This window comes from Loxodonta africana, chromosome X (genome assembly GCF_030014295.1).
Source record: "Loxodonta africana isolate mLoxAfr1 chromosome X, mLoxAfr1.hap2, whole genome shotgun sequence".
NCBI lineage: Eukaryota > Metazoa > Chordata > Mammalia > Proboscidea > Elephantidae > Loxodonta > Loxodonta africana.
The window spans coordinates 71,628,790-71,772,968 of NC_087369.1; the positions used below are offsets into that span (position 1 = coordinate 71,628,790).

The window sequence follows — 144,179 nt, forward strand, 5'->3', positions numbered from 1 at the left end:
ATTCTGTTTATGCCCTGTATTAGGGCTCCTAGGGTAGATCCTATTTTTTCTTCCATGATTTTTATCGTTTTAGTCTTTATGTTTAGGTCTTTGATCCACTTGGAGTTAGTTTTTGTGCATGGTGTGAGGTATGGGTCCTGTTTCATTCTTTTGCAAATGGATATCCAGGTATGCCAGCACCATTTGTTAAAAAGACTATTATTTCCCCAATTGACTGACACTGGTCCTTTGTCAAATATCAGCTGCTCATAAATGGATGGATTTATATCTGGATTCTCAATTCTGTTCCATTGGTCTATGTGCCTGTTGTTGTACCAGTACCAGGCTGTTTTGACTACTGTAGCTATATAATAGGTTCTGAAATCAGGTAGGGTGAGGCCTCCCACTTTCTTCTTCTTTTTCAGTAATGTTTTGCTTATCTGGGGGTTCTTTCCTTTCCATATGAAATTAGTGATTTGTTTCTCTATTCCCTTAAAGTATGACATTGGTATTTGGATTGGAAGTGCGTTGTATGTATAAATGGCTTTTGGTAGAATAGACATTTTTACTATGTTAAGTCTTCCTATCCATGAGCAGGGTATGTTTTTCCATTTGAGTGTGTCCTTTTGAATTTCTTGTAGCAGAGTTTTATAGTTTTCTTTGTATAGGTCTTTTACATCCTTGGTAAGATTTATTCCTAAGTATTTTATCTTCTTGGGGGCTACTGTGAATGGTATTGATTTGGTTATTTCCTCTTCGGTGTTCTTTTTGTTGATGTAGAGGAATCCAAGTGATTTTTGTATGTTTATTTTATATCCTGAGACTCTTCCAAACTCTTCTATTAGTTTCAGTAGTTTTCTGGAGGATTTCTTAGGGTTTTCCATGTATACGATCATGTCATCTGCAAATAGTGATAGCTTTACTTCCTCCTTACCAATCTGGATACCCTTTATTTCTTTGTCTAGCCTAATTGCTCTGGCTAGGACTTCAAGTATGATGTTGAATAAGAGCGGTGATAAAGGGCATCCTTGTCTGGTTCCCGTTCTCAAGGGAAATGCTTTCAGGTTCTCTCCATTTAGAGTGATATTGGCCGTCGGCTTTGCATATATGCCCTTTATTATGTTGAGGAATTTTCCTTCAATTCCTATTTTGGTGAGAGTTTTTATCATAAATGGGTGTTGGACTTTGTCAAATGCCTTTTCTGCATCAATTGATAAGATCATGTGGTTTTTGTCTTTTGTTTTATTTATGTGATGGATTACATTAATGGTTTTTCTGATATTAAACCAGCCTTGCATACCTGGTATAAATCCCACTTGATCAGGGTGAATTATTTTTTTGATGTATTGTTGGATTCTATTGGCTAGAATTTTATTAAGGATTGTTGCATCTATGTTCATGAGGGATATAGGTCTAAAATTTTCTTTTTTTGTAATGTCTTTACCTGGTTTTGGTATCAGGGAGATGGTAGCTTCATAGAATGAGTTGGGTAGTATTCCGTCTTTTTCTATACTTTGAAATACCTTCAATAGTAATGGTGTTAAGTCTTCCCTGAAGGTTTGGTAGAACTCTGCAGTGAAGCCATCTGGGCCAGGACTTTTTTTTGTTGGGAGTTTTTTGATTACCGTTTCAATCTCTTTTTTTGTTATGGGTCTATTTAGTTGTTCTACTTCTGAATGTGTTAGTTTAGGTAAGTAGTATTGTTCCAAGAATTTATCCATTTCTTCTAGGTTTTCAAATTTGTTAGAGTACAATTTTATGTAGTAATCTGATATGATTCTTTTGATTTCATTTGGTTCTGTTGTGATGTGGTCCTTCTCGTTTCTTATTCGGGTTATTTGTTTCCTTTCCTGTTTTTCTTTAGTCAGTCTAGCCAACGGTTTATCAATTTTGTTAATTTTTTCAAAGAACCAGCTTTTGGCTTTGTTAATTCTTTCAATTGTTTTTCTGTTCTCTAATTCATTTAGTTCAGCTCTAATTTTTATTATTTGTTTTCTTCGGGTGCCTGATGGATTCTTTTGTTGCTCACTTTCTATTTGTTCAAGTTGTAGGGACAGTTCTCTGATTTTGGCTCTTTCTTCTTTTTGTATGTGTGCATTTATCGATATAAATTGGCCTCTGAGCACTGCCTTTGCTGTGTCCCAGAGGTTTTGATAGGAAGTATTTTCATTCTCGTTGCTTTCTAAGAATTTCCTTATTCCCTCCTTGATGTCTTCTATAACCCAGTCTTTTTTCAGGAGGGTATTGTTCATTTTCCAAGTATTTGATTTCTTTTCCCTAGTTTTTCTGTTATTGATTTCTAGCTTCATTGCCTTGTGGTCTGAGAAGATGCTTTGTAATATTTCGATGTTTTGGATTCTGGAAAGATTTGTTTTATGCCCTAATATGTGGTCTATTCTAGAGAATGTTCCATGTGCGCTAGAAAAAAAAGTATATTTTGCAGCAGTTGGGTGGAGAGTTCTGTATAAGTCAATGAGGTCAAGTTGGTTGATTGTTGTAAGTAGGTCTTCCGTGTCTCTATTGAGCTTCTTACTGGATGTCCTGTCCTTCTCCGAAAGTGGTGTGTTGAAGTCTCCTACTATAATTGTGGAGGTGTCTATCTCACTTTTCAGTTCTGTTAAAATTTGATTTATGTATCTTGCAGCCCTGTCATTAGGTGCGTAAATATTTAATATGGTTATGTCTTCCTGATCAATTGTCCCTTTTATCATTATATAGTGTCCTTCTTTATCCTTTGTGGCGGATTTAAGTCTAAAGTCTATTTTGTCAGAAATTAATATTGCTACTCCTCTTCTTTTCTGCTTATTGTTTGCTTGATATATTTTTTTCCATCCTTTGAGTTTTAGTTTGTTTGTGTCTCTAAGTCTAAGGTGTGTCTCTTGTAGGCAGCATATAGATGGATCGTGTTTTTTTATCCAGTCCGTGACTCTCTGTCTCTTTATTGGTGCATTTAGTCCATTTACATTCAGCGTAATTATAGATAAGTAAGTTTTTAGTGCTGTCATTTTGATGCCTTTTCATGTGTGTTGTTGGCCATTTCATTTTTCCACATGCTTTTTTGTGCTGAGACGTTTTTCTTAGTAGCTTGTGAGATCCTCATTTTCATAATGTTTAACTTTGTGTTTATTGAGTCGTTACGTTTTTCTTGGCTTTTTTCTTGAGTTATGGGATTGATATTCCTTTTTGTGGTTACCTTTTTATTTACCCCTATTTTTCTAAGTAAAAACCTAACTTGTATCCTTCTATTTCGCCTTGTATCACTCTCCATCTGGCAGTTCAATGCCTCCTATATTTAGTCCCTCTTTTTGATTATTGTGATCGTTTATCTATTGATTTCCATGATTTCTTGTTGTGTGTATTATTTTGTTTCTTTATTTATTTTTTAGAATTAGTCTTAATTTGTTTGTTTTTGTGCTTTCCCTGTTTGAGTTGCGTTGATATCAGGACATTCTGTTTTGTGACCTTGTATTGTGCTGGTACCTGATATTATTGGTCATCCGGCCAAACAATCTCCTTTAGCATTTCTTGCAGTCTTGGTTTAGTTTTTGCAAATTCTCTAAACTTGTGTTTATCTGTAAATATCTTAATTTCTCCTTCATATTTCAGAGAGAGTTTTGCCGGATATATGATCCTTGGTTGGCAGTTTTTCTCGTTCAGTGCTCTGTATACGTCGTCCCATTCCCTTCTTGCCTGCATGGTTTCTGCTGAGTAGTCTGAACTTATTCTTATTGATTCTCCCTTGAAGGAAACCTTTCTTTTCTCCCTGGCTGCTTTTAAAATTTTCTGTTTGTCTTTGGTTTTGGCAAGTTTGATGATGATATGTCTTGGTGTTTTTCTTTTTGGATCAATCTTAAATGGGGTTCGATGAGTATCTTGGATAGATATCCTTTCTTCTTTCATGATGTCAGGGAAGTTTTGTGTCAGGAGTTCTTCAACTATTTTCTCTGTGTTTTCTGTCCCCCCTCCCTGTTCTGGGACTCCAATCACTCGCAAGTTATCCTTCTTGATAGAGTCCCACATGATTCTTAGGGTTTCTTCATTTTTTTAAATTCTTTTATCTGATTTTTTTTCAGCTATGTTGGTGTTGTTTCCCTGGTCCTCCAGAAGTCCCAGTCTACATTCTAATTGCTCGAGTCTGCTCCTCTGACTTTCTATTGCGTTGTCAAATTCTGTAATTTTATTGTTAATCTTTTGGATTTCTACATGCTGTCTCTCTATGGATTCTTGCAACTTGTTAATTTTTCCACTATGTTCTTGAATAATCTTTTTGAGTTCTTCAACAGTTTTATCAGTGTGTTCCTTGGCTTTTTCTGCATTTATCCGAATTTCATTTGTGATATCTTTAAGCATTCTGTAAATTAGTTTTTTATATTCTGTATCTGATAGTTCCAGGATTGTATCTTCATTTGGGAAAGATTTTGATTCTTTTGTTTGGGGGGTTGGAGAAGCTGTCATGGTCTGTTTCTTTATGTGGTTTGATATGGACTGCTGTCTCCGAGCCATCACTGGGAAACTAGATTTTCCAAGTAGTCAGCTAAAAAAAAATGCAGTCAGATCCCTATCCGAATTCTCTCTCTGGCTCCGGGTATTCGGATGTTAATGGGGTCGCCTGGGGAGGGTGGGGGAGGGATCTGAGAGCTAGGAGTGTAGCACCACAGAATATAGAGCTGAACACCACGTTCACGCTCCGCCCCCATTCGCCAAAATCCGGGCTGGACGGGTCCCTGGCTAGGACACTGCTTTCCTTGGTCGGAAACCAGTCAATTCCTCCTGGGGACTTCCTCCGGTGCGCGGCACCGCTCGTGGGCACTGGGTGGGCGTTTCCCGCACGAACGGGTGGGCCCGCCCCCAGGGTCTATTCAGGCGATTATAATTAGGTCCCGCGGTCACGCCCTGCCTGTGCGCGCGCCCAAATCCCAGCGGGATGACTTCCGGGTTAAGACGCTGCTTTCCCTGTTCGGGAACCAGTCACTTCCTCCCCGGGACTTCTCCTTCTGGTGCGCCACACCTCTCGCGCGAACTGGTTTGGCGTCACCTGCACGGCCAGGTGGGCCCGCCCCCTGGGTCAATTCAGGGCACTAAAAATGGACTCCGTGCTCACGCCCCGTTCGTGCGCGCGCCCAAGCCCCGGCAAGACGGCACCCTGTCTGGGACGCTACTTTCTGCGCTTCGGGACCAATCAGTTCCTCCTGGGGACTTCTCCTTCCGGTGTGCCACACCTCTCGCGCAAACTGTGAGGGCGTCATTCGCTCGACCAGGTGGTCCCGCCCCCTGGGTCAATTCAGGGTAATAAAAATGGACCCTGCGCTCATGCCCCGACTGCGCGCGCCCAGATCCCAGCGGAATGGCTCCCCGTCTGGGATGCTGCTTTCCCTGTTTTGAGACCAGACACTTCCGGGGATTTCTCCCTCTGGTGTGCCGTGCCACACGCGCGGACTGGGTGTGCGTCCTCCCGCACGAACGTGTGGGCCCCGCCCTGGGGTCACTTTAGGGAAATATAGTTGACCCCCCACCCGCTCGCGCCCCGTCGGCTTCTCGCCTAACTCCCGGCGGGACGGCACCCCAGCTGGGACGCTGTTCTCCCCCCTCCCAGATCAGTCACTGCCTCCCGGGTGCTTCTCCCTCCGGCTGTGCCCCTACGCCGCCCGCGCCAACCTGCTAGGCTTCCTCCCGGGGTGGGTTCGGGGGGGAAGGGGTGGGCCCCCTTTCTGTGCCGTCTGCCCCCCTGGGCTCTGCCCCAGATCGAGCTCTGAAGGTCACCTGCCTGGTGCGCTGGCTCCTAGTTCTGAAAACAGTCGCTGTCTGCCCGTATTTGTTCGTTTTCCGTCTCTAAGTCTGTGCTTGTTGTTCAGAGTTCGTAGATTGTTATGTATGTGATCGATTCCCTTGTTTTTCCCAGTCTTTGTTGCAAGAGGGATCCGCGGTAGCGTCCACCTAGTCCGCCATCTTGGCCCCCCGTCCTTTTTTTAACTTTTGATACCACTCTGCCTATTAAACAGGGTCCTCACCTACCCACATCAGGGGCCTGAGGACTGTTGGCTCCACTCATGCCACCTAGCCACCCATGAGAGGGGTTCAAGGATAAGTGGTGCCTCCCAGGCCTTACGGTTAAAAGCATTGGGTACCTATGATAAGGCTAAAGAACACACCCACCTGTGTGCTCTTGAGTACAGGGACTTGCCTTCATCACAAACACTTGGGGGAAGGTTATCAGCCCCCAGCCTTGCTCTGAGTGTGACCCCCTGCTACAAACAGAAAACTCTGTGAACACCAATCGCCATTGTTCCTCTAAGATCATAGGTGAGAGCCTGCACCACGCACTTGGTGACCAACTACCTGGACACCTGAGATGAATCCATACAAGAATAGTGAATGGGCTCCTAGGCTCAAATGCCTGGTGATAGCTCTAGACAACTGGTGACAGGACATTAGGGCTTCAAAGGCTACATTAATCAAGTTAGCTCACTCGAGTGGCCTGTCTGGGTATATCAAAACAAAACAAAGCAGGACACAGTAAGCAAAAGGAAAATAAATTAATACAATAATATAAAGAAGGCTTGCAGGCAACAGTCAATATCAAATCACAAAGAAGCAGACCATGATTGCCTCAACAAACTTCCAAAACAAAGAATCAAGGAATCTTCCAGATGAAGGGTGGTCCTGGAGTTACCAGAAGTGGAATACAAAATATTCATACATACAGAACTTTTCAAGAGATCAGCAAGGAGTTCATGCAAAATGCAGAACATGACAAGGAACACACAGACAAAGCAGTAGAGGGAATTAAGAATGTTATTCAAGAGCATAATGAAAAACTTAATAGGCTGCAAGAATCTATAGACAGGAATCAGGAATTCAGAAGATTAACAATAAAATTTCAGAATTAGACAACTCAATAGAAAGTCAGCTGAGCAGAATTGAGGAAATGGAAGCCAGAATCAGTGAGATAGAAGATAATACCCTTGGCACCCTATATATGAAGAAAAATCAGATAAAAGAATTTTAAAAAATGACGAAACTCTAAGAATCGTGGGACTCTACCAAAAGAAATAATGTATGAGTGATTGGAGTACTAGAAGAGGGAAGGAAAACAGAAAGTACAGAGAATTGTTGAAGATTTGTTGGCAGAAAACTTCTCAGATGTCATGAAAGATGACAAGATATCTATCCAAGATGCTCATTGAACCCCATAGAAGGTAGATCCTGAAAGAAAGTCACCAAGACATATGATAATCAAACTTGTCAAAACCAAACATACAGAAAAAATTTTAAGAGTGCCTGGGGATAAACGAAACGTCACCTACAAAGGAGAGTCAATAAGAATAAGCTTGAACTACTCTGCTGAAGGAAACCCTAGTGGCGTAGTGGATAAGTGCGAGGGCTGCTAACCAAAGAGTCGGCAGTTCAAATCCTCCAGGCGCTCCTTGGAAACTCTATGGGGCAGATCTACTCTGTCCTATAGGGTCGCTATGAGTCGGAATTGACTCGACGGCACTGGGTTTGGTTTTTGGTTTGAAACTGGCAAAGAAGAAGTAAAAAAATCTATTTGCAGATGACAAGATCTTATACACAGAATTACCTGAAGAATCCTCAAGAAAACTACTGAAACTAATAAAAAAGTTTAGCAGAGTATCAGGATACAAGATAAACATAAGCAAATCAGTTGGGTTCCTCTACACTAACAAAGAGAACATCAAAGAGGAAATCACCAAATCAATACCATTTACAATAACCCCCAAGAAGATAAAATACTTAGGAATAAACCTGACCAGAGACATAAAAGTACTATACAAAGAAAAGTACAAGACACTATGCAAGAAATCAAAAGAGACCTACATAAGTGGAAAAACATACCTTGCTTGTGGATAGGAAGACTCAACATTGTAAAAATATTTATTTTACCCAAAACGATCTATAGATACATGTAATCCCAATCCAAATACCAATGACATTTTTAAATGAGATGGAGAAACAAATCACCAACTTCATATGGAAGGAAAGAGGCCCTGGTTAAGTAAAGCATTACTGAAAAAGAAGAACAAAGTGGGAGGCCTCACTCTACCTGATTTTAGAACACATTATATTGCCACAGTAGTCAAAACAGCCTGGTACTGGTACAACAGATGCATAGACCAATGGAACAGAATTGAGAACCCAGACATAAATCCATCCCCATATGAGCAGCTGATATTTGACAAAGGCCCAAAGTCAGTTAAATGGGGAAATGACAGTCTTTTTAACTTATGGTGCTGGTGTAAATGGATATCCATCTGCAAAAAAAAAAAAAAAAAAAATGAAACAAGACCCACATGTCACACCATGCACAAAAACTACCTCAAAATGGATCAAAGATCTAAATATAAAATCTAAAAGATCATAGAAGAAAAAATAAGGACAATACTAGGAACACTAATACATGGCATAAACAGTGCACAAAACATTACTAACAATGCACAAACACCAGACGAGGGACTAGATAACTGGGAGCTCCTCAAAATCAAACAGCTATGCTCATCTAAAGACTTTACCAAAACAGTAAAAAGATTACCTACAGATTGGGAAAACATTTTTAGTTATGATGATTCTGATCAGCATCTGATCTCTAAAATCTACATGATACTGCAAAAACTCAAAAACAAAAAGACAAAGAACCCAATTAAAAAATGTGCAAAGGATATGAACAGATACTTCACCAAAGGACACATTCAGGTGGCTAACAGATACATGGGGAAACGCTCACGATCATTAGCCATTAGAGAAATGCAAATCAAAACTACAATCAAATACCATCTCAGACCAAGAAGGCTAGCATTAATCCAAAAAACACAAAATAATAAATGTTGGAGATGTTAGGAGAGACTGGAACATTTATACACTGCTGGTGGGAATGTAAATGGTACAACCACTTTGGAAATCGATTTGCCACTTCTTAAAAAGCTAGAAATAGAACTACCATACAGCCCAGCAATTCCACTCTTTGGAATATATCCTAGAGAAATAAGAGCCTCCACACGAAGAGATATATGCACACCCATGTCCATTGCAACACTGTTTACAATAGCAAAAAGATGGAAGCAATCAAGGCACTCATTAACAGATGAATGGATAAATTATGGTATATTCACATAATGGAATACCATTCAACGATTAAGAACAACGATGAATCTGTGAAACATCTCTTAACATGGAGGAACCTGGAAGGCATTATGCTGAGTGAAATTAGTCAGTTTCAAAAGGACAAATATTGTATGAGACCACTATTATAAGAACTCTAGAAAAAGGTTAAACACAGAAGAAAATATTCTTTGATGGTTACGAGGGTGAGGAGTCATGGAGAGGGGTATTCACCAATTAGATAGTAGACTAGAACTACTTTAGGTGAAGGGGAAGACAACACACAATACAGGAGAGGTCAGCACAACTGGACTAAAGCAAAAACAAAGAAGTTTTCTGAATACAACCGAACACTTCAAAGGCCAGAGCAGCAGGGGTAGGGGTTTGGGGACCATGGTTTCAGGGGACATCTAGGTCCACTGGCATAACAAAATGTTTTAAGAAAACGTTCTGCATCCCACTTTGGTGAGAGGTGTCTGGGGTCTTAAAAGCTAGCAAACAACCATCTAAGATGCATTTCAACCAACCTGGAACAAAGGAGAATGAAGAACACCAAAGATATATGGTAAAGATGAGCTCAAGAGGCAGGAAGGGCCACACAAACCAGACACCTGAGACCAGAAGAACTAGATGGTGCCCGGCTACCAAAAATGACTGCCCTGACAGGGAACACAGCAGAGAATGCCTCATGGAGCAGGAGAACAGTGGGGTGAAGATCTTAAATTCTTGTAAAAAACCAGGCTTAATGGTCTGGCTGAGACTAGAGGGACCCTAAAGGTCATGGTATCTGGACCCTTTGTTAGCCCAAGACTGGAACCATTCCTGAAGCCTACTCTTCATACAGGGATTGTGCTGGACTGTAAGATGGACAATGATACTGGTGAGGAGTTAGCTGCTTGGTCAAGTAGACACGTGACACTATGTGGGCAACTCCTGTCAGGAGGTGAGATTAGAAGAAAGAGGAAGACAGGAGATGGTTGCATGGACACAGGGAACACAGGGAGGAGAGGAGGAATGTGCTGTCTCATTAGGGAGAGAGCAGCTAGGAGTACATAGCAAGGTGTGTAAAAATTTTTGCATGAGAGACTAACTTGATTTGTAAAGATTCACTTAAAGCACAATAAAAAAAGAGAGAGACATCGAAAAGGTAATTAAAACACTCTCAACAACAACAAAAAAGCCACTACTTCACTGGAAAATTCCACCAAATGTTCAGGGAAGTGTTAACACCACTATTACTAGAGGTATTTCAGATCATAGAAAAGGATGGAATACTCCCAAACTCATCCTACGAAGTTAGCATAACCCTGATACCAAAGAAAGGTAAAGACACCACAGAAAAAGAAATTTACAGACCAATATCCCTCATGAACATAGATGCAAAAATGACAATATATCAGAAAAATAATTCACCATGATCAACTGGGATCCATACCAGGTATGCAGGGATGGTTCTACATTAGAAAAACAATTAATGTAATCCATCACATAAGTAAAACAAAAGGCAAGAACCACAGGATCTTACCAATTGACACGGAAAAGACATTTGACAAAGTCCAACACCCATTCATGATAAAAACTCTCTGCACAACAGGAATAGAAGAGAAATTCCTCAACATGATACAGGGCATTTACACAAAGCCAATAGCCAGTATCATCCTAAATGGAGAGAGCCTGAAAACATTCCCCTTGAGATTGGGAACCAGAGAAGGATGTCCTTTATCACCACCCTTATTCAGCATTGTGCTGGAGGTCCTAGCCAGAGCAATTAGGCTAGATAAAAAAATAAAGGGTATCCAAACGGGTAAAGAAGAAGCAAAAGTATCTCTATTTGCAGATGATATGATCTTATACCCAAAAAACCCCAAAGAATCCTCAAGAAAAGTACTGGAAGTACTAGAAGATTTCAGCAAAGTATTAGGGAAAAAAAACACCAACCAAAAGGAACCCTGCTGGCATGGTGATTAAGAGCTTGGCTGCTAACCAAAAGGTTGGCAGTTCTAATCCACCGACTGCGCCTTGGAAACCCTATGGGGCAGTTCTACTCTGTCCTACAGGGTCACTAATGAGTCAGAAACAAGGATTGCGAGACTCTATCTTACATCCCTAGAACATGTTGTCAGGAGAGATCAGTCCATGGAGAAGGACATCATGCTTGGTAAAGGACAGGGTCAGTGGAAAAGAGGAAGATCCTCAATGAGATGGCTGCAACAATGGACTCAAGCATAGCAACAATTGCGAGCATGGTGCAGGACATGGCAGTGTTTAACTCTATGGTACATAGGGTTCCTATGAATGAGAACCAACTCGATGGGACATAACAACAACAATAACATCAGGATACAAGATAAACATACAAAAATCAGTTGGATTCCTCTACACCAACAAAGAGAACATCAAAGAGGAAATCATCCAATCAATACCATTTACTATAGCCTCCAAGAAGATAAAATACCTAGGAATGAATCTAACCAGAGACATAAAAGAAAAGACACTACAGCAAGAAATGGAAATAGACCTACTTAAGTGGAAAAACATACCTTGCTCATGGATAGGAAGACTCAACATTGTGAAAATGTCAGTTCTACCCAAAGTGATCTACAGATACAATGCAATTCCAATCCAAATTCTTATGGCATTTTTTTTTTAATTTTTATTAAGCTTCAAGTGAACATTTACCATTCCAATCAGTCTGTCACATATAGGTTTACATACATCATACTCCCTTCTCCCACTTGCTCTCCCCCTATTGAGTCAGTCCTTACAGTCTCTCGTTTCGTGCCAATTTTACCATCTTCCCTCTCTCTCTATCTTCCCATCCCCTCTCCAGTCAAGAGTTGCCAACACACTCTCCAGTGTCCACCTGATTTAATTAGCTCACTCTTCATCAGTATCTCTCTCCCCCCCACTGACCAGTCCTTTTCATGCCTGATGATTTGTCTTCGGGGATGGTTCCTGTCCTGTGCCATCAGAAGTTCTGGGGAGCATTGTCTCTGGGATTCCTCTAGTTGCAATCATACCATTAGGTGTGGTCTTTTAATGAGAATTTGTGGTCTGCATCCCATTGGTCTCCTGCTCCCTCAGGAGTTGTCTGTTGTGTTCCCTGACAGGGCAGACATCGATTGTGTCCGGGCACCAACTAGTTCTTCTGGTCTCAGGATAATGTAGGTCTCTGGTTCAAGTGGCCCTTTCTGTCTCTTGGGTTCTTAGTTGTCGTGTGACCTTGGTGTTCTTCCTTTGCCTTTGCTCCCGGTGGGTTGAGACCAATTAATGTATTTTAGATGGCCGCTTGTTGGCATTTAGGACCCCAGGCGCCACAATTCAAAGTGGGATGCAGAGTGTTTTCATAATAGAATTGTTTTGCCCATTGACTTAGAAGTCCCCTCAAACCAAGTTCCCCAGACCCCAGCCCCTGCTTCGCTGACCTTTGAAGCTTTCATTTTATCTCGGAAACCTCTTTACTTTTAATCCAGTCCAATTAGGCTGACCTTCCTTGTTTTGAGTGTTGTCTTTCCCTTCACCCAAAGCAGTTCCCATCTACAGATTGATCAATAAAAAGCCCTCTCCCTCCCTCCCTCCCTCCCTCCCCCCTTTGTAACCACAAAAGTATGTGTTCTTCTCCGTTTTTTCTATTTCTCAAGATCTTATAATAGTGGTCTTATACAATATTTGTCCTTTTGCAACTGACTCATTTCGCTCAGCATAATGCCTTCCAGATTCCTCCATGTTATGAAATGTTTCAGAGATTCGTCACTGTTCTTTATCGATGCGTAGTATTCCATTGTGTGAATATACCACAATTTATTTACCCATTCGTCCGTTGATGGACATCTTGGTTGCTTCCAGCTTTTTGCTATTGTAAACAGAGCTGCAATAAACATGGGTGTGCATATATCTGTTTGTGTGAAGGCTCTTGTATCTTTAGGGTATATTCCGAGGAGTGGGATTTCTGGGTTGTATGGTAGTTCTATTTCTAACTGTTTAAGATAACGCCAGATGGATTTCCAAAGTGGTTGTACCATTTTACAATCCCACCAGCAGTGTATGAGAGTTCCAGTCTCTCCGCAGCCTCTCCAACATTTATTATTTTGTGTTTTTTGAATTAATGCCAGTCTAGTTGGTGTCAGATGGAATCACATCGTAGTTTTAATTTGCATTTCTCTAATGGCTAATGATCGAGAGCATTTTCTCATGTATCTGTTGGCTGCCTGAATATCTTCCTTAGTGAAATGTGTATTCATATCCTTTGCCCACTTCTTGATTGGGTTGTTTGTCTTTTTGTGGTTGAGTTTTGACAGAATCATGTAGATTTTAGAGATCAGGCGCTGGTCTGAGATGTCATAGCTGAATATTCTTTCCCAGTCTGTAGGTGGTCTTTTTACTCTTTTGGTGAAGTCTTTAGATGAGCATAGGTGTTTGATTTTTAGGAGCTCCCAGTTATCTGGTTTCTCTTCATCATTTTTGGCAATGTTTTGTATTCTGTTTATGCCCTGTATTAGGGCTCCTAGGGTAGATCCTATTTTTTCTTCCATGATTTTTATCGTTTTAGTCTTTATGTTTAGGTCTTTGATCCACTTGGAGTTAGTTTTTGTGCATGGTGTGAGGTATGGGTCCTGTTTCATTCTTTTGCAAATGGATATCCAGGTATGCCAGCACCATTTGTTAAAAAGACTATTATTTCCCCAATTGACTGACACTGGTCCTTTGTCAAATATCAGCTGCTCATACATGAATGGATTTATATCTGGATTCTCAATTCTGTTCCATTGGTCTATGTGCCTGTTGTTGTACCAGTACCAGGCTGTTTTGACTACTGTAGCTATATAATAGGTTCTGAAATCAGGTAGGGTGAGGCCTCCCACTTTCTTCTTCTTTTTCAGTAATGTTTTGCTTATCTGGGGGTTCTTTCCTTTCCATATGAAATTTGTGATTTGTTTCTCTACTCCCTTAAAGTATGACATTGGTATTTGGATTGGAAGTGCGTTGTATGTATAAATGGCTTTTGGTAGAATAGACATTTTTACTATGTTAAGTCTTCCTATCCATGAGCAGGGTATGTTTTTCCACTTAAGTGTGTCCTTTTGAATTTCTTGTAGCAGAGTTTTATAATTTTCTTTGTATAGGTCTTTTACATCCTTGGTAAGATTTATTCCTAAGTATTTTATCTTCTTGGGGGCTACTGTGAATGGTATTGATTTGGTTATTTCCTCTTCGGTGTTCTTTTTGTTGATGTAGAGGAATCCAAGTGATTTTTGTATGTTTATTTTATATCCTGAGACTCTTCCAAACTCTTCTGTTAGTTTCAGTAGTTTTCTGGAGGATTTCTTAGGGTTTTCCATGTATACGATCATGTCATCTGCAAATAGTGATAGCTTTACTTCCTCCTTACCAATCTGGATACCCTTTATTTCTTTGTCTAGCCTAATTGCCCTGGCTAGGACTTCAAGTACGATGTTGAATAAGAGCGGTGATAAAGGGCATCCTTGTCTGGTTCCCGTTCTCAAGGGAAATGCTTTCAGGTTCTCTCCATTTAGAGTGATATTGGCCGTCGGCTTTGCATATATGCCCTTTATTATGTTGAGGAATTTTCCTTCAATTCCTATTTTGGTTAGAGTTTTTATCATAAATGGGTGTTGGACTTTGTCAAATGCCTTTTCTGCATCTATTGATAAGATCATGTGGTTTTTATCTTTTGTTTTATTTATGTGATGGATTACATTAATGGTTTTTCTGATATTAAACCAGCCTTGCATACCTGGTATAAATCCCACTTGATCAGGGTGTATTATTTTTTGATGTGTTGTTGGATTCTATTGGCTAGAATTTTGTTAAGGATTTTTGCATCTATGTTCATGAGGGATATAGGTCTAAAATTTTCTTTTTTTGTAATGTCTTTACCTGGTTTTGGTATCAGGGAGATGGTAGCTTCATAGAATGAGTTGGGTAGTATTCCGTCTTTTTCTATACTTTGAAATACCTTCAACAGTAATGGTGTTAAGTCTTCTCTGAAGGTTTGGTAGAACTCTGCAGTGAAGCCATCTGGGCCAGGACTTTTTTTTGTTGGGAGTTTTTTGATTACCGTTTCAATCTCTTTTTTTGTTATGGGTCTATTTAGTTGTTCTACTTCTGAATGTGTTAGTTTAGGTAAGTAGTATTGTTCCAAGAATTTATCCATTTCTTCTAGGTTTTCAAATTTGTTAGAGTACAATTTTATGTAGTAATCTGATATGATTCTTTTGATTTCATTTGGTTCTGTTGTGATGTGGTCCTTCTCGTTTCTTATTCAGGTTATTAGTTTCCTTTCCTGTTTTTCTTTAGTCAGTCTAGCCAATGGTTTATCAATTTTGTTAATTTTTTCAAAGAACCAGCTTTTTTGGCTTTGTTAATTCTTTCAATTGTTTTTCTGTTCTCTCATTCATTTAGTTCAGCTCTAATTTTTATTATTTGTTTTCTTCGGGTGCCTGATGGATTCTTTTGTTGCTCACTTTCTATTTGTTCAAGTTGTAGGGACAGTTCTCTGATTTTGGCTCTTTCTTCTTTTTGTATGTGTGCATTTATCGATATAAATTGGCCTCTGAGCACTGCCTTTGCTGTGTCCCAGAGGTTTTGATAGGAAGTATTTTCATTCTCGTTGCTTTCTAAGAATTTCCTTATTCCCTCCTTGATGTCTTCTATAACCCAGTCTTTTTTCAGGAGGGTATTGTTCATTTTCCAAGTATTTGATTTCTTTTCCCTAGTTTTTCTGTTATTGATTTCTAGCTTCATTGCCTTGTGGTCTGAGAAGATGCTTTGTAATATTTCGATGTTTTGGATTCTGGAAAGATTTGTTTTATGCCCTAATATGTGGTCTATTCTAGAGAATGTTCCATGTGCGCTAGAAAAAAAAGTATATTTTGCAGCAGTTGGGTGGAGAGTTCTGTATAAGTCAATGAGGTCAAGTTGGTTGATTGTTGTAAGTAGGTCTTCCGTGTCTCTATTGAGCTTCTTACTGGATGTCCTGTCCTTCTCCGAAAGTGGTGTGTTGAAGTCTCCTACTATAATTGTGGAGGTGTCTATCTCACTTTTCAGTTCTGTTAAAATTTGATTTATGTATCTTGCAGCCCTGTCATTAGGTGCGTAAATATTTAATATGGTTATGTCTTCCTGATCAATTGTCCCTTTTATCATTATATAGTGTCCTTCTTTATCCTTTGTGGCGGATTTAAGTCTAAAGTCTATTTTGTCAGAAATTAATATTGCTACTCCTCTTCTTTTCTGCTTATTGTTTGCTTGATATATTTTTTTCCATCCTTTGAGTTTTAGTTTGTTTGTGTCTCTAAGTCTAAGGTGTGTCTCTTGTAGGCAGCATATAGATGGATCGTGTTTTTTTATCCAGTCCGTGACTCTCTGTCTCTTTATTGGTGCATTTAGTCCATTTACATTCAGCGTAATTATAGATAAGTAAGTTTTTAGTGCTGTCATTTTGATGCCTTTTCATGTGTGTTGTTGGCCATTTCATTTTTCCACATGCTTTTTCGTGCTGAGACGTTTTTCTTAGTAGCTTGTGAGATCCTCATTTTCATAATGTTTAACTTTGTGTTTATTGAGTCGTTACGTTTTTCTTGGCTTTTTTCTTGAGTTATGGGATTGATATTCCTTTTTGTGGTTACCTTTTTATTTACCCCTATTTTTCTAAGTAAAACCCTAACTTGTATCCTTCTATTTCGCCTTGTATCACTCTCCATCCGGCAGTTCAATGCCTCCTATATTTAGTCCCTCTTTTTGATTATTTTGATCGTTTATCTATTGATTTCCATGATTTCCTGTTGTGTGTATGATTTTGTTTATTTATTTATTTTTTAGAATTAGTCTTAATTTGTTTGTTTTTGTGCTTTCCCTGTTTGAGTTGCGTTGGTATCAGGACGTTCTGTTTTGTGACCTTGTATTGTGCTGGTACCTGATATTATTGGTCATCCGGCCAAACAATCTCCTTTAGCATTTCTTGAAGTCTTGGTTTAGTTTTTGCAAATTCTCTAAACTTGTGTTTATCTGTAAATATCTTAATTTCTCCTTCATATTTCAGAGAGAGTTTTGCTGGATATATGATCCTTGGTTGGCAGTTTTTCTCGTTCAGTGCTCTGTATATGTCGTCCCATTCCCTTCTTGCCTGCATGGTTTCTGCTGAGTAGTCTGAACTTATTGATTCTCCCTTGAAGGAAACCTTTCTTTTCTCCCTGGCTGCTTTTAAAATTTTCTATTTGTCTTTGGTTTTGGCAAGTTTGATGATGATATGTCTTGGTGTTTTTCTTTTTGGATCAATCTTAAATGGGGTTCGATGAGCATCTTGGATAGATACCCTTCGTCTTTCATGATGTCAGGGAAGTTTTGTGTCAGGAGTTCTTCAACTATTTTCTCTGTGTTTTCTGTCCCCCCTCCCTGTTCTGGGACTCCAATCACTCGCAAGTTATCCTTCTTGATAGAGTCCCACATGATTCTTAGGGTTTCTTCATTTTTTTAAATTCTTTTATCTGATTTTTTTTCAGCTATGTTGGTGTTGTTTCCCTGGTCCTCCAGAAGTCCCAGTCTACATTCTAATTGCTCGAGTCTGCTCCTCTGACTTTCTATTGCGTTGTCAAATTCTGTAATTTTATTGTTAATCTTTTGGATTTCTACATGCTGTCTCTCTATGGATTCTTGCAACTTGTTAATTTTTCCACTATGTTCTTGAATAATCTTTTTGAGTTCTTCAACAGTTTTATCAGTGTGTTCCTTGGCTTTTTCTGCATTTATCCGAATTTCATTTGTGATATCTTTAAGCATTCTGTAAATTAGTTTTTTATATTCTGTATCTGATAATTCCAGGATTGTATCTTCATTTGGGAAAGATTTTGATTCTTTTGTTTGGGGGGTTGGAGAAGCTGTCATGGTCTGTTTCTTTATGTGGTTTGATATGGACTGCTGTCTCCGAGCCATCACTGGGAAACTAGATTTTCCAAGTAGTTGGCTAAGAAAAAATGCAGTCAGATCCCTGTCTGAATTCTCTCTCTGGCTCCGGGTATTCGGATGTTAATGGGGTCGCCTGGGGAGGGTGGGGGAGGGATCTGAGAGCTAGGAGTGTAGCACCACAGAATATAGAGCTGAACACCACGTTCACGCTCCGCCCCCGTTCGCCAAAATCTGGGCTGGACGGGTCCCTGGCTAGGACACTGCTTTCCTTGGTCGGAAACCAGTCACTTCCTCCTGGGGACTTCCTCAGGTGCGCGGCACCGCTGGTGGGCACTGGGTGGGTGTTTCCCACACGAATGGGTGGGCCCGCCCCCAGGGTCTATTCAGGCTATTATAATTGGGTCCCGCGGTCACGCCCCGCCCATGCGCGCGCCCAAATCCCAGCAGGATGACTTCCGGGTTGAGACGCTGCTTTCCCCGTTCCGGAACCAGTCACTTCCTCCCGGGGACTTCTCCTTCCGGAGCGCCACACCTCTCGCGCGAACTGGTTTGGCGTCACCTGCACGGCCAGGTGGGCCCGCCCCCTGGGTCAATTCAGGGTAATAAAAATGGACCCCGCGCTCACGCCCCGCTCGTGCGCGCGCCCAAGTCCCAGCAGGACGGCACCCCGTCTGGGAGGCTACTTTCCGCGCTTTGGGACCAATCACTTCCTCCCGGGGACTTCTCCTTCCGGTGTGCCACACCTCTCGCGCAAACTGGGAGGGCGTCACTCGCACGACCAGGTGGGCCCGCCCCCTGGATCAATTCAGGGTAATAAAAATGGACCCCGCGCTCACGCCCCGCTCGTGCGCGCGCCCAAGTCCCAGCAGGACGGCACCCCGTCTGGGAGGCTACTTTCCGCGCTTTGGGACCAATCACTTCCTCCCGGGGACTTCTCCTTCCGGTGTGCCACACCTCTCGCGCAAACTGGGAGGGCGTCACTCGCACGACCAGGTGGGCCCGCCCCCTGGATCAATTCAGGGTAATAAAAATGGACCCCGCGCTCATGCCCCGCCCGCGCTCGCGCGCCCAAATCCCAGCGGAATGGCTCCCCGTCTGGGATGCTGCTTTCCCTGCTTTGAGATCAGACACTTCCGGGGATTTCTCCCTCTGGTGTGCCGCGCCACACGCGTGGACTGGGTGTGCGTTCTCCCGCACGAATGTGTGGGCCCCGCCCTGGGGTCACTTTAGGGAAATATAGTTGACCCCCCCCCCTCGCACCCCGTCGGCTTCTCGCCTAACTCCCAGCGGGACGGCACCCCAGCTGGGACGCTGTTCTCCCCCCTCCCAGATCAGTCACTGCCTCCCGGGTGCTTCTCCCTCCGGCTGCGCCCCTACGCCGCCTGCGCCAACCTGCTAAACTTCCTCCCGGGATGGGTTCGGGGGCGAAGGGGTGGGCCCCCTTTCTGTGCCGTCTGCCCCCCTGGGCTCTGCCCCAGATCGGGCTCCGAAGGTCACCTGCCTGGTGCGCTGGCTCCTAGTTCTGAAAACAGTTGCTGTCTGCCCGTATTTGTTCGTTTTCCGTCTCTAAGTCTGTGCTTGTTGTTCAGAGTTCGTAGATTGTTATGTATGTGATCGATTCCCTTGTTTTTCCGAGTCTTTGTTGCAAGAGGGATCCGCGGTAGCGTCCACCTAGTCCGCCATCTTGGCCCCGGATCTCTTATGGCATTTTTTAATGAGATGAAGAAACAAATCACCACCTTCATATGGAAAGGCAAGAGGCCCCAAATAAATAAAGCATTACAGAAGAAGAATAACAAAGTGGGAGTTCTCACACTACCTGATTTTAGAACCTATTATACTGCCATGGTATTCAAAATAGCCTGATACTGGTACAACAAAAGGTACATAGACCAAGGGAACAGAATTGAAAATCCAGACATAAATTTATCCATCTATGAGCAGCTGATATTTGACAAAGGCCCAAAGTCCATTAAATGGGGAAAAGACACTCTAACAAATAGTGCTGGCATAACTGGATATCCATCTGCAAAAAAATGAAACAAGACCCATACTTCACACCATGCACAGAAACTACCTCAAAATGGATCAAAGACCTAAAAAAAAAAAATCTCTAAGATGATAAAGATCATGGAAGAAAAATTAGGGCCAACACTAAAACCAAAACACTAGGAGCCCTAAAACATTGCATAAAGAGAATACAAAACGTTATTAATTATGCACAAACACCACAAGAGACTATATAGAGAACTGGGAGCTCCTAAACATCAAACAATTATGCTGATCCAAAGACTTCATTAAAAGAGTAAAAATACAACCTAGAGACTGGGAAAAATTTTTGGCTAGGACATATCCGATCAGGGTCTAATCTCTAAAATCTACAAGATAATGCAAAACCTCAACAACAAAAAGGGAAATAACCCAATTAAAAAATGGGCAAGGATATGAACAGGCACTTCACCAAAGAAGACATTCAGCCGGCTAACAGATTCATGAGAAAATGCTCATGATCATTAGCCATTAGAGAAATGCAAATCAAAACCACAATGAGATATTGTCTCACCCCAACAAGGTTAGCGTTAATCAAAAAACCACAAAATAATAAATGTTGGAGACTGGAACACTTATACACTGCTGGTGGGGATGTAAAAAATTACAACCACTTTTTAAATCGATTTGGTGCTTCCTTAAAAAGCTAAAAAATAGAGGTACCATACGATCCAAGAATCCCACTCCTTGGAATATATCCTAGTGAAATAAGAGCCTTCACAAGTTTGCAGCACTGCTTCCAATAGCAAACAGATGGAAACAATCAAGGTGCCCATCAACTGGTGAACAGATAAACTAATTATGGTATTTTCGCACAATGGAATACTACACAATGGTAAAGAACAAGGAGGAATCTGCAAAATATCTCATAGAATGGATGAATCTGGAAGGCATTATGCTCAGTTAAATTAGTCACAAAAGGATGAATATTATATAAGACCACTATTATAAGAACTCAAAAAATAGTTTACACAGAGAAGAAAATATTCTTTGATGGTTACGAGAGGGGGGAGGGAGGGAGTGAGTGAGAGGGGTTTTCACTAATTAGATAGTAGATAAGAAGTATTTTATGTGAAGGGAAAGACAACACACGATACAGGAGAGCTCAGCACAACTGGACTAAACCAAAAGCAAAGAAGTTTACTGAATAAACTGAACTCTTCGAAGGCACCAAAGAAGGGCCAGGGGTTTTGGGACCATGGCATCAGGGGACATCTAAGTCAATTGACATAATAAAATCTATTAAGAAAACATTCTGCATCCCACTTTGGAGAGTGGTGTCTGGGGTCTTAAAGAGTTTGTTTTATGTATCTTGAAGCCCTGTCATTGGGTGCATAAATATTTAATATGGGTATAGCCTCCTAGTATCTTTCCTCATCATTTATGATGGATTTAATGTTAAGTTCTATTTTGTCAGAAATTAGCATTGCCACTCCTCCTCTTTTTTGATTGTTGTTTGTTTGATATATTTTTTTCCATCTTTGAGTTTTAGTTTGTTTGTGGCTCTAAGTCTAAGGTGTGTCTCTTGTAGGCAGCATATAGACGGATCATGTTTTTTGATCCATTCTACCACTCTCTGCCTCTTTATTGGCGCTTTTAGTCCATTTTCATTCAGTGTAATTATGGATAAGTTTTTTTTTTTTTATGAGTTTAGTGCTGTCATTTTGATGTCTTTTTTGAGTGCAGTTGACAGCTTATTTTTCTCACATATTTTTCTACTAAGTAGTTTATCTTCATAAATTGTCTTTTCCTCTTATTCGTTGTTGTTGATTTTGTTTCTGCTGAGTCTCTATTTTTTTCTTGTATTTTATTTTGATGTGTAGGATTGTTAGTCTCCTTTGTGGTTACCTTAATATTTACCCCTATTTTTCTAAGTTTAAACCTAAATTTTATTTCTTTATATTGCCTTGTCTTCCTCTCTATGTGAAAGATCTATGGCTACATTTCTTAGTTCCTCTTTATTTTTTTAATGTTGTCTTCTTTTACATAATGACATTGCTATTTCCTTGTTTTGAGAGTTTTTTTCATCTTGATTTGTTTTTGTGATTTCACTATGTGGGTTGCCATCTGATTGCTCCATCCAGTGTTCTAGTCTTGGGTTGATAGCTGATATTATTGATTTTTTAGCCAAAGAACTCCCTTTAGTATTTCTTGTAGTTTTGGTTTGGTTTTTACAAATTCTGTAAACTTTTGTTTATCTGTAAATGTCTTAATTTCACCTTCATATTTGAGAGGCAGTTTTGCTGGATATATGATTCTTGGTTGGCAATTTTTTCCTTCAATGCTTTATATAAGTCATCCCATCTTCTTGCCTGCATGGTTTCTGCTGTGTAGTCCAAACTTATTCTTATGGACTCTCCTTTGTAGGTGACTTTTCATTTATCCCTAGCTGCTCTTAAATCCTCTCTTTATCTTTGGTTTTGGCAAGTTTGATTATAATATGTCTTGGTGACTTTCTTTTAAAATATACCTTATGTGGATTTTGATGAACATCTTGGATAGATATCTTCTCATGTTTCACGATAACAGGGAAGTTTTCTGCCAACAAACCTTCAACCATTCTCTCTGTATTTTCTGTTATCTCTCCCTGTTCTGGTACTCCAATCACTCACAGGTTATTTCTCTTGATAGAGTTGCACATGATTCTTAGGGTTTCTGAATTTTTTTTAATTCTCTTATCTGATTTTTCTTCAAATATATTGGTGCCAAGTGCGTTATCTTCAAGTTCACAAATTCTGCCTTCCACTTGCTCAGTTCTGCTCCTCTGACTTTCTATGGAATTGTCTAATTCTGTAATTTTATTGTTAATCTTCTGAATTTCTGATTTTTGTCTCTGTATGGATTCTTGCAGCTAATTAATTTTTTTGTTATGTTCTTGAATAACCTTTTTAATTTTTTCAATTGCTTTATCTGTGTGTTCCTTGGCTTGTTCTGCGTATTGCCTGATCTCCTTCCTGATCTCGTTCCTGACGTCTTGAAGAGTTCTGTATATTAATCTTTTGAATTCTGCATCTGGTAATTTCAGAAAGGCACCTTCGTCCAGAAGATCCCTTGATTCTTTGTTTTGAGGGCTTGTTGAAGTGATCGTGGTCTGCTTCTTTATGTGATTCGACATTGACTGTTGTCTCCGAGCCATCTATAAGTTATTTTATTAATTTATTTTATGTTTGTTTACTGTATCCTAGCTTCTTGCTTTGTTTTGTTTTGATATGTCCAAATAGGTTGCTTGGCTGAGCTAGCTTGATTATTTTTGCCTTTGAAGCTCTAATGTCCTGCCACCAGATGGCTAGAGCTGTTATCAGGTATATGAGCCTAGGAGTCTGTTCACTTTTCCTGTATGAATTTAGCTCAGGTGTCCAGGTAGTTGGTCATCAAGTGTGTAGTATAGGCTTTGTCCTACAGTCTTAGAGGGGCAGGGGTGATTGGTGTAGGCACTGGTATCTGGTTGCAGCAGGGGTTCACACTCTGAAAAAGGCAGCGGGTGGAAAACCATCCCCCAAATATCTGTGAGGAAAGCACATCCCTGATCCCTTGAGCTCACAGGTGGGCGGGTTCTGCAGACGGACTATGAGCACCCAATGCTTTTGGTTGTAAGGACTCGCGGTACCAGTTATCCTGGGACCATTGTCATGTTTGGCTGGGTGACCTGAGTGGAGCCACTAGACCTTAGGGACCTGATGTGGGTAGGTGATATAGGCTAGGTGGTGTCAAACGTCAAACATCCACCTCTCCACCACATAGCTGAAACAGTTGGAGTCTGCCAACAAGGGCCTATTCTGAAATAGGCCCACACAGGCCCATGCAGGGGGGAAAGTTACTCAAAGTCCATGGACCACTTATGCCTGGACAGGAGCCCCTTCTGTCCTGAGCTCCCCAGGTTCGTGGAGCTGGCAGATTATTTTTCCCCAGTTGTGAAGTTTTTCTTTCTCCAAGGCCAGGAGAATGGCTCAGGATGTGCAGCAGTACCTATTTCAGGCCCAGGGAATTTGACAGCCACTGAAGCTGACTTGGGGGCTGGGGGCACAGTAAAATTATGCAATTCCTTAGCTTTTGCTGAGAGCGCCATTCTTCTCTGGTTTCGGAGGTGTGAGTAGGCTGTGCAGCTGGCTGTTTCTCCCTGAGGAAGCTGCGGCCGAATGCTACCACCAGCCCACCGCAGCCTGAGGGTTCCCGGTGATTCAGATCCAGCAACCCTCTCCACTTCTGAACTGTCTCTCCCTCCCCCTGCCACTCAGTCCCTTTTCTAACTTTGCAGGAATGTTACTTTTAAAGGGTTTACATGTAGGAAGTTCATACAAGTTACATCAGCAACATTCTTAATCATACTACACAGGTGCAATGGTATTTACATATAACTGCTTGCTTGCATGCTCAGAAAATGGTGATTAAACTCCATCAAAAGGCGGGGAAGTTACTATGTATGAGGTACTTAATGAGCTAAAAGGTTATCTTGAATGTCAACATTGCATCTAAACTGGTTTCCACCAATTTCCTCTAGTTTTGGGCAACAGTTGAGAGGGGAACCAGGATTTTAATATAAAGCTAGGGGGTGTGTCAATCAAAGGAACTAGGATTTCAATGTAATATTACAGGGCATGCCAAGCAAGCTGCTTGAGGCTGTGGAATTTTCCACAGCCTGGGACCTCTGTTCTCTGAATGCTCTGAAGGACAAATGCAGGGTGCCAAGAAGCATATACTAGGTTTACCTGACCTATTATGATCATTTTTGGAGGGCTTCCTAGAGAAAGTAACTTTTCAGATGTGATCTGAAGGATAAGAAGGCATTATCAGGTGACACTGGGGGACAGAAGTGAAGGAGGGAGGGAAATGTGGTCCATGCAGAGGGAAACATGTGTAAAAAGCTCCCTAATGTGAGGAAAAGCTTGATACTTTTGGGTATGATTGGGGTGTAGAGGGAAAGAGTTACAAAGTTAGGTTGAAGAGGTAGGTAGGACCTGACCTTACAAGGTTTCGTAAGTTATGGATTTTGATTTTTATCCTAAGGGCAACTGGAAGACAATGAAGTGTTTAAGGCAGGAGGGGAGTGCCACTAGATTTGCATTTTAAAAACATCATTTTAGCTGCTTTGTGGAGAATAGATAAAGAACAGGAGGGGCGGCAGCCTGAAGGAAGGGAGATCAGCTAAGAGGCAAAAAGCCAGGTGAGAAATGATTTAGAAAATGATATTGGAATCATTATTCCCTATTCTTGAGCACAGAGAGTGTGAACCAGCTAGACCTGGGCCCACTAGGACTCACAAGGACACATCTTCTGGGCCCTGAGATAAAGACAATAGATGGGAAAATCTTGGAAATTATCTTTTAGGAAAGAAAAATATCTTTTAGTGAATTTTTCATGTAAAACAAAACACAAAATACTTTCCAAACCTATCTTTTTTATTAGCGTTTGTTGTTGTTAGGTGCTGTCCAGTTGGTTCCGACTCATAGTGACCCCATGCACAACAGGATGAAACACTGCCCAGTCCTGTGCCATTCTCACAATTGTTGCTATGTGTCAGCCCATTGTTGCAACCACTGTGTCAATCCATCTCGTTGAAGGTCTTTCTCTTTTTCACCGACCCTCTGTTTTACCAAGCATCATGTCCTTCTCCAGGAACTGATGCCTCCTAACAACATGTCCAAAGTATGTGAGACCAAGTCTCACCGTCCTTGCTTCTAAGAAGCATTCTTGTTGTACTTCTTCCAAGATAGATTTGTTCGTTTTTTTGGCAGTCAACGGTATATTCAATATTCTTTGCCAACACCACAATTCAAAGGTGTCAGTTCTTCTTCAGTCTTCCTTGTTCATTGTCCAGCTTTCACATGCGTATGAGGCAATTGAAACACTATGGCTTGGGTCAGGCACACCTTAGTCTTCAAGGTGACATCTTTGCTTTTTAACACTTTAAAGAGACCTCTTGCAGCCGATTTGCCCAATGCAGTGGGTCTTTTGATTTCTTGACTGCTGCTCCCATAGATGTTGAATGTGGATCCAAGTAAAATGAAATCCTTGACAACTTCAGTCTTTTCTCCGTTTGTCATGATGTTGCTTACTAGTCCAGTTGTGAGGATTTTTGTTTTCTTCATGTTGAGTTGTAACCCATACTGAAGGCTGTGGTCTTTAATCTTATCAGTAAGTGCTTCAAGTCCTCTTCACTTTCAGCAAGCAAGGTTGTGTCATCTGCATAACCCAGGTTGTTAATGAGTCTTCCTCCAATCCTGATGCCCCGTTCTTCTTCATATAGTCCAGCTTCTCGGATTATTTGCTCAGCATACAGATTGAATAGGTATGGTGAAAGGGTACAACCCTGATACAAACCTTTCCTTTAAACCATGCAGTATCCCCTTGTTCTGTTTGAATGACTGCCTCTTGATCTACGTACAGATTCCTCAAAAGTACAATTAAGTGTTCCGGAATTCCCATTCTCCACAATGTTATCCATAATTTGTTTTGATCCACACAGTCAAATGCCTTAGCATAGTCAATAAAACACAGACAAATATCTTTCTGGTATTCTCTGCTAAAATTAAAATTAACATTTAGTGAACAGAAAATTTTTTGAACCAATGAAAACCTTCCTAACTATCGTTACTGGAACCTGTACCCATGATTGTTAAGAAGGGCAGTTCAAAATGTAGGATCACAGTTTCTAGCCAATCTAGGAAAAGGTGAAGATTTCAATGGTTTTGTCCATTTTGTAATCTTAATATATACTGATGATTCTGTAATGTTCTTTGGACTCTGGCAGACATGGCTGTGACAACATACTTGTCCGTTTTCCATTCTTGCCTATTCTGTAATATTCCTTGGGCATGAGCACACATGGCTGTGGCAGCATGGTTGTCCATTTTCCAATTCTTGCCTATTCTGTAATATTCTTTGGACATGGGCAGACATATCTCTCGCAGCATGCTTGTCCATTCTCCCACTTTTGTCTGTTCTGTAATATTTCCTTGTACTTTGGCAAACATGGCTCTGGCAGCATGGTTACCTGCTTCCCACTTTTGCTTTTTTGAATATATGCCAAATAAAATCTCTCTTTGCTTTACTAAACTTTGCAATGTTTCTTTCCCTACAACAGAAATGAGAGTGGCTTGGATTAGTGTGGTTCCAATGCCAATGGAGAGAAAGTGAACAGACTTGAGTGGTGTTTAGCAAATGTAATGAACAGGACTTGATGACTTACTACATGTGGGGATAGGGTTGGGTTTGCAGGAGAAGGCATTAAAGACGATTGCAAAGTGCCTTAAGCACCTGGGGAGATGGTAGTGACATTTATGGAGAGAATGAATACTGAAATTGTATATTTATTTTATGTTATCACTTCTATTCCCCATTCCCTTCCCATTGCCCCCACGTCTAATCAAAATTTACTGTTCCCAGATTTCACTCCCCCAGGACGCTGTGCACAGCAGTGTAACTGACTAGAAATGTAGTGGTTAAGAGCTACGGCTGCTAACCCAAAGCCGTTTGAATCCACCAGGCACTCCTTGGAAACTCTATGGGGCAGTTCTACTCTCTCCTAGAGGGTCGCTATGAGTTGGAATCGACTCGACAGCAACGGCTTTGGTTTTTTTTTAATGGGTTAATATGCCATACCTTCTAAGACTGACCTTGGCATTTTATCAGTGATCTTTTAAAGAAGATGAGGCACTGAGGAAAATCAAAGACACTGGACAGATTTGTAGGCAGAGATTTCTTGTGCCCGGGACACCCCACATTCCTCTGATAAGGAGCAATAGGACCAAGCCCAAAAGTACTCAAGACTCAACCTCCTGTCCAGTACGTTTCTAATTTTGCTCATGTGTCAAGAAGCCCTTTCACTGGGACTCAGTGAAAGAAAGGGCTCATGGGTGGCATACAGGTTCCAGTGGTATGCTGGAGTTGATCTGTACCAGCTAATGAGAGCTGACTGTTAAATTCTGAGAAATTTTGTGACTAGTTGACATCACCTTGGTAGCTTGAAACTGCCCACGATGGGAGAATTTACACCATGTAAATTGGCAAATGCTATAAATCAGACCTTTTGTTTTTCCCCTTCAGAGAATTGGTTGTTAAACATTTACCAGCACACTGCTGATCTCAGTCCTGTCACTGAATAACCATGTGGCTTCTCCATCTACATTCACATTCTTATGGCTTTACTTTTGTAATTTTAAATGCCAAGTATATTCTAAGAACTCTTAACTTGATATCTCCAATTTAGTCCTCTCTCCTAGATGCCAGACTCATGAAACTGCCTATTTAACATTTCCGCTTAGATGTCTAATAGGCATCTCAAGCTCAACATGACCAAAACTGATCTCTCGATCCACTCTGTCCCCCTCCCCCCCAAACTTTATCTTCCTGCTGTTTTGTCCATTTCAAGAAGGAGCAAACGGTTCGTGTTGCTCAGGTCAAAAATATTGATTTGATACTTGAATATTTTCTTTCTCTCATATCCCACATCTAATCTGTCAGTAAATCCTCTTGACTCTACTTTCAGAACACATGCAGAATCTGACCACTTCTCATCACTTCCCCTGCTACCACCTTGGTCTATACCACCATTATTTCTCACCTGGATCACTGCAGTAGTCTTATGACTGGTTTCTGTACTTTCTTTTTTGCTCCCCTGCAGTCTATTCTCAATAGCAGCCAGAATGATCTCGTTAAAAAACAAATCAGGTTCTGTCACCCCTCCACTCAAAATTCTCCAAAAGATCCCCAACTAATTCAGATCAGAGTAAAAGCTCAAGTCCTATAAGGCCTTATAAGATCTGGCCCACATAACTTCTCTGGTCTCATCTCCTACTACTCCCCCTCTCTTCTTTACTTACTCCACTTCAGCCTCAGATATATCAGTCCTGTTTTAATCGCAGGCCCTTTGCCCTTGCCTGGAATGATCTTCCCCCGGATATAATCCTGGCTTGCTCCCTTAACTCCTTCAGGTCTTCTCTTTAATGTCATCTGTGGCTAAGGCACTCCTTGACTACTCTATTTAAAATTTAAAGCTTCCCTACTCTGCTCCAGCACTCACTGTCTCATTTCTCTGCTATCTCCCCACCCTCCCCACACTTATCACTAAATGAAACACTGTGTATTTTACTTAGTTATTTTGTGTATTACCTATCTCCCCAGACTAAAACATAAGCACCATGAGGGCAGGGTTTTTTCTCTATTTTGTTCACTGTTGTATTGTCAGTGCCTAGAACAGTGCCTGAAACATAGTGGGCACTCAGTAAATATATGAATGAATAAATGCATGAATGTACTCTAATACCACTTACTACTTTGTACTGTAATTTATCTGTTCACAGTGCCTACACAGTGGACAATCAAAAGTATTTGTTGAATAAATGAATGACAAAATCTCTGTGCCTATTTTCTCATTTGGTCCTAAGGCCAACCCTGCCTAGGGCCAGGCATCAACAGCTACATTTTCTACGTGAAGAACCAGAGCTCCAGAGAGGTGAAGTGACTGGTCCACTAATAAGTGATAGCTCAGGCCTGGGATTCGAATGCTCAGATTTCAAGCTTTTCACCATGCCCCCATTGTAAATGCCTTTATAGATGACCTGACAAGAAAATAAATAAACATATGAATAAATAAACATGCAGCATGCAGAACTATTAATTATTAGAAAGTATGCACATTTGGTAGAGTAATGAACAATGGCAGAGTCCAAAGGGAGATCTTTCACTCAACTCCTATAGTTCTAATTGTGCCTACCATTCACTTGGCACAGAGCTCATCTTATGTAGGGAACATAACTTAATCACATAAAACCTCAAAGCCAGAACAAAATATTTCCTGGAATGAGACCCTCATTGCCTAGAGGCAAGGAAATTAGTGACTGGTACAGAAGAGTGGGAGATGGAAAGAATGAAGAGGAATAATAACAACTGCCCCTCATTCTCCACTCGTTTAAATTGTGAGGAAACTAAGCAAGGGGCTTAGCTGAAAAACCATTCCTTCATTCACTCGTTTGTTATACCCAGCAAAATATCTGCTGTTAATTTAATTAATCATCCAGATAGTTGTATATTCACTGAGAACTTCCTAGCACAAAAACCTGCAAAAGGGGTGCACAGCCAAATAGTCATTCCTTGAAGAACTTGCAGGCTAATAAGAGAAGATACATACATGCATAAACCCAAAAAAACTTGTTGCCATCGAGTTGTTTACAACTCACAGCAACCCTATAGGATTCGAACTGCTGACCTTTTGTTTAGCAGCAATAGCACTTAACCACTACACCACCAGGGTTTCCATATAATAAGGACTAAAACTTGAAAATGGTAAGTTCCATGGAAGAAGTGCAGAGGATGAGCTGGGGGATTCCAAAGCAGGAAGTAATACCCTCAAACTTGGAAACAGGCAATATCCTTAGAGGAAAGAGCCTGGTGGCTGGGGCTGGAAAAATGAGTAGGATATAGGCTTGAGATTATTAGGGAATGTGGACAGGGGGAGCAGGGAGGAGGCGAATTTTAGAACACCATGGTGGAAATTGTGAAGCATGTCCTGTAAACAGTGAGGAGTTCTCTGTGGCTGGACTGCAGGATACAACAGAAGAAAAGTGGCGCCAAAGCTGCAGAGGAAGGTTAAGGTTAACTTATGAAGTTACCTGAATGCCACTGTTAGCACCCAAAATACCATTTGTATGCAGAGTAGATGGAGAGAGAAGATAGGTTCTCCCAGCAAGGCTTAAACTTCCATGTTCTAGCCCTGAGCCCTCCCATTGTGCCCTTCCCTGATAGCTCCTAGGAATAAGACAGCCCCATGAGTTTCTCTCCAGATTCAGTTTAAGCTTATTTATGCAAGGCGCATTCAGTCCCTGGAGAAAAAGTTCACAGTAACAACAGGCTGGGGCCGTGGCCTGATCCAGCAGTGATGTCCTTCTCTCTGGATAGAAAGGGCAAGATTTCTGCTGGGTGGCCACCACCTGGGTTCCATTCCTCTTCCCAGTTTACCATCCCTGGGCCTTAGACAGCCCTGTAGGCCCAATTAAGTTTCCAGCTCAATGGGGCATCTGCGTTCTTCAGCGCATCCTCTAATGAAGGATTTGCCTGGGCCCCTCTAACAGGCAAGGCCCATACTTGATGCCATTTTTCTTCCATGGCCCTATTTTCTGAACATATCTCTTCGTGTGAGAGATCCAGGGTCCAACACTAGTTGGAGGTTTAATTATTTTAAGGATTTGCTTTTTTTTTACCCTCCATCTCACCTCCCTCTCCTTCCCTTCGGGGATTCATATCACGGCATATGAAAGCTCTGTTCAAGATGAAGGCCCTAGTAGAGCCACTTCCGCATTTATTTTTTCTCTGCCTCATTGCCTCGCCACTATTTTGAGCTCTTTTCTTAACAGCATCAGGTGTGGAAAAAAATCTTACGGGGTTTAGTTAACTCCGAGCTCAATGTGAGTCACCAGTGTGATGTGGCTGCCAAAAAAAATTAATACAATTTAAGTAGAGAGGGCCCAAAAAGAGGGTAGAGAGAGTGCTCGCTCTGTTTTGCTGCTCCACCCTGGAAGGCAGCACAGGCTGCCTCACTGCCATGCTTGAGGATGCTGCATGTAGAGAGGGAAAGGGGCACTGTCCTGGAAGGCTGCAAGCACACTGGCCTCCTGGCACTTCTTCAAGAGACCAGGCATGCTCCTGCCTCAGGGGCTTTGAACAGGCTGTTCTCTCAGCCTGAAACACTTCCCAACTTTCCCACACTTCATTAGGCCTCTGCAAAGATGTCATCTCTCCAGAGAGGCTGCCCCTGACCTCCCTATTTTTAGTAGTCCCTCCCTTCACTATCTCCAGAGTCCTGGTGGCCAGTGGTTAAGCGTTCAGCTGTTAACCATAAAGTTGGCAGTTTGTATCCACTAGCTGCTCCTTGGAAACCCTATGGGGCAGTTCTACTCTGTCCTGTAGAGTCACTATGAGTTGAAATCGACTCAGTGGAAACGGGTTTAGTTTTTTTGGTTTCACTGTCTCCACTTACACTGTTTTATTTTTCTTCATTGCACTTATTTGATGACATGTATTATCTGTTTCTCCCATTAAAATGTAAGCACATGTATTATTTGTTTTTCCCATTAGAATGTAAGTTCCATGAGAATAGGGTTTAAATGTAAGCATATGTATTATTTGTTTTTCCCATTAGAATGTAAGTTCCATGAGAATAGGGTTTTTGTGTATTTTATTCACGCTGCGTCTGGAACAGTGCCTGTTCTACAGTGGGAGCTCAGTATATTTGAATGAACAAGCAAACTTTTTCACAGCATTTACTTCATTGTACTTTATCTTTTCACACGTCTTTTACCTACTAGAATTTTATGTAGGATGCCTCTTTTTCCTCTTTTTTGACATTTTCGTTAATTACCTAGCCAATACCTCACATGGTGTGTGTTAAATGGATAAATGGATGGATGGATGGATGGATGGATGGATGGATGGATGGATGGATGGATGGATGGATGGACCGGCAGAGATATTGCAGAGGGGTTCAAATACTGGATGGGTGTTGGTCTGGACCCAAGCTATCCACCTTGGTAGTCACTACCTACATGTGACCATTGAGCATTTGAAATGTGGCTTGTCTGAATTGAGATGTGTTGTAAGTATAAAATACATGCCAAATTTTGAAGCCTTGGCATAAAAAAATGTAAAACATCTCATTAAAATATTTTTATTGATTACTTGTTAAAATTATATTTTGGATGTACTGGGTTAAATAAATTATATTCCTAAAATTAACCTGTTTCTTTTTTTTCTTTTTAATATAGCTATTAAGAAAGTTCAAAATTACTTATGTGCATCACATTATATTTCTGTTGGATAGTACTGCTCTAGAGGTTTTGATTGCCTCCATATTTAAACTCTGACCATTACAAGCTCATAAGGCATGTGTGTGTAGGAGGTTAGAGAGGGTTCCTTGTAATCAGTTCAGAAGAGGATTTTCCATTATTGCTGATCCTGGGTACTGGTGACTGCAGGGTCAAATAAGCACCGTGATTAACCCTTCAGTTTCATCTTTCTCATTTCTGCCTTCTCCCACTTCAGAGCTACTAGCCATGAGCCATACTGAATGATTAATTTTTTTTCACCTCCTCTCCTAGTCTCCATATGGAGACACCAATGAACAGATAAACAGCACGAAGGTGAGCTACAAGTTGGAAGAGGAAAATCTAACTACAAGCCCAGATCTAATGCATCTTGCATCATCCACATCCTGCAGAATCCCCACTTTGTAAAATCTATCTCCGTCTAATAAGTGATTTCATGTATGTAACCAATTGCCATGGTAGAGTTCCATGCTAGGTTATCCTAGGAAGGAAATACAGAAGCAGAAGAAATACCTTCTTCCATCTAGGAGATTATAATCAAGTTGAGAAACAATGCATGTGAAAAGTCAAACACGAACACAGAGCAGTAATCCAAGAAATTTGGGCAAAGTGTGATTAGGGGCCAAACATATTACCCATATAGTTTGTAATCTAGGAGTTCAAATCAGTATCAGCCTCAAGGGCTAAGGCAGTCAGAGAAGGCTTCCTGGAGGTGTTGGTACTTAAGCTGGACTTTGAAGAATATATGTGTTGTTACAAAATCCTAGATTTTCAGAGCTTGAAGTACTATCCAACAGAAATAGACACATAGTCCACTCCTCATTGAACAAATAGGGAAACTGAGACCAAGAGAGGGAAAGGCACTTACCCAAGATTGAACAGTGAATCAGGGGATAGAAACAAGATTTTCTTGTTCCAGTCCACTACTGTATCCTTTCAGGTGCTGAGGAGATATGGGGTTCCAGGTATAAAAAAGGCCCAGAGGCCCAATTACCTGGAAAGTGCTATTCACTCTCCAACCCTCTATCCCCTCCCAACACACATACACATTGCCTAACCTGGTCTGGAGTCTCAGTTTCTTTTCTTTTTTTTTTTCAAGACCGTATTAACTTAGCAGGTAAAACAGATCACACTGAATTCAAATTAAAAGTCAAACACCAATTCCTTTTTTTTATTTAGTTAGATATGGCCATGTGTTGACGAACGGCCTCTCTGATGTAACCTGCCATCTCGAAAGCTTTGACATTGAGAAGCCCTCCTTCTGTTCCCTTTTGTCCCATCACCACAAGGTACACAGACTCGATTTGAACCACTGTCACTGCCTGGCTGCCCCGACTCTGGCCTTTGGTACGGAGGTCCATGGTGTTGTTGCCCTCAGTGTACAGGTTGTCCCGGATCACCAAGCATCTGGTCCCCGCGAGGGTGATTCCCTGAAGAAACAACTTCTCTCTCCCATCCTTTGCCAGCAAGATCTGAATTTCTTCCTGGTTCAGCTGGAACAAGTTGCCTTTAGGATAAGAAGCTAATAACCACGGAGGGGAATTGGTGATGATTGCTGCATCACAGCACACCCCAGTCTGCAGGAAGAGGGTGATGCAGTCCTGCCAGACCTCTTCACTGATATCTCCTACACACTGCATGATTCAAGTAAACTTTTTCAAAAAGATGAAAAGGGGCTTTTTAAAAAGTTGGTCTCCGAAGGAAGCTGGTTGGCAGTTGGTTCAAGAAGACTGATAAGCTAAGACTGAAATAAGCTAAAAATGCAGTCTGTTTCTGATGGTCTCTCCTCAGCAGCAATGTGGAGGTCTTGGTGACTTATATGAATTTATGTCCCAGCTACCCTTGCTATAATTTATCAAGCTGACTCTAGAGCAGGAGTGAGGTCACAAAGGCTTTTGTGACTTTTTAAATAGTCATCATCTCCTACTTCATGGGTGATCTGTAGCAGTAGCTTTCTGAGGCTGTCTCTAGCTAGCGATACAGTGGGGAAAAATACACCTATTTGCTTTCCTGGGGAACCATGGGAAGAATGCCAAACCCCAATAGTGAGAAAGCCCTGGAAGTAGAACTTGAGTGGGCAATAACTGAGGTGGAGTCTGGGATGTAAAGCACAGCAGATAAGATTTACTGTAGCAAATAGCATCTTAGATGTTGGCTGATCTTGCTGAGACCTTATTTGTACCCTGAGTTCTAGGGATAAAGTAAAAAAGCCCATGAACTCACCGGTTCACAGCTTTTTTGGGGACTATGACAACAGCTTCCTAACTGGTTTCCCTGTCTCTAGTTTCTTTCCTCTAGTTTATCCTCTGGCCCACTCCAGCTGAGAGTCTAAAGTAATTTATTCTCATCATCACTCAGCAAGTATTTATTGAGCACTCACTATGTGCCAAACACTTTTCTAGACGCTGAGTTACAGTAGTGAACAGAACAAAGACAAATCTCTGCCTTCATTGAGCTGACATTCTAATGGGAGACACACAAAAATAATAAACAAATAGATGCTACTAGTATCCCCTTCACTGAAAATATTTCATGAGCTTAATACTTTCATCTTCCAGATTTATTCCTCTTATTTGCAGGCGTTCTCTATTCTTGTGCAGTTCCATTTTGACTCCTGACTTTTCTGCAACATTTGGCAAATCACCAGTTGTGCTTCAATTTCTTCCAAAATGATATCAATTTGCCATAAAAGGGAATGTTGTGGGGAATGATTAATGTTAATAGTGGGGAAAACCCGGGACGAGTCCAAAAATTCATTCATTCAACAAGTATTTTTTATTTACTGTATGTCAGGCCTGTTCTAGGCTTTAGAAATATAGGAAGAATAAAAAGTCCCTGATCTCATGGAGCTGACATCTGACATCATGTGACATTGACATGAGTCAAATAATAAATAACAAATTCATTTATAACATATCAAGTGATAATTATAACTATGAAAAAAACAGGTGAGGAAAGCAGAGGATTCTGAAGAATTGGTGGTAGTTTTATATAGTGGTCAGGTAAAGATTTTCTAATATGTTGACATTTGATCAGAGACCTGACAGAGATGAGGAAGTGAACATGTAGATATCTGAGGGAAAGAGCACTCCAGGCAGAAGTAACAGCAAGTGTAAATTCCTGGTGCGGGAAAATGTCTGGCATATTTGAGAGACAGCAAGGAGGACAATATGGCTACAGCAGAGAAAGAAAGGGAGAGAAGATGTAATCAAGATATACTGGGATTAGATTATTTATAAAGCTTCATAGGCCATGACTAAAAGTTTTGCTTTTTCTTCCAGATGAGCCACTAGAAGCTTTTATGAGAAGTGACATCACTCTAAATTACAGAGTCTAGAAGATGTTAGAGAATGAATTCTAGGGGGACCATTAGGAGTCTGTGGCAATACTCCAGGTAAGAGATTAAGGGGTGAATGGGTGAGAAGTGATTGGGTTTGGAGATGGTTATTTAAAGCCATGGAACTGTATGAAAGCACCCAGAGAGTAAGTGTAAATAGAGAAGAGGACCAAGGTCTGAGCCCTGACAACATTTCAACATGTAGAGATAGGGAAGATGAGGGAAACAGCAGTCAGAGAAGTTGGAGAGAGTGGTGTCCCTGAAGTCAAGTGAAGAAAATGTATCAAGAAGAAAGGAATAATCAAATACTGCAGAGACGACAAGGAAAGGACTGAGGATTGACCAATGGATTTTGCAATGTGGAGATTATTGGCAACCCTGACAAGAGCAGTTTGGTGGAGTGGTGGGGGCAAAGCCGGATTAGAGTGGTTTCAGGAGAGAATGGGAGGAGAGGAAAATAAGTGGAGACAATGAATGAATATAGACAAATCTTTGGAAAAGTTTTGCTGTAAAGTGCAATGCTGTGGAGGGGAAGTGTGGGGGAGTGGTAGGCAGGGGAGAGGAATGTGAGGTCAAGAAAGGTTTTTTTTTTTTTGATTGGAAATATTATAGAATGATTGGTGCTGATAGAAATGATCTGGTAAAGTGGAATATTTGGTGATAAAGAGGGATCAAATGAGCAGGAAGGGAGGATGAAACTGAATGGAAAAGTAGGGGAGTTGCCTTAGGAAGGCATGGGAACAGTTCATTCATTGAAGGAATATTATGTGGGTTCACATGCAGTGCATCAAGCAGATTTGATAGTAGAAGGATGTGAAAGCTTTTTTTTCCTGATGGCCTCTATTTTATCTAGAACTAAGAAGCTGAGAGAGAGGGGAAAAACAAATGCTTAATGATCCATTTGAGGAAGGGAAGGGAATAACTAATATTCACTGGGACCTTATACTGTTCCTGGTACCTGACATCCATTATTTAATTGAATCCTCACAAAACCTTCTGAGAATAGGTTTATATATGAGAAAACTGAGGCCCAGAGAGGTTGTGTAATTTGCTCAGGGTCATGTATCATTACCAAATAACAGGAACAAAATTTGAACCTGGTCTGACTCTAATCCATGCACTCTTTTTATTATCCCATACAGTTGAAAAATAAGGAGTTTGTTTTTGGTCATGATGCTTTTAATGTGCTAGCAGGAATATACAAGGAGCAGTTGGAAGTTCTAAATTTGAGCTCAGGAAAAAGTCACAGGACTTGAGACATAAATTTGGGAGTCTCCTCCTAGGGGTTAGGAGTTGAACTTGTGAAAGAGGTAAAGATTACCAAGGAAAAGAAAATGGAAGAGGAATGGGAAGACAGAAGCCAAGGAAATGGCTAAAGGACAAAGAGGAGGTGGGGGAAGGCAAAGAAAGAACAGTTAGGGAGGCGGGAACAAAAGCCAAGGGAAGAAAGAATTTAAAAAAGGAATATGAATAAACAGTGTTAAATGCTGCAAAACAAATGGAGAATGAACACTGAACATTGAGAACTGTTGGATTTAGCAATTGGAGCTCAGAATGATATAAAAGAGCCATTTGAGGGTAGTGTCTGGGGAGGAGTGAGTATGTTATGAAGAAGTAGAAATGTAAGTATAGACTATTATTTTGAGATGTTTGCCAGGAAGAAGACTGAAAAGGATAGAAGGACAGCTTGAGGCATAATAGGTCTATGGATTGAGTGAAGGGCTTTTAGGATAGGGGAGAAAACAGAATATGACGAATGAGTGTATCTGGCAAGTGTTATGGACCCTTAAAGAAGAAAGAAAGAAGTCACTTTGTAAGGGGGATGGTATATTGGTTATCTCTAGTTTTAGTGCTGCTATAACAGAAATACCACAAGTGGATGGCTTTAACAAAGAGAAATTTATTTTATCACAGCCTAGTAGGTTAAAAAAACATTTTTATATTTTTAGTAGGTTAGAAGTCCAAATTCAGAGAGTCAGCTCCAGAGGAAGGCTTTCTCTCTCTGTCAGCTCTGGAGAAATGTTCTTGTCATCAATCTTCCCCTGGACTAGGAGCTTCTCCGCACAGGAACCCTGGGTCCAAAGGACGTGCTCTGCTCCTGGGGCTGCTTTCTCGGTGGTATGAGGTCCCCACTCTGCTTGCTTCCCTTTCCTTTTATCTCTTGTAAGACAAAAGGTGGTGCCGGCCACACTCCAGGCAAACTCCCTTTACATTGGATCAGGGATGTGACCTTAGTAAGGGTGTTACAATCCTGCCCTATCCCCTTTAACATAAAATTGCAATCACAAAATGTAGGACAAACACACAGTACTGGGAATCATGGCCTAACTAAGTTGACACATATTTTGGGGGGACACAATTCAATCCATGACACTCCAAACTTTGACTCCCCCAATTCACGTCCTTGCCACATGTAAAATGCATTCACCCCATCATATCATACCAAAAGTCTTAAATCAGCTCTAAGTCCAAAATCCAAAAGTTCTTCTTCATCAGTGAAATCCAGAATACAAGTTATCTGCTTCCAAAGTACAATGGTAGGACAGGCAGGCACAAGCTAGACATTTCCATTACAAATGTGAGAAATTGGAGGGGAAGAAGGTGTAATAGGCACTAAGCAAGTCAGCAGAACACGTTACGTTAGCTCTCAAGGCTTTGAAAATAATCTCTGTTCTCTGAGACCATTTACACAATAGCCCTGCCTTCCAGACTCTAGGTATTGGCCACACTCTCTGGATTCTGAGTGGAGGTCCCTCTGCCCTGGGCTTCAGCACTGCATTTCCAGGCCTACTGGGACAGCAACTCTGCTCCCTCAGCTTTAGGTGCACCTTCTCCTAGTCCATCTGAGTGGCAGCTCCACCCTTACAAACACCAGAGGCCATGGCTTCACCCTTTGAAACCCCAGAGATCGCGGCCATACCTTTTGAGACTGAGGCAGCCTGGCTTCCTGTGTTCCTTGGCCTCTTGACCCTTGAGCCTCATGCTCACATCTGCCCTTCCGGGGCAAGTGTTCCAAAGCCCAGTGGGTCCATCAATAAGTGCCTGGAGGCACTCCACTCCGCCAGGAAGCCTCCTGTGCACAGGCACTCAGCTCTCTTGCTCTGTGAGTCGGCTCCCTGTGCACTGTCTGGCACTGGTCTCCTGGTTCTGCTGCTGTCAGTTCACTGCTGCTGCTGGTCCTCTGCTGCTGTTTCTCACCATCTGCACTTTCTCTGGTGTTAACAGTTCTCCTCACTTCCTTCTGAGTCTTCTATCCATTCAGTTTCAAAACTGCTTCCACATTTTAGGTATCTGTTAGAGCAGCGCCCCATTCTCTCAATATCAAATTCTGTCTTAGTCATCGAGTGCTGCTATAACAGAAATATCACAAGTGGATGGCTTTAACAAAGAGAAATTTAATTTCTCACACAGTCTAGTAGTCTAGAAGTCCAAATTCAGGGCATCAGCTCCAGGAAAAGGCCCTCTCTCTCCATTGGCCCAGAGGAAGGTCCTTATCATCAATTGTCCCCTGGACTAGGAGCTTCTCCACGCAGAAACCCCAGACATAAAGGACTTGCTCTGCTCCCTGTGCTGCTTTCTTGGTGGTATGAGGTATGAGGTCCCCACTCTCTGCTTGCTTCCTTTTCCTTTTACCTCTTCTAAGATAAAAGGTGGTGCAGACCACACTCCAGGGAAACTCCTTTTCCATTGGATTGGGGATGTGACCTTAGTAAGGGTGTTACAATCCCACCCTAGTCCTCTTTAACATAAAATTACAACCACAAAATGGAGGACAGCCACACAATACTGGGAATCATGGCCTAACCAAGTTGACACATATTTTGGGGGTACACAATTCAATCCATGACAGGTGGTGAGATTGCAAGCTATACCATTACAGTAGTAGTGCTAGAAATGATTCTAGAGAGAGTGGCCAATACGCTTATTTAATATTTGTCAACTTAAGGCCCAGAGAGGTGACGTAATTTGCCTAAAGTCATACAGCAGGTTAGTGGCAGACCTGAGAGAAGAATCCAGGTTTTCCAACTCCAAGGCTTTTCTTTTTTCCATCACAAATCAGGTTCAGTTGAGGGACTATACCTATCTGTAACTCAACAGAGAGGTGGCCCAGTGGGCCCTTCATCCTCTTCCTATACCTGTGAGGACAAATGTTGTGAGGCTACTGTATATAGTCCAAGCATGAACTAGGCTGATGGCAGTAAACATATAAAGGAGGGGATGGAGAGGAGGATATGCATATAGACCATTTCAAAGAATATACTACCCAAGTTCTCACAGTTAGGTAGCTCTTCAGAAACCCAGTTTCCAGCATGGGACAGCCTGTGCTAGCTCTGCATGGTACCATAGCTGCAGTATCAGACAGTAGTGGAGTGAAACTGGCGTCTTTACATCAAAAAGGAGGGTACCAAGGGTGTCAGTACTCAGTCTGGGACTTAAGAACTCCTGGGCCAAACCTTGAACCTGAATCAGAACAGTCAGCTTCCTGAAGAAAAGGGCGTTTGCCAGGAACCAAGATGGCGGGAGCAGCCACGGGCAAAGTGTAGCGATTGGACCCTCTGAGAGGGTCAGGTGACTAGAGCCTGAGCCAGAACTCAGAGGAAGGTGGTGGGAGCCATGGTTGGCCAAAGACACAGCAGGAGCTGCAGCGGCCCAAGTAACGCTGAGGACTCTGGGTGTTGAGAACCGGGGTCATAGACCACATCACGGTGCCCAAGGTAAGGAGAAGAGTTAGGCGAGGTTAGGCGCCATGGGCTCCTTCATTGGTGCTTAGCCGGGCGGCGTGACCCGCATTCTGCTTCTGTGTTCACACCGCGTTTCGGCCATACTGAACCCTTCTCAGGACCGGCTTGTGGCCAGCGGCAGCAGGAAGAGGTGGTCTGCGGCACCTATATCCTCACGCGACACCGCCCCTGCGCTCGGCTCCCGCCCGCCAGCTCCCTCCCTCCCCTGTCCCCCCGACCCCAGCCAATCCTCGCACCCCAGCCATTAGCGCACACACCCTTACCCCAGCATCCTCCACACAGTGGCCGCACCTCTAACTGCTTTTGGCGAATAGCCTTCGTGGGATCGCCGCCTGGAGAGGTACTTCCTTTATCCAGCGTTTCCCTACCTTCTTCGTGGCTCCTCCTGCCCCTAACCTACCTGAAGGCTACCCAGATCACCCAGTCCCCTACGTGCGCGTGTGGGTTTTGGGGGTAAAAGGCAACTCTCCAACCAAGCTGGGATATGGAAAAGGATGGGGGTGGAGCAGAGTGGACCTGATCCTGCTCAGCCAGAGGAGAAACCCAAGAGGTGGCATCGTTAGGCCAGTTTGGCGGCTGCTTACAGCCGTTTCCCAGTTAGAGTCACTTCTACTTTCCTTTCCAGACTCGATTCCCTTCTTCCCATCTCCAGCTGCTTTCTATTCCAGACCCATCTCCTTCTTCAGTTTTCTTTCTACCATCTGGGGCTGAGGAACACTGAGGAGTTAATAACTACTCTTTGCCATCAAGTGGAGTCCGATTCATAGCGACCCTTTACAACAGAGAACTGCCCCACAGAATTTCCAAGGATGTAATCTTTTTAAAAAATTTTTTTATTGTGCTTTAAGTGAAAGTTTACAAATCAAGTCAGTCTCTCATACAAAAATTTATATACACCCTGCTATATACTTCTAATTGCTCTCCCCCTAATGAGACAGCCCGCTCCTTTCCTCCACTCTCTTTTTTCCTGTCCATTCTGCCAGCTTCTGACCTCCTCTGCCCTCTCATCTCCCCTCCAGATAGGAGATGCCAACATAGTCTCAAGTGTCTACTTGATCCAAGAAGCTCATTCTTCACCAGCATCTTTTCCTATCCCATTGTCCAGTCCAATCCCTGTCTGAGGAGTTGGCTTTGGGAATGGTTCCTGTGCTGGGCCAACAGAAGGTCTGGGTGCCATGACAACTGGGGTCCTTCTAGCCTCAGTCAGACCATTAAGTCTGCTCTTCTTATGAGAATTTGGAGTCTGCATCCCACTGCTCTCCTGCTCCCTCAGGGATTCTGTGTTGTGTTCCCTGTCAGGGCAGTCATTGGTTGTAGCCAGGCACCATCTAGTTCTTCTGGTCTCAGGCTGATGTAGTCTCTGGTTTATGTGGTCCTTTCTGTCTCTCAAGGCTGTAATCTGTATGGAAGCCGATTGTCACATGTTTCTCCTGCCAGTGACTGCTAGGTTGGAACTGCAGACCTTTTGGTTAGCAACCTATTGCTTAACCATTGCACTACCAGGGCTCCTTAGTTAATAACTAGTCTCTGCTTAATTTTTTCAATCAATTTATAGCAGGCTGGGTAACTGAAGTCCACACAAAGTCCAAGATCTTTTAATAGAAAGAACATGGATTTTGAAGCCAGAAGACTTGAATTAGAGTGCTGGTCTCCTCAGCTACTAGCTGCTCTCTGTAGACAAATTATTTAAGCTCTCTGAGCTTTGCTTTCCTCATCAAATGGGGATAATGAAATGTGCCCTGCTCACTTCACAGGATGGTTGTGAGGATTAAATAAAAAGGATGTGTGTGAAAGCTTTTTTGTAATTAGAAAAGTGTTCTGTCCACTTGTTAGCTTAAGACCATTATGCTGTTTGATGGGCAAAGCAGGAACTCCAACCTTCAATCCTCTCCTTTCCTGACTCCCTCCTTTTCAGGACTCTTCTCTGTGAAGATAACCACAGACCTTGTAGCAGCCAGCCTTACCTTTTTCTGGATCTTTTCCTTTCCAGGTCATGTCATTTGCTCCAGGTTCACTGGCATGGTATGGGAAGGCAGTGCCAACAAAGGGGCTTCTGCTATCCAGACTCCCTCTTCACCCTACCCACCTAACCTTGGGCCACGCTCCTGGCCCAGTTCAAAATCAGTTTACTTAATACTTTTTCTCTTTTGATCTGAGAGGGGGAGGCAGAATTGTCCTTGTCCCTGAATATGTAAATATTTAAAATATTAAAATCTTCCTATTGGGGGATTAAAGTTATAAATAGGGCTGGCTGTGGGATAATGAAAAGGGAGGAGAAACCATTAACTGGTCCATATCAGAATAATAATAGCAGCTAATGAGTATTGAATATTTAACTGTGTGGCAGGTACTATGCTAAATACTTTACATGAAATAGCTCTTTAATTCTTACAACAACCTTGAGGGAGATACTATTATCATTCACATGTTACAGGTGTGGAAACTAGAATGACTTGCCTGATAAAGATAGGAGTGCTTGGTTTCAGACTCCTGGTGTGGGGATGGGGTTAGTGCTTAAGAAAACTTAAATTGGCATCTTGGGCAGACTCTATTTGTAGTGCGTGCCTGATGTTGTGAGTCTTAGAATAAAAATGAAGATCTAGTTCTTTAAACAAAATTGGCAATTCTTTTGGTGCCTGGAAGGGCTGTGAGTGCCCACAGGTGGTATGCTGTAATAAGTCTTTTTTTTTCTTTTATTATTATAAGTTTCTGGGAAGGATCAGGGTTGCACTAATGACTAGGGATTAAAATGGCCTCCCTCTGGTTAAATCACTGTTTCCACAAAAGGGAGAGACATCTGTCTTATCTGTCTCAGGAGAAAGAGATAACCATGAGCTTGTCAGCCATTAGTTCTGCATGTTAAGTGCAAAAGTGACTGTTTCATTTTTGCCTCTTGCCTGAGTCCTTTTCTCATGAAGACTTTTTAAAAAATGTGTTGAAGTATAATATACATATAGAAAATCTCACAGATCATATGTTTATAGCTCAATGAATGTCCACAAGCTGGAAACACCCGTGTAATCAGCACCCAGATCAGGAAACGGAACATTAACAGCAGCCTTCCTCATACCCCCTTCCAGTCTCTACCCCTCCCAGGGGTAACCATTACCCTGACTTCTAACAACATACATTAGTTTTGCCTACTTTTTTTGTACTTTAAATAGATTCGTACAGTGTACACTTTTGTTTCTGGCTTCTTTTTTTTAAATTTTTTATTGTACTTTAGGATGAAGTTTTACAGAACAAACTAGTTTCTCATGCAACAGTTAGTATACATATTGTTTTATGACGTTAGTTTAATGACCTCACGACATGTCAATACTCTCCCTTCTCAGCTTTGGGTTCCCTATTGTGAGCTTTCCTGTCCCCTCCTGCCTTCTAGTCCTTGCCCCTAGGCTGGTGTGCCGCTTTAGTCTCCTTTTGTTTTATGGGCCTGTCCAATCTCTGGCTGAAGGGTGAACCTCCAGGGCAACTTCATTACTGAGCTAAAAGGGTATCCAGGGGCCATACTCACAGGGTTTCTCCAGTCTCTGTCAGGCCAGCAAGCCTGGTCTTTCTTTTTGTGTTAGAATTTTGTTCCACATTTTTCTCCAGCTCTGTCTGGGACCCTCTATTGTGATCCCTGTCAGAGTAGTCAGTGGTGGTAGCTGGGCACCATCTAGTTGTACTGGAGTCAGTCTGATGGAGGCCATGGAAGATGTGGTCCGTTAGTCCTTTGGACTAATCTTTCTCTTATGTCTTTTGTTTTCTTCATTCTTCCTTGCCCCGAAGGGATGAGACCAGTGGAGTATCTTAGATGGCTGCTCACAGGCTTTTGAGACCCCACATGCTACTTACCAAACTAGAATGTAGAACATTTTCTTTATAAACTGTGTTGTTTCTGGCTTCTTTTGCAGAACATTATGTTTGAAAGATCCATCCATATTATTCCTTGTAGTTGTAGATCATTCATTCTTATTGATGTATAATATTCCATTTTATTAACATGGCACAGATTATTTATTCATTCTTTTGTTGATAGGACATTTCCAATTCTGACTATTTATTATAAATAGAACATCTTTTTGATGGGTATAAGTATGTATTTTGGGGGGATATACTTGGAAGTGGAATTTCTGGGTCATAGGATAGGCTTTTTTTTTTTTTTAGGATAGGCTTACCTTCAGTTAGACTAGACACTATCAATTTATACTCTCTCACCTGTATTTCTTTTTTTTTTCACCTGTATATGAGAGGAACTGTCCTTTTAAATTATAACCTTAGGGTTCAACTACAATTGTTGTAACACCTTGGGCCTACCTTAAAGTTCAGTAACTCTTCTGTTTGTGTCACAATTTGTTCTTTGTACTTTTCCCTACCCCCATCACTGTTGGGTCAGTTAGCACCTAAAATTCTTAATTACCTTTCCTTCCTGGAATGGAACCTTATTAGGATTTATTCAGTTAACATTTACTGAGTTTCAACTAGTTGGAGATTTACAGTAGTGTTTAAGAGTGTGTGCTTTGGAGCCAGACTGCCTGAATTCAAATTCAACTCCACAACTTAACTAGCTTTACAATCTTGGCAATTATGTAACCTCTCTATGCTTCAGTTTTTTTCATGTATAAAATGGTGATGACAATAATAATAATAGCTACCTCAGTGTTGTTAAAAGGATCCAATGAATTAATATTTGTAAAAGTGCTTAGACCAGAGTCTGGCACATGGTAGGTGCTTAATTCAGCTGCCAGTTATCATCGTCATCATCATCATTTTCATTACTTACAAAGCCCCACATTGGGAGTTGTTGAGGATATGTACTGGCTTAGACATAGCAACTACCCTCCTTGTTAGCAGCCGGATCACTTAACCACTGTGCCACCAGGGCTCCAGCTACCCTCTAGGAACTCTTAAGTAAGGTGATGAGATGCAGAGCATAAGATCCAAAAATGAAAGTGAGAACTTTCATGAGAGGGTCAAATGAAATACTGATGGAGTTTAAAGGTAAGGTCCAGTTCCAGATGAGCGTGGGGAGTGTGAAATGAGAAAATCTTTATGGAGAGTATGGCATTTAAGCTGAACAACAGGATTTGACTCTTCAAAGATTGGGGATGATGGGGTGGGATGGGCTTCATAGGAGGGAACTACAGGAGCATACACTCAGAGGCAGGAGACTGAGAACAAAGGAGTGAAAAGAATGCAGTAAGCAATTAAGGTGGAGACTTAGGTTTTGAGTCCAGACTGTAGAGGACCTTGAATGTTACTTTGAGGAATTTAAACTTGGGTCTGTAGGTAGCAAAGAGCTGCTAAAGCTTTCTAAGTCTAGACATGTAGAATATAAAATTTAGAAAGGATCTTTCAACAGATTATCTAAATGAGGAATGGATATGAGATTTCTTTTTGGGGTGATAGAAATGTTCTTTATATTGTGTTGATGTTAGCACAACTTTGTAATTTACTAAAAATCGTTGAATTTTACACTTAAAACAAGTGAATTTGATGTTATGAAAATTATAGGTAAACAAAACTGCAAATAAATAAATATCATCTAGTGATAGTCCAAGGAGCCCTGGCGGCACAGTGGTTAAAGTGCTTAGCTGCTAACCAAAATGTGGGCAGTCTGCTTTGGTAAAGATTTACAGCCTTGGAAACCCTATGGCGCAGTTCTACTCTGGCCTGCAGGGTGGCTATGAATCAGAATCAACTCCACAGCAATGGGTTTGGTTTTTGATCAGTGATAGTCCAAGCCTGTTATTTCACAGATGTGAAAACAAAGGCCCAAAGTGGTGAAGTTTCTTGTCCAAGGTTAAACACGTAGCAAGTGGCAGAGTCAGCATTTTCTTTTAGTTGTTTAGTATGTGTGGCTGCTTCAGACTATGAAAAAAAATTGTGTGGAATTATAGAAACAACAGCAAAAATAATTGGAGTGCCAGATGGGTATAGAATACTATTCTGGATAATAATAACACTTTATAGTAGTTTACAAAAGGAGCCCTGGTAGCGCAGTGGCTAAGTGCTCAGTTGCTAACCAAAAAGTTGGGGGTTCAAACCCACCAGCTGCTTTGAGGGAGAAGATGTGGCAGTCTGCTTCCATAAAGAGTACAGCCTTGGAAACCCTATGGAGCAGTTCTGATCTGTCCTATAGCGTCCCTATGAGTCAAAATTGACCTGACAGCAATGGGCTTTTGGTTTAGCACTTTACAAAGTGCTTTTCCAGCCTGCTCTCAAGGAGATTCATACAAAACTTATTAAAAGCAGGTGGTTTTTGGGTTGACTTCTTGCGAACTCAGAACCAAATTTAATGTTCAGTCATGTTAACTACAATAGCCCTTGTACTTGGCACAATTGCTTCCTCCTTTTCATGACTTTGATTTTCTGTTATGATAACTAAATTATAGATCTATCATCTTTTATTATAAACCACCTCAAATGCATTTAGGAAAGAGGCAAGGTCACAATAAATAAAGATAAAACTGAGTAAAGAAGTATTATTTATTGTAAAGGAAATGTGGTATCTAGAGGTGAGAATTTTATTCCCCTTATAGTACTCAAAAATCCAAATCCATTAGGCTTCAATTTGACCTGGCACATGTTAGTCTAGGGAATAGTGTAATGTAGAGGAAGAAACATAAACAGGCTTGCTTTGAATTCAAGATATATTATTTATTAGCTCTGAGTTCTTGGGCAAATCACTTAAAATCTCTGAGTCTCAGTTTTCTCATTTATAAAATGGAGATAATCTCTACCTCTTGGGGCTATGATGGAGAGTAAGATAAGGTCTGATATGGACCTGACACATATTAGGTGCTCAATAACTGTGTAGTCCTCTTTCCGTCAGAGGCAAACAATGGTAAAGGCTTTAGTATAAGTCCTGGGAGGTCTCAAAGATCAGCCTATGTCAACAAGGGAGATTTTCTTGAGCATACAGAAAGGCTGTTGATACTGCATGAAGCTTGGTGGTTTCATGCAGTGGTTTGGCATCCTGGCATTGGAATGGTTATCTTTACTGTCAAATCCTTCTCCTTTGACCTCAGTTTCTACTTGGAAAACCTCAACATAGCTGTTACTCCTAGAAACCACCAGGATTAGTTTTAGAGTTGTATCTTTTTAGATATCATTTGTGCTTTTGTAGTGCACTATTTAAATGCTTTAGAAAGATTTTTTTTGAAACAGATGTTTTTATTATTTCCGTGTTACAGATGGGGAAGCTGAGGCCTAGAAATATCACACAGCATATGAGAAGTCAAGCCAAGGCCAAATCCAAACAGCTTCCATAGAAATCTCAGATTGATATAGCTCTTAAGTGGTAGAATCAGGATTCTAACCAGGTCTAACCTTAAAACAGGTGTTCTTACACACGCTGAAAAATATTAAAGGATCCAAGCACAAAATACAAAAGCACTGAGGGCTTCTGACTTAACAGTTCCTCTTCTCAAAAATGACAGAAAGGAGAAAGGCAAATGTGGAGTATTTATTGATATAATAAACTTTTGTTGAGTGTCTAGCATGTGCACGGACCAGCTGCTGCCATACCTGAGGGTAAAAGGCTGCAGTCAGGCCTGGCTTCAGACAAAGCACACACATTTTGGCAGTTGTAGCTTATTTTCTCATTGGAACTATATACTACCACCCCTCCTTGTTCCATGTGCTCTTTCCTAGAATAGTGACTTTGTCATTTATATTGATTTTATACCTTCCCTAGGACCAAATGGGATAATTTGGATTGGGGACATTTTCTTTACCAGCCACGTTTTATAAAGTTTTGTGTAAACTAGTATGAATAAATAATAAGAAAACTACCACTTGCATCTGTAGAAGCTGGGATAACTACCATAAGGCCCCTGTTCCTGCTACAGAAGGGTTTCATCCCACAAGTCATCTTCCTTGATGAGAAGGATTGACACAGTGGCTGCAACAATGGGCTCAAACATAGCAACAATTGTGAGGATGGTGCAGGACTGGGCAGTGTTTTGCTCTGTTTTACATAGGGCCACTATGAGTCGGAACTGACTCAAAGGCATCTAACAAGAACAACTACACAAAAATAGATTATGTTATTCCCTTCAATTCCTAAATTCAGGTTCAGGTCTAACTGGAAGGGGCCAGGTCTACAGTGAACATTATACCACATGTTAAAATGTCAAAAAGAAAAAAAAAAATTGAGACCCAGCATACCAAGAAATGAACATAAGTAAGACTTCCCACCCCCACTCCAGGCCTCTGTATTCCCTAGAAGGGGTAACCATTTGGGAAGCTATTTCTTTTTTTTTTTTTAGTTAAATTTTTTTATTAACTTTTATCGAGCTTCAAGTGAACAAATCAAGTCAGACTGTCACATATAAGTTTATATACACCTTATTCTGTACTCCCACTTGCTCTCCCCCTAATGAGTCAGCCCTTCCAGTCTCTCCTTTCGTGACAATTTTGCCAGCTTCCAACTCACTCTATCCTCCCATCCCCCCTCCAGACAGGAGATGCCAACACAGTCTCAAGTGTTCACCTGATATAATTAGCTCATTCTTCATCAGCATCTCTCTCCTACCCACTGTCCAGTCCCTTTCATCTCTGATGAGTTGTCTTCGGGAATGGTTCCTATCCTGTGCCAACAGAAGGTTTGGGGACCATGACCGCTGGGATTCCTCTAGTCTCAGTCAGTCCATTAAGTATGGTCTTTTTGTGAGAATTTGGGGTCTGCATCCCACTGATCTGCTGCCTCAGGGGTTCTCTATTGTGCTCCCAGTCAGGGCAGTCATCAATTGTGGCCGTGCACCAACTAGTTCTTCTGGTCTCAGGATGATGTAGGTCTCTGGTTCATGTGGCCCTTTCTGTCTCTTGGGCTCTTAGTTATCGTGTGACCTTGGTGTTCTTCATTTTCCTTTGCTCCAGGTGGGTTGAGACCAATTGATGCATCTTAGATGGCCGCCTGTTAGCATTTAAGACCCCAGACGCCACATTTCACAGTGGGATGCAGAATGTTTTCATAATAGAATTATTTTGCCAATTGACTTAGAAGTCCCCTTAAACCATGGTCCCAAAACCCCCGCCCTTGCTCCACTGACCTTTGAAGCCTTCATTTTATCCCGGAAACTGCTTTTGGTCCAGTCCGGTTGAGCTGACCTTCCATGTATTGAGTATTGTCCATCCCTTCACCTAAAGCAGTTCTTATCTACTAATTAATCAGTAAAAAAACCTCTCCCACCCTCCCTCCCTCCCCACCTCGTAACCACAAAAGTATGTGTTCTTCTCAGTTTATACTATTTCTCAAGATCTTATAATAGCGGTCATATACAATATTTGTCCTTTTGCCTCTGACTAATTTCGCTCAGCATAATGCCTTCCAGGTTCCTCCATGTTATGAAATGTTTCACAGGTTCGTCACTGTTCTTTATCGATGCGTAGTATTCCATTGTGTGAATATGCCACAATTTATTTAACCATTAATCCGTTGATGGACACCTTGGTTGCTTCCAGCTTTTTGCTATTGTAAACAGAGCTGCAATAAACATGGGTGTGCATATATCTGTTTGTGTGAAGGCTCTTATTTCTCTAGGGTATATTCCGAGGAGTGGGATTTCTGGGTTGTATGGTAGTTCTATTTCTAACTGTTTAAGATAACGCCAGATAGATTTCCAAAGTGGTTGTACCATTTGACATTCCCACCAGCAGTGTATAAGAGTTCCAATCTCTCCGCAGCCTCTCCCACATTTATTATTTTGTGTTTTTTGGATTAATGCCACCCTTGTTGGAGTGAGATGGAATCTCATTGTAGTTTTAATTTGCATTTCTCTAATGGCTAATGATCGAGAGCATTTTCTCATGTATTTGTTACCTGCCTGAATATCTTCTTTAGTGAAGTGCGTGTTCATATCCTTTGCCCACTTCTTGATCAGGTTCTTTGTCTTTTTGTGGTTGAGTTTTGACAGAATCATATAGATTTTAGAGATCAGGCGCTGGTCGAAGATGTGATAGCTGAAAATTTCTTTCCCAATCTGTAGGTGGTCTTTTTACTCTTTTGGTGAAGTCTTTAGATGAGCATAGGTGTTTGATTTTTAGGAGCTCCCAGTTATCTGGTTTCTCTTTGTCATTTTTGGTAATGTTTTGTATTCTGTTTATGCCTTGTATTAGGGCTACTAAGGTTGTCCCTATTTTTTCTTCCATGATCTTTATCGTTTTAGTCTTTATGTTTAGGTCTTTGATCCACTTGGAGTTAGTTTTTGTGCATGGTGTGAGGTATGGGTCCTGTTTCATTTTTTTGCAAATGGATATCCAGTTATGCCAGCACCATTTGTTAAAAAGGCTATCTTTTCCCCAATTAACTGACACTGGGCCTTTGTCAAATATCACCTGCTCGTATGTGGATGGATTTCTATCTGGGTTCTCAATTCTGTTCCACTGTTCTATGTGCCTGTTGTTGTACCAGTACCAGGCTGTTTTGACTACTGTGGCTGTATAATAGGTTCATGAAATCAGGTAGAGTGAGGCCTCCCACTTTCTTCTTCTTTTTCTGTAATGCTTTGCTTATCCGAGGCTTCTTTCCCTTCCATATGAAGTTGGTGATTTGTTTCTCTATCACCTTCAAAAATGACATTGGAATTTGGATCGGAAGTGCATTGTATGTATAGATGGCTTTTGATAGAATAGACATTTTTACTATGTTAAGTCTTCCTATCCATGAGCAAGGTATGTTTTTCCACTTAAGTATATCCTTTTGAATTTCTTGCAGTGGTACATTGTAGTTTTCCTTGTATAGGTCTTTTACATCTTTGGTAAGATTTATTGCTGAGTATTTTATCTTCTTGGGGGCTACTGTGAATGGTATTGGTTTGGTTATTTCCTCTTCGATGTTCTTTTTGTTGATGTAGAGGAATCCAAGTGATTTTTGTATGTTTACCTTATAACCTGAGACGCGGCCAAACTCTTCTATTAGTTTCAGTAGTTTTCTGGAGGATTCCTTAGGGTTTTCTGTGTATAAGATCATGTCATCTGCAAATAGAGATAATTTTACTTCCTCTTTGCCAATCCGGATGCCCTTTATTTCTTTGTCTAGCCTAATTTCTCTGGCTAGGACCTCTAGCACAATGTTGAATAAGAGCGGTGATAAAGGGCATCCTTGTCTGGTTCCCGTTCTCAAGGGAAATGCTTTCTTTCAGGTTCTCTCCATTTAGAGTGATGTTGGGTGTTGGCTTTGCATAGATGCCCTTGAATATGTTGAGGAATTTTCTTTCTATTCCTATTTTGGTGAGAGTTTTTATCATAAATGGTTGTTGGACTTTGTCAAATGTATTTTCTGCATCAATTGATAAGATCATGTGGTTTTTGTCTTTTATTTATATGGTGGATTACATTAATGGTTTTTCTAATATTAAACCAGTCTTGCATACCTGGTATAAATCCCGCTTGGTCGTGGTGAATTATTTTTTTGATATGTTGTTGAATTCTATTGGCTAGAATTTTGTTGAGGATTTTTGCATCTATGTTCATGGGGGATATAGGTCTGTAATTTTCTTTTTTTGTGATGTCTTTACCTGGTTTTGGTATCAGGGAGATGGTGGCTTCATAGAATGAGTTGGGTAGTATTCGGTCATTTTCTATGCTTTGAAATAACTTTGGTAGTAGTGGTGTTAACTCTTCTCTGAAAGTTTGTAGAACTCTGCAGTATAGCCATCCGGGTCAGGGCTTTTTTTTTTGGGAGTTTTTTGATTACCGTTTCAATCTCTTTTTTTGTTATGGGTCTATTTAGTTGTTCTACTTCTGATTGTGTTAGGTAGTGTTTTTCCAGGAATTCATCCATTTCTTCTAGGTTTTCAAATTTGTACAATGTTTCGTAATAATCTGATATGTTTCTTTTAATTTCAGGTGGATCTGTTGTGATGTGGCCCTTCTCGTTTCTTATTCGGGTTATTTGTTTCCTTTCCTGTATTCTTTAGTCAGTCTAGCCAATGGTTTATCAATTTTGTTAATTTTTTCAAAGAAGCAGCTTTTGGCTTTGTTAATTCTTTCAATTGTTTTTCTGTTCTCTAATTCATTTAGTTCAGCTCTAATTTTTATTATTTGTTTTCTTCTGGTGCCTGATGGATTCTTTTGTTGCTCACTTTCTATTTGTTCAGGTTGTAGGGACAGTTCTCTGATTTTGGCTCTTTCTTCTTTTTGTGTGTGTGCATTTATCGATATAAATTGGCCTCTGAGCACTGCTTTTGCTGTGTCCCAGAGGTTTTGATAGGAAGTATTTTCATTCTCATTGCATTCTATGAATTTCCTTATTCCCTCAATGTCTTCTATAACCCAGTCTTTTTTCAGGAGGGTATTGTTCAGTTTCCACTTACTTGATTTCTTTTCCCTATTTTTTCTGTTCTTGATTTCTAGTTTTATTGCCTTGTGGTCTGAGAAGATGCTTTGTAATATTTCAATGTTTTGGATTCTGCAGAGGTTTGTTTTATGCCCTAATATGTGGTCTATTCTAGAGAATGTTCCATGTGCGCTAGAAAAAAAAGTATACTTTGCAGCAGTTGGGTGGAGAGTTCTGTATAAGTCAATGAGGTCAAGTTGGTTGATTGTTGTAAGCAGGTCTTCCGTGTCTCTATTGAGCTTCTTACTGGATGTCCTGTCCTTCTCCGAAAGTGGTGTGTTGAAGTCTCCTACTATAATTGTGGAGATGTCTATCTCACTTTCCAGTTCTGTTAAAATTTGATTTATGTATCTTGCAGCCCTGTCATTGGGTGCATAAGTATTTAATATGGTTATGTCTTCCTGATCAATTGTCCCTTTTATCATTATGTAGTGTCCTTCTTTATCCTTTGTGGTGGATTTAAGTCTAAAGTCTATTTTGTCAGAAATTAATATTGCTACTCCTCTTCTTTTTTGCTTATTGATTGCTCGATATATTTTTTTCCATCCTTTGAGTTTTAGTTTGTTTGTATCTCTAAGTCTAAGGTGTGTCTCTTGTAGGCAGCATATAGACAGATCGTGTTTCTTTATCCAGTCCGAGACTCTTTGTTTCTTTATTGGTGTATTTAGTCCATTTACATTCCGCGTAATTGTAGATAAGTGTTTAGTGTTGTCATTTTGATGCCTTTTTATGTGTGTTGTTGACAATTTCATTTTTCCACTTACTTTTTTGTGCTGAGACATTTTTCTTTGTAAATTGTGAGATCCTCATTTTCATAGTATTTGACTTTATGTTTGTTGAGTCATTACATTTTTCTTGGCTTTTATTTTGAGTTATGGAGTTGTTATACCTCTATGTAGTTACCTTAATATTTACCCCTATTTTTCTAAGTAAAAACCTAACTTGTATTGTCCTATATCACCTTGTATCCCTCTCCATATGGCAGTTCGATGCCACCTGTATTTAGTCCCTCTTTTTGATTATTGTGATCTTTTGCATATTGACTTCAATGATTCCCTGTTTTGAGCGTTTTTTTTAAATTAATCTTAATTTGTTTTTGTGATTTCCCTATTTGAGTTGATATCAGAATGTTCTGTTCTGTGACCTTGTGTTGTGCTGGTATCTGATATTATTGGTTTCCTGACCAAACAATTTCCTTTAGTATTTCTTGTAGCTTTGGTTTGGTTTTCGCAAATTCTCTAAACTTGTGTTTATCTGTAAATATCTTAATTTTGCCTTCATATTTCAGAGAGAGTTTTGCTGGATATATGATCCTTGGCTGGCAGTTTTTCTCCTGTGCTCTGTATATGTCATCCCATTGCCTTCTTGCCTGCAGGGTTTCTACTGAGTAGTCTGAACTTATTCTTATTGATTCTCCCTTGAAGGAGACCTTTCTTTTATCCCTGGCTGGTTTTAAAATTTCCTCTTTATCTTTGGTTTTGGCAAGTTTGATGATAATATGTCTTGGTGTTTTTCTTTTTGGATCAGTCTTAAATGGGGTTCGATGAGCATCCTGGATAGATATCCTTTCGTCTTTCATGATGTCAGGGAAGTTTTCTGTCAGGAGATCTTCAACTATTTTCTCCGTGTTTTCTGTCCTCCCTCCCTGTTCTGGGACTCCAATCACACGCAAGTTATCCTTCTTGATAGAGTCCCACATGATTCTTAGGGTTTCTTCCTTTTTTTAAATTCTTTTATTTGATTTTTTTTCAGCTATGTTGGTGTTAATTCTCTGGTCCTTCAGATTTCCCACTCTGCATTCTAATTGCTCGAGTCTGCTCCTCTGACTTCCTATTGCGTTGTCTAATTCTGTAATTTTATTGTTAATGTTTTGGATTTCTGCATGCTGTCTCTCTATGGATTCTTGCAACTTGTTAATTTTTCCACTATGTTCTTGAATAATCTTTTTGAGTTCTTCAACGGTTTTATCATTGTGTTCTTTGGCTTTTTCTGCAGTTTGTCTTATTTTATTTCTGAGGTCATCCCTGATGTCTTGAAGCATTCTGTAAATTAGTTTTTTATATTCTTTATCTGAGAATTCCAGGATTGTATTTTCATTTGGGAAAGATTTTGATTCTTTTGTTTGGGGGGTTGTAGAAGCTGTCATGGTCTGCTTCTTTATGTGGTTTGATAGCGACTGCTGTCTCCGAGTGATTTATTCTATATTTGTTCACTGAGTCTTATCTTGTTTTGTTTTCTTTCAGTATACGTGGATGGGCTACTAGATTGTGCTGTCTTGTTTGTTGTACCCCTTGACTTACTTATGACCTATTACCAGCTGGTTTGGGCTGTTGCCAGATATATATGCCTGAGTCTATTCACTATTCTTGAGTAGAATCTGATTTTGGGTCATCAAGTGTGTGATGCACCCTAACACCTATCCACCTCGAGAAGTAGTGGTGATAGTTGTGTGCACCAGATTCTATTAGCAGCTGGGGTTCACACTCCGGGGGGGGCAGGATGCTGACAGGCTTCCCCCAAGTGTCAGTGAGGTAGGTGTGTCTCTATTCCTAAAGCACCTTGGTGGGAGGGCTCTGCATCTGTACCTTAGGCCCCCAATGCAAGTACCTCTACTGATTGGTAGGTGTCACTCTCCCTAGACCCGTCAGGCAGGAGGCTAGGTGGTCTGGGGGGAGCTTCAGCCCTCAGTTCCCTGTTGTGGGTCAGTTAGGGCTCTGTTGAATAAGCAGAGATATCAGAGCTGGGAATCTTGTTTTTCCAGTAAATCCACTAAAAAAAATGCAGTCAGATCCCTATCAGAACTGCCTTTGCATTATTACAGCCACCTTGTTCCCTGTAAGGATGAAAGCCCGAGATTTGGATCATATGTGCTTGGCTGGAGCTGGTTCTGTGTTTTTAGTCCAATTAGGGAAGAATTTTTGGTCCCTGGGTTTTTTGTGGTTGCTTCTCTCAGGCCGGAAGAATCGGTTAGGAAAAGACCAAAAAAAAAGGGAAAAGCAAAGCCGCAGAGTCGGAGCCGTTCTCCCTCTGGCTCAGGAAATTCCAATGTTAATGAAGCCGCCTGGGAAGGGGAGGGGAGGGTTCAGAAAAACAGGAGAGAGTACACCCCGGAATAAAGCCAAAGTTGCTTATCTTGCTTGGGATGACTGTTTTATCTGAGATTCCCGAGGGGCGTATCACCTATGTGTGCTGGCTGTGTGGAGATTGTCCCTGAAGGTCTGGCCTGCTGAAGCCGCAGTCAGATCCTCCGCTGCCAGTCCAAAGCCCAACGTCAAGGTTCCCCTGCTGGGACGCTGCACTCCCGGCTCCAAAATCAGTTGCTGCCTCCCGGGGACTTATCGTCCCGCCAGTCGCGTCGCTGCGCCACCTCTGCGGACTGGCTGGGCCCCCTCCCGGGGTTAGTTCAGGGGAGTAGGGCTGCGCCCTGTGTTTGCGCCATCACAAAATGTTGTGTTCAGCTCCCCTGTGCCCAGTCCAAACCCGGCTCCAAGGTTCCCCGGCTGGGACTCTGCACTCCCGGCTCCAAAACCAGTCACTGCCTCCCAGGGACCTCCTCCCACCAGCTACGTCACCACGCTGCCTGCGCGGATCGGCTGGGCCCCCTCCCAGGGTCAGTTTAGGGGGGTAGGGCTGCGCCCCGTGTTTGCGCCGTCACAAGATGTTGTGTTCAGCTCCCCTGTACCCAGTCCTAAGCCCATCGCCAAGGTTACCTGACTGGGACGCTGGCTCCAGGCTCCGAAAACAGTCACTGCTTCCCCGTAGTTGTTCGTTCTCCGTCTCTGTCACTCAGGTCAACTCTTTAAATCTGTGTTTGTTGTTCAGGTTTCGTAGATTGTCATGTATGTGATCAATTCACTTGTTTTTCCGAGTTTTTGTTGCAAGAGGGATCCGAGGTAGCATCTACCTAGTCAGCCATCTTGGCCCCCCTCTTTAATTAATTTTTATTGTGCTTTAAGCGAAAGTTTACGAGTCAGGTCAGTCTCTCATACAAAAATTTACATACACCTTGCCATACACACCAAATTGCTCTCCCTCCAATATTCCAGCACAGTTCTTCCCTCCACTCTCTCCCCTCTTGTCCATTTGAGTAGCTTCTGGCCCCCTGTGGCCTCACATCCCTCCTCCAGACAGGAGATGCCAACATAGTCTCATGTGTCCACTTGATCCAAGAAGCTCGTTCTTCACCAGTATCATTTTCTATCCCCTATTACAGCCCAATCCCTGTCTGAAGAGTTAGCTTTGGGAATGGTTCCTGTCTTGGGCTAACAGAAGGTCTGAGGACCATGGCCTCCGGCGTCCCTCCAGTCCCAGTCTGACCATTAAGTCTGGTCTTTTTACGAGAATTTGGGGTCTCCATCACCTGCTGCTCTCCTGCTCCCTCGGGGTTTCTCTGTTGAGCTCCCTGTCAGGGCAGTCATCGTTTGTGGCTGGGCACAATCTAGCTCTTCTGGTCTCAGGCTGATGTAGTCTCCAGTTTATGTGGTCCTTCCTGTCTCTTAGGCTCATAATTACCTTGTGTCTTTGGTGTTCTTCATTCTTCCTTGCTCCAGGTGGGTTGAGACCAATTGATGCGTCTTAGATGGCCGCTTGCTAGTGTTTAAGACCCCAGACGCCACTATCCAAAGTGGGATGCAGAATGTTTTCTTAATAGATTTTATTGTGACAATTGACTTAGATGTCCCCTGAAACCATGGTCCTCAAACCCCTGCCCCTGCTATACTGGCCTTTGAAACATTCAGTATGTTCAGGAAACTTCTTTGCTTTTGGTTTAGTCCATTTGTGTTGACCTCTCCTGTATTGTGTATTGTCTTTCCCTTCACCTAAAATAAAACTTATCTACTATCTAAATAGAGAATACCCCTCTCCCGTCCTCCCTCCCTCTCCTGTCTTGTAACCATTGAAGAAGATTTTCTTCTCTGTTTAAACTGTTTCTCCAGTTCTTATAATAGTGGTCTTATATAATATTTGTCCTTTTGCAGCTGACTAATTTCACTCAGCATAATGTCTTCCAGATTTCTCCATGTTATGAAATGTTTCGTGGATTCAACATTGTTCTTTATCGATGCGTAGTATTCCATTGTGTGAATATACCATAATTTATTTATCCATTCATCCATTGATGGGGACCTTGGTTGCTTCCAACTTTTTGCTATTGTAAACAGTGCTGCAGTGAACATGGGTGTGCATATATCTGTTCGTGTAAAGGCTCTTATTTCTCTAGGATATATTCCAAGGAGTGGGAGTGCTGGATCGTCTGGTAGTTCTATTTCTAGTTTTTTAAGGAAGCGCCAAATTGATTTCCAAAGTGAACCATTTTACATTCCCTCTAGCAGGGTATAAGTGTTCCAGTCTCTCCACAACCTCTCCAGCATTTATTATTATGTGTTTTTTGGATTAATGCTAGCCTTGTTGGAGTGAAATGGAATCTCATTGTAGTTTTGATTTGCATTTCCCTGATGGCTAGTGATCGTGAGCATTTCCACTCGTATCTGTTTGCAGCCTGAATGTCTTCTTTGGTGAAGTGCCTGTTCATATCCTTTCCCCATTTTTTAATTGGGTTGTTTGTATTTTTTGGTTGAGTTTTAGCAGAATCATGTAGATTTAGAGATCAGGCGCTGATCGGAAATGTCATAGTGAAAAACTTTTTCCTGGTCTGTAGGTAGTCTTTTTACTCTTTTGGCGAAGTCTTTTTTTTTGGATGAGCATAGGTGTTTGATTTTTAGGAGCTCCCAGTTATCTGGTTTTTCTTTGAGATTTTTAGTAATGTTTTGTATACTGTTTATGCCATGTATTAGGGCTTGTAGCATTGTCCCTATTTTTTTCTTCCATGATCTTTATTGTTTTAGACTTTATGTTTAGGTCTTTGATCCATTTCGATTTTGTTTTTGTGCATGGTGTGAGGTATGGGTCTTCTTTCATTTTTTTGCAGATGGATATCCAGTTATGGCAGCACCATTTGTTGAAAAGGCTGTCTTTTCCCCAATTAACTGACCTTGGGCGTTTTTCAAATATCAGCTGCTCATGTGTGGATGGATTTATGTCTGGATTCTTAATTCTGTTCCATTGGTCTGTGTGTCTGTTGTTGTACCAGTATCAGGCTGTTTTGACTACTATGGCAGTATAATACCTTCTAAAATCAGGTAGAGGGAGGCCTCCCACTTTGTTCTTCTTTTTCAGTAATGCTTTACTTATCCAGGGCCTCTTTCACTTCCATATGAAGTTGGTAATTTGTTTCTCCATCTCATTAAAAAATGTCTTTGAAATTTGGATTGGAATTGCATTGTATCTATAGATGGCTTTTGGTAGAATAGACATTTTTACAATGTTAATTCTTCCTTTCCGTGGGCAAGCTATGTTTTTCCACTTATGTAGGTCTCTTTTGCTTTTTTGTAGTAGTGCCTTGTAGTTCTCTTTGTATAGGTCTTTTACGTCTCTGGTAAGATTTGTTCCTAAATATTTTACCTTTTTGGGGGCTACTGTAAATGGTATTTATTTGGTGAGTTCCTCTTTGATGTTCTTTTTGTTGTTGTAGAGGAATCCAACTGATTTTTGTATGTTTATCTTGTATCCTGATACTCTGCTGAACTCTTCATTTAGTTTCAGTAGGTTTTTTTTGAGGATTCTTTAGGGTTTTTTTATGTATAAGATCATGTCATCTGGAAATAGAGATATTTTTACTTCTTCCTTACCATTCTGAATGCAGTTTATTTCCTTATCTAGCCTAATTGCTCTGGCTAGGACTTCCAGCAGTATGTTGAATAAGAGTGGTGATAAAGGGGATCCTTTTCTGGTTCCCGTTCTCAAGGGGAATTCTTTCAGGCTCTCTCCATGTAGGATGATGTTGGCTGTTGGCTTTGTATAAATGCCCTTTATTATGTTGAGGTATTTTCCTTCTATTCCTATTTTGCTGCGAGTTTTTATCATGAATGGGTGTTGGACTTTGTCAAATGCTTTTTCTGCATCAATTGATAAAATCATGTGATTCTTGTCTTTTGTTTTATTTATATGGTGGATTACATTAATTGTTTCTCTAATTTTGAACCATCTCTGCATACCTGGTATGAATCCCACTTGGTCATGTTGAATTATTTTTTTGATATGTTGTTGAATTCTATTGGCTAGAATTTTGTTGAGGATTTTTACATCTATGTTCAAGATGGATATAGGTCTGTAATTTTCTTTTTTGTGGTGTCTTTACCTGGTTTTGGTATCAGGGATATGCTGGCTTCATCGAATGAGTTAGGGAGTATTCCGTCCTTTTCTATACTCTGAAATACCTGTAGTAGTAGTGATGTTTCCTCTTCTCTAAATGTTTGGTAGAACTCTGCAGTGAAGCTGTCTGGGCCAGGGCTTTTTTCTTTTTTTGGGGGGGGGTAGTTTTTTGATTACCTTTTTAATCTCTTTTTTTTTTGTTATAGGTCTATTTAGTTGTTTTACTTCTGTTGTGTTAGTTTAGGTAGGTAATGTGTTTCTAGGAATTCATCCATTTCTTCTATGTTTTCAAATTTATTAGAGTACAGTTTTTCGTAGTAATCCCATATGGTTCTTTTAATTTCAGTTGGGCCTGTTGTGATATCACCCATCTCATTTCTTATTCAGGTTATTTGTTTCCTTTCCTGTTTTTCTTTAGTCAGTCTGGCCAATGGTTTATGAATTTTGTTAATTCTTTCAGAGAACCAGCTTTTCGTCTTGTTAACTCTTTCAGTTGTTTTTCTCTTCTCTAATTCATTTAATTCTGCTCTAATTTTTAATATTTGTTTTCTTCTCGTGCCTGACGGTTTCTTTTGTTGCTGTATTTCTATTTGTTCAAGTTGTAGTGATAATTTTTTATTTTGGCCCTTTCTTCTTTTTGGATATGTGCAATTATTGAAATAAAGAGACTTCTGAGCACTGTTTTTTCTGTGTCCCAAATGTTCTGATATGAAGCGTTTTCATTCTCATTGGGTCTGTGAATTTGTTTTTTCTCTCCTTAATGTCTTCTATAACCCATTGTTTTTTGAGCAAGGTATTGATCAGTTTCCAAGTGTTTGATTTCTTTTCCCTGCTTTTTCTGTTACTGATTTCTACTTTTGTGGACTTACAGTCAGAGAAGATGCTTTGTAATATTTCAGTGTTTTGGATTCTGCTAAGGCTTGCTTTATGACCTATTATGTGGTCTATTCTATGGAGTGTTCCATGTGCACTAGAAAAGAAAGTATACTTTGCAGCTGTTGGGTGGAGTGTTCTGTATATGTCTATGAGGTCAAGTTGGTTGATTGTGGCATTTAGATCTTCTGTGTCTTTACTGAGCCTCTTTCTGGATGTCCTGTCCTTCGCCAAAAGTGATGTTTTGAAGCCTTCTACTATAATTGTGGAGGTGTCTATCTCACTTTTCAATGCTGTTAGAGTTTGTTTTATGTATCTTGCAGCCTTGTTATTGGGTGCATAAATATTTTATATGGTTATATCTTCCTGGTAAATTGTTCCCTTAATCATTATATAGTGTCCTTCTTCATCCTTTGTGGTGGTTTTAACTTTAAAATCTATTTTGCCAGAAATTAATATTTCCACTCCTGCTCTTTTTTGATTGTTGTTTGCTCGATATATTTTTTTCCATCCTTTGAGTTTTACTTTGTGTCTCTAATTCTAAGGGGTGTCTCTTTGTAGGCAGCATATAGCTGGATTATGTTTTTTTATCCAGTCTGCAACTCTCTTTCTTTATTGGTGAGTTTAGTCCATTTACATTCAGTGTAATTATAGATAGGTATGAGTTTAGTGCTGTCATTTTGATGTCTTTTTTTGTGTGTTGTTGACAATTTCATTTTTCCACTGACTTTTTTGTGCTGAGAAGTTTTCCTTGTAAGTTGTGTGTTCCTCTTTTTCTTTGTAGTTGGATTTACTTTGCTGAGTCGTTATGTTTATCTTGGTTTTTATTTTGAAGTATGGAATTGTTAGTCCTCTTTGTAGTTACCTTAATATTTACCCCTGTTTTTCTAAGCATAAACCTAACTTGTATCGCCCTATATTGCCTTGATTTCCTGTCTGTATGGAAGATCTGTGCCTCTTGTGCTTAGTCCCTCTTTATTGATTATTGTCATCTTTTAGATAATGACATCAATGATTCCCTGTTTTGAGCTTTTTTTATTAATCTTCTTTCATTTTTGTGATTTCCCTATCTGAGTTGATATCAGGTTGTTCTGTTCTGTTTCCTTGGTGTTGTGTTGATATCTGATATTATTGATTTTCTCACCAAAGGATTTCCCTTAGTAATTCTTGCAGCTTTGGTTTGATTTTTGCAAATTCTCTAAGCTTGTGTTAATCTGTAAATGACTTCATTTTGCCTTCATATTTGAGAGTTTTGCTGGATATATGGTTTTTGGCTGGCAGTTTTCTCCTTCATTGCTCTATACATGTCATCCCATTGTCTTCTTGCCTGTATGGTTTCCTCTGAGTAGTCCTAACTCATTGATTCTCCTTTGTAGGTGACTTTTCGTTTATCCTTGGCTGCTTTTAAAATTTTCTCTTGATCTTTGGTTTTGGCACATTGATGATAATATGTCTTGGTGATTTTATTTTGGGACCTAGCTTGTATGGGGTTCGATGAGCATCTTGGATAGATATCCTTTCATGTTTCATGATGTCAGGGAAGTTTTCTGCCAACAGATCTTCAACAATTCTCTCTGTATTTTCTGTTATCCCTCCCCGTTCTGGAATTCCAATCACACACAAGTTATTCTTCTTGATAGAGCCCCATAGGATTCTTAGGGTTTTTCATTTAAAAAAAATTTTTTTTATCTGATTTTTCTTCAAGTGTATTGGTGCCAATTGCCTTATTCTCCATCTCCCCAATTCTGCATTCCAGTTCCTCAATTCGGCTCCTTTGATTTCCTATTGAGTTGTCTAGTTCTGTAGTTTTATTTTTATTCTTTTGAATTTCTGAACTCTGTTTCTTTATGGATTCTTGCAGCTTATTAAATTTTTCATTATGTTCTTATGTAATATTTTTAATTTCTTCAACTGCTTTATGTTTGTGTTTCTCGGCTTTTTCTGTACATTGTCTGATTTCATATCTGATGTCATCCCTGATATCTTGAAGCGTTCTGTATATTAGTCTTTTGTATTCTACATCTGACAATTCCAGGGATATATCTTCATCCAGGAGAGATCTTGATTTTCTGTTTTGGGGGGTTTTAGAAGCAATCATGGTCTGCTTCTTTATGTGATTTGTTATCGACTGCTGTCTCTGAGCTATCTATAAGTTATTTGAATAATTTATTTTTTGTTTGGTCACTGAGTGTTATCTTCTTGTTTTGTTTTGTTTCAGTATACCCAGATGGGCTACTAGAGTGTGCTAACTTGATTGTTGGAGCCTTTGAAGCACTTATGTCCTGTTATCAGATGGTTGGAGCTGTTACCAGGTATATGATCCTATGAGTCCTTTCACTATTCTTGAATAGAATCAGTTCAGGTGTCCTGATGGTCATTCACGTAGTGTGTGGTATAGGCTGTTACCTAATATCTAGAGCAGTAGTGGTGATGGTTGTATGCACCAGTTTCTCGTACTGGCAGGGGGTCACACTCTGATGAAGGCAGTGTGCTGACAGCCTTCCCCCAAGTGCCAGTGAGGAAGGAGTGTCTCTGTTCTCTAGAGTGCTCTGGTGGGTGGGCTCTGCAGCTGTACCTTAGACACCCAGTGCTTGTACCTGTAAAGACTGGTAGGCACCACTGTCCTCAGACCCCTTTTGCAGGTGGCTAGTTGGTGTGGATGGAGCCTCAGCCCTCAGTTCCCTGCTGTGGGTAGGTGAGGGCTCTGTTTAATAGGCAGAGCAGTATCAGACCTCCAAAGGAACCTGCCTCTCCACTGCTCAGCTGAAACAATTACAGTCAGACCTCTAACAGAATTGCCTTTGCATTATTATCGCCACCTGGTTCCATGTAAGGTGAAAGCCAAAGACTGTGGATCTCTTATGCCTGGACTGGAGCTGCTTCTGTTCTGATCTTCTAGTTTAGGGAAGTCAGGAAAGGTTTTTTCCCCTGATTGTTAATTGCTGTTTTTCTCTAACAGAATTGTCTTTGCAATATTATCGCCACCTGGTTCCATGTAGGGTGAAAGCCAAAGACTGTGGATCTCTTATGCCTGGACTGGAGCTGCTTCTGTTCTGATCTTCTAGTTTAGGGAATTCAGGAAAGGTTTTTTCCCCTGATTGTTAATTGCTGTTTTTCCCAGGCCACGAAAATGGGTTAGAAAAAAGGCAGAGCACTTCTTTCTCTGGCCCAGGGAATTTGAATGTTAATGAAGCTGGCTGGGGCAGGGAGGGGAGGGATTAGACAGGAGAGAGAAGCACAGTAAAATAGACAAAATCACTTATCTTGTGTGGGGAGGGCTGTTTTATTTGGGATTCTAGAGGGGTGTGTAGCCTGTGTGTACTGGCTGGGTCCCCAGTGAGATTGCCCCAGGGGGCTAGGTGCTTGCCTTATCTCAGGAAGCCATCATCCGCCCCACTGCACTCATGCCAAAGCACAACACCAAGGGATCAGGGCTGGGGCACTGCTTCTGCTTGGTCTCTCACTCCCCTGTCACTCAGGTTGGTGTGTAGCCTGTGTGCACTGGCTGGGACCCCACTGTGATTGGCCCAGGGGGCTAGGGCAGCGTCCCGTGCTTGCCTCGACTCAGGAAGTCACTATCAGTGCTGCCGCACTGGTGCCAAAGCACAGCACCAAGGGATCAGGGCTAGGGTGCAGCATGCCAGGCTCTGGAACTAGTCGCTGCTTCTGTGTGGTCTCTCCTGTGTCACTCAGGTCGATTCCTTAGTTCTGTTTTTTTTTTTTAATAATTTTTATTGTGCTTTAAGTGAAAGTTTACAAATCAAGTCAGTCTGTCACATATAAGCGTATATACACCTTACTACATACTCCCATTTACTCCACCTAATGAGTCAGCCCGCTCCCTTCTTCCAGTCTCTCCTTTCCTGACTGTTTTGCCAGTTTCTAACCCTCTCTACCCTCCCATCTCCCAGACAGGAGATGCCAATACAGTCTCAAGTGTCCACCTGATGCAAGTAGCTCACTCTTCATGAGCATCTCTCTCCAGCCCATTGTCCAGTCCCTTCCATGTCTGATGAGTAGTCTTCAGGAATGGTTCCTGTCCCGGGCCAACAGAAGGTCTGGGGACCATGACCACCAGGATTCTTCTAGTCTCAGTCAGACCATTAAGTCTGGTCTTTTTATGAGAATTTGGGGTCTGCATCCCACTGTTCTCCTGCTTCCTCAGGAGTTCTCTGTCGTGTTCCCTGTCAGGGCAGTCAGCGGTTGTGGCCAGGCACCATCTAGTTCTTCTGGTCTCAGGATGATGTAAGTCTCTGGTTCATGTGGCCCTTCCTGTCTGGGGCTAATAGTTATTGTGTGACCTTGGTGTTCTTTGTTTTCCTTTGATCCAGGTGGGTTGAGACCAATTGATGCATCTTAGATGGCCACTTGTTAGCATTTAAGACCCCAGATGCAACAGTTCAAGATGGGATGCAGAATGTTTTCATAATAGAGATTATTATGCCAATTGACTTAGAAGTCCCCTTAAGCCATAGTCCCCAAACCCCAGCCCTTGCTCCGCTGACCTTTGAAGCATTCAGTTTATCCCGGAAACTTCTTTGCTTTTGGTCCAGTCCAGTTGAGCTGACCTTCCCTGTATTGAGTATTGTCCTTCCCTTCACCTAAAGTAGTTCTTATCTACTAACTAATCAGTGAATAACCCTCTCCCACCCTCCCTCCCTCCCCCCTCTCATAACCACAAAAGAATGTGTTCTTCTCATTTTATACTATTTCTCAAGATCTTATAATAGTGCTCTTATACAGTATTTGTCCTTTTACATCTGACTAATTTCACTCAGCATAATGCCTTCCAGGTTCCTCCATGTTATGAAATGTTTCACAGATTTGTCACTATTCTTTATCAATGTGTAGTATTCCATTGTGTGAATGTACCATAATTTATTTAACCATTCATCTATTGATGTACACCTTGGTTGCTTCCAGCTTTTTGCTATTGTAAACAGTGTTGCAATAAACATGGGTATGCATATATCTGTTCTTGTAAAGGCACTTATTTCTCTAGGGTATATTCCGAGGAGTGGGATTTCTGGGTTGTATGGTAGTTCTATTTCTAACTGTTTAAGATAACGCCAGATAGATTTCCAAAGTGGTTGTACCATTTGACATTCCCACCAGCAGTGTATAAGAGTTCCAATCCCTCTGCAGCCCCTCCAACGTTTATTATTTTGTGTTTTTTGGATTAATGCCAGCCTTGTTGGAGTGAGATGGAATCTCATTGTAGTTTTAATTTGCATTTCTCTAATGGCTAATGATCGAGAGCATTTTCTCATGTGTCTGTTAGCTGCCTTAATATCTTCTTTAGTGAAGTGTGTGTTCATATCCTTTGCCCACTTCTTGATTGGGTTGTTTGTCTTTTTGTGGTTGAGTTTTAACAGAATGATATAGATTTTAGAGACCAGGTGCTGGTCGAAGATGTGATAGCTGAAAATTCTTTCCCAATCTGTAGGTGGTCTTTTTACTCTTTTAAGTGAAGTCTTTAGATGAACATAGGTGTTTGATTTTTAGGAGCTCCCAGTTATCTGGTTTCTCTTCATCATTTTTAGTAATGTTTTGTATTCTGTTTATGTCTTGTATTAGGGCTCCTAAGGTTGTCCCTATTTTTTCTTCCATGATCTTTATTGTTTTAGTCTTTATGTTTAGGTCCTTGATCCACTTGGAGTTAGTTTTTGTGCATGGTGTGAGGTATGGGTCCTGTTTCATTCTTTTGCAAATGGATATCCAGTTATGCCAGCACCATTTGTTAAAAAGACTATCTTTTCCCCAATTAACTGACACTGGGCCTTTGTCAAATATCAGCTGCTCGTATGTGGATGGATTTATATCTGGGTTTTCAATTCTGTTCCATTGGTCTATGTGCCTGTTGTTGTACCAGTACCAGGCTGTTTTGACTACTGTGGCTGTATAATAGGTTCTGAAATCAGGTAGAGTGAGGCCTCCCACTTTCTTCTTCTTTTTCAGTAATGCTTCACTTATCCGAGGCTTCTTTCCCTTCCATATGAAGTTGGTGATTGGTTTCCCCATCACTTTAAAAAATGTCATTGGAATTTGGATCGGAAGTGCGTTGTATGTATAGATGGCTTTTGGTAGAACAGACTTTTTTACTATGTTAAGTCTTCCTATCCATGAGCAAGGTATGTTTTTCCACGTATATAGGTCCCTTTTAGTTTCTTTCACTAGTATTTTATAGTTTTCTTTGTATAGGTCTTTTACATCTTTGGTAAGATTTATTGCTAAGTATTTTATCTTCTTGGGGGCCACTGTGAATGGTATTGATTTGGTGATTTCCTCTTCGATGTTCTTTTTGTTGATGTAGAGGAATCCAAGTGATTTTTGTATGTTTATCTTATAACCTGAGACTCTGCCAAACTCTTCTATTAGTTTCAGTAGTTTTCTGGAGGATTCCTTAGGGTTTTCTGTGTATAAGATCATGTCATCTGCAAATAGAGATAATTTGACTTCCTCCTTGCCAATGCAGATGTCCTTTATTTCTTTGTCTAGCCTAATTTCTCTGGCTAGGACCTCTAGCACAATGTTGAATAAGAGCGGTGATAAAGGGCATCCTTGTCTGGTTCCCGTTCTCAAGGGAAATGCTTTCAGGCTCTCTCCACTTAGAGTGATGCTGGCTCTTGGCTTTGTATAGATGCCCTTTATTATGTTGAGGAATTTTCCTTCAGTTCCTATTTTGCTGAGAGTTTTTATCATGAATGGGTGTTGGGCTTTGTGAAATGCCTTTTCTGCATCAATTGATAAGATCATGTGGTTTTTGTCTTTTGTTTTATTTAAGTGGTGGAGTACATTAATGGTTTTTCTAAGATTAAACCAACCTTGCATACCTGTTATAAATCCCACTTGGTCGTGGTGGATTATTTTTTTGATATGTTGTTGAATTCTATTGGCTAGAATTTTGTTGAGGATTTTTGCATCTATGTTCATGGGGGATATAGGTCTGTAATTTTCTTTTTTTGTGGTATCTTTACCTGGTTTTGATATCAGGGATATGGTGGCTTCATAGAATGAGTTAGGCAGTATTTCATCATTTTCTATGCTTTGAAATAGCTTTAGCAGTAGTGGTGTTAACTCTTTTCTGAAAGTTTGGTGGAACTCTGCAGTGAAGCCATCCGGGCCAGGGTTTTTTTTTTTTTTGTTGGGAGTTTTTTGATAACCTTTTCAATCTCTTTTTTTGTTATGGGTGTATTTAGTTGTTCTACTTTTGATTGTGTTTAGGTAGGTAGTGTTTTTCTAGGAATTCATTCATTTCTTCTCGGTTTGCAAATTTGTTAGAGTACAATTTTTCGTAATAATCTGATATGATTCTTTTAATTTTGCTTCGGTCTGTTGTGATATGGCCCATCTCCTCTCTTATTTGGGTTATTTGTTCCCTGTATTCCTTTAGTCAGTCTTGCAAATGGTTTATCAATTTTGTTAATTTTTTCAAAGAACCAGCTTTTGGCTTTGTTAATTCTTTCAATTGTTTTTCTGTTCTCTATTTCATTTAGTTCAGCTCTGATTTTTATCATTTGTTTTCTTATGGTGTTTGATGGATTCTTTTGCTCACTTTTTATTTGTTCAAGTCGTAGGGACAGTTCTCTGATTTTGGCTCTTTCTTCTTTTTGTATGTGTGCATTTATCTATATAAATTGACCTCTGAGGACTGCTTTTGCTGTGTCCCAGAGGTTTGTTAATAAGTGTTTCCATTCTCCTTGCATTCTATGAATTTCTTTATTCCCTCCTTACTGTCTTGTATAACCCAGTCTTTTTTGAGCAGGGTATTGTTCAGTTTCCAAGTATTTGTTTTCTTTTCCCTAATTTTTCTGTTATTGATTTTCACTTTTATGGCCTTGCCGTCTGTGAAGATGCTTTGTAATATTTCGATGTTTTGGATTCTGCAAAGTTTTGTTTTATGACCTAATATGTGGTCTATTCTAGAGAATGTTCCATGTGCACTGGAAAAAAAGGTACATTTTGCAGCTGTTGGGTGGAGTGTTCTGTATAGGTCTATGAGGTCAAGTTGGTTGATTGTAGCAATTAGGTCTTCCGTGTATCTATTCAGCTTCTTACTGAAAGTCCTATCCTTCTCCGAAAGTGGTGTGTTTAATTCTCCTCCTATAATTGTGGAGCTGTCTATCTCATTTTTCAGTCCTGTTAAAATTTGTTTTATGTATCTTGCAGTCCTGTCATTGGGTGCATAAATATTTAATATGGTTATATCTTCCTGGTCAATTGTCCCTTTAATCAGTTGTCCCTTGTGGTGGATTTAACTTCGAAGTCTGTTTTGTCAGAAATTAATATTGCTACTCTTGCTCTTTTTTGATTGTTGTTTGCTTGATATATTTTTTTCCATCCTTTGAGTTTTAGTTTGTGTCTCTAAGTCTAAGGTGTGTCTCTTGTAGGCAGCATATAGACAGATCATTTTTCTTTATCCAGTCTGAGACTCTCTATCTCTTTATTGGTGCATTTAGTCCATTTACATTCAGTTTAATTATAGATAAGAATGTGTTTAGTGCTGTTATTTTGATGCCTTTTTTGTGTGTTGTTGACAATTTCATTTTTCCACTTTTTTGTGCCGAGACGTTTTTCTTTGTAAATTTTGTGTTCCTCATTTTCATAGTAGCCGAATTTATGTTTGCTGAGTCGTTATGTTTTTTTTGGTTTTTATTTTAAGTTATGGAATTGTTAGACCTCTTAGTGGTTACCTTAATATTTGCCCCTGTTTTTCTAAGTAAAAACCTAACTTGTATTGTCCTATATCGCCTTGTTTTCCTCTCCATATGGCAGTTCTGTGCCTCCTGTATTTAGTCCCTCTTTTTGATTATTGTGATCTTTTACATAATGACTTCAATGATTCCCTGTTTTGAGCATTTTTTTCTTTTTAAAATTAATCTTAATTTGTTTTTGTGATTTCCTTATTTGAGTTGATATCAGGATGTTCTGTTCTTTGTCTTTGTGTTGTGTTGTTATCTGATGTTATTGATTTTCTGACCAATTTCCTTTAGTATTTCTTGTAGCTTTGGTTTGGTTTTTGCAAATTCTCTAAGTTTTTGTTTATCCGTAAATGTCTTGATTTCGCCTTCATATTTGAGAGAGAGTTTTGCTGGATAAATGATCCTTGGCTGGCAGTTTTTCTCATTCAGTGCTCTATATATGTCATCCCATTGCTTTCTTGACTGCATGTTTTCTGCTGAGTAGTCCGAAGTTATTCTTATTGATTCTCCTTTGTAGGGGACCTTTCTTTTATCCCTGGCTGCTTTTGAAATTTTCTCTTTATCTTTGGTTTTGGCAAGTTTGATAATATGTCTTGGTGTTTTTCTTTTTGGATCAATCTTAAATGGGGTTTGATGAGCATCTTGGATAGATATCCTTTTATCTTTCATGATGTCATGGAATTTTTCTGCCAACAGATCTTCAACTATTCTCTCTGTATTTTCTGTTATCCCTCCTTGTTCTGGAATTCCAATCACACGGAAGTTATTCTTCTTGATAGAGTCCCACATGATTCTTAGGGTTTCTTCATTTTTTTAAATTCTTTTATCTGATTTTTCTTCAGTTATATTAGTGTCAATTGTTTCATCCTCCAACTCCCGCACTCTGCATTCCCAGTCTTGGATTCTGTTCCTCTGACTTCTTATTGAGTTGTCTAATTCTGTAATTTTACTGTTAATGTTTTGGATTTCTGAGTGCTGTCTCTCTATGGATTCTTGCAGCTTGTTAATTTTTCCACTATGTTCTTGAATAATGTTTTTGATTTCTTCAACTGCTTTATCAGTGTGTTCCTTGGGTTTTTGTGTAAAAATAGCCTTATTTCTGAGGTCATCCCTGATGTCTTGAAGCATTGTGTAATTTAGTTTTTTTATATTCTGCATCTGGTAATTCCAGGATTGTATCTTTATTTGGGAAAGATTTTGATTCATTAATTTGGGGAGGTGTAAAAGCAAGCATGGTCTGCTTCTTTATGTGGTTTGATATTGACTGTTGTCTCTGAGCCATCTCTAAGATATTGTAATGGTTTATTTTATATTTGCTCACTGAGTCTTACCTTGTTTTGTTTGATTATACGTAGATGGGCTACTAGATTGTGCTCTCTTGATTGTTGTAGGCTTTGAATCACTTATGTCCTCTTACCAGCTGGTTTCAGCTGTTATCAGAAATTTAAGCCTAAGAGTCCATTCACTATTCCTGAGTAGAATCTGATTTTGGGTCACCAAGTGTGTGGGGTAGACTGTCACCTATTTGCTTAGAGGAGTAGTGGTGATAGTTGTGTTCACCAGATTCTAGTAGCAGCAGGGGGTCACATTCCTGGGGGGCTGGATGCTGACAGGCTTCTCCCAAGTGCCAGTGAGGTAGGTATGTCTCTGTTCCTAAAGCACTTTGGTGGGTGGGCCCTGCAGCTGTACCTTAGGCACCCAATGCATGTACCTCTATAGATTGGTAGATGTCACTATCCTCAGACCCCTATGGCAGGAAGTTAGGTGTTTTGGGTGGAGCTTCAGCCCTCAGTTCCCTGTTGTGGGTCAGTGAGTGCTCTTTTGAATATGCAGAGATATCAGACCTGGGAAACTTGTCTTTCCAGTAATCCTCTAAAACAATTACAGTCAGATAACTATCAGAATGGCCTTTGCATTATCATAGCCACCTTGTTCCCTGTAGGGATGAAAGCCCAAGACTGTGGATCACAAACGCTTGGTAGGAGCTGGTTCTGTATTTTTTGTCCAATTTCGGGAAGTCAGGGAAGGATTCTTGGTCCCTGAGTCTTTTGTAGTTACTTCTCTCAGGCCAGGAGAATGGGTTAGGAAAGGAGAAAACAAACAAAGAAAGGAAAAACTGCAGAGCACTTCACTCTCTGGCCCAGGAAATTCCAATGTTAATAATGAAGCCACCTAGGAAGGGGAGGGGAGGGATCAGATAGATAGGAGAGAGTACACCCAGGAATATAGACAAAGTTACTTATCTTGCTTGGGATGACTGTTTTATCTGAGATTCCTGAGGGGCGTGTCGACTGTGTGTACTGGCTGGGTAGAGATTGCCCTGGAGGGTCAGGCCCATGTCCTGTGCTTGTGCTGTCCCATAAGCTGTGGTTAGTTCCTCCGCTCAAAGCCCAGCACCAAGGTTCCCCGGCTGGGATGCCGCACTCCCGCCTCCAAAATCAGTCGCTGCCTCCTGGTGACTTCTCCTTCTGTCAGCCTTGTCACTTCGCTGCCTGCGTGCACTGGCTGGGCTTCCCCTTGGGTCACTTCAGGGACTAGGGCTGCGCCCCGTGTTTGCGCCATCTCAGGATGCTGTGCTCAGCTTCCCTGCACCAGTCCAAAGCCTGGCACCAAGGTTTTCTGATTGGGACGCTGGCTCCAGGCTCTGAAAACAGTTGCTGCTTCCCCGTGGTTGTTCGTTCTCTTGTTAGTCCCGTCACTGTGTAGCCTGCTTGCACTGGTGAGTCTCTATGGAGGTTACCCCAGGGGGCTAGGGGTTAGGGCTGTGTCCTATGCCTGCCCTGCCTCAGCAAGCCACAATCAGCCCCGCCACTCGGCACCAGGGAACTGCAGGGGCTCAAGGTTGTGGGGTGGGTCGCGGGTTCCAGAAGCAGTCGCTGGGTCAGGGCGCAGCTTTTTGCTCACCTGTCACTCAGGTGAACTCTTTAGATCTGTGTTTGATGGTCAGAGTTCGTAGATTGTCATGTATGTGATTGATTTACTTGTTTTTGCAAATCTTTGTTGCAAGAGGGATCGGAGGTAGTGTCTGCCTAGTTAGCAATCTTGGCCCCGCCTCCCCATTTTTTCCTTAGTTCTGTTTTTTGATGGTCAGGGTTTGTAGATTGTCATGTATGTAATTGATTCACTGTTTTTTTCGAGTCTTTGTTGCAAGAGGGTTCAGTTGAAGCTTCTGTCTAGTCAGCCATCTTGGCCCTACCCTCTAGAAAGATTTTTTTGTAAGCTCTAAAGACATTTTCATTATTGGAGATACCAATACTGGGCACAGAATCAGGAATCCTGGGTTGTGGCCTCAGCTCTGACGCTGACATCTGAGTGACCTTAGGCTGTCCTTTTATTTCTCTATGTTTCACTTTACTCGTGGGTAAGTAATACAGTGAAACATCTGAGAGCCGCAACTCAATGGGAATGCCATGGTTTTCCAGGTCTCGCAAGTTTTCTGCCTTTGACAGTGTATAATCTTACCACTTTTCTATCACTCACTTTAGTGGAAAATATTTGAGTTTTCCTTTTCTGACAGGTTTCCTCCTTATACAGGTTCCAGCTTTCACAGGTTTCACTGTAATACCTAACATTTATGGAGCAATTACTATGTGCCAGGTACTCTTTTAAGTCGTTTGCGTTTAACCCTTAGAACAATACTACTCTTATCCTCATTTTAAAGATAAAGAAATTGAGACCCAGAAAAGTTAAGCAACTTGCCTAGATCCAGAATATGAAGCCAGACAGTCTGTGACTTGAGAGCCTGTGCTCTTAACCACTGTGCTGTACTGCTTCAATAAAACGAGCAGATTTGATTATATCAGCATTTGCTAAACTATGTTCCCGATGAACACTAGCCCACAAGATAATTTCTTTTTAAAGAAGAAAGGATTCTACTGTAACATATGTCAACACCAGAAACAGAGCACATTACAACCTGTTCTTGGAGATACACAATGAACATTCAAATATTAAAGGCTCTGAGAAGCCCTACAATAAAGAAACCTTATTTAAAAAAAATTATTGTGCCGTAGGTGAAAGTTTACATCTCAAGTTAATTTCTCATATAAAAGTTTATACATATATTATGTGACCCTAGTTGCAATCCCTATAATGGGACAGCATGCTCCCCCTTTCCACCCCAGTTTTCCTGTGTCCTTTCAGCCAGCTTCTATCTCTTTCTGCCTTTTCATCCTGCCTCCAGACAGGAGCTGCCCATTTAGTCTCGTGTATCTACTTGAACTAAGAAGCACACTCTTCACAAGTATTATTTTATGTTTTATAGTCCAGTCTAATCTTTGACTGAGGAGTGGGCTTCGGGAATGGTTCTAGTTCTGGGTTAACAGAGAGTATGGGGACCATGTCTTCAGGGGTTCCTCTAGTCTCAGTCAGACCATTAAGTTCGGTCTTTTTATGTGAATTTGAGTTCTACCACACTTCTCTCCTAATCCCTCAGGGACTATAATGTGTTCCCTGTCACAGCAGTCATTGGTGGTAGCTGGGCACCATCTAGTTTTTCTAGTCTCAGGCTAATGGAGTCTCTGGTTTATGTGGCCCCTTTTGTCTCTTGGGCTAATATTTTCCTTGTGTTTTTGATGTTCTTCATTCTTTGCTCCAAGTGGGTTGGGACCAGTCGATGGCTGCTTCCAAGCTTTTAAAATGCAGATACCACTCACCAAAGTGAGATGCAGAACATTTTCTTAATAAACTTTGTTATGCCAATTGACCTAGATGTACCCTGAAACCATGGTCCCCAGATCCCCGCTCCTGCTACTCTGTCCCTCAAAGTGTTTGGTTGTGTTCAGGAAACTTCTTAGCTTTTGGTTTAGTCCAGCTGTGCTGACTTTCCCTGTATTGTGTGTTGTCCTTCACTTCACCTAAGATAATTCTAGTTTTTATCTAGTTAGTGAATTCTCCTCTCCCTCCCTCTGTACATTCATAACCATCAAAGAATGTTTTCTTCTGTCTGTAAACCTTTCCTTGAGTTCTTATACTAGTGGTCTCATACAATATTTGCCCTTTGGTGACTAATTTCACTCAGCATAATGCCTTCTAGTTTCATCCGTGTTGTGAGATGTTTCACAGATTTCATCTCTGTTCTTTATTGTTGTGTAGTATTCCATTTTGTGTATGTACCATAATTTGTTTATCCGTTTGTCTGTTGATGGGAACCTAGGTTGTTTCCATCTTTTTGCTATTGTGAACAGTGCTGCAGTGAACATGGGTGTGCATATTTCTATTCATGTGAGGACTCTTATTTCTCTCGGATATATTCCAAGGAGTGGGATTGCTGGATCATATGATACTTCTACTTCTAGGTTTTTAAGGATGTGTCAAATCAATTTCCAAAGTGATTATACTGTTTTACATTCCCACCAGCAGTGTATATGTGTTCCAGTCTCTCTACAACCTCTCCAACATTTATTACTTTGTGTCTTTTGGATTAGTGATAGCCTTGTTGGGGTGAGATGGCATCTCATTGTAGTTTTGATTTTCATTTCTACAACGGCTAATGATCATGAACATTTCCTCATATCTGTTAGCCGGCTGAATGTCTTCTTTGGTGAAGTGTCTGTTTATATCCTTTACCCATTTTTTAATTGGGTTATTTGTCTTTTTGTTGTTGAGGTTTTGTAGTATCTCCTGTAGATTTTAGAGATTAGACCCTGATTAGATATGTCATAGCCAAAAATCTGTTCCCAATCTGTAGGTCGTATTTTTACTCTTTTGGTGAAGTCTTTGGGTGAGCATAAGAGTTTGATTTTTAGGAGCTCCTAGTTATCTGGTTTGTCTTCTGGTGTTTGTGCACTGTTAGTTACAGTTTGTGTTCTGTTTATGCCATGTATTAGGGCTCCTAGCATTGACCGTATGTTTTCTTCCATAATCTTTGTCATTTTAGATTTTATATTTAGGTCTTTGATCCATTTCGAGTTAGTTTTTGTGCATGATGTGAGGTATGGGTCTTGTTTGATTTTTTGCAGATGAATATCCAGTTATGCCAGCATCATTTGTTAAACAGACCTTCTTTTCCCCATTCAATGGACTTTGGGCCTTTGTCAGATATCAGCTACTCATAGGTGGATGAATTTATGTCTGGATTCTCAATTCTGTTCCGTTGGTCTATGTATCTGTTGTTGTTACAGTACCATGCTGTTTTAACTACTGTAGCAGTATAATAGGTTCTAAAATCAGGTAGTGTGAGGCCTCCCACTTTGTTCTTCTTTTTAAGTAATGCTTTACTTATCTGGGGCCTATTCCCTTTCCATGAAGTTAGTGATTGTTTCTGCATCTCACTAAAAAATACCATTGGAATTTGGATCGGGAAAATTGTATGTGTAGATTGCTTTGGGTAGAATTGACATTTTGACTATGTTGAGTCTTCCTATCCATGAGCAAGGTATGATTTTCCACTTATCAAGGTCTCTTTTGCTTTCTTGTAGTAGTGTCTTGTAGCTTTCTTTGTATAGGTCTTTTACATCTCTGGTTTGATTCATTCCTAAGTATTTTATCTTCTTGGGGGCTATTGTAAATGCTATTGATTTGGTAATTTCCTCTTCAATGTTCTCTTTTTTGGTTTAGAGGAATCAACTGATTTTTGTATGTTAATCTTTTATCCTGATACTTTTCTGAAACCTTCTGTTAGTTCCACTAGTTTTCTTGTGGAGCCTTTAGGGTTTTCTGTGTATAAGATCATATCATCTGCAAACAGAGATACTTTTACTTGTTCCTTACCTATTTGGATGCCCTTTATTTCTTTTTCTAGCCTCATTGCTCTGGCTAGGACCTCCAGCACAATGTTGAGTAAGAGTGGTGATAAAAGGCGTCCTTGTCTGGTTCCCATTATCAAGGGGAATGCTTTCAGACTCTATTTAGGATGGTGTTGGCCTTTGGCTTTGTATAAATGCCCTTTATTATGTTGAGGAATTTCCCTTCTATTCCTATCTTGTTGAGAGTTTTTATCCTGAATGGGTGTTGGGCTTTGTCAAATGCCTTTCCTGAGTCAATCGATCAGATCATTTGGTTCTTGTCTTTTGTTTTATTTATATGGTGGATTACATTGATTGTTTTCCTAATGTTGAATCTTCACTGCATACCTGGTATGAATCCCACTTGATCACGGTGAATTTTTTTTTTTTTGTTGTTGTTATGTTGTTGAATTCTATTAGCTAGAATTTTGTTGTGGATTTTTGTGTCTATGTTTAGGGGAGATATTGGTCTGTCATTTTCTTTTTTTATGGTATCTTTACCTGGTCTTGGTATCAGGGTTTTTGCTGGCTTCATACAATGAGTTTGGGCATATTCCATCCTTTTCTATGCACTGAAATACGTTTAGTATTAGTGCTAATAACTCTTCTCTGAAAGTTTGGTAGAATTCTCCAGTCAAGCAGTCAAGGCCAGAGCTTTTTCTTGTTGGTAGTGTTTTTAATTAACTCTTCAATCCCTTCTTTTGTATAGGTTTATTTAGTTTTTTGACCTCAGTTTGTTTTAGTTTCGGTAGGTAGTGTGTTTCTATAAATTTGTGCGTTTCCTCTAAGTTTTCAAATTGGTTGGAGTATAATTTTTATAGTATTCTGTTATGATTCTTTTCATTTCAGTTGGATCTGTTGTGATATCACCCATCTCGCTTCTCATTCAGGCTATTTGCTTCCTCTCCTCTTTTTGTTTTGTCAGTTTGACCAGTGGTTTATCGATTTTGTTGATCTTTTCAAAGAACCAGCTTTTGGTTTTGTTAACTCTTTCAATTGTTTTTCCATTCTCTGTTTTATATAATTTTGCTCTTAATTTTTATTATTTGCTTTCTTCTGGTGCCCGAGGGCTTCTTTTGCTGCTCTGTTTGTATTTGTTCGAGTTGTAGGGTTAATGTCTTGATTTTCGTCCTCTTTTCTTTTTCGATGTGTACATTTATTGCTATAAATTGACCTCTTAGCACTGTTTTTGCTGTGTTCCAAAGGTTCTCATAGAATGTGTTTTCAGTCTCACTTGATTCTAGGAATTTCTTTATTTTGTCCTTGATTTAGTCTATAACCTAGTAGTTTTTGAGCAAGGTGTTATTCAGTTTCCATGTATTTGATTTTTGATCCTTGCTTTTTCTGTTACTGATTTCTCCTTTTATGGCTTTATGGTCAGAAAAGATGCTTTGTGATATTTCGAAGTTTTGGATTCTGTAAGGCTTGCTTTGTGGCCTAATATATGGTTTATTCTGGAGAATGTTCCACGTGCATGGAAAAGAAAGTATACTTGGCTGCTGTTGGGTGGAGTGTTGTGTATATCTCTATGAGGTCAAGTTGGTTGATTGTGGCATTTCGATCTTCCATGTCCTTATTGAGCTTCTTTCTGGATGTTGAAGTCTCTTGCTATTACTGTAGAGCTGTTTCACTTTTCAATGCTGTTAGAGTTTGTTTTATGTATTTTGGAGCCCTGTTGTTGCATGTGTGAATATTTATTATGGTTATTTCCTGGTGTATTGACTCTTTAATCATTATATAGTTTCTTTGCTTATCCTTTATGGTGGATTTTGCTTTAAAGTCTATTTTGTCAGAGATTAATATTGCCGGTCCTGTTCTTTTTTGATTGGTATTTGCTTGATGTATATTTTTCTGTTCTTTGAGTTTTGGTTTGTTTGTGTCTTGGAGTTTAAGGTGTGTCTCTTGTAGGCAGCATATAGACAGATTTTTTTTAATCAATTCTGCCACTCTGTCTTTTTATTGGTGTATTTAGTTCATTTACTTTCAGTGAGTTTAAGGCTGTAACTTTGATTTTTTTTTGTGTGTGTGTTGTTGACCGTTTCTTTGTTCCACTTTATTTTCTGGGCTGAGTTGTTTTTCTTTATGTATTTACTTTTAATTGTTGTTAATTTCGTATTTGCTGAGACTTTATGTGTATCTTTTTTTACTTTTATGTGTTAAAAAAACATTGCTGTCGAGTCGATTCTGACTCATAGTGACCCTATAGGACAGCATCTAGGGAATTTGAACTGCTGTCCTTTTGGTTAGCAGCCATAGCACTTAAACATTACGCAAGTAGGCTTCCTATTAATTCATAGGATTGTTAATTTCCTTAGTGGTTAGTTAAAAATTTACCTCTATTTTTCTAAGTTTAAACCAATCTTTTATTTCTTGATATCTCCTTGACGTCCTCTCCGTACAAAAGTGCTATGACATTATTTAGTCCGTCTTTTTTTGTTTTACTGTTGTCATCTTTTGCATATTGACATCTCTGTTTCCCTGTTTTCAGTGTTTCAGCTTTGAATTATTTTTTTGACTATTTGACTTATTTTTGTATCTAGGTTGATATCTGGTTGTTCTGTCCTGTGTTCTAGTCTTAGATTGTTATCTGATGTTATTGATTTTCTAACCAGAGGAGTTCCTTTAGTTTTTCTTGTAGTTTTGGTTTGGACTTTTCAAATTCCCTAAACTTTTGCTTATGTTGGAATGTTCTAATTTCGCCTTCATATCTGAGAGACAGTTTTGCTGGCTATTTGACTCTTGGCTGGCAATTTTTTGTCCTTCACAGCTTTATATATGTCATCCCATTGCCTTCTTGCCTGCATGGTTTCTGCTGAGTAGTCTGAGATTATTACTGACTCTGCTTTTCGGTGACTTTTCATTTATCTCTAGCTGCTCTTAAAATCCTTTATCTTTGGTTTTTGCAAGTTTGATTATAGTATGTCTTGGTGACTCTTTTGGGATCTACCTTGTGTGGGGTTCGATGAACATCTTGGATAGATATCTTCTCGTTTTCACGATATCAGGGAAGTTTTCTGTGAACAAATTTTCAACAATTCTCTCTGTATTTTCTGTTCTCTCTCCCTGTTCTGGTACTGCACTCACTCGTAGGTTACTTCTCTTGATAGAGTCCCACATGATTCTTAGGGTTTCTTCATTTTTTAAAAATTATTTTATCAGATTTTTCTTTGAATATATTGGTGTCAAGTGTTTCTTTTTAAATAATTTTTATTGTGCTTTTTTTCAAGTGAAAGTTTACTAATCAAGTCAGTCTCTCACACAAAAACCCATACCCACCTTGCTACACACTCCCAATTACTCTGCCCCTAATGAGACACCCCGCTCTCTCCCTCCACTCTCTTTTCGTGTCCATTTCGTCAGCTTCTAACCCCCTCCACCTTCACATCTCCCCTCCAGGCAGGAGATGCCAACATAGTCTCAAGTGTCCACCTGATCCAAGAAGCTCACTCCTCACCAGCATCCCTCTCCAACACATTGTCCAGTCCAATCCATGTCTGAGGAGTTGGCTTCGGGAATGGTTCCTGTCCTGGGCCAACAGAAGGTCTGGGGGCCATGACCACCTTCTAGTCTCAGTCAGACCATTAAGTCTGGTCTTATGAGAATTTGGGGTCTGCATCCCACTGCTCTCCTGCTCCCTCAGGGGTTCTCTGTTGTGTTCCCTGTCAGGGCAGTCATCGGTTGTAGCCGGGCACCATCTAGTTCTTCTGGTCTCAGCATGATGTACTCGCTGGTTCATGTGGCCCTTTCTGTCTCTTGGGCTTGTAATCACCTTGTGTCCTGTGTTCTTCATTCTCCTTTGCTCCAGGTGGGTTGAGACCAATTGATGTATCTTAGATGGCTGCTTGCTAGCATTTAAGACCCCAGACACCACTCTTCAAAGTGGGATGCAGAATGTTTTCTTAATAGATTTTATTATACCAATTGACTTAGATGTCCCCTGAAACCATGGTCCCCAGACCCCGCCCCTGCTACGCTGGCCTTCAAAGCATTCAGTTTATTCAGGAAACTTCTTTGCTTTTGGTTTAGTCGAATTGTGCTGACCTCCCCTGTATTATGTGCTGTCTCTACCTTCACCTAAAATAGTTCTTATCTACTATCTAATTAGTGAATACCCCCTCCCACCCTCCCCCCTCTCGTAACCACAAAAGAATGTTTTCTTCCCAGTTTAAACTATTTCTCAAGTTCTTTTAATAGTGGTCTTATACAATATTTGTCCTTTTGCAACTGACTAATTTCACTCAGTATAATGCATTCCAGGTTCCTCCATGTTATGAAATGTTTCACAGATTCCTCACTGTTCTTTATCGATGCATACATAGTATTCCATTGTGTGAATATACCATAATTTATCCATTCATCCATTGATGGGCACCTTGGTTGCTTCCATGTTTTTGCTATTGTAAACAGTGCTGCAATAAACATGGGTGTGCATATATCTGTTCGTGTAAAGGCTCTTATTTCTCTAGGATATATTCCAGGGAGTGGGATTCCTGGATCGTATAGTAGTTCTATCTCTAGCGTTTTAAGGAAGCGCCAAATCAGTTTCCAAAGTGGTGGTACCATTTTTTTTTTGGTACCATTTTACATTCCCATCAGCAGTGTAGAAATATTCCAATCTCTCCACAGCCTTGCCAATATTTATTATTATTTTTTGGATTAATTTTTTCTTAGAGTGAGATGAAATCTCATTGTAGTTTTGATCTGCATTTCTCTAATGGCTAATGATCGTGAACATTTCCTCCTATATCTGTTAGCTACCTGAATGTCTTCTTTAGTGAAGTGTCTATTCAGATCTTTTGCCCCTTTTTTATTTGGGTTATTTGTCTTTTTGCGGTTGAGTTTTTGCAGTATCATGTACATTTTAGAGATCAGGCGCTGGTCAGAAATGTCATAGCTAAAAACTTTTTCCCAGTCTGTAGGTAGTCTTTTTACTCTTTTGGTGAAGTCTTTGGATGAGCATAAGTGTTTGATTTTTAGGAGCTCCCAGTTTTTTTTTTTTTTTTAGTTATCTAGTTTTTCTTCTACATTTTGTATAATGTTTTGTATACTGTTTATGCCATGTATTTTTCTTATTAGGGCTGCTAACGTTGTCCCTATTTTTTCTTCCATGATCTTTATCGTCTTAGATTTTATATTTAGGTCTTTGATCCATTCTGAGTTAGTTTTTGTGCATGGAGTGAGGTATGGGTCTTATTTCATATTTTTGCAGGTGGATATCAAGTTATGCCAGCAGCATTTGTTAAAAAGACTGTCTTTGCCCCGTTTAACTGTTTTAGGGCCTTTGTCAGATATCAACTGCTCATATGTGGATGGATTTATGTCTGGATTTTTAGTTTTGTTCGATTAGTCCATATATCTGTTGTTGTACCAGTACCAGGGTGTTTTTACTACTGTGGTGGTTAATAGGTTCTAAAATCAGGTGAAGTAAGTCCTCCCACTTTGTTCTTCTTTTTAAGTAATGTCTTATTTATCCAGGGCCTCTTTCCCTTCCATCTGAAATTCGTTATTTGTTTCTCTATCTCACTAAAGAATGTCCTTGGGATTTGGATCGGAATTGCATTAAATGTATAGATCGCTTTTGGTAGAATAGACATTTTTATAATGTTAAGTCTTCCTATCCACGAGCAAGTCATGTTCTTCCACTTATGTAAGCCTCTTTTCGTTTCTTGCAGAAGGGTACTGTAGTTTTCTTTAAGTCTTTTACATCTCTGATAAGATCTATTCCTAAATATTTTATCTTCTTGGGGGCTACTGTAAATGGCATTGATTTGGTGATTTCCTCTTCGATGTTCTTTTTGTAGGTGTGGAGGAATCCAACTGATTTTAGTATGTTTATCTTGTATCCTGATTCTTTGCTGAACTCTTCTATTAGTTCCAGTAGTTTTCTTGAGGAATCCTTAGGGTTTTCGGTGTATAAGATCATGTCATCTGCAAATAGAGATACTTTGACTTCTTCCTTGCCAGCCTGGATGACATTTATTTCTTTATCTAGCCTAATTGCTCTGGCTAGGACTTCCACACAATGTTGAATAAGAGTGGTGATAAAGGGCATCCTTGTCTGGTTCCCGATCTCAATGGGAATATTTTCAGGCTCTCTCCATTTAGGGTGATGTTGGCTGTTGGCTTTGTATAAATGCCCTTTATTATGTTGAGAAATTTTCATTCTATTCCTATTTTGCTGAGAGTTTTTATCATGAATGAGTGTTGAACTTTTTAATGCCTTTTCTGCATCAATTGATAAAATCATGTGATTCTTGTCTTTTGTTTTATTTATGTGGTGGATTACATGAATTGTTTTTCTAATGTTGAACCATCCCTGCATATCTGGTATGAATCCCACTTGGTCATGGTGAATTATTTTTTTGATATGTTTTTGATTTCTATTGACTAGAATTTTGTTGAGGATTTTTGCATCTACATTCATAAGGGATATAGGTCTATAATTTTGTTCTCTTGTGGTGTATTTACCTGGTTTTGGCATCAGGGTTATGGTGGCTTCGTAGAATGAGTTTGGTAGTATTCCATCCTTTTCTATGCTCTGAAATACCTTTAGTAGTAGTGGTGTTAACTCTTCTCTGAATGTTTGGTAGAACTCTTCAGTGAAGCCTTCTGGACCAGGGTTTTTTTTTTTTGTTGGAAGTTTTTAGATTACCTTTTCAATCTCTTCTTTTGTTATGGGTCTGTTTAGTTGTTCTACCTCTGTTTGTGTTAGTTTATTTAGGTGGTGTGTTTCTAGAAATTCATCCATTTCTTATAGGTTTTCAAATTTGTTTGAGTATAGTATTTCATTGTAATCTGATATGATTCTTTTAATTTCAGTTGGGTCTCTTGTAATATTGCCCATCTCATTTCTTATTCAGGTTATTTGCTTCATCTCCTGTTTTTCTTTTGTCAGTTTGGCCAGCGGCTCAACAATTTTGTTGATTTTTTTCAAAAGACCAGCTTTTGGTCTTGTTAATTCTTTAAATTGTTTTTCTGTTTTCGATTTCATTTAGTTCAGCTCTAATTTTTATTATTTCTTTTCTTCTGGTGCCTGTGGATTTCTTTTGTTGCTCTCTTTTTATTTGTTCAAGTTGTAGGGATAATTCCTTGATTTTGGCCCTTTCTTCTTTTTGGATGTGTGCATTTATTGATATAAATTGGCCTCTGAGCACTGTTTTTGCTGTGTCCTAAAGGTTCTGATAGGAAGTGTTTTCATTCTCATTGGATTCTCTGAATTTCTTTATTCCATCCTTAATGTTTTCTATAATGCATTCTTTTTTGATTAGGGTATTGTTCAGTTTCTAAGTGTTTGATTTCTTTTCCCTGCTTTTCCTGTTATTGATTTCCACTTTGATGGCCTTATGGTCAGAGAAGATGCTTTGTACTATTTCAAGTAAGGATTCTGCTAAGGCTTGCTTTATGACCTAATATGTGGTCTATCATAGAGAATGTTCCATGTGCACTTGAAAAGAAAGTACAGTTGGTTCCTGTCGGGTGGAGTGTTCTGTATATGTCTACAAGGTCAAGTTGGTTGATTATGGCATTTAGATCTTCCGTGTCTTTATTGAGCTTCTTTCTGGATGTCCTGTCCTTCACCGAAAGTGGTCTGTTGATATCTCCTACTATTATTGTGGAGCTGTCTGTCTCATTTTTCAATGCCGATAGAGTTTGTTTTATGTATCTTGCAGCCCTGTCATTGGGTGCATAAATATTTAATATGGTTATATCTTCTTGGTGCGTTGTCCCTTTAATCATTATGTAGTGTCCTTCCTCATCGTTTCTGATGGATTTAACTTTAAAGTCTATTTTGTCAGAAATTAATATTGCCACTCTTGCTCTTTTTGATTTTTGTTTTCTTGATGTATTTTTTTCCATCCTTTGAGTTTTAGTTTGTGTCTCTAAGGTGTGTCTAATGTAGGCAGCAGGTAGACAGATCTTGTTTTTTAATCTACTCTGCCACTCTCTGTCCCTTTATTGGTACATTTACTCCATTTACATTTAGGGTAATTATGGATAGGTATGTATTTAGTGCTATCATTTTGATGTCTTTTTAGTGTGTTGTTTACAGTTTCTTTTTCCCACTTAATTTTATGTGCTGAGTAGATTATATATTGTCCTTTCCTCCTATTTGTTGTTGTTGATTTTGTTTCTGCTGAGTCTCTATTTTTTTCTTGTATTTTAATTTGATGAGTAGGATAGTTTGTCTCGTTTTTGGTTACCTTATTAGTTACCCCTATTTTTGTAAATTAAAAAAAAAATTAAACCTAACTTTTATTTCTTTGTATTGCCGTATCTTCCTCTTCATGTGGAAGGTGTGTGATTACATTTCTTAGTCCCTCTTTATTATTTTAATGTTGTCTTCTTTTGTATAATAACATTGCAGTTACCCTGTGTTGGGCTTTTTTTTTTAGTATTGTTTTGGTTTTTTGGATTTCCCTGTTTGGTTTGACTTGTTTGCTCTTCCCAGCGTTCTAGTCTTAGGTTGATACCTGATATTATTGATTTTCTAACCAAAGAACTCTCTTTAGTATTTTTTGTAGTTTTGGTTAGGTTTTTACGAATTCCCTCAACTTGTGTTTATCTGGAAATGTCTTAATTTCACCTTCATATTTCAGAGGCAGTTTTGCTGTATATATGATTCTTTTCAGGCAGTTTTTTTCCTTCAGTTTTTTAAATTTGTCATCCCATTGCCTTCTTGCCTGCATGGTTTGGGCCGAGTAGTCTGAGCTTATTCTTATCGGCTCTCCTTGGTAGGTGACTTTTCTTTTATCCCTCACTTCTCTTATAATTATCTCTTTATCTTTGGTTTTGGCAAGCTTGATTATAATGTCTTGGTGACTTTCTTTTCAGATCTACCTTATGTGGAGTTCAATGCGCATCTTGGATAGATATTTCCTCATCTTTCACAATATCAGGGAAGTTTTCTGCCAACAAAGCCGTAACAATTTTGTCTGTATTTTCTGTTATCCTTCCCTGTTCTGGTACTCCAATCACTCGTAGGTTATTTCTCTTGATAGAGTCCCACATGATTCTTAAGGTTTCTTCATTTTTTAAAATTCTTTTGTCTGATTTTTCTTCGAATATATTAGTGCCAAGTGATTTATCTTCGAGTTCAGAAATTCTAGCTTCTACTTGCTCAATTCTGCTCCTCTGACTTTCTATTGAGTTATGCAATTCTGTGATTTTATGGTTAATCTTCTGAATTTCTGATTGTTGTCTGTCTATGGATTTTTCCAGCTTATTAAACTTTTCCTTATGTTCCTGAATAATCTTTCTGAGTTCTTCAGTTGCTCTGTCTATGTGTTCCTTGGCTTGTTCTGCGTATTGCCTCATTTCCTTCCTAATGTCTTGAAGGGTTCTGTATATTAAACTTTTATATTCTTCCTCTGGTAATTCCAGGAGTGCACTTTCATCTAAAAGATTCCTGGATTCTGTGTTTTGAGAGCCTGTTGAGGTCATCATGGCCTGTTTCTTATGTGATTTGATATTGACTGTTGTCTCCAAGCCATCTATAAGTTATTGTATTAGGTTATGCTTGCTTACTGTGTCATAGCTGCCTGCTTTGTTTTGTTTTGGTATACCCCTATGGGTTTCTTGAGTGAGCTAGCTTGATTATTTTCGCCTTTGGAGCTCTGGTGTACTGTCTCCAGCTGGCTAGAGCTGTTATCATGTATATCAGTCTAGGAGTCCATTCAGTTTTCTTGTATGAATTCAGCTCAGGTTTCCAGGTAGCTGGTATCAAGTGTGTGGTACAGGCTCTGTCCTACAGTCTCAGAGGGGCAAGGGTGATTGGTGTAAATACCCGTATCTGATTGCAGCAGTGGGTCACGCTTTGAACAAGGCAGGGGGCTGAGAACCTACCCCCAAGTGTCTCTGAGGAAAGTGTGTCTCTGTTCCCTAGAGTGTGCTGGCCGGTGGGCTCTGCAGAGGGACCATGGGCACCTAAAGATTTTGTTGTAAGGACTGGGCAGTACCAGTTATCCCTCGGCCCCTGTTGCTGGTGGCTGTGCCCCCAGGTGGAGCCACCAGTCCTTAGGTCCCTGTTGTGGATAGGTGAGAACCTTGTTTAATAGGCAAAGCAATGTCAAACGTCAAACACCCACCTCTCCACCGCACTGCTGAAATGGTTGGAGTTTGCCAACAAGGGCCTTCTTCCGAAATAGGCCCACACATGTCCATGCAGAAGGGAAAGGTGCTCAAGGTCCACGGACGGTTTATGCCTGGACAGGAGCTGCTTCTGTCCTGAGCTCCCCCAGTTAATGGAGCTAGGAAATTATCTTTTCCCCCCAGTTGCAAATTTTTTCCTTACCCTAGGCTGGGAGGACAGCTCCAGGTGCTCACCAGGGTCTGTCTCCTGCCTAGGGATTCAGCCGTTGAAGCCGGCTTGGGGGTGGCGGGGGAGGGGGGCGTGGGAAGATATGCACAAGTACTTAGCTTTTGCCGAGAGCGCTCTTCTGCTCAGGTTCTGGAGGTGTGATTGGGCTGCGTGGCTGGCTGCTTCTCCCTGAGGAAACTGCGGCTGAATGCTAGAACCAGTCTGCCACCGCCGCTTCTTCTGATGCAGCCGCTCCAGGAATGGTGCCTGAGGGCTGCCTGCGATTCAGGTCCGGCAACTCCTCTCCGCTTCTGAACGGTCTCTTCCGTCCCCTGCCCCTCAGTTCGTTGTCTAAGCTTGCCTTTGATGCTCAGGGCTCCCAGCTTGTCACAAATATACTCATTTCACTTGTTTTTTCTGGTCTTTGTTGTAAAGAGGGCTTGACGGAGGTGTCTGTCCATTCCGCCATCTTGGCTCCTAGATGCAAGTTCATATCTTTTGCTGAGAGCGCTGCTCGCTGTTTACAGAGTTGTGAGTAGACTCTGTGCCGCTCACTCTCTCTTGCTGTGGAAAATGCCTCCTGAATGGTACCACCAGCCCTTCCCTGGTTGTGCCAGGTGATTGGGCATGAGGGACGCTGGTTCTTGCTGAGTCAGGTCTGGCAACTTCTCACTGCTTCTGAACCGTCTCCCCCTCTCTCTGCCACTCAGTCCAATTTCTTAACTTTTCCTCTGGTATTCAGGGCTCCTGGCTTGTCATATACATAATTAATTCACTTGTTTTTTCAGGTCTTTGTTGTTAGAGGGACCACTGTAAGTATCTGACTACTCCACCATCTTGGCCCCATCTCCTTATTCTGAAATTTTATTCTTAATCTTTTGGATTTGGATTTGCTTTCTCTCTATGGATTCTTGCAGCCTGTTAAATTTGTCATTTTGTTCTTGTATAACTTTCTTAAGCTCTTCTGTTGCTTTGCCTGTTTGTTCTTTGGCTTGGTCCTCATTTTGCCTGATATTCTTCCCATGTCTTGAAGAGCTCTGTGCATTAATCTTTTGAATTCTACTTCTGGTAATTCCAAAACCTTGTCTTCCTCCAGGAGGTTTCTTGGCTCTTTGTTTTGGTTGCTTGCTGAAGCCAGCATGGTCCGCCTCTTTATGTGATTCGATTTTGACCATTGTTTCCAAGCCATCATTATTATGTTTATATATTATGTTTGTTTTATGTGTCCTAGTTTCTAGTTTTGTTTTGTTTTAATATGCCCAAATAGGCTGGTCATGAGAACTACTTTGTTTATTGGTGTCTTTGAAGCTCTCACGTCCTGTCACCAGGTGGTTAGAGCTCCTACTAGAAATGTGAGCACAGAAGTCTGTTTACTTTTTTGTGCAGATTCAGCTTAGGTGTGCAGGTAGTTGGTCCCCAAGTGTGTGGTACAGGCTGTTACCTAGAGTCCTAGGTGGGCAGGCCTATATAGCTGTGTTTGGAGCAGCCATAATTATCTGGGTGCAGTAGGCCATTATGTGTTCCACAAGGTAGGGGACTCTCAGTTGTCCTTGAGTGCCTGGGTGGAAGGTGTATCCATGTTCCCTAGAGCATATAGGTAGGTGGGTTTTATAGCCAGACTTTGGGCACCCAGTGCTGTTGGCTGTAAGAACTGGGAGGCACCACTTATTCTCTGATCCCAGTCATGGTTGTCTACGTGTAGTGGGTGAAGCCACAATTACTCAGGCCCCTGATGTGGGTAGGTGAGGACCCAGCTTAATGGGCACGGTGGTGTCAAATGTCATGAATCTGCCACTCCCCATTAGCTTTTGCAGTTGAAAATAGGCTTCCGGTATATACCCTATTGTGCTATGCAAATGTGGGCCTACACCATTGAAATGAGCCCACACAGGTCTAGGCAGGGGTGAAAGGTATTCAAAGTCCATGAACCCCTTATGCCTATGTCTAGGTAAAGTGGCTGTGCCTGCCCTGAGGTCCCGGCTTAGGGGAGCTGGCAGGTGATTTTTTCCTGTTTGTTAATTTCTTTCCTCTCCAAAGCCGGGTGAATGGCTTGGGGTACATGCAGGTCCTACTTCTGGCCAGGGAACACAGCAATCACAGAAGCCAGACCAGTACCAGAATAGAGCATGTAAGGGGCGGGTCAAGGGGAGAGAGGTCCTTCCCAAAGGTGGGAATGGTTATTTTGATCCTGCACAATAGGTTAGATGCTTGCACTTAACTTTCGAAGTCCAGCGCAACTTTCCCGTAGCTCCCGATGTGAAAAACGTGTCCCAAGTGCTACTGCTTGCCTTAGCCTGCACACTCCAGCCAATCCAACCTGCAGGGTGCCAGCCAGGTCAGATCTGGCAAATCCTCAATGCTTCTGAACTATGTCTCCCTCCTCCTGCCACTCAGTCTGACTCCTCAACTTTGTCTTTGATGTTCAAAACTCCTAGATTGTCATATATAATTGATTCACTTGCTTTTGGGGGTCTTTATTGTAAAAGGGACCACAGAAACCATCTGCCTACCCTACCATCTTGGTCATGCCTCTCGAAACCTTATCTTTTTAACCCAGTGTTTCTCTAGCCTGACCACAGAACTCTTTGTGTGTGTGTGTGTGTGTACATATAACTGTTAACATCCTGTAGAACTAGGGTTCATAGAACACAGCATGCTTAGAGAAATGCTATTTCTTTTCAATGTTGTTAGAGTTCGTTTTATGTATTTTGGAGTCCTGTCATTGGGTGCATATATATTTATTATGGTTATGTCCTCCTGGTATGTTAAGCCTTTAATCATTATATAGTGTCCTTCATTATCTTTTATGGTGAATTTTGCTTTGAGGTCTATATTATTGGAGATTGATATTGCCACTCCTGCTCTTTTTTGGTTATTGTTTGCTTGATATATTTGTTTCCATTCTTTGAGTTTTAGTTTTTTTCTTTTTATCCATCCTGCCACTCTCTGTCTCTTTACTGGTGCATTTATGCTATTTACATTCAGTGTAATTATTGCTAGGTATGAGTTTACTACTGTCATTTTTTTTTGTGGTGTAGGTGGTTTCTTTGTTTTGCTTAATTTTCTGTGCTGAATTCCTTTTGTGTATGTAATTTCTTTTCATCTCTCATTATCATTGATTTTGTGTTTGCTGAGTCTTTATGTTTTTCTTCTTTTTTGTTTTGATAGGTAGGTTTGTTAGCTTCCTTTGCTGTTACCTTGAAATTTACCTGTAATTTTCTAAGTTTAAATCAGTCTTTTATTTCTTGATATCACCTTGATTTCCTATCCATATAAAAGTTCTATGACTACACCATTTATTCCCTCTTTTTTTTTTTTCGATGTTGCTGCTGTTTGCGTATTGATGTCTGTTTCCCTATTTTCAGTCTTTTAGCATTGTTTCACTTCTATGAATTCCCTATCTGAGTTGGTATCTCATTGATCTGTCTGGTGTCCTACTCTTGGATTGTTGTCTGATTATATTGGTTCTCTAACTGCAGGACTTCTTTTAATATTTCTTGTAGTTTTGGTGTGGTTTTTACATATTCCCTTAATTTCTGTTTATCTGAAAATGACCTAATTTCACCATCTTATTTGAGAGACAATTTGCTGGATATATAATTCTTGGCTGGCATTTTTTTTTTCCTTCAAGGCTTTATGTATGTCATCTCAGTGCCTTCTTGCCTGAATGGTTTCTGCTGAGTAACTAGAACTTAGTCTTATTGGTTTTCCTACGTAGGTGACTTTGTGTTTATCCCTAGCTGCTCTCAAGATTCTTTCTTTGTCTTTGGTTTTGGGAAGTTTGATTATGATATGTCCTGGTGACTTTCTTTTGGGTTCTATCCTTTATGGGATTTGTTGAGCTTCTTGGATAGATATCTTCTTGTCTTTCATGATATTAAGGAAGTTTTCTGTCAGCAAATCTTTGACTATTCTCTCTGTGTTTTCCATTATTCCCCCCTGTTCTGCATATTACTCCACCACATCTGAACTGTCTAGTCCCCAGGTGATGGACATGCCCATTCATGTATGAGTCCTCTATGGAGCTACGTGAAAACTTCTTTGGACTCATTTTCAGGAATGGAATTGCTGTGTTATAGGATTTACATTTTTTATTTGATTAAGTAGTATCAGATTGCCCTCCTGAATGGCCCTACCTGTCTATATTCCCCCAAGGTATAATAGATGAGGGTTCCTATATTCCCATAACCCTATTAACCCTTGGAATTTCCTGGTTTTCTAATTTTTGGCAGTCTTATAGACTTACAGTAATATCTCATTGTTGTTTTAATTTTCATTTCTCTGGTTACCAAAGTTTTGAGCATTTGTCTGTGGTTGTATGCTTGTGGAATTTCTTCTTCTGTAACTTGCCTGTTCTTATTCTTTGCCTATTTTTCTGTTAGGGTCTCTGTTTTTTTCTTATTGAGGTTTAGGAATCCCTTCTGTATACGAAATATTTATTCCTTGTTGGTTTTAGATGTTGCGAGTATTTTTTTCCATTCTGTTATTGATTAATTTTTAAAAAATCTTTTCCTGTCCCTGATGTTGTTGTTAGCTGCTGTTGGGTCAGCCCACAACTCATGGTGACACCATGCACAGTGAAACAAAATGGTGACTGGTCCTGCACCATCCTCATGATTGCCGATCAGACCTTTTGATCCATAGTGTTTTTATTGGATGATTTTCAGAAGTAGATTGCCAGGCCTTTCTTCCTAGTCCGTGTCAGTCTGGAAACTCCACTGAAATCTGTTCTATATCATGGCAACACACAATCCATCACTGACAGACTGGTGGTGGCTGCCATCAGGTGCATTGGCAGAACTCGAACCTGGGTCTCCCGCATGGAAGGTGAGAATTTTACCACTGAACCACCAGTGCCTCATTCCTTGTCCCTAGAACCAAGGTATTCTGCATTTTTTCCAGTAAATTTATAGCTTTAACTTTCGTATGCAGATCTATCTAGAGTCCACTTTTGAATATGGTGTTAGGTAGGATCCGGTTTTATTTTTCTGCATTTACTGATACAATTTCTCCAACACATTCAGTAAAGAATCTATCTTTTCTCCACACTTTGTAGTGACATTTTTATTCTTTATTGTTGTTGTTACAAACCGAAAACCAAACCCATTGCTGTCAAGCCGATTCTTAGCACCCTATAGGACAGAATAGAAGTGCCCCATAGGGTTTCCAAAGTGTGCCTGGTAGATTTGAACTGCTAGCCTTTTGATTAGCAGCAATACCTCTTAACCACTATGCCACCAGGGTTTCCTTGTTGTTAGTTGCAGTCAAATCAAGTCCAACTCATGGTGTCCCCATGGTTGCACAGTAGAACTGCTTCATAGGGTTTTTGAAAGCAGATCACCAGGCCTGTCTTCCTAAGCACCTCTGGGTGGGTCCAAACTGCCAACTTGTCAGCTAGAAGTCAAGCACTTAACTGTTTATGTCACCCATTCTGTATTAGGCTACCATTTATACATGAGCTTGTCTTTGAGCTGTGTTACTTTTCCATTGGTCTATTTGTCTATTCTTAGACTAGTACTATATACTTTATTTTCACAACTTTGAGTATGTCTAATATGTAGTAGTGTAAATCTTCCCTCTTTATTCCTTTTTTAAGATTGATTTAGCTGTTATGGGTTTTTATTCTTCTACTTAAATTTAGAATAAGTTTGTTGATAAATCCCCCTTGAAATTTGATTGAAATTGCATTGAATTTATAGATTAATTTGGGGAATAGTTGCCATCTTTATAATATTAAGTCACCCGTCCAAAGGGATGAATGTGTCTCCATTCCTTTAGATTATCTTTTATGTCCCTTATTAGAGTTTAAAGTTTTCTTTGTAAAGGTCTTGCCTGCACTTGATTAAGCTAATTCCTAGAGTCTATATATTTTTTGTTGCCATTGTGATTTTTTTTTTAGATTGTATTTTCTAAGTTGTCATAGCTGATGTAGAAAAATATCATTGATTTTTATAGGCTGATCTTTTATCTGGCAGCCTTGCTAAACTCCTCTCATATTAGTTCTAATAGTTGGTTGATCCTTTTTTTCCCCCGTAGGCAGATGATTATATTCCCTTTAAATGACAGATTTAGAACTTCCTTTTCATTCTTTAACACTTTCCCCCATTATCATCATAGTATTGGCCAAGATTTCTAAACACAGTAGCAGTGATAGGGTCCAATTTGTTTTGTTCATGATTTTAAATTAATTAATTTAGTTTCTCTGTTATACATGGCATTCTTGGCAGATTTTTGGTATATAGTATTTACAAAGGTAAGGAATTTACTTGTTTCTAGTTTGCTAAGTATTATTATTATACATAGACTGAACTGTAGTAGATGCTTTTTCTGTATCAATTAAAATATTTCATTTTTATTAATTTATGTGATATATTACATTGACATTTTTTGATGTTGAACTATCCTTGCTTTCTTGAGATGTACTCGATCAAAATGTATTTAAAAAAATATACTGTTGAGACTGGGAAAGATGGCAGTGTAACCAGTTGCACCCTCATCCACGCCACAACAATGCTAGAAGAAAACAAGTAAAAATTCATGAAATCAATACTCTCAGAACTCTGGACATGAGTTGAAAGTTGGAGAACAAAAGTGAACACAGAATCAAAAAAATTGTAGCATACAGATGGTAGGAAAGTAGAGGTTCACAGAGCATCCTCACACTACGCATCAGCCTGGCTCAGCATGACCATTTTGGGGTGGCTGGAGCAGGTACCCTCAAGCAGGAGCCCAGGGCAGGATCAGGACAGAGTACACAAAATGATACAGAGGTACTGAGTAATCAGTCCTGAGATGGAGCAGCAAAGTAGGCATGGCATGTAATGGGACTAGGCAGGCCTGGGAAAGAACTACGAGGTGGGCGCAGCACAGGATCGAGTCCTTGGAGCCCTGGGAAGTTTCAACCTGGGGAGAATAGTGTGAACCGGACTTTATGAGCATCCATGCTGGGGGCCTGAAAGTCAGAATGGTAGCCGTGGAAAAGGGAACATGGAGAGTGCAACAACACCAGACTAGGGGCCAGAAAGCCTGAGCCCTTGGGAAAGGCATGCAGAAAGTGCAACAGCACAAGCTTGAGTTCCCCTGTCATAGGAAATGCAACATGGGGAGAACAGTATGAATGGATGAGACTTCATGAGCCCCCAGGCCCAGGACATACTGAATGCAGAGTGGGACAAAAGACTGGACCTAGAAACACTGGTAAGTGGGTACAGCAAGCACAGCAGACCACTACCGAACACACATATCTCAGGTGCAAGGGGAAGGGCCACTTATCCTTGGGCTCCAAAACCAGGAGCAGATCTCCAGGATGAACGGTGTGGGGAGCCCCAATTCCTCTCCTATTCGGGCAACCCATACCTTTGGTAGGAGAACAGAGCTCCAGTGCCTTTGACCTTCTCTTCCTAGCACAGAGAAGGGCAGTCCGGGACTGCCCAGCAGCTGTCTGGCGGCTAAGCAGCACCAATTGTGGATACATGAATCTCAGGGTCACAGGAAGGGACCTGGTAGCCTTGGGCACCAAAACCAAGGGCAGATCTCTTGGGCAGAGTAGACAAGGGGCCTCCAGGCCCTCCGCCTTTTAATGCATCAGGATTTCTACAACCTGTCCCAACCACTAGCTGGCAAAAGAATCTTGGGAAATGGACAGTAAGAATCCCACTACCCTGTAACTCAGAAGCTAAGAGCAGATCTGCTAAGTGATCGTTTTGAGATGACCCAGCCCCTTTCCTACCCAGCATGACAGAGAACCCCAGTTCTGCCAGGTAACAGCCCTGTGGCTGACACACCATTGGTAGGTGCGTGAATCTCTGGGGCACAGGAAGTGGCCTGGTGGCCCTTGGCTCTAAACCCTTTCAATGCCACAGAGGGATTTCTGTGAGCTGTCCTGTACTAACAGCTGGCAAACTGATCTTAGGTATAGGCAGTCCCCAGATTACGAACAAGTTCCATTCCTAAGTCTGTTTTTAAGTCAAATTTGTATGTAAGTCGGACCATTAGATACAGTTTATATCTAATGTCAGTCAAATGTCTGTCTTAGTATATAGTATATAGTGTACTTTTCTGTGCATAAAATACATTAATGAAATACTTCCAGATACACTAAAACATCTTTAACATAATAATACAGCAATAATAATGTTTTGATGCACATAGGAAAGTAGCACCTGTTTGTTATCATGAACCATGTACCTTGAGTTTTTAATCTAATAGACTTTATGGGAGTTTGTTTGTAACTACAGGTTGTAGGCGAGTCACATGTTTGTAATCTGGGGACTGCCTGTACACAGTAAGGGACCCACTAACCAAGGCTCCAAAGCCAAAATAGGTTCTCCTGGGCATAGCATCTGGAGTCCCTCCACCCCTACCCCTTCCAGCACGTTAGAGAGAATCCTGGGAGGTACCTGGCGCTGCCTGATATCTGACCAAGGGCGGAATGCAGGCTACAGTACATGAATAGTCGGCCATAGCACAGAGAGGTGAGGTTAACGCAGTGTGGGCTGAGACACTTTAGCAGTTAGACTTGGGACAGAGCGTCTCGGCGAGTATAGCTTGAGCTGGAATTCCTGTGATTCCTGGGAAGAAGCAATGAGGTGAGCATAGCATGGATGGAGTTCATGAACAATGAGGACACATGGTGAATCGGCAACAGCTGCCATTTCCAGGGTGGAGCTCTGAGCCTGGTGTGGTACAACCAGTGCTTCTGGGAGAGGAGTCTTGTGGCACACCTGTGACAGCTGAAGTTCCTGTGTGGGGGGCCTGGTGCCAGAGTTGTATGGCTGGCCCTTACAGGGAGGGAGATCTGTGATGAACAGTCAGAGACAGCTGGTAATTCCAAATAGGGGGACAGGTATTGGAGGGGCATACCTGGTATCTCTCAGGGGAAGAGCCTGCTGCTGGAGTAATATGATTAGTGTCCCTAATATTTGATGGGGAGGTGACCACACCAAGTACTATAAACCATAGTTTTGTACTGAAGGGGCTTGGTCAGTACCCCCACTCAGGGAAACTAGAGGTAAAGCAGTGATGGCCTGTGCCCCTGGGCAGGGAGACCAATAGGGAAGGGACAACAGCAAGTGCACTTAGATGCGAAGGCTGGAGTGGAAGCAGAGAAACCTTCAATAATTTGGAACAACAATAATAACAATAATAAAGAAAATCAAACTATAGAGAAGGGGAAGAATCTAATTGACTGATCTATCACAGTAAAAAAGCTGGATGTCTCAAAGACAACAGACAGTCACAAAGCATATGAATAAACAAAAGGATGGCTCATGCAAAAGGCCAAAATAAGGGGACAGAAACTATTGTATTTTTATGCAAATAATGCACACATTCTATGATTGTTTTTGCCAGCTATGCCCCCTGTGAGGTATTTTTGTATGCATACTGTGCCAACTTTATTATTATTATTATTGTACTTTTTTAGATGAAGGTTTACAGAACAAACCAGCTTCTCATTAAACAATTAGTACACATATTGTTTTGTGACATTGGTTACCAACCCCACGACATGTCACCACTCTCTCTTCTCAACCTTGGGTTCCCTCTTAACAGCTTTTCTGTCCCCTCCTGCCTTGTAGTCCTTTCCACTGGGCTGGTGTGTCCCATTAGTCTTGTTTTGTTTTATGGGCCTGTCTAATCTTTGCCTAAAGGGTGAACCTCAGAAGTGACTTCGTTACTGAGTTAAAAGGGTGTCCAGGGGTCATACTCTTGGGGTTTCTCCAGTCTCCATCAGGTCAGTAAGTCTGGTCTTTTTGTGTGAGTAAGAATTTTGTTCTACTTCTTTTTCTAGCTCCACCTGGAACCTTCCATCGTGATACCTGTCAGAGCAGTCGGTGTTGGCAGCCAGACACCATTCATTTGTGCTGGACTTAGTCTGGTGGAGGCTGTTATAGTTGTGGTCCGTTAGTCCCTTGGATCAGTCCTTCCCTTGTGTCTTTGATTTTCTTCATTCTCCCTTGTTCCCAATGGAGTGAGACCAGTAGAGTATCTTAGGTGGCTGCTCACAAACTTTTAAGACCCCAGATGCTACTCACCAAAGTAGAATGTAGATCATTTTCTTTATAAACTAAGTCATGCCAGTTAAGCTAGATGTTCCCCAAGACCATGGTCCCCACAGCCCTCAGCCCAGTAATTTGGTCCCTCAGGGAGTTTAGATGTGTCTGTGGAGCTTCCATGACCTTGCCTTGGACAAGTTGAGCTTATACCAACTTTTTTTTACATGTTGCAAAAAAAATTATCATATTGTGCTTTCAAAAATACCTCATGGGGGGAGAGGCTGTGGTTGGCCAACAAATGTAGAGCATATGCGTTATTTGTGTAAAAATATGTGTCCCCAAGAAAGGACAGAGAAGGGAATTACACAACAAAGACTTTAAAGCAGTAGTAGTAATTACACTCAAAGATCTAAAGGAAATCAGGGAAACAGTACAAGAACAGAACAAGAATTTCAATAAAGAAATTAAAAAAATGGAAATGCTGGAACTTAAAAGCACAGTAACAGAAATGAACAATTTTTTGAATAGACTCAGCAGCAGAACCAAACTGACAGAAGAGAAGATCAGTGAACTTGAAGACTAGGCCAGTGAGATTGTTCATTCTGAGCAGCAAGCAGAAAAAAGAGTGAAGAAAAATGAACAAAGCCTAAGGGGTATATGGGATACCATCAAGGGGAATAATACACACATTGTGGGAGTTCCAGAAGAAGAGAGAAAGGGAGAGAAAGAATTTTTGAAGAAATAATGGCAGAAAACTACTGAAATATGACGAAGATGGAAACTTTCACATCCAAGAAGCTCAGAGAACTCCAAATAGGAGAAATCCAAAAAGAACCACACTGAGGCATATTATAATCAAACTTGAAAACCAAGGACAAAGAGAAAATTTTGTGAGTAGCACGAGAGAAGCAAAGAATCACATACAAGTTGCCCTCAATAAGATTGAGTGCCTATTTCCGATCAGAAACCATGCAGGCAAGGAGGCAGTGGGATGACATAATTGAAGTGCTGAAAGAAAAGAACTGTCAGCCAAGAATATTATACCCAGCAAAACTATCATTCAAAAAATGACAGTGAAATTAAGACATCCCAAGATAGGCAAAAACTAAAGGAATTTATTACCACTAGGCCAGTCCTACAAGAAATATTAAAGGTACATGCTACAATATGGATGGAACTTGAAGACATTATGTTGAGTGAAATGAGTTAATCATGAAAGGACAAATATTTTGTATGAGCTCACTAATATAAAAAGTCAAGAAAAAGCAAATGTATAGAGACTGGAGTTTATTAGTGGTTACCAGGGATGGAAGGAAGGGAGAAGGGGGGGATTAATGCTTATGGAGTACTGAGTTTCATTTTACAGTGATGGAAAAATCACATTGATTAAAGATAGGATTGCAGAGCTGATTATGGTAATTGCTGTCAATAAGTTGTACAACTTTAAAAAGTTGAATTGGCAAAAGTTGTCAGATATATTTACAATGACGACCAAAAAAAGAAGAAGAGTAGCTGCTAGGCTGCTTATGTACAACCAAACATCTCATGATTTGGTTCCTGAGTTTGGAGCTAAAAGAAGGGGACAGAATTAGGGTCATGGTTTCATGGGACATCAGTTAATTGGCCTAATAACATGTTTAGTGCTTCTGTTCTACCTCCTAGATCACTGTGTGGTAAATGGGATCTTAAAATCTTGCAAGCAGCCATCCAAAGCACAACAATTGATCTCTATTCACCTGGAGCAACAGAGGAAGAAAGCAAGTCAGGAGTACGGGGAGGAAATGGACTGTGTGGCTGATTGCCTCCATGAACAACTGCCTCCTTTGCCATGAGACCGAAAGGACTGGATGGTGTCCAACTACCATTACTGAATATTTTGATCAAAGATTCTGTAGAAGAATCTTGATCAAAAGGTGGAAAATGCAGAACAGAATTTCAAATTCTCATGGACTCTAGGTTTTCTGGAGCCATGGAGGCTGAATGAACTTCCAAAATTGTTGCCCTGAGATAATCTTTAAACCTTAAACAAAAAATATCCTCTGAAATCTTAAAACCAAACAGTAGTATAGCTTTTAACTAATGACGATTGTCTGCCTTGAGCATTATGGCCTTTTAAGATTGATCTATCTGGTATCAAATTGAAAACAGTAGCTCGAAAGATAGAAACCTTAGGGGGCAGTGAGTTTATGTTAATGGGGGAGTAGCAACTTAGAAAAGAAGAATGAGAATGGTTGTATAACTCAAAGTATGTAATCAATGCCACTAAATTGTATATGTAGAAACTGTTGAATTGGTATATGTTTTGTTGTGTATATGCTCAACAACAACAAAAATAAAATAAATTATAAAGAAATACTAAAGGGAGTCCTCCAGAAGGATAAGTACTGTAGTATTGGAGTACTGTCCACTTCAACAGAAATGGTACATACAAGGGTAAAAGAATCCCACTAAAGGAAATGTCTTGAAAGTATAAAGATCAGCTTTAAGGTCTCTTTTGCTGACAAGTACAGCTTATATGTCCTTTATTCTTTACAATGACAAATATATAGGGAAAAAAGAAAATAAAAACTATATAATACAATAAAATAAATTTATATTACATGGTAGCCAAAATGTAAAGATGTAGTTGATGATAACAACAACATAAATGCAGGGATTGGTATAAGTATAGTTTTGTATGTTAATGAAGTTATGTTGGTATAAACCAGGTTGTTATAAATGTAAGATGTTAAACATAATCCTCACAGTAACCACAAAGAAAGTAAATGAAAAATTATACACAAAAATAAAGAAGAGAAACAGAATGGTTCAGCACACAAAAAAAAGGGAGAAAATCTATAAACTAAAAAGCACGAGAAGCAATTCAGAAGCCAAAAACCACACAAAAACAAAATCGCAGAAGTAATTTCTCATTTATTGGTAATTATAATGAATTTGAATGAATTAAATGCTCTAATCAAGAGGCAGTGAATGATCAAAAAGATAGAAAACATTACCCATCTATATGCTGCCTGTAAGAGTCTCACTTTAGGCACTGAATGAAAAACTAATTTGTGCTGTAAACTTTCACCTAAAACACAATAACATTAAAAAATATAAAAATAAAATAAAATTGCCACACCTATTCTCTTTGATTATGATTTTCATGGAATGTTAAAAGTAAAAGAATAGAAAAAAACATTTCATGAAAATCATAATCAAAGAGAATAGGTGTGGCAATTTTATTTTATTTTTATATTTTTTAATGTTATTGTGTTTTAGGTGAAAGTTTACAGCACAAATTAGTTTTTCATTCAAAAATTTATGCACAAGTTGTTTTGTAACATAGGTTGCAATCCTCACAATGTGTCAGTACTCTCCCCCTTTCCCTTTACACGCTGGGTTCTCTGTGTCCATTCGTCCAGTTTTCCTGTCCCTTCTTGCCTTCTCGTGTTTGCTTTTGGGCAGGTGTTGCCCATTTGGTCTCATATACTTGACTGAACTAAGAAGTACATTCCTCACGTTTGTTATCGTTTGTTTTATAAGCCTGTCTAATTTTTGGGTGAAAGGTGGACTTTGGGAGTGGCTTCAGTTCTGAGTTAGCTTAGTGTTCAGGAGCCATAGTCTCGGGGGTTCCTCCATGTCTTGGTCATCTAGTGCTGCTGTAACAGAAATACCACAGGTGGGTGGCTTTAACAAAGAGACATTTATTCTCTCACAGTCTAGTAGGTTACAGGTCCAAATTCAGGGTATCAGTTCCAGGGGATGGCTTTCTCTCTCGGCTCTGGAGGAAGATTCCTTGCCATCAATCTTCCCCTGGTCGAGGATTGAGGAGCTTCTTAGGCACAAGGACCCCAAGTCCAAAGGACATGCTCTGCTCCCGATATTGCTTTCTTGGTGGTATGAGGTCCCCAACTTTCTGCTTGCTTCTCTTTCCTTTTATCTCTTGTAAGATAAAAGGCGATGCAGGCCACACCCCAGGGAAGATTGGATCAGGGATGTGGCCTGAGCAAGGGTGTTACATCTCATCCTAATACTCTTTAACATAAAATTATAATCACAAAATGGAGGACAACCACACAATACTGGGAATCATGGCCTAACCAAGTTGATACACACATTTTTGGGGGGACATAATTCAATCCATGACACTCAGGCTCTGTCAGACCAGTAAGTCTGGTCTTTTTTTGTGAATTTGAATTTTGTTGTACATTTTTCTCCCACTCTGTTTGGGACCCTCTATTATGATCCCTGTCAGAGCTGTTGGTGTTGGTGGCCGGGCATCATCAAGTTCCTCTGGTCTTATGCTGATGGAGGCTGTGGTTCATGTGGTCCATTAGTCCTTTGGACTAATATTTCCTCAGTATGTTTGGTTTTCTTCATTTTCCTTTGCTCCAGATATGATGAGACCAATAGATGTATCTTAGATGGCTGCCTGTAAGCTTTTAACACCCCAGACACTACTCACCAAAGTAGGAGGTAGAACATTTTCTTTATGAACTGTGTTATGGCAATTGACCTAGATGGCCCTGGAGACCATGGTCCCCAGCTCTCGGGCCCAGTAACTTGGTGTTTGGATGTGTCTAGGAAGTGTCCGTGACTTTGGCTTGGTCAAGTAGTGCTTCCTTCCACTATATTGTGTTGTCTTTCTCTTCACCAAAGTTAACTTGTCTACTATCTAGTTATTGATTTCCCATCCCCACCACTCTCCTCCCTCATAACCATCAAAGATTGTTTTTTTGTTTGTGTAAACCTCTTCCTGGGTTTTTATTATAGTGTTCTTATACAATATTTGTCCTTTTGTGATTGACTTATTTCACTCAGCGTAATGCCCTTTACATTCATCCATGTTGTGTGATGTTTTGTAGATTCATCATTGTTCTTTATCATTATGTAGTATTCCATTGTGTGTACGTACCATAATTTGTTTATCCATTTGTCTGTTAATGGGCACCTAGGTTGTTTCCATCTTTTTACTATTGTGAACAGTGCTGCAGTGAACTTGAGTGTACATATGTCTATTTGTGTTACGGCTCTTATTTCTCTAGGATATATTCCTAAGAGTGGGATTACTGGGTCATATGGTATTTCTGTTTCTAGCTTTTTAAGGAGGCATCATATCATTTTCCACAGTGGTTGTACCATTTTACATTCTGTTTCTAGCTTTTTAAGGAGGCATCATATCATTTTCCACAGTGGTTGTACCATTTTACATTCCCACTAGCAGTGCCTAAATATTCCAATCTCCCTGTGACCTCTCCAACATTTGTTATTTTTTTATTAGTGCCAGTAAATGATAGAAAAATGCATTCCATGAATATAGTAATCAAAGAGAACAGGTGTGGCAATTTTAACGTCAGATAAAGTAGACTTGAAGTCAAAATATATTATAAGAGACAAAGGATACTACATAATGATAAGATTCAATTAATCAAGGAGATACGACAATTATAAATATTTATGCACCTAATGTCAGAACCCCAAAATTTATAAAGAAAATACTGACAGAATTGAAGGAAGGAATAGACAGGTTTATAATAATAGTTGGAGACTGTGATACACCACTTCTGATAGTGGATAGAAAAACTAAAAAGATCAGTAAAGAAATGACACTATTAACCACCTAACAGACTTATATAGTACACTGCATTAGACAACGGCACAATATAAATTCTTCTTCAGTGCACATAAATCATTGTACAAGATAGACCAATTTTAGTACACAAAGCAAGGCTAATTAAATTTAAAAAGATTGAAATCCTACAGAGTATCTTTTCCGATCACAACAGATTGAAACTACAAATTAATAACAAAAAGAAAACAGGAGAAAACACAAATATGTGGGAACTAAAGAACACTACTAAGCAACCAATGGATCAAAGAGAAATCAAGAGAGAAATAAAAGACTTAGAGTCACAAACAGAAAATATAAGAATACATCTCCACAAAACTGCCCCTACAAGAAACACTAAAAGAAGTTCTTCACACAAGAAAGGATATCAAAATGAACCTTGAGGAGATGGCCCAAGATGGTGACTTAGTCAGAATTCACCATGCCGTCCTGCTAAATCAAAGACCTGAGAAGCCATGCGAAAGAGATGCACATGAAAATCTTGGAACCCTGAGCAGCAAATGGAAGGTGAAGAATTAGATCAAACACTGAATGGAAGGAGTGACTGAATGAAAATAGTGAACAAGGAGAGTTCCAGATCATAGGTGCCCTGCTAGCCAGACTGGTGCAGTGTGGCCATCTTGAGACAAAGTGAGCAGTGTTCCTGAGTGAGCAGCACAGGAAGGCAAATTCACGGTACTCCCAATAGAAGACAGATACTATAGAGAGGAACCCAGAGTGAAGCAAGGTGAGCAGTACATGAACCAAATCTAAGGAGGCACAGTCCAGAAAGGCAGGTGAGAGCTCCAGGGATCCAGGGAACCACAGAGCAGGGAGGGAGCCAGAAATTAAGGACGGAACTACTCACCAGGAGCAGTCCTTGGTCATTTGGGCAGGCGGTGTCCACGGAGGGGAGGATCCATGGAGTGGTGACTGAAGATCCCCCACTCAGTCGGACTCTGGACAGCACCCACCCACATTTGATTGGGATCAGGTCCTGATCACCAGCCAGACTCTGCAGGGAGTGTCTCAGCACCCATGCTGGTGACTGGAGGACATGGCTTCTCTTACCCTCTCGTCCTCCTGGTGACCTCCAGTGTGCCTTCCCACTCTGGACATCCAGCGACTGTTGGCACAGGCTGCTCCCCAAACCTCGTACTGCCTGTGACCCAGCAGTACATGCCTACCCTGCCCAGCTGGCAACTAGTGGCACCCTCCTGCTGTACTCCCTCCACTTGGTGATACAAGGTGTGTGCTCCCATGCTGTAGTAAGTGACTGGAGGTGTGCACTCACCCTGCCCGCCCCCCAATGATTGGTGGTGCATGCTCTCATGCCACCAGACTGGTGACCAGCTCATGTGCTTGCTTTGCCTTCCCTCCCCCACTGTCCCACTCCCCCAGTGATCAGCAACACATACTTCTGTGCTACCAGTCCAGTAACCGGCAGCATGCACTTCTGCACCACCAGACTGGTGGCTGGTGGCATGAGCCTCCCCTCCCACCTGGCATTCAGCAGTGCAAGGTCTTGCCCCCATCTCGCAACCAGTGACCTGTGTGCCCCCACCCTGACCACCCAGCAACCAGCAGTGCGTACCCACAGCTCCTGTAACCTGGTGATCTGTGAGAATATGTCCTTCATCCATGTCCAGTGACTGGCCGGACAGGCACATCCCCTCATCAGCAAGCCCATCACGTCCTGAGAGGTACCATCTGCACCTCTGCCAGATGATGAGCAGGAGATTCTAGCACCCTCATCCAACATCCATCCGACTGGAATGTCAGACATCCCACACTGAGACAGGTTCAGCAGGCCAACCTCACATACTCTGAAACTCCTTGATTCCCCCCCCCGCGTACTGAGATGCCAATTTGTGCACATACATAGGGTGTATCCCATCAATTGGGTAGCGCTGCCCTGACCCCCTGAGGACATACTAACTTCTGGTAACAAACTGGAAAGGCCTCACGGTCCCACAAGGGCTGTGGAGGGACCCTGACCACAAAACACTTGTCACCCAATATTAGGTAAAGGATATGCTCTCCCACCTCTACTCAGTCCTGTAAGGGAAGATATATGAGCCTAACCACAGAGGACTCACACGTGGATATGACCCACCATGCCCACTAATGAGAGGAAATCACACCCAGTCAACCCACATCAACAAATAAACACATAAACTAGTACCACAAAAAAAGTAATCAAAATAATACAAAGAAAGAAAGACATTCAAGACAGAAAATGAAGAAACAAAACTGTACATCAAAATAAAACAAAAAATCAGGACAAAATAAGCAAACATATACTCAATAAAGAAATATATAAATACCTTAATGTCTCAGAGACAGCAGACAATAACAAATCATATGAAGAAACAGGATAAGATGGCTCAAACAAGTGAGCAAAATAAAGGGACAGAAAACCTTCCCAAGAAAGAAAGTATACTAGAACTACCCTATAAGGAATTCAGGGAAACCCTGGTGGCTTAGTGGTTAAGAGTTACAGCTGCTAATCAAAAGGTCAGCAGTTTGAATCCACCAGATGCTCCTTGAAAACCCTATTGGGCAGTTCTGCTCTGTTCTGTAGGGTTGCTATGAGTCAGAATTGACTCAAGGGCAATGGGTTTATAAGGAATTCAAAAGACTTATATTTAAGTTTCTCAAAGAGATCAAGGAAGACACACAAAACAAACAAAAAAGTAGAAGACTTCAATAAAAGAATACAAGAACAAAATGACTAAATAGACAATTAGAAATCATACGAAATCAACAACAAGAAATCCAGATTATTAACAATAAAATATCAGAAATAGGTAACACAATGGAAGGACACAGAAGTAGAATTGAATCTACGGAAAAAATATTCAGCAAAATAGAGGACACATCCCTTGATACTAATTTGTTTGAGGAACAATAGGAAAAAAAAGAAGAAAGCCTAATAGTTAGGTGGGACAACATCAGCAGGAATAATTTATGTGTAAAAGGTATTCCAGAAAAGGAGGAGGAAAAAAACATACAGAGAGAATCTTTGAAGATATATTGGCAGAAAACTTACCTAATATCATGAAACATGAGGAAGTTTCCATCCAAGAAACTCAGCTAACCTCATACAGGATAGGTCCCAAAAGAAATTCATCATAATCTAAAACTTTCCAAACCAAAGACATAGAAATAATTCTGAGAGCCGCTCATAAAAAATGAAATATCACTTACAAAGGGGCACCAATAAGATAAGTGGTGATTTCTCCTCAGAAACAATGCAGGCAAGAAGGCAATGGGATGATATAAAATTCTGAAAGAGAAGAATTGCCAACAAAGAATCATATATCCAGCAAAATTGTCTTTCATAAATGAGGGCAACATTAGGACATTACCAGATAAGCAGAAATTAAGGGATTTGTAAAAACCAGATCCACTTTACAAGAAACATTAAAGGGAGTCCTTTGGACAGAGGATCAACAACATAAGACAACAGCCTGAGATAAAGACACACAGGAGCATCACCCAGATACCAACCCAGATAAAGACTTCACAAAACTAAATCTCCAAAACTGATAACAGGGAACCAAAGATGTTAAGCTGTAAATGATGACCACTTTATAAAAAAGAGGGGGAATAAACAGTGTAGTTGTGCAACTTTCATATAGAGAGGAAGTCAAGGCGATACCAAGATCTATAAGACTTTTAAGTTTAGGAAAATAAAGGTAAATTTCAGAGTAATGGCAATAATAATAATAATATTCATAAATCTGAAGCAAATAACCTAAATAAGAACTGAGTTGGGCGATATCACAACAGAACCAACTGAGATTAAAAGAATCATATCATATTACTATGAAAAATTGTACTGTAACAAATCTGAAAAACCAGAAGAAATGGATGAATTTCAAGAAACAAACTACCAACCTAAACTAACACAAACAGAAGTAGAATAACTAAATACATAACAAAAGAAGAGATTGAAAAGGTAATTTAAAAAACTCCAAACAACAACAACAAAAAAGCCCTGGCCCGGACAGCTTCACTGGAGAGCTCTACCAAACTTTCAGAGAAGAGTTAAAATCACTACTACTAAAGGTATTTCAGAGCATAGAAAATGATAGAATACTACCAAACTCATTCTATGAAGCCAGCATATCCATGATACCAAAACCAGGTAAAGACCACAAAACAGAAAATAACAGACTTGTATCCCTCATGAACTTAGGTGCAAAAATCCTCAACAGAATTCTAGTCAATAGAATTCAACAGCATATCAAAAAAAAAATTCACCATGACCAAGTGAGATTCATACCAGGTGTGCAGGGATGGTTCAACATTAGAAAAACAATCAATGTAATCCATGATATAAATAAAACAAAAAACTAAGAACTGCATGATACTCTCAATTGATGCAGAAAAGGCATTTCACAAAGTCCAACACCATTCATGATAAAAGCTCTCAGCAAAATAGGTATAGAAGGACAATTCTGCAGCATTATAAAGGGCATTTATACAAAGCCAACAGCCAGCATCATCCTAAACAGAAAGAGTCTGAAAGCATTCCCCTTGAGAACGGGAACCAGACAAGGATGCCCTTATCACTACCCTTATTCAACATTGTCCTGGAGGTCCTAACCAGAGCAATAAGGCTAGATAAAGAAATAAAGGGCATCCAGATTGGTAAGGAAGAAGTAAAATATCTCTATTTGCAGATGGCATGATCTCCTACACAGAAAACCCTAAAGAATCCTCAATATAACTACTGAAACTAATAGAAGAGCTTAGTAGAGTATCAGAATACACAATAAACATACAAAAATCAGTTGGATTCCTCTATACAAACAAAAAAACATCGAAGAGGAAATCGCCAAATCAATACCATTTACAGTAGCCCCCAAGAAGATAAAATACTTAGGAATAAATCTAACCGGAGACGTAAAAGACCTATACAAAGAAAACTACAAGACACTACTGCAAGAAACAAAAAGAGACCTACATAAGCGGAAAAACATCTCTTGCTCACGGATAGGAAGACTCAACGTTGTGAAACTGTCTGTTCTACCCAAAGCAATCTATAGATACAATGGAATCCTGATCCAAATTCTAACGACATTTTTTTTGGACATGGAGAAAGAAATCACCAACTTCATATGGAAAGGGAAGAGACCCTGGATAAGTAAAGCATTACTGAAGAAAAGAACAAAGTGGGAGGCCTCACACTACCTAATTTTAGAACGTATTATACCACCACAGTAGTCACAACAGCCTGGTACTGGTACAACAATAGATACGTAGACCAATGGAACAGAATTGAGAATCCAGACATAAATCCATCCACATATGAGCAGCTGATATTTGACAAAGGCCCAAAGTCAGTTAAATGGGGAAAACAGTCTCTTTAACAAATGGTGCTGGCATAACTGGATATCCATCTGCAAAAAAAAAAAAAAAGAAAGAAACAAGACCCATACCTCACACCATGCACAAAAACTAACTCAAAAATGGAACAAAGATGTAAATGTAAATTCTAAAATGATAAAGATCGTGAAAGAAAAAAATGCAACGCTATGAGCCCTAATCCATGGTGTAAACAGTATACAAAATATTACTAAAAATGCAGAAACACCAGAAAAGAAACTAGATAATTGGGACCCCAAACTGGGAGCTCCTAAAAATCAAATACCGATGCTCATCCAAAGACTTCACCAAATGAGTAACAAGATTACTTACAGTGTGGGAAAAAGCTTTTAGCTATGACGTTTCTGATCACCGTGTGATTTCTAAAGTCTACATGATAACTGCAAAAACTCAACAACAAAAAGACAAATAGCCCAATTATAAAATAGGCAAAGGATATGAACAGGCACTTCACTGAAGAAGACATCCAAGTAGCTAACAGCTACATGAGGAAATGGTCACAATCTTTAGCCATTAAAGAAATGCAAATCAAAACTACAGTGAGATTCCATCTCACTCCAAAAAGGCTGGAATTAATCCAAAAAACACAAAATAATAAATGTTGGAGAGGCTGCGGAGAGATTGGAACTCTCATACAGTGCTGGTGGGAATGTAAAATGGTACAACCACTTTGGGAATCAATTTGGTGCTTCCTTAAAAAGTCAGAAATAGAACTACCATATGATCTAGCAATCCTACTCCTTGGAATATATCCTAGAGAAATAAGAGCCTTTACAGGAACAGATATATGCACACCCATGTTCATTGTAGCAGTGTTTACAATAGGAAAAAGATAGAAGCAACTAAGGTGCCCATCAATGGATGAATAGATTAATAAATTATGGTATATCTACAGAATGGAATGCTTCGCATAGATAAAGAACAATGATGAATCCGTGAAACATTTCATAACATGGAGGAATGTGGAAGGCATTATGCTGAGTGAAATTAGTCAGTTGCAAAAGGACAAGTATTATATGAGACCACCATTATAAGAACTCAAGAAATAGTTTAATCAGAGAAGAAAATATTCTTTGATGGTTACGAGAGTGGGGAGAGAGGAAGGGAAAGGAGTATTCAGTAATTAGATAGTAGACAAGAATTATCTTAGGTGAAGGGAAAGACAACACACTATACAGGAGAGGCCAGCACAACTGGACTGAACCAAAAGCAAAGAAATTTCCTGAATAAACCAAATTCTTTGAAGGTCAGAGTAGCAGGGGCGGGGGTCTGGGGACCATAGTTTCAGGGGACATCTAGGTCAATTGGCATAATAAAATCTATTAAGAAAATATTCTGCATCCCAGTTTGGTGTGTGGCGTCTGGGGTCTTAAGTGCTAGCAAGCGGCCATGTAAGATGCATCAATTGGTCTCAACCCACCTAGAGCAAAGGAAAATGAAGAACACCAAAGACACAAGGTAATTATGAGCCCAAGAGACAGAAAGGGCCACATAAATCAGAGACCGTGTGGCCGGGTACAACTGATGACTGCCCTAACAGAGAACACAACAGAAAATCCCTGATGGAGCAGTAGAGCAGTGGGATGCAGACCTCAAATTCTCATAAAAAGGCCAGACTTAATGGTCTGACTGAGACTAGAAGGGCCCAAGACTGGAACCATTCCGAAAGCCAACTCTTCGTACAGGGACTGGATTGGAGTATAAGATAGAAAATGATACTGGTGAGGAGTCAGCTTCCTGGTTCAAGTAGACACATGAGACTATGTGGGCAGCTCCTATCTGGAGGGGAGATGAGAAGGCAGAAGGGTTCAGAAGCTGGCTGAATGGACACGGGAATACAGGTTGGAGAGAAAGAGTGTGCTGTCTCAGGGGGAGAGCAACTAGGAGTATATAACAAGGTGTATATAAATTTTTGCATTAGAGACTTGATTTGTAAACTTTCTCTTAAAGCACGATAAAAATAAAAAAAAGATAAATCTACTCACCAAAATTAAGAAGAAAATAAAAAAGTCACAGTAAACTAAAAACAACGAAGGATAGGAAAAGAAAATCCATATAGAAAAAGAACTCCATGCAGAAAATTAAGCAGCACATAGAAACCGTTAACACCACAAAAAAGCATAACAAAATGGTAGCACTGAATTCATAGCTATCGATAATCGCACTGAACATAAATAGATTAAGTGCAACAGTGAAGAGACAGTGGCAGCGTGGATAAAAAGACATGGCCCATCAATATGTTGCCTATAAGAGACACATCTTAGACACAAAGACATAAATAGGTTAAAAATCACAGGGAATGGAAAAAGGTATATCAAGCAAACAGTAACCAAAGGAGAGCAAGAGTGGCAATAATGGCCTCTGATAAAATAGACTTTAAATCAAAATCACTATAAGAGACAAAGAAGGGAATTTTATAATGATTAAAGTGTTAATTCACCAAGAAGACATACAATAATAAATATTTATGCATCCAATTACAGAGCTCCAAAATACATTACAAAAAAATTCTAACAGAATTCAAAGAAAAAATAGACAGTAATACAATAATAGTAGGAGGCTTTTAACACACCACTTTCAAGGATGGACAGAAGAACTAGAAAGAAACTCAACGAAGGTACAGAAGATCTGAATAACACAATCAGCCAACTTGACCTCATAGACACATGCAGAACACACCACACAACAGCAGCATTCAGTACACATTCTTTTTCAACACACATGGATCAGTCTCCAGAATGCACCATATGTTACGTCACAAAGTAAGCCTGAATAAATTCAAACATATCGACATAATACAAAGTATCTTCTTTGACAATAACGTTATAACACTAGAAATCAATAACAGAAAGAACAAGAAAGAAATATTAAATACATGAAAACTGAATAATACCTTACATAAAAGTATTAGGTAATGGACAAAATTAAATATAAAATTAAAAAAATTCTTAGAATCAAATGAGAATGAAAACACCACATACCAAAACCTCTGGGACACAGCAAAAGCAGTGCTCAAAAAAAAAAAAGTTTATAGCATTAAAGGCACACATAAAAAAGAAGAAAGGTCCAAAATCAATAACAACCCAGCAACTTAAATAGAAAAGAAACAGCAAAAGAACTCCACAGTCACCAGATAAAACAAAATAATAAAGATCAGAGTAGGTATAAATGAAATAGAAAACAGAAAAACAATAGAAAGAATCAGCAAGATTAGAAGTTTCTTTCAGAGGATCAAAAAGTTGACAAACCATTGGCCAAATTAACAAAGGAAAAAAATGAGACAATGCAAATAACCAAAATAAGAACTGAAATGGGTGACATTACACAGAACCGAGATAAAGACTCTTAGAATATTATGAAAAATTGTACTCCAACAAATTTGAAAACCTAGAAGAAATGGACAAATTTCTAGAAATACATTACATACCTAAAGTAACACAAATAGAGGTAGAAAATCTGAACAGACTCGTAATAAAAGAAGAAACTGAAGATGTCTTAAAAAATACTTCCAACAACAACAGCAAAAAAAGCCCTTTCCCAGACAACTTCACTAGAGAATTCTACCAAATGTTTACAGTAAAGATGACATGAATTGTACTCAGACTTTCAGAACATAGGAAAGGACAGAATACTGCCTAATTCATTCTGTGAAGCCAGCATAACCCTGATACCAAAGCCAGGCAGACACCACACAGAAAAAGAAAATTACAGACCAATATCCCTCATGAATACAGATGCACTAATTCCAGCCAACAGAATTCAACAGCACATCAAAAAAAAAAAATGATCAAGTGAAATTCATAGGATGGTTCAACATTAGAAAATCTGTCAATGTAATTTATTACATGAAACGAAGGAAAAGAATCATCTAAATCGATGCAGAAAAGGCATTTGATAAAATCCAACACCCTTTCCAGATAAAAACTCTTGGCAAAATAGGAATAGAAGGGAAATTCCTCAACATAAGGGTTTATATGCAAAATGACCACAACTCATCTGTCAGTTTGTCATACTGTGGTGGCTTGTGTGTTGCTGTGATGCTGGAAGCTATGCCACCAGTATTTCAAATACCAGCAGGGTTACCCATGGTGAAAAGGTTTCAGCGGAACTTCCAGATTAAAACAGACTAGGAAGAAGGAGCTGATGGTCTACTTCTGAAAGAATTGGCCAGTGAAAACCTTATGAATAGCAACGAGAACATTTTCTGATACAGCGCTGGACGATAAGCTCCTCAAGTTGGAAGGCACTCAGAATATGACTGGGGAAGAGCTGCCTGCTCAAAGTAGAGTCAACCTTAATGATGTGGATGGAGCCAAGGTTTCGGGACTTTCATTTGCTGATGTGGCACAACTCAAAATGAGAAGAAACAGCTGCAAACATCCATTAGTAATTGGAACTTGAAATATATGAAGTACGAATCTAGGAATATTGGAGGTTGTCAAAAATGAAGTGGAACATGTGAAGACTGATACCCTAAGCATTAGTGAGCTGAAATGACTGGTATTAGCCATTTTGAATCAGATAATCCTATGGTGTACTATGCTAGAAATGCCAAATTGAAGAGGAATGGTGTCATATTCATCATCAAAAAGAACATTTTAAGATCTATCCTGAACTACAACGTTGTCAGTAATCCTACAAGGAAGGTCAGTTGATACAATATTATTCAAATTTACCAATGCCAAACATGAAGAAATTGAAGATTTTTACCAAGTTTTGCAGTCTGAAATTGAGGAAACATGCAATCAAGATGCATTGGTAATTACTGGTGATTGGAATGTGAAAGCTGGAAACAAAGAAGAAAAATCTGTAGTTGGAAAATATGGCCTTGGTGATAGAAATTACACCAGAGATGAAATTATAGAATTTTGCAAACAAACGACTTCTTCATTGCATATATATATTTTTTCCAACAACATAAATGGCAACTATACATCTGGACCTCATCAGATGGAAAACACTGGAATCAAATCACCTACGTCTATGGAAAGAGACAGTGGAAAAGCTCAATATCATTAGTCAAAACAAGGCAGGGGCCGACTGCAGAACAGACCATCAATTACATGAAAGTTGAAGCTGAAGAAAATTAAAACAAGTCCATGAGAAGCAAAATATGAACTTGAGTATATCCCACCTGAATTTGGAGACCATCTCAAGAGTAGATTTGACGCATTGAACACTAATGACCGAAGACCGGATGAGTTGTGGGATGACATCAAGGACATCATACATGAAGAAAGCAAAAGGTCATTAAAAAGACAGGAAAGAAAGAACCAAAATGGATGTCAGAAGAGACTCTGAAACTTGCTCTTGACTGTAGAGTAGCTAAAGCAAACGGAAGAGATGATGAAGTAAAACAGCTGAACAGATTTCAAAGGGCAGCTCGAAAAGACAGAAGTATTATAATAAAATGTGCAAAGACCTGGCGTTAGAAAACCATAAAGGAAGCAAGCTCGTCATTTCTCATGCTGAAAAGAACTGTTGAAAAAAATTCAAGACTTGGTTTGCAATATCGAAGGATTCTACAGGGAAAATATTCAACAACACAGGAAACATCAAAAGAAGATGGAAGGAATACACAGAGTCACTGTACCAAAAAGAATTGGTCGATGTTCAACCATTTCAGGAGGTAGCATGTGATCAAGAACCGATGGTACTGAAGGAAGAACTCCAAGGTGCACTGAAAGGAATGGCAAAAAACAAGGCTTCAGGAATTGATGGAATACAATTTGAGATGTTTCAACAAACAGATGTAGTGCTGGCGGTGCTCACTCATCTATGCCAAGAAATTTGGACGAGAGCTACCTGACCAACTGGCTGGAAGAGATCCATATCTAGTGCTGCTGTACAGAAATACCACAAGTGGATGACTTTAACAAACAGAAATTTATTTTCTCACTTTTTAGGATGCTAGAAGTCCAAATTCAGGGTGCAGGCTCTAGTGGATGGCTTTATCTCTCTGTTGGTCCTTGTCTCTTCAGCTTCTGCTTCTTAATTCCTTGGACATCTCTATATGCCTTGTCGCCTGTTTTACCCTATCTCTACTCTGCTCATTTGTTTAATCTCTTTTATATCTCAAAAGAGATTAACTCAAGATATACCCTAAACTAATCCTTCCTCATTAACATAACAAAGACAACCCATTCCCAAATGGGATTATAAGCGCATGCATGGAGGTTAGGTGAATTTTAATCCATAATACCAATGTGATGTCAGTAACATATAAAAACTCTATTTCTGTATCTTGCTGTCTCTGCTGTGGTTTTCACTGTTTACATCTTTATATATAATGTGCATGTTAACATAAGTTTATAATTATTTCTTGTGCATTTGACATTATAAAGCTTGTGGAACATACACACTAAAAAAAAATTTTTTTTTTTTTTAGTTAGAGGTATAAAAATAAAATACCAGAAGACTGGCCCTTTTAATTGCCCATGACATTACTTATACTGACGATCACTCTCCTCCCCTCACCCACATGTGGCACTGAGTAATTGTCAAGTGTCCTTTCCTTTCCCTCTGAAGAACTCCCTTTGGCATTTCTTGCAAGGCAGGTAGGTGGTAATGAACTCACTCAGGCTTTGTTTCTGTGGGAATGTCTTAATTTCACCCTCATTTTTAAAGGACTTTTTGCCAGATAAAGAATTCTTGGTTGACAGTTCCTTTTTCTCAGCACTTTATATATGGCTTACAAAGTTTTTGAGGAGAAATCAACTCTTTGTCTTATTGAGGATCCTTTGTATGTTATGTTTTCATCTCTTGTTGCTTTAAGCATTCTCTCTTTGGTCTTCATGATTTTGTAAGTGTTTCAGTGTGGATCTTTTTGGGTTTATTCTCTGTTGAGCTTCCTGGATTTGTGGATTCAGCACCTTCAAGTGTGAAAATGTTTGTGCCATTATTTCCTTGAATATTCTCTGTCCCTTTCTTTCTGTCTTCTTCTGGGATTCCCATGGCATATTCGCTTGATGGTATCCCACAGTTCCATTTCTCTCTCTTCTCTTTCTTTATTCTTTTCTCCTGTTTCTGGCTTTTTTAAAAAAAATCATTTGTAACATTTTACTTTCATCCTGCAAATCCTCTTTTAAATTGACAAAAAAACCTTATCTGAAGTATTAAAGTTTTGATCAAATATATCTATTAAAACAGTTTTATAGAATAGCATTAAAGCACGTGGTTAATATTCTTCTAAGGATTAAGTATTATTGCTAGATTCTCCTGTTTCTATTTATAGTCAATAATTTCAATGGCTTTGCCCTTGTCTTTGTCTGGGTTCTCTAGAGAAACAAAACCAGTGAAGCAGATATAGGTATATATAGAGAGAAATTTACTTCAAGGAAATGGCCCACACAATTATGAGGAAATGGTTCATGCAATTATGGGTGCTGGCAAGTCCCAAATTCTTGGGTCAGACAACAGGCTGAAGACCTCTGGTGCCTCATGTTGTTGCAGTGGCTGATGAACCCAAAATCTGCAGGTCAGGTGGCAGAGTGGAGGACTCTGCTGGCTTACTGGGTTGCCTTAATTGGTGAATCCAAAATCTGCAGGTCAGTTGGCAGGCCAGAAACTTCTGCAGACTTAGATGTCTCAAGAGCTGGAGGTCATGTGATAAGAAAAGTACAGGGCTGAGTAAAGAGAATAAGCTTTGCCAGAGCATCCATTTATATACTGGAGATAGGCCACATTCCCAAGGAAACTCCCTTTTCAACTGTTTGGCTGCTCACATCAGATCACAAAATGGAAGGTGAATACATAGTATCTATCATACCACTGAGAATCAGTCTAGGCAAGTTTAGGTAACATTAACCATCATAGTCTACCCCTTGTGGACTTGGAACCTGCATACACCTTCTTAAATCATACATAATCTCTAAATAAAGACAATTATGAAGTCATACTTGTGCCTGACAAAATACAACTAACATGCATACAACCAAAAATGCAGTATCCCCTTTTACATCTGGTATTTTATAAGTAATGGGATAAAGGAGGGAAGAAAACAAAGATATTTGCTACACACACACACACACACACACACACACACGTGTAACAAAACAATGTAGAAATACTCATTACAATTATAGTCTTTATTTCTACAACTGGTCACATGATTGTAGCTGGTATTTAAAACAACCTTCTTCCATAACCCATTCCATATTGTCTTTGCCCTCAGCAAGGACCTCAGTTGGCCGTGGTTCTTTGCATGCTGGCATGACCCAAACCTTTATCCCTGAAGGGTCTGTGTCATGGATTGAATTGTATCCCCCCAAAATATGTGTATCAATTGATTAGGCCATGATTCCCAGTATTGTGTGATTGTCCACCATTTTGTCATCTGATCTGATTTTCCTATGTGTTGTAAATCCTACCTGTATGATGTTAATGAGGTGGGATAGGCAGCAGTTATGTTAAGGAGACAGGACTCAGTCTACAAGATTGGATTGTGTCTTAAACCAATCTCTTTTGAGATATAAAGAAGAGAAGCGAGCAGAGAGACAGGGGCACGTCATACCACCAAGAAAGCAGTGCTGGGAACAGAGCACGTCCTTTGGACCCAGGGTTCCTGTGTGGGGAAGCGCCTAGTTCAGGGAAAGATTGATGAGAAGGACCTTCCTCCAGAGCTGACAGAGAGAGAAAGCCTTCCCCTGGAGCTGGCACCCTGAATTTGGACTTTAGCCTACTAAACTGTGAGAGAATAACCTCCATCCTTGCCACTATGGCCGCTTTGTTCATAAGCGCATTGAGCAATGATGGGAGTAGCTGGGGAAAGAGGATGACTGGTTTCAACAGACTGTGTCATCCTATCCACTTGATTGTTAAAATCCTCTTCTGAGGTGACCCTTTGGTGAGCATTCAAGTGAGGCACAAATATCTTTACTTCTTTGGTCCAATGAGAGACATCTGTATACCTACGTCTTCCCTATACCTCCTTGTCACCAGTTTTCTGATCATGTTCCGTCCAAGTCCCTGACCATCCAGCAAAACTGTTGGCCACAACCCATGAATCAACATACAGTCTCACATCTGGCCATCTCTCTTTCCAAGCAAAACTTACAACCAGGTGCAGTGCTTGACATTCTGCCCACTGGGAGGATTTCCCACCACCGCTGTCCTTCAGGGAAGTCCCAGTAAGGAGCTGCAGTGTTGTCGCTGTATGCTTTTGAATGGTAACTGCAAAGCCCAGAGAACCATTTGCAAACCAGGCACAAGTTTTCTCTTCCTGGGTAGATTGTAAGGAACTCCGCATGAAACCATAAGTGCAGTCTTGGAGAGGTAAGATAATGTGGCAGGTGTGGGGAGCATGGGGATTTGGGCCACTTCCTAATGTAACTTGTGCCTTCAGGTCCTGCTCAACTCCAATCTCATATATACCACTTTCATTTAATGATAGAGTGCTGCTGTGCATGTCCTTACATGCATATGATAGCTGGACAATGAATAAGAAAGCACAAAGGAGATGCCTTTGAACTGTGGTGTTGGTGAAGAATATTGAATGTACAATGGACTGCCAGAAGAATGAACAAATCTATCTTGGAAGAAGTACAGCCAGAATGCTCCTTAGAAGCAAGGATGCGCGACTTTGTCTCACATACTTTGGACATGTTATCAGGAGGGACCAGTCCCTGGAGAAGGACATCATGCTTGGTAAAATAGAGGATCAATGAAAAAAAGAGGAAGACCTTCAACGAGTTGGATTGACACAGTGCTTGCAACAATTGACCCAAGCATACCAATTATGGGTGTGGCACAAGACCGGGCAGTGTTTTTTTCTGTTGTACATGGGATGGCTAAGAGTTATAACCAACTTGACGGAGCCTGACAACAACAAAAACTACATATAAAACCAACAGCCAAAATTATTCTCAATTGTTTAAGCGCATTCTCCTTGAGAACAGGAATGAAGCAAGGATGCCGTTTATCACCCCTCTTATTCAGTATTGTACTGGAAGCCCTAGCTAGGGCAATAATGCAAGAAGAGAGGGTGTCCAAATTGGAAAGGAAGAAGTAAAACTATTCCTATTTGCAGATGACATGATCCTACACGTAGAAAGTCCCAGAGACTTTACAAGAAAGTTACTGAAACTAATAGAAGGATTCAGCAATGTGGTACAAGATTAACATACAAAAATCAGTTCCATACAATATCAGTTGGGTTCCTCTCCACTAACAAGGAGAACTCTGGAAAGGAAACCTGGAAAACAATACCATTTACAATATCCCCCCCCACCCCAAGAGAATAAAATACCTAGGAATAAACCTAACTACTGATGTAAACAAGAAAAATTATAATACACTACTGCAAGAAACCAAAACAAATCTACATAAATGGAAAAACTATTACATGCTCATGTATTGGAAGACTTAACATTGTGAAAATGTAAATACTACCCAAAGAGATCTATAGATACACTATATATATCTATCCTGACCTAAATCCTAAAAACATTTTTTTAAATTGTGTGGTAAGTGAAAATTTATAGTTCAAGTTAGCTTCTCGTTCAAAAATTTATACATACATTGTTATGTGAGCCTAGCTGCTCTTCCTGTAATGTGACAGCACACTCCTCCTTTCCACCACATATTTCCCATGTGTGTTAAACCAGCTCCTGTCCCTTTCTGCCTTCTCATCTTGCTTCCGGAAAGGAGTTGCCCATTTAGTCTCCTGTTTTTTTTTTTTTTTTTTTTTATGTACTTGAGCTAAGAAACACACTCTACACAAGTATCATTTTATGTCTTATAGTGGAGTCTAGTTTTTGTCTAAAGAGTTGGTTTTAGTTTTGGGATAATAGAGAGTCCAGGAGCCATGTCTTCTGGGCTCCCTCCAGTCTCAGTCAGGCCATTAAGTCTGGTGTTTTTACTAGAATTTGAGTTCTATACCCCACTTTTCTCCTGCTCCCTCAGGGACTCTCTGTTGTGTTCCCTGTCAGGGCTGTCGTTGGTAGCTGGGCACCATCTAGCTCCTCTGGTCTTAGGCTGATGTGTTCTCTGGTTTATTTGGCCCTTTCTGTCTCTTGGGCTCATATTTTCCTTGTGTCTTTGTTGTTCTTCATTCTCCTTTGCCCCAGGTGGGTTGGGACCAATTGATGCATCTCAGATGGCTGCTTGGTAGCTTTTAACACCCCAGATGCCACTCACCAAAGTAGGATGCATTTCTTAATAAACTTTGTTATGCCAATTGACCTAGTTGTCCCCTGAAACCATGGTTCCCAGACCCCTGTCCCTGCTACTCTGTCCCTCGAAGTGTTTGGTTGTATTCAGGAAACTTCTTAGCTTTTGGTTTAGTCCAGTTGTACAGACTTCCCCTGTATTGTGTATTGTCCTTCCCTTCACCTAAGATAATTCTTGTCTACTATCTGGTTAGTGAATACAACTCTCCTTCCCTCCCCACCCTTGTAACCATTAAAGAATGTTTTCTGTTTTTATACCTTTTCTTGAGTTCTTATAATAGTGGTCTCATACAATATTTGTCCTTTTGCAACTAGCTAATTTCACTCAGCATAATGCCTTCCAGATTCATCCATGTTGTGAGATGTTTCATGGATTCATGCTTGTTCTTTATCGTTGCATAGTATTCTATTGTGTGAATATACCATAATTTGATTATCCGTTCATCCATTGATGGGCACCTAGATTGTTTCCATCTTTTTGCTGTTGTGAACGGTGCTGCAGTGGGTGTGCATATATTTATCCTCGTGAGCGCTCTTATTTCTCTAGAATATATTCCAAGGAGTGGAATTGCTGGATCGTACGGTACTTCTATTTTTTAGCTTTTTAAGGAAGCGCCAAACCAATTTAAAAAGTGATTGTAACTTTTTACATTCCCACCAGCAGTGTATAAGTGTTCCAGTCTCTCCCCAAGCTCTCCAGCATTTATTATTTTGTGTTTTTTGGATTAATGCCAGTTTTGTTGGAATGAGATGGAATCTCATTGTAGTTTTGATTTGCATTTCTCTAATGGCTAATGATCCTGAGCATTTCCTCATGTATCTGTTAGCTACCTGAATGTGTTCTTGGTGAAGTGCCTGTTCATGTCCTTTGCACATTTTTTAATTGGGTTATTTGTCTTTTTGTTGTTGACGTTTTACAGTGTCTAGTAGATTTTAGAAATTAGACACTGATGTGAATTTGTCATAGCCAAATTTTTCAGTCTGTAGGTTGTCTTTTTATTCTTTTGGTGAAGTCTTTTGATGAGCATAAGTGTTTGATTTTTAGGAGCTCCCAGTTATCTAGTTTCTCTTCTGGTGTTAATGCATTGTTGATAATGTTTCTATTCTGTTTATGCAATGTATTAGGGCTCCTAGCATTGTCCCTATTTTTTCTTCCATGATCTTTATTGTTTTAGATTGTATATTTAGTTCTTTGATCCATTTTGAGTTGGCTTTTGTGCGTGGTGTGAGGTATGGGTCTTGTCTCATTTTTTTGCAGATGGACATTCCGTTATGCCAGCACCATTTGCTAAAGAGACTGTCTTTTCTGCAAAAAACTGACTTTGGGCCTTTTTCAAATATCAGCTGCTCATAGGTGGATGAATTTACATCTGGATTCTCAATTCTGTTCCTTTGGTCTATGTATTTGTTGTTATACCAGTACCAGGCTGTTTTGACTACTGTGGTGGTATAATAGGTTCTAAGATGAGGTAGTGTGAGGCCTCCCACTTTGTTCTTCTTCTGCAGTAATGCTTTACTTATCTGGGGTCTCTTCCTCTTCCATATGAAGTTGGTGATTTGTTTCTCCATGTCTGTAAAAAATGTCGTTGGAATTTGGATCGGGATTTCATAGTATCTGTAGATTGCTTTAGGTAGAATAGACATTTTCACAATGTTGAGTCTTATTATCCATGAGCAAGATATGTTTTCCACTTATGTAGATCTCCTTTGGTTTCTTGCAGTAGTGTCTTGTAGTTTTCTTTGTATAGGCCTTTTAAGCTTCTGGTTAGATTTATTCCTAAGTATTTTATTTTCTTGGTGGCCATTGTAAATGGTATTGATTTGGTGATTTCCTCTTTGAAGTTCTCTTTGTTGGTGTAGAGGAATCCAACTGATTTTTGTATGTTAATCGTGTATCCTGATACTGTGCTGAAATCTTCTATTCTAGTCGTTTTCTTGTGGATTCTTTGCAGTTTCCTCTGCATAAGATCATAACCCAAAACCACCCAGTGCCGTCGAGTCGATTCTGACTCATAGCGACCCCATAGGACAGAGTAGAACTGCCCCATAGAGTTTCCAAGGAGCGCCTGGCGGATTCGAACTGCCGACCCTTTGGTTAGCAGCTGTAGCACTTAACCACTATGCCACCAGGGTTTTTACATATTGTCTGTAAATAAAGTTACTTTTACTTCTTCCTTAGCAATTTGGATGCCCTTTATTTGTTTATCTAGCCTAATTGCTCTGGCTAGGCCCTCCAGCACAATGTTGAATAAGAGTGTGATAAAGGGCATCCTTGTCTGGTTCCTGTTCTCAAGGGGAATGTTTTCAGATTCTCTCCATTTTGGATGATGTTGGAATTTGGCATTATATAAATGCCCTTTATTATTTTGAGGAATTGTCCTTCTATTCCTGTTTTGCTTAGAGTTTTTTTTTTTATCATGAGTGGGTATTGGACTTTGCCAAATGCCTTTTCTGCATCAACTCATAAGATGGTGTTGTTCTTCTCTTTTGTTTTATTTATTTGAGAGGTTACATGGATTGTTTTTCTAATGTTGAACCATCCCTGCATATCTGGTATGAATCCCACTTTGTCATTCTGAATAATTTTTTTGATATGTTGTTGAATTCTATTGGCTAGAATTTTGTTGAGGATTTTTGTGTCTATGTTCATGAGGGATATAGGTCTATAATTTTCTTTTTTGTGGTGTCTTTACCTGGCTTGGAAACCCTGGTGGCATAGTGGTTAAGTGCTATGGCTGCTAACCAAAAGGTCGTCAGTTCAATTCCACAGGCACTCCTTAGAAACTCTATGGGGCAGTTTTACTCTGTCCTATAGGTTCGCTGTGAGTCAGAACCCACTCAATGGCAGCAGATTTGGTGGTTTTTTGTTAACATGGTTTTAGTATCAGAAAAATGCTGGCTTCTTAGAGTGAGTTTGGGAGTGTTCTGTCCTTCTCTATGCTCTGAAATACCTTTAGTAGTAATGGCATTAACTCTTCTCTGAATGTTTGGTAGAATTCTGCAGTGAAGCCATCAGGGCCAGGGCTTTTAGTTGGCGTTGTTGGGAGTTTTTTAATTACCTTTTTCAATCTCTTGTTATTGGTTTATTTCGTTGTTTTACCTCTGTTTATGTTAGTTTAGGTAGGTAGTGTGTTTCTAGAAATTTGTCCATTTCCTCTAGGTTTTCAAATTTGTGCAATTTTTTTTATAGTATTCTGTTATGATTCTTTTATTTCATTTGGGTCTGTTGTGATATCACCCGTCTCATTTCTTATTCAGGTTATTTGCTTCCTCTCCTGTTTTTCTTTTGTAAGTTTGGCCAATGGTTTATTGATTTTGTTGATCTTTTCAAATAACCAGCTTTTGGTCTTTTAACTCTTTCAATTGCTTTTCTATATCATTTAGCTCTGCTCTAATTTTTATTGTTTGCTTTCCTCTGGTACCCAAGGGCTTCTTTGCTGCTCTCTATTTGTTTAAGTCGTAGGGAAAATTCTTTGATGTTGGGACTTTCTTCTTTTTGGATATGTGCATTTATTGCTATAAATTGACCTCTGAGCACTGCTCTTGCTGTGTTCCAAGCATTTTGATAGGATGTGTTTTCATTCTCATTTGATTCTATAAATGTCTTTATTCTGTCTTTAATTTCTTCTATAACCCAGTAGTTTCTGTGCAAGGTGTTGTTCAGTTTCCATGTGTTTGATTTTTTTCCTTGCTTTTTCCATTATTAATTTCTACATTTATGGCTTTATGGTCAGAAAGGATGTTTTGTAATATTTTGATGCTTTTTATTCTGTTAAGGCTTGCTTTATCACCTTATATGTGGTCTATTCTGGAGAATGTTCCATGGGCACTGGAGAAGAAAGTATACTTCACTGCTTTTGGGTAGAGTGTTCCATATATGTCTGTGAGGTCAAGTTGGTTGATTGTGGGATTTAGATCATCTGTGTCTTTATTGAGCTCCCTTTTTGATATTCTGTCCTTCACCAAAAGTGGTGTGTTGTAGCCTCCAACTATTATTGTGGAGCTATCTCCCTTTTCAGTGCTGTTCAGTTTTATTTTATGTATTTTGGAGCCCTGGCATTGGGTGCGTAAGTATTTATTATGGTTATGCCCTCCTGGTGTATTGACTCTTTAATCATTATGTAGTGTCCTTCCTTATCGTTTGTGGTGGTTTTTACTTTAAAGTGTATATTGTCAGAGATTAATATTGCTACTCTGGCTCTTTTTGATTGTTTGCCTTGTATAATTTTTTTCATCCTTTGAGTTTGATTTTCTTTGTGTCTTTCAGTCTAAGGTGTGTCTCTTGTTGTCAGCATATAGACGGATCGTGTTTTTTATCCATTTTACCACTCTCTGTCTCTTTATTGGTGCATTTAGTCCATTTACATTCAGGTAATTATTGATAGGTTGAGTTTAGTGCTGTAATTTGATGTCTTTTTTTGTGTTGTTGATAGTGTCTTTGTTCCACTTAATTTTCTGTGCTGAATCGTTTTTTCTTATATATTTTCATTTCATCATTTTCATTATTGTTTATTTTGTATTTACTGAGCCTTTATGTTTTTCTTATTTTTTATTTCGATGTGTAGGATTGTTAGTTTCCTTTGTGGTTACCTTAGTATTTACCCCTATTTTTCTAAGTTTAAACCAATCTTTGATTTCTTTATATCCTCTTGACATCCTCTGCATATGAAAGATGTATGACAACATTTTTTAGTCCCTCTTTTTTGTTTTAATGTTGCCATCTTTTACATATTGACATCTCTGTTTTCAGTGTTTTAGCTTTGATTTGTTTTTGTGACTTTCTTATCTGGGTTGGTGTCTGGTTGCTCTGTCCTGTGTACTAATTTTGAGTTGTTATCTGATGTTACTGAATTTCTAACTGGAGGACTACTTTAGTATTTTTTGTAATTTTGGTTTGGTTACAAATTCCCTAAACTTCTGTTTATCCGGAAATGCCCTCATTTCCCCATCATATTTTAGAGAGAGTTTTACTGGATATATAATTCTTGGTTGGCATTTTTTTCCTTCAAGGCTTTATATATGTCACCCCATTGCTTCCTTGCCTGCATGGTTTCTGCTGAGTAGTCTGAGCTTAGTCTTATTGACTCTCCTTTTTTTTTTTTGGATATGACTTTCCGTTTATCCCTAGCTGCTCTTAAAATTCTCTCTTTATCTGTTTTTTTTTTTGTCAAGTTTGATTTTTATATACTTGGTGACTTTCTTTTGGAGTCTACCTAGGGTAGCATTCGTTGAACATATTGCATATATATCCTCTCATCTTTCATGATACCAGGGAAGTTTTCTGCCAACAAATCCTCCACAATTCTCTGTATTTTCTGTTATCCCCCCTTTTCTGGTACTCCAATGACAAATCCTCCACAATTCTCTGTATTTTCTGTTATCCCCCCTTTTCTGGTACTCCAATGACTTGTAGGTTATTTATCTTATTAGAGTCCCACATAATTCTTAGGGTGTCTTCAGTTTTGAAAATTATTTTATCTGACTTTTTCCTTGAACATGTTGGTGTCAAGTGCTTTATCTTCAGTCTCACTAATTCTGACTTCCATTGCCTCAATTCTGCTCCTATGACTTTCTATTGAGTTGTCTTATTCGGAAATTTTATTGTTAATCTCTGGATTTCTGTTTGCTGTCTTTCTATGGATTCTTGCAGCCTGTTAAATTTGTCATTTTGCTCTTTTATAATTTTCTTAAGTTCTTCTGTTGCTTTTTCTGTGTGTTCCTTGGTTTGTTCTGCATTTTGCTTGGTCTCCTTCCTGATTTCTAGAAGAGTTCTGTATATTAATCTTTTGTATTCTACCTCTGTAGTTCCAGGAAGTTCTCTTCCTCGAGATGATTTCTTGATTCTTTGTTTTGTGAGCTTGCTGAAGCCATCATGCTCAGCCTCTTCATGTGTTATGATATTGACTCTTGTCTCTCAGCCATCGATACATTATTATATTTATTTATTTTATGATTGTTCACTGTGTCCTAGCTTCTTGGTTTGTTTTGTCTTTTTGATATGTCCAAAGAGGCTGGTCATGTGAGCTAGGTTTGTTATTGGTGCCTTTGAAGCTCTAATGTCCTGTCACCAGATGGTTAGATCTTTTAGTAGGTATGTGAGCCCAGGAGTCTGTTTACTTTTCTTATATTAATTCAGCTGAGGTGTCCAGGTAGTTGGTCACCAAGTGTGTGGTGCCAGCTCTCCTCTACAGTCCTAGATGAGCAGGAGTGATTGGTGTAGGCACAGGTGTCTGGCTGCAGTAGGGGTTCATGCACTGAGCAAGGTAGGAGGGTGAGAGATAACCCTGAGTGTCTAGGAGGGAAGTGTTTCCCTATCCCCTAGAGTGCCTAGGTAGGGTGGTTTTGCATCCAGACTATGGGAACCCATTGCTGTTGACTGTAAGGACTGGGAGGCACCACTTGTTATGGAGCCCCTGTCACGGATGGCTAGGTGTCATGGATGGAGCTACCAGTCCTCACACCCCTGATGTGAGTAGGTGAGGAGCCTACTTAATAGGTAGAGCAGTGTCAAATGTCACAAAATTTCCACAGCTGTTGAAATGGGACCACACAGGACTATGTAGGCTTGAAATGCATTCAAAGTCCGTGGACCTCTTATGCCTGTGCCTAAACAAAGGAGCTCTGTCTGCCCTGAGTTCCTGGCTTAGGCGACCTTGAAGATTGTTTTTTCCCATTTGTTGATTTGTTTTCTCTTCAAGGCCAGGAGAATGGCTCAGAGCATGTGATGGGTCCTATGTCTGGCCCAGGGGATGCGGCAACCTCTGAAGACGGTCCGGGACCTGGTACAGAGCTGGAAGGGGGCAGGTAAATGGGAGAGAGGTTTTTCTTAAAGGGTTGTTTTTTGATCCTTGTGTTAGGTTATACGCATATACTTATCTTTTGCGATTGAGCACCACTTTTCACTGGTTCTGGAGGCTTGAGTAGACTCTCTGCTGCTTGGTGTCTCCTTATATGGAAAACTTATTCGAGTGCCACTGCTTGCTTCACCTCGCACCAGCCAGTCCAGCCTGTAGCATGCTGGTTCCTGCCACATCAGGTTTGGCAACTCCTTGCCGCTTCTGAATTGTTTCTCCCTCCCTCTGCTGCTCAGTCTGATCCCTCAACTTTGCCTTTGATGTTTAAGGATCCTAGCTTGTGATATATTATTGATTCACTTGTTTTTTGGGGTCTCTGTTACAACAAAAGGACCACAGGAAGCATCTGACTACTCTGCCATCTTGACCCCACCTCCAAAAACATTCTTTAATGAAACAGAAAAACTAATCTTCAACTTTCTATGGCAAGGAAAGAGGCCCTGAACTGTTAAAGTAATTATGAAGAAGAAAAAATTAGGAGACCTCACACTTTTTGATCTCAAAACTAACTATACAGCCACAGTAATCACAACAGCCTGTTACTACTTCAGTGAAAGACACATAGACCAATGGAATAAAATTGAGAACCCAAAAGTAAATTCATCTATTTATGTGCAGCTGATCTTTGACAAAGGGTCAAAGTCTATTTAATGGGGAAGAAATAGTCTCTTTAACAAATGTCGCTGGCAAAACTGAATATTCATTTGCAGAAAAATGAAATAAGATCCATCCCTCACACCATGTACAAAAACTAACTCAATATGGATCGAAGACCTAAATGTTAAAGCTAAGACTATAAAGTTCCTGGAAGGTAATATAGGCACCAAATTAGGGGACCTAGTCTTTGGTATCGATACCCTATCAAACACAAATAAAAATGCACAACAGGAGATAAACTAGATAACTGGGACCTCCTAAAAACTAAATACTTACGCTTACTCACTTAAAGCATAGAGAACCTGAAGACCTGGAAAAAATCTTGGGCAATGACATTTTTGACAAGGGTTAAATCTCTAAAATATAGAAAACTTCACCAACTCAACAGCAAAAACACAAATAATTAAGTCAAAAAATAGGCAAAGCCCATGAACAGACACTTTTCCAAAGGGACATTCAGGTGGTCAACAAATACATGAAAAGATGCTCCTGATCATTAGCCATTACAAACAAAACAAAACAAACCATTGACATCAAGTCGATTCCAACTGATAGTGATCTTATATGACAGAGTAGAACTACCCCATAGGGTTTCCAAGGAGTGGCTGGTGGATTTGAGCTGCCAACCTTTTTTTTTTTTTTTTAGCAACCGATCTTAAGCATTGCACCTCTAGAGCTCCATTAACCATTACAGAAATGGAAATCAAAACTACAACAAGATACCATCTCATCCCTGCAAAAATGGCACTGATCAAAAAACAAAACAACAAATGCTGGTGAGGGTGTAGGGAGATTGGAACTCTTATACACTGCTGGTGGGAGTGCAAAATGTTACAGCCACCATGGAAAATGGTATGTTACTTCCTTAAAAAGCTAGAAATAGAAATACCTTATGCTATAGCATTTCTACTCCCAGGTATGTGTTGTTGTTGTTAGGTGCTGTCCAGTTGGTTTCAACTCATAGTAGAAGTTTTGTTTGTTCTTCTGGCAGTCCATGGTATATTCAGTATTCTTCACCAACACCATAATTCGAAGGCATCAATTTTTCTTCAGTCTTCTTTGATCATTATCCAGCTTTCACATGCATATGAGATGATTGGAAACACCATGGCTTGGGTCAGGTGCACCTTCGTCCTCAAGGTGACATCTTTGATTTTTAACATTTTAAAGAGGTCTTTTGCAGCAAATTTGCTCAATGCAATGCATCATTTGATTACTTGACTGCTGCGTCCGTGGGCGTTGATTATGGATTCAAGTAAAATGAAACCCTTTACAACTTCCGTATTCTCTCTGTTTATCATGATCTTGCTTATTGGTCCAGTTTTTTTTTTTATGTTAAGCTGTAATCCATACTGAAGACTGTGGTCTTTAATCTTCATCAGTAAGTGCTTCAAGTCCTCTTCGCTTTCAGCAAGCAAGGTTGTGTCATCTGCATATCACAGGTTATTAATGAACCTTCCTCCTATCTTGATGTCCTAGTCTTCTTCATATAGTCCAGCTTCTCATAAGGTTTTCACTGGTCAGTTTTTTCAGGAATAGACTGCTCAGTCCTTCTTCCTAATCTTAGTCTGGAAGCTCCACTGAAACCTGCCCACCAAGGATGACCCCTGTTGGTATTTGAAATACTGGCTGCAAAGCTTCCTGTTTCACAGCAATACATAAGCCACCACAGTATGACAAACTGACAGACATGTGGTGGCCTAGTGTAAAAACCATGTGAAGGAGGCATCTGACATCCTCCAACTTCACAAGGGAAAAAGAGAATCAAGATCAACAGCCCAAGGGTGATTCCTCTGAGGCGGAAGTCAGACATGTCTCCTCTCTCCATTTTCTTCACCAATTCTAATGTCAACTCTCCCTTCCACAGCACTCTCTATTTCTCTGCTGGGTTTGATAATTCACTGTACTGTCCACACAGAACTCACAGACAATACTCACGATTATGGGGAAGTAACAGACTACAGTTTAGGCTCAGGAACACTCAAGGATACAGTACTTCTGTCAGGGCAGCCTCTTCCAAGCCATGCTTGAAGGCATGCCTCTTCCTGACCCTCAGTTTCTGCTCAAAGGCACTCAGCTTTCTTGTTCTATGGGCCAAGAAGCCCACTGTGGTGTCTCCTGTGGGTCTCTCCTGTGAGTCTCTTCTGCTGGTCTCTCCTTCCTTTGTGGTGGTGGGCTCTTCTCTGTTTCCACTTCTGGGGTAGCTCATTTCAAGCTCAGTAGTATGGCAAAACTGACCAATATCTTTGGTGGGCCACAATTACCCTATTACATAGTCCCGCCCAATCACTTGGGTAGGAGTTACAAAACCATGGCTAGAAAGACCACACAAAAGCAATCTATGATACCATACCTAGGTATATATCCAAGAGATATAAGAGCAGTGATATAAATTGACATACACAACTATACTCATGTGGTAGATTAATTACTTTTGTGTGTGGCCTTTCTGGCCATGGTCTTGTAACTCCCACCCAGGTGATTGTGTGATGAGGTAATTGTGGCCTCCCAAGGGGATTGGTCAATTTTTGCCTTAAAAGTGAGTCAATTCCAGAGCAAAGAAGAGAGCTCACCATCACCAAAGAAGGAGAGACCAGCAGCAGAGACTGGCAGCAGAGCCCCACAGGAGACGGCGTAGTGGACTTCCTGACCCATGGAGCAAGAAAGCTCAGCACTTTTGGGCAGAGACTGAGGGCCAGGGAGAATTCTATGCCTGACCCACAAATTTGGGTCTTGCTAGCATCCACAACAGCGTGAGCCATTTCCCTTATATGGTTCATGAATTCTGTGAGACATTGCAGGGAATTAGGGAACCCAAAGGCAGGAGGGAGAGTACTGAGGTGAGAGGGAGTAGTTTGTGTTAGAGATGATGGAGTGGTACAGCAGCTTGCAGAAGTTAGGCATTTGGGACATCTTTAACCTCTGCCTCATAGGAACCAGCTTTGTGCTGATCCTTATAAATGAAATTATTAGTTTAATTCACAATAGAAAAAAAAATGGAAGCAACCTAAGTGCCCATCGTTTAATGAATGGATACATAAACTGTGGTACATACATACCATTGAATACTACACAACTATAAAGAATAATGAGGAGTCTGTAAAACATAACATGCTGAATCTGAAGGACATTATGCTGAGTAAAACAAGTCAATTACAAAAGAACTAATATTTTATGGTCCCACTATCGTATAAAGTCAAGGATAGGAATACACACAGAAAGCAACGTTCTTTCATGGTTACCAGAGATGTGTGGGGGAGGGAGGGGGAATCACTCTAAATAGTAGACAGTTATTTTTGGTGATGGAGAAGGCAATACCAAATATGGGTGAGCCTGCACAACTTGACCAAGATAAATGAAGACACTAAGAAGTACACAAGACAAAGGAACAACTTCGGTAAATGCTATAACATGCGGTTAGCAACAACAGTAATAACCAGATAATATGTGTGCAGTTGTTGTTGTTAGGTGCCATCGAGTTGGTACTGACTCATGGTGACCCTATGTACAACAGAACAAAACACTACCCTGTTCTGCACCATCCTTACAACTGTTATGTTTGAGCCAATTGTTGCAGCCACTGTGTCAGCCCATCTCATTGAGTCTTCCTCTTTTTCACTGACCCTCTACTTTACCAAGCATGATGTCCTTCTCCAGGGACTGGTGTCTCCTGATAACATGTCCAGAGTACGCAAGATGAAGTCTTGCCATTCTCGTTTCCAAGGAGCACTCTGGCTGTATTTCTTCTAAGACAGACTTGCTCGTTCTTCCGGCAGTCCATGGTATATTCAGGATTCTATGCTAACAGCATAATTCAAAGGCATCAATTCTTCTTCGGTCTTCCGTATTCATTGTCCAGCTTTTGCATGCATATGAACCGATTGAAAATATCATGGCTTGGGTCAGGTGTACCTTAGTTCTGAAAAGAGTGACTTGTGTGCGGTTACATAGGTAGATGTGTATGTACGTATGTGTATAGGAAGGCATATGCAAGTACATGCACATGCATGTATAGGTGTATCTATAGGCATATATATATATAGGTTTGTGTGTGCTGCAAATATATCCATAATATATAATAAAGGATATAAGGGGCACAGCTATGAAGGCTTAAGACCATATTTTCATGGGCAACTTAGTTGGCATAACTTCATTCATGAAGATGATGTTCTACACCCTCGTTTGATGAGTAGTATCTTGGGTCTTAAAAGCTTGCGATAAGCCATCTAAGATACAGCTATTGGTTTCTGCTCGTCTGGAGGAAAAGAGAATGAAGGAAGCCAAAGACTCAAAAAAGAAACTAGTCCACAGCACTAATAACCCACATGAACCATGGCCTCTTCTAACCTGAGAAAAGAAGAACTAGATGGTATCTGGCTACTGCTACCGAATGTTCTGACCAGGGACACAATAGAAGGTTCTGGGTAGAATGAAAGAAAAATGTAGAACAAAATTCAAATTCCTAAAAAGGGCCAGACCTACTGAATCCATAGAAACTAGAGGAACCCCCGAGTCTGTTGCCCTAAGATATCCTTTGTACTTGGATTTGAAGCTGTTTCTGCAGGTCATCTCTCCGCCAAATAATAGATTGGCTTGTAAAATAAACAGTATCACCCGTGAGTAATACCAAAACAAAAAACCAAACCTGTTGCCATTGAGTCAATTCTGACTCATAGTGACCCTACAGGGCAGAGTAGAACTGCCCCATAGAGTTTCCAAGGAGCGCCTGGTAGATTTGAACCACCGACCTTTATGGTTAGCAGCCATAGCTCTTAAACACTACACCACCAGGGTTTCCTCGTGAGTAATATGCTACTTTAAAGAATCAACTATATACGACCAAATGGTCAAATTTTACCCAAAAGCAAAGATGAGAAGACAAGGAAGGAAAGGGAAGCTAGATCGATGGAAACAGAAGAAACAGAATGGAAATAATGAGAATGCTGACACATTGTGAAAATTGTAAGCAATGTCACGAAACAGTGTATAAAAATTGTTAAATGGGAACCTAATTTTCTGTGTAAATTTCACCTAAAATACAATAAAATATTAAAGAAAAAACTGGAAGATGCATACAGAAATTTCTCCAGTAAAGGAAATATCTCAGGCAAAAATAATGTCCAAGTTTTAAGGTATTCTTATTTTATAATCGAAAGGTATATGACATTCTTACTTTATAATGATACAAATATAAGGAATGTATATAAATTTTGTTATTCATTTGTGTTTCCTTGTCTCTTGGGTTGGGTCTCTATATAAGTGAGGTCATACAATATTTGTCCTTTTGTGATTGACTTGTTTCACTCAGCATAATATCTTCTAGTTCCATCCATATTGTAGCATGTATCAAGACTTCTTTTCTCCTTCTGGCTGAGTAGTATTCCATTGCATGTATGTACCACATTTTCTTTATCCATTGGTCTCTTTATGGGCATTTAGGTTGTTTCCACCTTTTGGCTATTGTGAATAGTGCTGCAATGAACATTGGTGTACAAGTTTCTGTTTGAGTCTTTGCTTTCAAGTCTTTTGGGTATATACCTAGGGGTGTAATTTCTGGGCCATGTGGTAGTTCTGTTTTTAGTTTTTTGAGGAGCTGTCACACTGTTTTCCACAACAGCTGTACCATTTTGCATTCCCATCAGCAACAGATAAAGGTTCCAATTTTCTGACATCCTCACCAATATTTGTTGTTTTCTGTTTGTTTTTTCCTTAGCCATTCTAGTGGGAGTGATATGATATCTCATTGTAACTTTGATTTGCATCTCTCTGATGGCTAATGGCAGCCCTGGTGACACAGTGATTAAGAGCTCAATTGCTAACCAAAAGGTTGGCATTGTGAATCCACCAGCTGCTCCTTGGAAACCCTATGGGGCAGTTTTACTCTGTCTTATGGGGTCTCTATGAGTCAGAATTGACTCCACAGGAGCGGGTTTGGTTTTATTTTGATGGATAATGATGCTGAGCTTCTTATGTGTTGGGTGGCTATTTGTATGTCCTTTTTGGTGAAATGTCTATTCAAGTCCTTTGCCCATTTTATGATTGGGTTATTTGTCTTTTTGTTGTTGTTGTTGATTTGTTGAAGTGTTATATATACTTTGGTTTATGAGTGGTTAACAGGGGTGGGAGGGAGGGGAAAGGGTGGTTAACAGTGATAGAAATATTGTGTTGATACAGCTGATTATTGTAATTGTAGTTGCTGTCAATAAGTTGTATATCTGTAAAACGTTGAATTGGCAAAAATTGTGTGACAGAGATATTTACAACAATGACAAAACATAAAAAGTAGCTGCTAAGGCTCATTATGTACAACCAAAAACCTCATGGGGTTTGGTTTCTTGGTTTGGATATTTAGGGTCATGTTTTCATGGGACAGCTCAGTTAATTGGCATAATAACATGTTTAGTGCCTTTGTGCTACCTCCTAGTTCGATGCATAGTGCCTGGGGTTTTAAATGCTTGCAGGTGGTCATCCAGTGCACAACAATTGGTCTCTATTCACTTGGAACAACAGAGGAATAAGGAGAGTCAGGAATAGGAGGAGGATATGAAATATGTGGCTAATTGCCTCCATGAACAACTGCCTCCTTTGCCATGAGACCAGAAGAACTGGATGGTACCCGGCAGCTGTTACTGAAGATTTTGATCATAGTTTCCATAGAAGAATCCTGTTAAAAGGGGGAAAATACAGAATAGAATTTTAAATTCTCATGGACTCCAGACTGTGGAGCCATGAAGATTGGATGAACCCTGGAGACTATTGCCCTGAGATAATCTTTAAACCTTAAACTAAAAATATCCCCTAAAATTTTCTGAAATTCAAACGATAGTTTACCTTAACTAGTAAAAAATGCCTGCCTTGAGTATTATGCTCATTTAAGAACTATGTATATGTGATCAAACTGACGACAGCAGCTTGAAGTATTAAATAGGAATCTTAGGGGTCAGTGAGTTTATGTTGATGGGGAGGAACAATTCAGAAAAGGAAGCTGAGAATGATTGCATAACTTGAAGAGTGTAATCAGTGTTGCTAAATGGTACATGTAGAAACTGTTGAATTGGTGTATGTTTTGCTGTGCATATTCTCAACAACAATAAAATAAATAAAAAATATATATATAAATTTAAGTTACAGGACACAAAATATAAAGAAACAACTGAGGAGTCAACAACATAATGGGGGAGAGAGGTGATGTAGGGGTGTAGGGTTTTTGTATCTTATTGATGTTCAGTTGGTATAGACTTAACAAAGGTTGTTACAAAAGAAAAAAAAATTATTTACAATATCCATAGTAACCACGAAGAAAATACCTAAGAATATATACACAAAAGGAACGGAAAAGTGAATCAAAACAGTTCACTTCACATAAGCAACAAAATAGAAAATATACTAACATTTAGAGGTAATAATGAGGTAATGTTATTCATAAACATCGATATACTAGGCCATCTTGAATCAGACAGTCGTATGTCTACTATGCCAGGAATGACAAATTGAAGAGGAATGACATTGCATTTACCGTTAAAAAGAACATTTCAAGTTCTATCCACAAATACAAGGCTATCAGTGATAAGATAGGAGAAAAGTAATACTTCCAGCTAGGGTTGGGTATTCTCTAAGGTCCATACTTTCAAATGCTGTTCCTTTCTTGTCCCTTCCTGAATTCCCATAGACCAGTGATTGTCAAACTTTAATGTTGAAGTTGTAAAGGATTTCATTTTATTTGGATCCACAATCAGTGCCCATGGAAGCAGCAGTCAAGAAATCAAATGACGCATTGCATTGGACAAATCTGCTGCAAAAGACCTCTTTAATATGTTAAAAAGCAAAGATGTCACTTTGAGGTCTAAGGTGCGCCTGAACCAAGCCCTGCTGTTTTCTATCACCTCATATCTGTGCGAAAGCTGGGCAGTGAATAAGGAAGACCAAAAAGTTTTGATGCCTTTGAATTATGGTGTCAGCGAAGAATATTGAATATACCATGGACTTCTAGAGGAACAAACAAAACAGCCAGAATGTTCTTCAGAAGCAAGGATGGTGAGACTTGGTCTCACATACTTTGGACATGTTATCAGGAGGGACCAACCCCTGGACAAGCACATCATGCTTCTTAAAGTAGAGGTTGAGTGAAAAAGAGGAAGAACATCGATGAGAGGGATTGACACAGTGGCTGCAACAATGGTCTGAAGCATAACAACAATTGTGAGGATGGCACAGGACTGGGCAGTGTTTCATTCTGTTGTACATAGGGTTACTATGAGTCTAAACTGACTACAGCACCTAACAACAACAACAATAGAGGTAATAAAGGACAAAGAAGACACAATCTATGGAAAGACCAAGTATCAAGATGGCACAAGTAAGTTTTTTTTTTGTAAATCTGTAATCATGGCAAATTTAAATGGACTAAATACTGCAGTGAAAACACAGAGTGGCAGAATGAAAAAAAAAACCACCTGTTTACTGCCTATAAAGGACAAAATAGAAATATTTCATAAGAAATGAAATACTCATGTTCATTAAAGGGAATTTGTGAACAAAGTAAAGAGATAACATACAGACTGGGAGAAAAATTTGGGGAACTATATAACAGGCAAGGGTCTAATATCCAGAATATTTAAAGTTCTCCTACAATTTAATAAGAAGTATAACAACCAATTAAAAAATGGACAAAGAACCTGAATAGATATTTCACCGAAAAGGATATTCAAATGTTTAATAAAGACATGAAAAAAATGTTCATCATATTTAGCCATCATAGAGATGCATATCAAAACCATCCCCAAAACTCGCTGCTGTTGAGTCGATTCTGATTCATAGTAACCCTAGAGGACAGAGTAGAACTGCCCCATAGAGTTTCTAAGGAGCACCTGGCAGATTCAAACTGCTGACCTTTTGGTTAGCAGCTGTAGCACTTAACCACTACGCCACCAGGGTTTCCATCAAAACTATGATGAGGTGCTATTTCACTCCCAACATGATGACTAAGATAAAAAAAAAAAAGGAAAATAACTAATTTTGGCAAGACCGTGGGGAAACTGGAACCCCCTTATCCATGCTGGTGGGAAAGAAGAATGGTGCAACTGTTGAAGAAAACAATGTGACAATTCCTCAAGAAACTAAAAATAGTGCTACCGTATGACCCAGCAATCCCATGCCTAGGTATATACCCAAGAGACTTGAGGACAGTGACGTGAGCGAACATATGTACGCCAGTGTTCATTGCAGCGCTAGTCACAATAGCCAAAAGGAGGAAACAACCTGAGTGTCTATCAATGGACAAATGGATAAACAAAATGTGGAGTATAAATACAATGGAATACTACTCAGCCATAAAGAGAAATGAAGTCCTGATACATGCTACAACGTGGATGAACCTTGAAGACATAATGCTGAGTGAAAAAAGTCAACCACAAAAGGACACATTATATGATCCATTTTATATAAAGTAACAAGAATAGGGAAATATATAGAGACCAATGCTTACTAGTGGTTACCAGGGGTGGGACAGAGGGTCATAAGGTGAGCCAATGTTTGGGAAGCAGTGAATTTCTGTTTATAAAAAAAAAATTTTTTTTTGTTTATGGTGATAGGAAAATTCAGCACCAATTAAGGGTAATGGTTGCATAATGGATTAATGTAATTGATATAACTAAGATGTACACCTGAAAAATGTTGAATTGGCAAGTATTGGGTTATATGTATTCTTACGAAAAAGTACACAGTTGTTGAGGCCACTTATGCACAACCACACACCTCACAGAATTTGTTTCCTAGTTCAGGATCATGGTTTTGAGGGACATCCCAATCAATTAGCCTAATACTGTTTCTCAGTACTTCTGTTCTACCTACTAGTTTGTTGTATAGTAACTGGGGTCTTAAATGCTACCAAGTGGCCATCCAAGATACAACAAATGGTCTCCATTTACTTGAAGGAACAGAGAAAGAGGGAGAGTCAGGAATCGGAGGAGGAAATAGAATATGTGCCTGTCTCTGTGAACAACTGCCTCCCTTGCCATGATACCAGAACAGAATGGTGCCCGGCTATCCTTGTTGAACATTTTGATCAAAAATTCCTTGGAAGAATCCTGACCAAAATGGGTGAAATGTGGAACAGGATTTCAAATTCTTAATGGAATCCAAACTTTCCACCAGTAGAATCCAAAATTTCCAGATTCAACACAGAAGAAATGGAAAAATTAATGGAAACACATAAACTCAAGAAGAAACAGTGGCTGTCAACAGACCTGTAACAATTAAAGAGATTGAATTAGTAGTCAAAAACCTCCCCAAAATGAAAAGCCCTGGACCAGATGGAGGCTGGATGAGCCCCTAAAACTGTTGCCCTGTGATTATCTTAAAATGTAAACCAAAACTATCCCCTGAAGTCTTCTTTGAACCAATCAATAGCTTCTTTTAATTAGTGAAGTGTGTCCTCTATGAGCATTATGCTCTTTTAAAGAATTATCTATGTGAGACCAAATTGACAATAGTAACTTGAAAGGTTGGCTGGGAAGCTTAGCGGGCAGTGAATTTAAGATAATGGTGGTAGAATAATGTGGAAAAGGATAGTGAGAATGGTAGCACAACTTGAAGAATGTAACCAGTGCCATTGAATTGTACATACAGAAATTGTTGAAATGGTGTATCTTTGACAGGGTATATTTTCACCAAAATAAAAAAAAAATGAAATTTAAAAATAAGTGCTTACAATCTAGAATGAAAACACAGCGTACCAAAACCTGTTTGATGCAGTGAAGGCAATGCTCCGATAGGAAATATACGAGTGAAAGCCTACGTTAAAAAAGAAGAAAAACCCCAAATCAATAGCTTAACTTTACAGCTTGAGGAATTAGAAAAGGAAAATCAAATTAAGCCCAAACCTACTAGAAGAAAGGAAATAATAAAGATCAGAGCAGAAGTAAATGAAATAGAGAATAGAAAAATAATAGAAAACCAGAAGTTGATTTTTTAAAAAGATCAATAAAATTGCCAAACCTTTGGTTAGACTGACAAAGTGAAAGAGAGAGAACTTGCAAATATCTAAAATTAGAAATGAAAATGGGACAGTACAAATGATCCTACTGAAATAAAAAGGATTATAGGGGAATACTATGAATGGAGTTGTATGCCAACAAATGAGATAGATGAAATGGAAAAATTAATGGAAACACATACACTCAAGAAGAAACAGTGGATCTCAGCAGACCTGTAACAACTGAAGAAACTGAATTAGTAATCAAAAACCTCCCCAAAATGAAAAGTCCTGAACCAGATGGACTTCACCACATTTCAAACATTTGTAGAAGTGATTCCAATCCTATTTAAATGTTTGTAAAAAATAGAAGAGGTAACACTACTTAACTCGTTCTATGAGGCAAGCATTACCCTGACACCAAAACCAGAAAAAGACACCACAAGAAAAAAAAAAAAAGAAACACACACACTATTGACACTACAGCTGTACACAACAAAGTACTAGAAACCCAAATCCAAAAACATGCTAAATCCAAAAACTATACGAATCCCATGATCAAGTGGGATTTATCGCAGGAATGCAAGGGTGGTTCAACACTAGAAAACCAATCAATATATTGCACCACACTAATAGAGCAAAAGAAAAGAATAAGATGATCATCTTAATGGATGCAGAAAAGGCATTTGACAAAATTTGACACTCTTTCATGATAAAAACATTCAACAAAATAGCAATAGAAGGGAAATTCCTTAATATAATAAAGGGTATCTGTGAAAAACACAAAACTAACATTATATACAATGGAGAATGATTGTGAACTTTCCATTTAGAGCAGGAACAAGACAGGGATGGATGCCCACTTTACTACTACTACTCAACATCATTTTGGAAGACCTAGCCCAGAGCAGTTAGGCTAGAAAGGAAAATAAGAGGTATCCAAATCAGGAAGCAGAAAGGAAAACTATTCCTTTTTGCAGATGACATGATTGTATACATAGAAAATCCCAAGGAATCCACAAGAAGTCTATTAGAACTAATAAATGATTTCCACAAAGTAGCAGGGCACAAGGGCAACACACAAAAATTAGTCAGATTTCTATACATCAACAATGAGCAAGAGGATAATGTAATTAAAACAAAGCAAAACAAAAAAAGAATCACCGTTTACAATAGTATCTAAATCAACACAGTACCTAGGAATAAATTTAACCAAGGTGAAAGACTTGTACACAGAAAACTACAAAAGATTGCTAAAAGAAGTCAAAGAAGGACATTCTGTGTTCATGGATTAGAAGGCTTCTTATAGGTAAGATGTTAGTACTACCCAAAGCAATCTATAAGTTCAATGCGATCCCTATCAAAATTCCAACAACCCTTTTTACAGAAATGGAAAATCCAATTCTCAGTTATATGAAAGGGCAAGAAACCCTGAATAGCTAAAGCAATCTTGAATAAGAAGAATAAAGTAGGAAGACTCACACTTTCTGATTTCAAAATACACTATAAAGCCATAGTAATTAAAACAGCCTATTTAGTATAATAGTATAATAGTAGACATATAGGCCAATGGACTAGAATTTAGAGTCCAAAAATAAGTCCATACATCTATTGTCAGCTGATTTTCGACAAGGGTGCTAAGTCCATCCAATGAGGAAGGAAGAGTCTCTTCAATAAATGGTGCTTGGTAAACTGTATTTCCACATACAGGAGAATGAATCAAGATCCAAGCCTCACATCATACCAAAAAAAAAAAAAAATCAAAATGGATCAAAGACCTAAATGTGGAAACTAAAATCGTAATACTTTTAGAAGAAAATGTAGGGACAAAGCTGTGGAATCTCGTTTTTATCAATGGGCTATCAGATATGCCGACAAAAGTACAAGCAACAAAAGCCAAAGTAAATGATGGGACGTTATTAAAATTAAATTCTTTTGTGCATCAAAGGACCTTATCAAAAAAGTGAAAAGACAGCCTACAGATTGAGAGAAAATTTGGCGGAACTATATATCTGATAAAGGTCTTGTCCATGCATGAACCAGTAACTTGAAATTTGCCTCGAAAATTGGAGGGTGCCAAGAGACCAAAGAAAGAGGTGGGTAGCTCCAGTGTGGCAGTGAAGGGATTTTTAGGGAGACTTTTTTTTTTTTTATGTACTAGGCAGTCCCTGGTGGCTGCGGGACCAAAGCAGATCTCTGTCCTCCACAGTGGGAGGGCAGAGGTTTTATACAGGTCAGGAGCGATAGTGGCTACATGCCAGAGTTGTTGTTACATAAGGCTGCCTCAGCAAGGTCACATAACAGGGACTTGGAAAACAGCAGTGAAGTAACAGAAGCATCGGTGAACTAACGGAAAGCATGAGGGCAGCCATGTTCAGCCTCACAAAGCCTGTTTCCCCTTTAGTCCACCACTTGAGGCTGGCTCTTACAAGGTGGCACCTTCCCCCTCTTCTGCAAAGTCCCCAGTGACCCCAAGAGGATGTGTCACTGTAGGGACAGACAGCATTGCTGTAGTTGGAGGCACAGACCACACCAGCAGTATAGACAAACACACCAGACAATCCCTATTCTATACCCAGGAAAAGACCAAGACCCATCAAAACACTGTGTCATGTAGAGCGGAAAGAGGAAAACCAGATGGCCAGAGCAGCCCAGCCATCAGGTGTGTCCAAGGAGTCTATTTTTCTCTTCATGTGGCCTAACAGATCAGTTATGTTCTGGTGGTAGTTTGGTATATAGGTATGGAACAGTCAGTCTTTAATATGTCACATGTCCAACCTTGAGCAGCTGTTAGAATGTCCAGAGCCATTTGGTTGTGAAGGACTACCTTCCTTATTTGGGTGGTTTCAGTAGTTAATAGCCACGAGCTTTCTCAGCTGTCATTCAGGGTGTGTTTAGTAAAATTAGTTAAAGCTTCAGTTTGTCCCATTACTTCTAAGGAGCCTACAGGGGAAACAAAAACAGAAGTTAATCATACCAGTGGAAAAGACTGTGCATGATCCACCAAGGAGTAATTTAGAGGTTTTGGTATAATTTTCTTGACGGTCCCTGTAGCATAGAGTAACCCGAAAGTACAGCGTCCTATCCAGTCATATGGTAACCAGGGCCACAGGTAGTGGCCACACAGCCATTGGATGCCTTTAGGAGCAAAGTGCATTCCTGCCTTCCAGTTTGGGTGATTGTATCACAACCAGTCAGTGACATTAGGTATTATCACCTGTTGCCAGTGGGACACAGGAGTCCGGCCAATTTGTGGGTGGAGGACTTGCAGGGAGTTGTGGGGGGATTTGGGAGAGACAGGAGAACCCATGGGATTTTCCTTGGTTCAAAACAGACAGAAGCAAATTTCTCTAGTACACCCAGTTCAGGTACCATCCTAGAGATGGTAGAAACCATCTCGTGGCAGCAACCAACAGGCGTTGCAGTCTCTTACCAAGATGCGGGTATCCGTGATAGTCTGAGTCCAGGAAAAGGTGATGTTGTGCCCCTCCCTATCCTTTTATGCCCTGATTAAAGAGGCTTACATGCCCCCATGTCTCTCATAGCTGCCCAATCAGTTCTGGTCAGGGGCTTCACATTCCTAGGCATGCCTTCTGCACTTGAGAAGGGGAGTTGTCCACAGACCCAGCAGCTGCTTTTGTTGTGGACTATGGCAAAGCTCTGATCCCGCTCTAGAAAGAGGTTGACAGCCTTAACAGAAGAAAGCAGAGTAGGCCATACCTACAGCTGGAAAGACAGGTGTTTAGTAGGTACCAAGGGGGGTAAACCTTCCCCTTCTGTTAGAATCACACAAGTGGCTTTCCCTTGGGTGGTGAGAACAGTGGCTACATTAGATGTTTTTCCTGGCTGAGTGTACCATACATGCTACCCCAGGAAGGTCACTTGAATGGTTGTGAGTAGTCACCGGTTTTTCTGTGTGCCAGAAAAGGAGACCCTCTTGCATCCCTCATGTTATAGCCATTGTTTTTTTCCATGTGAAGTTTGACTGCCAAGGCCCTCCATGCAGTAAGTTGGTGGGCACCCACGTTAGGCCGATCAGATCCTCTGCCTTCAGAGGGACGAAGTAGTCAGTCTACCCCCGTGGGATGAACCATGACAGGTGTCAGTAGATGGTTCCACTTTCCGGCACCAGGTCCTGGGATGTCTGGAGGACTATACACTTTTGTTCTGGCAACAACCTTGGTGGATATGCTTCTGGAGCTTGTGGCATCACACAGATTGTTGCTTGAGGGTTGCTTGGGGTTCCTAGTCTGACACATGGGGCTAAAGCCCCAGCAGGAGCCAAATTTATTAACTGCAGAGCCTCAGGCAGCATGTTGGTCCACCCTGTTAGGGTTCATATTTGTTGTTTCAGGACACCATTCTTCCTTTCCACTGGACCGGTGGCCTGAAAGTTGTAGGGCAGGTGGTAATGCCATTTTACCATGTTCTCAGGGCCCATTTGTGCACTGGGGGTTAAGGGCCCTATATAATCTACCTGCCAATCCATCACTAGCTGTGTTCCCTTATGTATCTTCCCAGTATTGTGGTGCAGGAGCCTTGGGTGTTGGCATAAGCACGTGGGACAATTTTGTATAGCACCCACCAGATCCTACCTCTAGCTATTTTCCAGCCAACGAAGGCACTACAGTGTTCACTTTTCTGGTGAATCCAATGGCAGCTTCCCCTTAGGGATGCACCATTGTAACTTGTGCTATATATCGTGTGCTTCTTGGTTTCCCATCGGGGAAAGAGGTGAATGGGTTGCTAAGTGAAAAACAGGTCAGCATCTGGGGATTGGAGGCAATCCCAGATGTCCTGCCACAAAGCTTTCCCCCACAGGACTTTACCCATTATTGTCTGTTACTCCTTATGCTATTGGCCTATTCACATAGTTACCCTATAGGTTACCACCCAACTGTCCATACACAGACTTAAGGTCTAGGGTTTTTGGGTGGGACCATCCATGCAGCCCTTAATTCAGCCCATTGACTGCTTTGCCATGAACCAGTTTCAAACCAAATGGCATCAGTGGAGGCTTGGACAGCCACTGCTCTCCACAGTGTTGACATGCCTTGACTAGAGCCATCTGTGTACCAGCCATCTGCTGGCAGTGGGCCATCCCCTGTCTTGGAGGAGAGGGGAGACAGTACTCTAGCCTGTGCTGGGGGGTCATCTTGTTATGTCACTGGCTCAAGTACAGCCGGTAGCTCTTGGTACAATGGACTGGCAGAAAGGGCACTACGCTGTTGCAGGTATGCATGCCATTAAGTCAGTGTAGCTGTCTGTACTATGGCTGATGATGGCTTGGAAAACAGCCTTTTGACCAACCCATTTATGGGCAAAGCTGTGTGAAGGTTTACAGCTCCTGCCCCTGTTAATAGCTCTACCTGGTGGAGAAGCCGCTAACAATTGCTTCTCCATGGGACTGTATTAATTTTCTGCCTTCCTCCACAGTTGGGGAAAAAAACCTAGGGGGACTTCAGTTCCATCCTGATCTTGCAGCAAAACCCAGCCAAAGCTGTCCTTGGTACTGCTCACATCTAACTGGAGGGTAAATCCTCCCATATTGTGCTCTGCGCTTTTACTTGCACAACCAACAAGTTTGCTTTCTCAAAAGCTACTTGCTACTGTTCTTTATTCCAGTTCCAAGAGGCACCGTTTTTTTTACCAGTTGATAGAGTGGTCTCAAACACTGGGCCAAGTATGGAATAAATATCCTCCAATACCCAAAGATGCACTAAGGCCTGCACTTCCTTTGGTGTCCTAGGGGTGGGGTAAGCTTGTATCTTATCGACTATGGCTTCAGGCAACACACGGGTCTTACCAGACCAGACAACTTCTAGGAATTTCACTGTGGTTCCTGGCCCTTGCACCTGTGGAGATTCACGGCCCATCCTTTCTCCTGTAGGTAGATGATTAGGGCATCTATATACTCCTGTAACAGAGAAACATCTTTAGCAGTTAACATGATGTCATCAATGTAACAACAACGAACAGCAGCAGGGAAGGGGAAAAGAGTCAGAACCTTAGCAACCGTACCATGGCAAATAGGGGCACTATGTAGATATCCTTCGGTAGCCCTTGGAATATCTATTGTTGTCCTTCCCAGGTGAAGGCAAATTGGTCTTGGGTGGATGGGGCTAGAGGGATACCAAAGAACACATGGCCAGATCTAACACAGCATGATACACGCCCAGGTCTCTACTAAAGGTTTCTAACAAGGAAGTTATGTTCGGGACTGCAGCATGTAGTTAAGTTCCCTACAGTCCATGGTTATATGCCAGGACCCATCTGGTTTCTTCACAGGCCACACAGAGCTATTAAAAGCACTGTTGGCTTGCTGGGGGATACCTACTCTTTTTTTAATTCCAAAATAGTTTTACTAATTTCCTTCTGTCCTCTGGGCAACTTATATTGCTTGATATCTACCACTCTTCATGGTGGGGGCAACGTCACTGGTTCTCATGTT

General features: G+C 40.2%; 1 protein-coding gene and 1 long non-coding RNA gene across 2 annotated transcripts; one reads left to right on the forward strand and one right to left on the reverse strand.

Moving 5' to 3' along the window:
• Nucleotides 1-34,057: 34,057 nt before the first annotated feature.
• Nucleotides 34,058-34,522, reverse strand: LOC104846137 (profilin-1-like). Its single transcript, XM_010592771.1, has one exon. The coding sequence runs from the start codon at nt 34,520-34,522 to the stop codon at nt 34,058-34,060; it is 465 nt and encodes a 154-aa protein (XP_010591073.1).
• Nucleotides 34,523-40,836: 6,314 nt separating this feature from the next.
• Nucleotides 40,837-99,655, forward strand: LOC135228920 (uncharacterized). Its single transcript, XR_010319791.1, has 3 exons — nt 40,837-40,934; nt 63,590-63,683; nt 98,753-99,655. It is a non-coding gene; the product is annotated as an uncharacterized LOC135228920 (long non-coding RNA).
• The last annotated feature ends 44,524 nt before the right edge of the window (nt 99,656-144,179 follow it).

What these genes read in the sequence shown, in the direction of transcription:
- LOC104846137 (XM_010592771.1), bottom strand. Translation starts at nt 34,522, where the DNA reads ATGCAGTGTGTAGGAGATATCAGTGAAGAGGTCTGGCAGGACTGCATC.